Source organism: Prionailurus viverrinus, chromosome C1, assembly GCF_022837055.1.
Source record: "Prionailurus viverrinus isolate Anna chromosome C1, UM_Priviv_1.0, whole genome shotgun sequence".
Lineage (NCBI taxonomy): Eukaryota > Metazoa > Chordata > Mammalia > Carnivora > Felidae > Prionailurus > Prionailurus viverrinus.
The window spans coordinates 42,028,427-42,158,549 of NC_062568.1; the positions used below are offsets into that span (position 1 = coordinate 42,028,427).

Below are 130,123 nucleotides of genomic sequence, written 5' to 3' on the forward strand. Positions count from 1 at the left end.
CCTGAATGTAATGTTAGATTACTGTCACTGAATAATCAAAATAATTGCTAGAGTCATCGGGCACCTGGGTGGCTCAGTCGGTTAAGCATCCGACTTCGGCTCATGTCATGATCTCACAGTTCATGGGTTCAAGCCCCGCATCGGGCTTTGTGCTGACAGCTTAGAGCCTGGAACTTGCTTCGAATTCTATGTCTTCCTCTCTCTCTGCTCCTCCCCCATTCATGCTCTCTCTCTCTCCTTCAAAAATAAATAAAAACATTTAAAAATTTTTAGATAATTGCTATAGTCACAATAGGAAAAGGTAATGTCTGTTTAGTGCTTCTGCTGTGTCAGCCCCTATTCTGAGTGCTTTATGTACTAAATTTCCTTTTTTCCCACATGGTAGTCAGCCTTCAATATGGTTGTCATTTGATGCCCACATACCTGGTATTCACAGCTTTGTTCAGTGCCCTCCCTCTTTTGTATGGGTTTGTTCTGTTTGACCAATAGCATGAAGAAGAAATGATGGTATGCCATTTGCATGATTAGATTATTAAAGGCAAAGCTTCCATTCTGGGTGCTCTCTCTTTCTGTCTTATCACTGAAGCAAGCTTCAGTGTTGTGAACATCCCTATGGAAAGGCTATATGGAAAAGAACTAAGACCTCCCGTCAACAGCCAGAGAGGCAGGGACCTGCCAACAATCATGTGAGTTATATTAGAAGTGGTCCTCCAGCCCTGCTTAAGCCATGAGGTGATTATAACCCTGACTGTAACTTTTGGAGTGACCCTGAGCTAGAGGACCCAGCCAAGCCACACCTGAATCCCTAATCCTTAAAACAGTTGTGTGAGATAAGATGTTTTTTAATTTTTTTTTTTTATGTATTTATTTTTGAGAGGGAGACAGACAGAGCGCAAGCAAGGGAGGGGCAGACAGATAGAGGGAGACACAGAATCTGAAGCAGGCTCCAGGCTCCAAGCTGTCAGCACAGAGCCCGAGGCGGGGCTCGAACCCATGAACAGTGAGATCATGACCTGAGCCACAGTCAGACACTCAACCTACTGAGCTACGCAGGCACCCCAATATGTTTTTGTATATAAGCAGCTAAACTTTAATTTGTTATGCAACAGTAGATAATACATCCATAACAACTCTGAAAGGTAGGTGCTAATATATCTTCACATCACTGTTAAAAGGAGGTTTCTTTTTCAATTAAACTTTCTTAGCACCTTTATTGTATATCCACTGGTAATATATGTGTGTGTCTATCTCTAGAGTCTCTATTCTTTTCCATTCATTTATCTTTGCCAGTACCCAGCAGCCTGGATTACTGTAACTTTTAGTAAATCTTAAATATAGTAGAGCAAGTTTTCCAGTTTTGTTATTTTTCACAGCTGTTTGGCTATTATAGGTCCTTAGCTTTTCCATAAAATCTTGTAATTAGCTTATAAATTTGTACACACAAGTCTGATGGGATTTTTGGTGGAATTGCCTTGAATCTATACATCAATTTGGGGAGAATTAAGACCTTACAATATTGAGACTTCTAATCCATGAACTTGATGTATCTTTCCACTTGTTTACCTCTTTTAAATTTCTTTCAGAATTGCTTTATTTCCAGTTTCACATCTTTTGTTAGGTTTATTCTTTGTAACTTTTTTTTAGAACATATTCCTCACTAAGGTACTCAATCTTTATTACTGCTATCACATGCTGTGCCTTCCACTACTTCCTTATATTTCACCATTATTTAAAAGTAACATTTTCAAGAGAAATTTATAATGTTCATAGTCACCAAGTATTGCTAATGAAATATAAAACTCCTCATATTTTATTTTATTTTATTTATTTTTTTTTGTAAATTTTTTTTTAACGTTTATTTATTTTTGGGACAGAGAGAGACAGAGCATGAACGGGGTTGGGGCAGAGAGAGAGGGAGACACAGAATCAGAAACAGGCTCCGAGCCATCAGCCCAGAGCCTGACGCGGGGCTCGAACTCACGGACCGTGAGATCGTGACCTGGCTGAAGTCGGACGCTTAACCGACTGCGCCACCCAGGCGCCCCTTAAACTCCTCATATTTTAATAAGTAAAACTGAAGATCCATAAAATTAAACCATGCCAGAAAATCTCTTAAAAATTGACCCCTTAATTTTCTTTAACATTTCTTTAGACTGGTTTTAACAATACTTTTATTGATTATAATACATTTAAAAAATATATTCCATAATTCTATTTCTTTAAAAATACTGTGATCTGTTATTTAAGAATTATTTACTTACCATCCATAAATTTAAAAATTGGAATGCCTTGCAGGTCCAGATATTACCATTGGTTATTAATCAGGAGTTGTATAACTCATTAATTTGTAGAAAGATATTGTAAAATACATTCTTCTACTAGGTGAACACTAAAGTACATAAAAAAAATTGCAGTCAAGACTAAAATTAGGGAGTGGCAAAATGGCCAATAGTTACAAACCAATAACCATCACATTGATAGATGGTGGCTAATTCAGTGTATTGCACAGCAATGCCACAAAGTCAGGACTGCTGTGCCATCAACAGTATGTAAGGAAATGGAACAGCTTCAAATATAAAGGTTCAATAATCAAAATCAATGCTTCCCTTTGATATGTGAAAGTCCTAATAACTACCTTCTAAAGGACATGTGAAGGGAGCCTGAGTGGCTCTGTCAGTTAAACAGCTGACTTAATTTCGGCTCAGGTGATGATCTCACAGTTCGTGAGATCACATCCTGCATCAGGCTCTGTGCTGACAACGTGGAGCCTGCTTGGAATTCTCTCTCTCCCTCTCACGCACACATGCACTCTCTCTCTCTCTCTCTCTCTCTCCCTCTCTCTCTCAATAAATAAACATTTTTAAGAAGATAAAGGACGTGTGAAAACAGTTTACCCTTGTAACCCTCTCTCCTAAGTGCTTTTCTTCATTATGCTTATACTCAAAATGTCCCAGGAACTTCTTTCAAAGTACTTAGGTATAGGGTCAACCCACAATACAAAAAGATCTTGTGAATTTCAGGCAATTGTGTATTTTAACAAAGATCCCCAAATTCCAGACACTAGCTAAAGAATATTACATTTGTTATTTCATTTTGTTTAACCCACACAGAGCCCTGAGAGATTGCTATTAGGAACCTTACTTTCCAAAAGAAGGAAAATAAGACTCAGAAAAGTAATTAATAAGGAAACCCATCTAGTTACTGTGCTTATACTCACCATGCTCTACTGTGTTGTTTATTCATGAATGGTTTCTGTAAAATCGACTAATGATTTCCAGCACTGTCAGTTTACAATCAGAAAAACAGACTGCCATTGGAAGTAAACATGAATGACAGAATTACCACAGGAAACAGACTATCACACCTGAATAGAAGAAGTCTCACAGGAAGCGGGCCATTATCCCTATTCCAGCATGGTCATGTTATGTTCATATCACTTCTTCTTCCAAGCCTGCCCTCCTGGCACCATGGGTGTGTAACCCCAACATACCAAAGCACAGAGGGGGTGTCCACTCTTACCCCTGCCAGCTTTCAAGATTCTATGGCAACTTTGTGAGAGTCTACTTTCCTTTAAAATGGGGGAACTTATGGGGCGCCTGGGTGGCGCAGTCGGTTAAGCGTCCGACTTCAGCCAGGTCACAATCTCGCGGTCCGGGAGTTCGAGCCCCGCGTCGGGCTCTGGGCTGATGGCTCAGAGCCTGGAGCCTGTTTCCGATTCTGTGTCTCCCTCTCTCTCTGCCCCTCCCCCGTTCATGCTCTGTCTCTCTCTGTCCCAAAAATTAAAAAAAAAAAAATGGGGGAACTTATAATTTACTTTATATCGTAAAACCCTCTGCTTTGGCTATTTGCTCCAGGAACAGATGTAAAAATACCACAGTTGCACCATCAGGTTTTAGGGAGAGAGTCTCAAATACTCCACAAGCAGTATGCAAAAGTATTGTTAGCAAAGAGATGGCCTTAATTGGTTTTACTCTGATTTAAAAAGAAGTCAATTTCTGCCCATCTTGGCTACTCAGTTTAACTTTTAATTTCACACTTTATTGCCTTTATTTTTGCTGTTCTTATCACTTAGACTGTTCTGTTATCTTTGTTTTGCTTGGTTAACAGCTATTTACTTTGGCAAGGCAGTCTTTACTTCAAGCAGCTATTCCTTCCTGATTCTTTACTGATTTAGTCAACATAATCTACTTCATTTAATATTACAATGAAGAGTAATATGGGGAACTGTAAAGAAAAAAATCCATACATCAAAAATTAGCCTTTGTAATTAACAACTATGACCTTGAACACACGAGAACAATTTAGGCCTCCTCAGACACTTTAAATAGCAAAGTGCATTCTTCATTAGATCACAGAATATATCAATCTATGGCAGAATATTAGTCATTGATTAAGCAATAATCAATAGGGGTGTCTGGGTAGCTTAGTCAGTTGAGCATCCTACTCTTAATTTAGACTCAGGTCATGATCCTGGGTCACGGGATTGAGTCCTGTGTCAGGCTCCGCCCTGACCTGCTTAAGAGTCAGAGTCTCTCTCTCTCTCTCTCCCTCTCTCTCTCTCTCTCTCTCTCTCTCTGTTTCCTCCTGCCCCTCCCCCCCACTCACACACTCTCTCTCTCTAAAAATAAAAATAATTTAAAGAGCGCAACAATCAAATACTTAAACTGAAAAAGGAAAAACCGTGTAGCTGATTACTTCTTCAACTTGTTAAAATTTCTTTTATAAATTTCCATGTATTGTATTCCCGTGACCACAACATAAATTTTTAGAAGAGATTCCCAAATCACAAATACTATAATATAGGAATTTTAATTTTGTCTGCTATTGTTGTAAAATGTGGTATTCCCAGAGATTGTCACCACAGAAATACATTCCTCAATATTATGTTTTCAACTGAACTTCAAAGACGATAATTTCACTGTTCAGACAAAGAGGGACTTACTGCCTCTAACAATACATTTCTCATTTTCTTCTGGTGCATACGCTCAGAGTTGTGAGGCCATATTCCCAAGTAGCCTGAGAACCTCCCCCTATGTTACAAATTAAGTCTGGCTTTGGTCATTTTACAGATTCTCTGCAGAGAATAACAACTCCCATTCTCTCAAGTTTGCCCAGCAGTTCAAGGAAATGTCAATAAAATGGGAAACATAAAAATAACTTATCTTCTGGGATGCCTGAGTGGCTCAGTCAGTTAAGCCACTAACTCCTGATTTCAGCTCAGATCATGATCTCATCGTTCGTGATTTTGAGCCCTATATTGGGCTCTGCACTGACAGTGAGGAGCCTGCTTCAGATTCTCTTTCTCTCTCCCTCTCTTTCGTCTCCTGCCCTGCTTGTTCTCTCTCTCTCTCTCTCTCTCTCTCTCTCTCTCTCTCTCTCTCCTCTCAAAATAAATAAGTAAACTTTAGGAAAAAAACTAATTTCTTCTCTGGTGTTTTTAAAAGCATTCAAAAGTTCCAGAGGTTGAAGAGGGATAAAGAAAATATTACTATATAAAAGTAACTTGAAAGTTATGTGGGTTGTCTATAATTTTTATATTTGTGGAGCGTAATGATGGACAACAAAAACAATAGCTCACTGTGTGCCATAGTATGTGCTAGGTACTGTGTAAAATGCTGAAGAATCAATTATGAGAGAAAACAGTTTCTACACTAAATGACATCACATCCTTATAAATCCCTAAACTAGTCTCATTAGATGATCTTAGATACAAAAATTCACAGACCAACCAAATACTTTTTCAACCTACCTATATAGCTTTAAAGGTCACTTTTTCCCAAAGTAAAATGTGTTGTTGGCTGTTCCCAAAAAACCTGCTAAACTTTTGAAAATCAAGATCTCTTTTGCCATTTTAATGTAAGCATAATTGCCAAATACACATACAAGTAATTTTCTAAATTATACTTTTGTGTGTCTGGAAAGGAAGAAAAAATACCCTAAATTAGGAATACCTGACAAAGAAGAAGGAAAATGGAAGTAAATTCATTTGGTACTAACATAAGAGGTACTCTTAACTCTTTCATTCTTACAAGTACTTCACTGACATTACTGTCCCGACGATCATTAATCTTCCTGATGTGACACTGCACTTCTGTTTGCCACAATTCAAAACCAAGAGATAATTTACCTAATCTGATAATTTGCATCAAGAAGCTACATAGTTCTTACTGATAAAAGAGTTCTTACTTTTAGATTAAGTATTACAGATATTGTTTATAAATAAATATTGCAGTATTGAAAGTGAATAAGTACTGCTGAAACCTTTCAGCTTCTGACTACTGTCCCTAAAAATACTCGGAAATTTCACCTCTTACTTTGGTGTAACAATTGCTCATAAAATACACCTCGTCTTTTTTTTTTTTTTTTAATTTTTTTTTTTCAACGTTTATTTATTTTTGGGACAGAGAGAGACAGAGCATGAACGGGGGAGGGGCAGAGAGAGAGGGAGACACAGAATCGGAAACAGGCTCCAGGCTCTGAGCCATCAGCCCAGAGCCCGACGCGGGGCTCGAACTCCCGGACCGCGAGATTGTGACCTGGCTGAAGTCGGACGCTTAACCGACTGCGCCACCCAGGCGCCCTCGTCTTTTTTATTAAATCCTATTTTTTGATATATCGATAGCTTGCTAGCTACCAAGATATAAATATACCAGGTTTCTTTTAGACAATTAAGCACAAGAGAATTAAATTAGTTGTCTATCTGCGTAAATAACCTTTACTTTATTTAACCTCTTTGGTAACCATGGAGGTGATTACTATTAAATACTATTAAAGAATTAAACTCTGAATTATATAACTTGCAGGGACCATTTTGCCAGAATTTATTGACCAAATAAAAAATAAATCTCTAACACAATTTTATAACTTAATGCTCTCAGCTTATACCTGCGATTTCCAGAAAACAACTTAATCTCCTTTTTTATAATGTTCCATTCTGGCTATATTTATCCTCTCAGAGGAGTTACAAGAGTTTCTTTATTTTTCTTTATAGACCATTTATGGACTGAGAATGCTGAACTCTGACACAATATCCATAGATGGGAGAATTCTTCAAGGACCTGTGACCAACAGAGATACAGAGTTCATTTACAAATCTAAGTGCAGTCTTATATATATTACCCCAGAACAACCGGAGATTGTATGCAAAGTGATGTATCTTCATGTCGTACTTATTATGCCTCACAAAATAAATCCTTATTCAAGAAATTACTAAAAACAAAATATTATTTTCAAATTGTAAGTACTTATTCTTTTTTTGTTGTACATTTAGGGAAATGTTAATACAAGGTTGATATAGGTATTGATATTAATACATCTATTGATAGAGATAATAGTGTTTCCCTAGGGAATTCATATTTTCATATCACTTATTTTCATGTTCAAAAATATACCACCATGGATAATCTGCAAATTTGATCCATTAATTACACAAACCAAAGTTAATTATATGCCCATGAGGTATATGACTTAAATACTCACATATTATAGCGAAAAGGCACAAATAAGGTGAACAAATATCAGATAAAGCTTATTTTACACAAATTCTAAAACATTGTTAACTCTGTGATTTTGCACTTGATTTCCATTCTGTCTATTGTGTCTCATACCCCAATACTGTTCCTAAAATGCCGTTTGCCAAGAGCAGAGAGTAATCTCCAGAGTCCCAGGAAATGTTTAAGGCTACACAAGAGATAGATTTTATTCTTCCCCTTAAGAGCCATCGTTAAGAGCTTACCACTTGCCTATTAGATCTGTTCCATCAGGCATATTGGCCATTGGCATGACTACCAAAAGCAGTTTGCTTATCAGTCACTTCTGAGCATCCTTCAGGTCATTAAAAGCAAGTAGAACATGGTGTAGTGGAGCAATCTGACTGTTGAACATGAAAAAAAAATAGGCTTTTTCTGCTTCACAGGCTTTGCAGATATTATTGCATAAATTCATATTGTGGAAGGTTAAAACAAAAGGGTGCAAAGTCTATCTCTCACGAAGTCAACACTGTATGCTGCCAAAATAAAATACCCTTTATTAACACAAATTCTATCTGCGTTTTTTAAACAATGTGCTGTAAGCTAACTCATGAGTGGTAATAGAATGCCACACAGCTGAATGCTCCTTGCAGATCTGCTGAAGCATGCCTCCTTTAATCAAGAGCATTTGGATCTTCCTTTAGAAGCCTTACAGTGATTTAAAGAATTTGACCACAGCAATTACCAAGCTCACACATCACACAGTTTCATTAAAGATCTTTTCACTGCTCATTAACATCAGCCAGACATGACACAAGAATTCTCTGTGATTACTCAGAGGAATTTTAATTTTTATTCTAAACGTTTCCAATGGATTATGCTATTTGTCAAAGAGTATTATATACTTTGGGGTCTAACAATGTGGGGACTTAAAGGAACTGGGGCATTCCTAAACATGGCGATGTTTAGGAATGATGTAATGAATGATGTGACATCACAGAAGACAGCCTTCACTTCAGTATGAGATGGCTTTTCCTTTGTGGTTGGAAATTATTCTAGAAACTTAGTTTTATAATTAAAAAAAATTTAATGTTTATTTTGAGAAACAGAGAGAGAGCGTGAGCAGGGGAGAGGTAAAGAGAGAGGGAGACACAGAATCCGAAGCAGGCTGCAGGCTCTGAGTTGTCAGCACAGAGTCTGATGTGGGGGTTGAACTCATAAACTGTGAGATCATGACCTGAGCCAAATTCAGACACTTGACCAACTGAGCCACCCAGGTGCCCCAGTTTTATAATTTTTTTACTGTAAGGGAAAGCCATGGCATTTTTCATTCACCGAAGATTATTAACTTTTTTTTATTAGTTTTTTTAAATAATAATATTTTAACAGAAATAGTTGTGATATGAGTCTCACTTTGCACTACCTTTACTACCATGGGTAATTTACATTTACTGAGTGTTTTTTTAATAATTATTATTATTCACCCACATTGAAAGCTGTTTTAAAGACTTGCTTTGTGATTGCCAAATATCTAATCAAGTACGGGTTTGAAAGCATGGCAAAACTTTCACTAGAAGCTTAAGGCAGGGTTTAGACTCAACTGGATAGAAAACCCTTCTCATGAAAAGTTCCCACTGCCTTACTATGTTGTTGTTGTTTAAGTTTATTTATTTTGAGAGAGAGAGAGAGAGAGAGAGAGTATATGAGCAAGTGTGAATGGGGAGGGGCAGAGAGCGGGAGAAAGAGAATTCCAAGCAGACTCCATGCTGTCAGCACAGAACCCTTAGTTGGGGGGCTCAGTTCCAAGAACCGTGAGATCATGACCTGATAAAACCAAGAGCCGGACTCTTAACTGACTGAGCTAACCAGGCACCCACGCTAATTCTAAAACGGACCCTAGAGGAGGGCAAAACACCTTAATCAACATTCTACTAAGACCATACAAAGTGAGAATGAAATGACACCTGAAAAAGAAATTAGGGTTGTCAAAGAAGGGGGAAATGAATACTGAACAGCCAAAATAGCCAAATATAATGGACATTTCATAATTAAAGTAAATCAATGCTTCTGTCTTACATGGTTATACTTTTACATTCTCTATAAATATGAAGAGCCATTATACATTAATATTTTAGTAATATTAAGGCCCTAGAGTCAGACAGATATGCCTCACATTCTAGCTCTACCATTTCAAGTTGTAAAACTTTGAGCATATTTTGTAATCTATTTATGCCTTATTTCACATACACTAGTCATCTATTATGGCATAGAGTATTTGAAATTTCTAAACAAAAATGCACCATAATACAATATAATTATTGCACTCTGTCACTAATTTCATGGAAGTCATCATGAAGAGTAAAAAACTATACAATTCCAAATGTAGTTAGCTAATTAGTTGGGGCTAATTACTATTACTGGTATTACCTACCATGTTAAAGTTTGCACTTATAGAGTCCTTGGCACTAAACAAGCTCTCATTAAGTGCTAGCTTTAATGACAGTAAAAATAACCATTATTATTTTAAGAAACCAAGATATATATACAAGTGGATATTTTTTGTGAATGAGAAATAACTGGACTAAGAATTTCCTTAAGTTAGATAACAATTTAAGTATTATAAATTACACATGCAAAAATTGTACAATCAGGGTAAACAAAATCACTTTGCCTTCATAGAATAACAATAATAATACTGCTAATATACTTATTAAAATTACATTTACATGTGCACCTATTTTGATCCATACACAATCCATAAAGCCTTCTAACCAGGAAAGATAATAGTAATTATGAAAAATAATAATATCAGAACTTCTCAAGGAAGTGGGCAGAAGAGGATCCAGATTTTCTAGGACCTGAAGATTTTAATATGAGAGGCTAAAAAGTAATATAAAATTATGAATATACACTTAAGTACAGGATCTTGGAAGGATTTGTTATTTGCCACTTGGTTAGTCGGCCTCTGGAAGGAGGTACTGTCGTTATCACGATTTTATAGATAAGAAACATGAGCCACATAGTGTTGATATAGCATGACCAAAATCACACAGATGGTGAATGTTAGAGATAGATATCAAAGCTGATATTGTGCTTTCATTTTACACATGAGAAATTGCAGTTTCAGTGAGTTTATGTAACTTGCCAGAGGTCCAGAATTACTGAGTGGCAGAGGCAAGATTAAAACCCAGATCTGTCAAACTCTAAAGTTCGTACTCTCTATGCTAAGCTTTTGATGCCAACTCACGAAGAATTCTGGCACAGGATATTGTATTTTTTTTTTCAGATTTTCATTGCTTTTGATCAAAGAATCAAAAGAATGAGAGTTAGCCTAGATCCTAAAGGAATTAAGGCTAATTTCAAAGATGAGATGGCTATTTTCTCTAGGTACATAAGCAGAGGTAGTTTTTATATGCTTTATATCAGGTATCACTGTATCTCTTATCTACAACGCAGTCCTCTATTATGTCATAGAGTATTTTAAATTTCTAAACAAATATCCACCATAATATAAATACTCTATTCTTTACAAATATAGAAAAGCTTTGTTATAACTTTAGAATTCAAGAAATTACTCCTTTTGATTTCATTACTATAACTCTCCATAGAACCACCTTTCCCCTTTCATAGTATCTCATATGTAAATTAAGTAAATTGATGGTTCTCTCCTTAAGAATATAAATGAAAAAGTGTATCTTGATATAATATGTTGAGACCAGAATAAAGTTAGTGGGAAATATAAATATTTCCACTAAACTTATTTCTCGTAGTGTGTCTAGGCATTGTAAATTTTATGCAACTTGACAGGCTAGAGGAAGGTGTTATGGTAGTCTAGCATTCCTTTATATTTTTGTACCATTAGGGTGTACATCAGATAAAAGGAGATTTTAGAATTTATCAATTATCCAACAGTTAGACTGATATGAAACAGTAGCCATAACATTTGAGATTCTTTAACAGGTCTTAGTAACTCTTTAATAATTCTTTCTCTTTTTCTCTTGTATCACTCAATACAAACATACACTACATTCATAGGTATAATGTTAATTAGTAATCTCCTTAAACTACTAGTTCCTAGGAAGGCACTTTTATGATAAGGAAGTGTTACACTGAGCTCATACTCATGAAGTTCACTGGTTTTACCTTATGCCGTGTTGTAGTTGTGATGGGATATTAGGATAATATAATGATCTTAAATGTTACAGATCAGTGGTTCTAATCTTTCAGTTAGTTGTTGGTCCATGATTTTTAAAAATATTCACAGAAAAATGGGGCACCTGGGTGACTCAGTCAGTTAAGCATCTGACTCTTGATTTCAGCTCAGGTCATGATCTCACAGTTCATGGGATCAAGCCCTGCTTTGGACTCTGTACTGACAGTGCAGAGCCTACTTGGGATGCTCTCCCTCCCTCTCTCTCTTCCCCTCCTCCACTCATGCTTGTTCATGCTCTCTCTCTCAAAATAAATTTTAAAAAATATTCACAGAAAAATAAGGAAACTAATGACACCATAGAAAGTTTTCATTATGCTAAAATTATTTCTTTTAAGTAATCACCTTTTATCTGAGATTATGTTTTTCCTTCTTTTTAGATGTTAAAATATTTTTTCTTTCATGTGGCTAAAGTAAGCGGAAGGGTTTTTTCTTTTTGGCTGCCTTAGAAAAATTAAAAATTAGTATTCTCTGTAAAGCACGTAATTTTTTAAGTAAAATGTTACTTGACTATAAAAATCTAAAAATATAAGGGGTTCCTGGGTGGCTCAGTTGGGTAAGCATCCATCTTTGGCTTAGGTTGTGATCTCTCCATTCCCGAGTTCAAGCCCCACGTTGGGGACTGTGCTGACAGCTCAGATCCTGGAGCCCATTTCAGATTCTGTGTCTCCCTCTCTCTCTCTGCCCCTCCCCTGCTTGTGCTCTGTCTCTGTCACTCTCAAAAATAAATAAACATTAAAAATATTTTTTTTAAATCAAAATATATAAGAACCAGTATTACATAGAATTAGTATGACATATATTTTTAGCTAAAGGAATATGTATGTATCTTAAAATCCTTGTTGAAATAACGCTTCTCAAGAAAAGTATCTAGTACCAGAAACCTTGTTTTCTCTTTCTTGTATCTTTGAATGGATTGACATATATGTGGATGTGGATTTGCCTTCTTGAACTACATTGCTTCTGCAAGCACCACCCATTGGTAGCGTTACAGAATTCCTTGTTTACTATTATGTTATGCTGCACAAAATCGTCAGAGGCCAGGGGCATATTTTAGGACAAAGGAAGTATAGCAATGAGCCCATGCCCAAAAATTTATATATTTATATATATAAATTTATAAATGTATTTATAAATATATATATAAATTTATATATATATATATATATATATATACACACACACTACTAAAATTTATATATTTTCTATCAACAGGACCTTTGGTTCCATAGGTTTAGAGATACCATTTCCCAAATAGTAGACTATTTTCCTGGACTTAGTCCCAAGTCCCAGGCCATTTTGATCTCCTATGCCACTGAACCAACAAGAAGAGAAAAGGTCACTGTACCGAACAGGGTATTTGATGCTGATGACTAGGAGGAAATTGGACTGCTCCAACTCAGTAGTGCCAATGAAAACTATGTTTATGAGATGCCTTCGGGTGCCTTTTAGTGCTGCTATGCCCAGTAGTGTTTCTTCTTAGAAAACTCTAAGAACACAGTAGACCAGTAAAACCAGTTAGTACTCAGCTTAAGCAGAAAAGAAGGTCTGGCGTATCCACAGGTAGAGTCTCACTTGGTTGAGGCAGAGGGTAAGAGAAATGTTGAATAGTGGTGGAAAACAGTTATAATTGTCAACTTTGGCCTCAATGCTAATGACAGAAAAGGACTATAGTAGCTACAGTTTTATATCACTTAATAAGTTACTTTCTACAACATCCTTCCCCCCCACCCACCACCACTGCCCCACCACCACCACTATATGGAGAACACAAGAGTACTTAAAACCTTAGGTTTTAGGTAGGAGTAAGAACTAATTAATGGTACCCTTTTATGATAAAGTAGCTGATCAGACCTCATGCTTTCAAATGTAGAGACAAGCTTTAGAAAGAAGACAAGAGGCAAAAAAGTGGACTGTGCTAGGTATCTTTGATCCTTCGGATTCACTTTATCTCCTGTCTCCACCCTGCCCTATTTCTTCAGGAGGCTGATCCCTATGGATTACATCAATAAGATCACCATTTACACTGGTTTGGAGTTAAATGCAGTCTTTGGGGAGTCCTGGCAGGAAGTGAGAAAGAGAAACAAAGAGACAGAGACAGAAATACAGAGACAGACTAAGAGTGAGAGAGAGAGTGAGAGAGAAAACAGAAGAGGAATATCAAGGTATGTATTCCCATAGCTCTCCCTTTGTGAAGTTGCCTTGAGCTTTCAATTCCCTCACATAAAGGTCACATCATCAGTGTGGCTCCTGTCAAGGTGGTGTGCTCTATCTTGACTTTTGTTTGTTCCTTCTCAATTGTAGTTTCCTCCCTCCTTTTGACACTTCAGGCATAGGGGTACTGATAGCAAACTGCTGTTCTATTTGGATCCCTACATTATTCTTGTATTTCTCCCCAAATTTGTAATTTGTATTTTGGGAATAAACTCTTTTTGAATTATCTGAATGTATGTGAGCCATGGTTTCCTGTAAGAACTCTGACCATCTGTTTTCATTTCACTCTAAGAGTAGAACACTCTGGAGATGGAGGAGATTCAGGTCACAAAAAATCATCAGGGAGAATGTATATGCAGGAACAGAGAAATCAGGGCAGAGAAACAAACCCACAAAGTGTAGTACTTCACCAATATAAAATCCACTATTAATTGTAGAACATATAATTTATAGCAGACACTTTATACAATACATTGGAACAATGGATTAATAAACATTCTTTTAAAAATAAATAGATTTCACATAAACTATGGTATGAACTTTCTGATAAAAATAAGGATTCCTGCAAAAGAGACATTGCAACTCAAATCAGCATGTGTAAAGAACAACACAGGACAAAAAGCAATCAGTAACACGTGATCAGTATCATAAGCAAAGGACATTCCGTCAGGACAGTACAAGACTATTCATAGTCATACCTGCCTAAGAGGATTTCAGTCTCTCAATGTGGACAAAACTCTAAGTGAATATATATTATATTCTTTTATAGAAAATTATTTTCAATTAAACATTACTGACTGTATTGTGATTATTAACACCTGATATTGCTTTTAAGTTTGTTTTTATAAGGTTCTAATTTCTTTTAATGTAGAAAAAAAACTTAGGTATTGTGATAAGTAGAATAGTGTAAATAGTGTACAGGTTAACAGATGTATTATGGTCCTGACCATAATGTGTTTTAAGATACACTGTTCTAGGGGTGCCTGGGTGGCATTAAGCCTCCGACTTCAGTTCAGGACATGATCTCATAGTCTGTGGGTTTGAGGCCTACGTCAGGCTCTGTGCTGACAGCTCAGAGCCTGGAGCCTGCTTCAGATTCTATGTCTCCCTCTCTCTGCCCCTTCCCCGCTCTCATTCTGCCTCTCTCCCCCTCTCTCTCTCAAAAATAAATAGACATTTAAAAAAAAAAGATATGCTGTTCTAGAATGAAGTTGGAGGGGGAATACCATTATGACGAATGTAGTTTTTAAATATTTTTACAAATATCTAGATATGCTGTTATTCATAAATGGAAAATACTATTTATGGAAAAAAAAAACCAAACTACGTTTACTCTATTAAATGACAAGCATTTGCCTCTAATATTGAAACCTTACATTGCTCTAAGAGTTCCTGATTATATCCATTTCCTATTGCACTTCCTTTTTTCATGTTTTTGGATGAATGAAACAAGATTGAACAAGTTGTATGATACAATTTTACTTATTAGTGGGATGTTTTGTAGTTTTTCACAAAGCATATTTCCTTTCCCTTTAATTTGCCCCTTTGAAACTAACTGTGCTTGTGAACTTTTTATCTTGAACCTAAATATTTATATCTCTGAAATAGTTACAGACTTACTTGTCTTATAGCAAGAAGTTTCAGTCAGTTATATTATGCACTAGATTTATTTTTAAACGCCCTAAAAAATGGTTATATATGTACTAGCTCCATCTATTATGCTATCTTATGGGTAGACCTCTTATTCACAAGAAGAGAGGAAATAATAGTTATGTCATTAAAACAGCTAAATACGGTGTGAACTGAAGATGTTAGTGAAAATGGTGATAGAAAAATTACATATGAATATGGACATAGATATGGAGATAATAGAGATAGAGATACAGAAAGAGAATTTTAGTTTCAGTCACTACTTGATGTAAAATAAAAGTACAACTTTATGCTATGTTTAAAATCTAAACTTCTAAAAATAAATGACATTGACTTCAAAAGTCAAACTAAAATAGATATCAATTTTATCAACAAGTTAATGAAAGAAATATCTCACTTCTTAGCTCAGTGGTTTTATAGATGCATTGATAAATTATTATGTAAACTACACAATTCAAGTTTCCAAATAATAATTATATTATAATTTGATGTTAAAATTGAAATTACTTGGGGAGAATGGAGTAGAGAAAACAATGGAGTTAGAGGCACCAAACTACAGAGGGCTCTCTCAGGAAGAGTCCAAGAGGGAGGGAGGTATTTATCTTGGAGGTTTTGGACTAGGAAGGGTGAGGTAGTCAATACCTAAAATTATTTTCTAACATCTCATCTTATAAATGTCTTTAAATGTAAGTAACTTATACATAGCTGTTGTTATTTATTGCAGCATTTTAAGAACCTGGGATGTTAACAGATGCTCCCTAGTTTAGACAGTAAGAGGTTTTATTAATTATCAGCTTCACATTAATTATTTACATATGAAGAGCAGAGTTGTTTGTTAATTTTTATAATTTTTGTTATAACTTCTGCCCTCTTTTAGAAAACTTGCAATTTGCATTGAAGTTTTCTCCAATTGAAAATAATTCTTGAGGCACTTGGGTGGCTCAGCCAGTTAAGCATCCAACTCTTGATTTTGGCTCAGGTCATGATCTAATGGTTCATGGAATTCAGCCCTGAGTCAGGTTCTGTGCTGCGTGTGGAGCATACTTGGGATTCTCTCTCACTCTCCCTCTGCCCTTCTCCCCTGCTTAAGCTCCCTCTCGAAAGAAAGAAAGAAAGAAAGAAAGAAAGAAAGAAAGAAAGAAAAAGAAAGAAAGAAAGAAAGGGAGGAAGGAAGAAAGAGGAAGAGAGAGAGGGAGGGAGGAAGGAAGGAAGGAAGAATTCTTTGTGAAAATTAGTATAATTAGAACCTGTTGCAAAGCATTAATTAAATATGTAGCCTCAACAACTGATTTAGTTCCTCCATTTCTGATTCTTGCTTCGACTTACACAACATGCATTTCAACCTGTCTAATGTCCTGTCTATTTAGGCAGGAAACTAAAAATGTTACATTTCCCAGATTCCTGGCCAACTATGGCTCTGGATGTGATTTAGATTTTTCCGAAGAGATGCATCTGCTTGAGACTTAGATTCGGAAGTAAATCACTAGAGAAGAGCGGCTAAGCCTCAAGTTTCTCTTTTCCTTAAGTAGATCAAGTAGAAGATAATCATTGGACAGCAGTTTTCTGATTCCTAGTCTCCAGCCGAAGTGGCGGGATTCTAGAATCATCAATTCTGCTGGTTATTACCTCGCTCCAAGACTGACAAAAGTAGTGTAATTCTAGAATCAGTGACCAGAAATCTCAGATTGTGTTTGTCATAGATGGAATCTTCAGTGGGCTGGTCTTACAGTATTTTGCTGGAAGTGATTCTTAGGAGTACAGGTTAATGACTGATCCTCCAGTCTTTTCCAGAGTTTTGTAAGTACCATTCCCTGTATTAAAACCCTCTTCGCTTAAATTAGATAGGAGAATCACCATTAACTTCAGTTGAACCCATACTAAACATTAACTCATGGGGCTGTTATGAGGATAAAATGTAGGTGATGAAATATAAAAGCAATTCAGAAGCCAGTGTTTGGCCATCAGTAAATGCTAGAAAAATTAGTAAAGACATCTTTTAGTGAATGTATTTTATTTGTATAAATATATATCTTTTATTACATAAGCAAAATCTAAGATATTCTGTATGTTTTGCCAGAATTCTGAGTTAAATAAATTTTCCAGTGTCAGTGTTATTTTTATTTTTGACTTGTATAATGTTGCTTCTCTTTATTATGTTTTTTTTGTTTCCACAAAAGTCAAATACAAACATCACCAAGCCAATTGAAATTTGAAGAATCAGTCTATATGTGTGATTGCTGGTGGTGTCAGTCATTGATTTAGAGTGTCAAAAGATAAATTGAAAAGTGGTTTATCTTACAACTAATCATTCTGGCTCCACTGTAATTCACTGATTTCACTGTGTATACCCATACTAATATTTTTCCTTCAAATCTGGAATTGTTTCAAACAAATATTTAAAGTAATTTTATTTGGCTCTTCCTTGTGTCCAACAAAGAATTACAGACTACAGAAATACTTCCAATAATTGAAGGAAAATAAATAAATATATGGCTGTTTACTAAATAAATAAATAAATAAATAAATAAATAAAAATATATGGCTGTTTATGTAGTGTTACTTTTCAAAGATAAAGGCTCAAGAAAATGTAAACTAAATAAATATATGGCTGTTTATGTAGTGTTACTACATAAATAAATAAATAAATAAATAAATAAATAAATAAATAAAAATATATGGCTGTTTATGTAGTGTTACTTTTCAAAGATAAAGGCTCAAGAAAATGTAAACTAAAAGCCTATTGCTAAGTTATGCAAGAGAGAAATAAATATGCTACTATACATAGTATAATATTGTACAGTATAAACATGCACACACACCCCCATGCTTCCTCAATTTACATTGCATGTTTTCTCCTTCACCATAGGTTTTCGCCCCCATTGCCTCTTCCCATTGCTTCACTCTACTGTGTTTGGTATATGTCCTTAATATGTATGTGCTCTTATTTTTAAATAATTTTATTTTATGGCTGTGTTTTTAATATGTACAAATGATATTTACCTACGAGTATAATTTCTCCAATTTTTTTCATTTAACATTATAGTTGACGATTTTTGTTTTATATTTATCTAGTTCCAAGTGCTAAATTCTGCACAGTATCCCATTTCAAATCATTTTTAATTTTTCTGTTCATGGATACATAAGTGCCCCCAATTTCCTGCTACCACAGTCATGCAGTAACAAATAGTGACAGTCTCATTTGGGCAAACAGTCAGTGGTGGGACTGCAGTGTGAGAGGAAACACACAGTTACAGTCCCAATAAGGGTTGGTAGTTAGCCTTCCATAGTAGCACTGACAGCTTACGCTCCCATCAGCAAGATTAATCTGCTCTTAATTTTCTATAGTCTTTTCAACAACTTGGTACAGTCTGCTTACTTATTTCACGTCTGAAGCATAGAACACAATAGCTAATAAGAAAATATATAATCTTATCTATCCAAACCAGAGCATTTTTAATAGCTAAGAAGAGATAATGATAACTGCAAAGAGATATAAATCATAAACAGGTTATGCTAGGCAAACCAGGTCGTTCACCCTGTGACACTGATGTTTTAAATATTTGTATTTATTTATTTGATTATTTGTAAAGTTGAACATCTCCTCATGAACATTTTAGCCAGCACATTAATTCTAAAAAATACTTACCTCCTTTGAATGTTTTTCTCTTAGTTTCTGGTCTTTTTCTTATTAATGGGCAAAGTTTACTCTGTTATCTTAGGTTCTAATCCCTCGGTATTACTCATCTTCCCCCAGCCTGTAATTCACCTTCTTGAATTCTCTATTGTTTCCTTCACTGAAGAGAAGTGTGAATAAATACATGTCATTCACTGGGGACTGTGGCAATACTTCATGGCATCATAGTAACAAAAATAGTCTCTCTTACTTTTAGAATTAGTACTATACTTTGCCTTTCACACTGAAGTCTTTGATCCACCTAATAGTTACATATAGATTTGAGCTCCAGGTAAACTTTATTTTTCTATAGATTTAAGCCAGTTTCTCATTCCCACCACCTAAACAACCTGTCCTTCCCCCCACAAATTTGTTAAACCATGACAACCAAGTTCCCCTGTGTTAACGGAACTTTTTTTTTTATTGTTTTGTTACATTGTTCTAGTTGGGGCTTTTTTGGTCATATGCACATATCATGAGGTTTTGATTGTTGTATCTTTACAGTGTGTCTTAATATCTGATAAAGGAGACACTCTTTTGTGTTTAGAACTCATTTAGCTATCTTCGGGCAATAACTCTTACATTAAAAAAATTATTTTATTTTTTTTTAATTTTTAAATGTTTATTTATTTTGAAGGAGAGACACAGAGTGTCAGCTGGGGAGGGGAAGAGAGAGAGAGAGAGAGAGAGAGAGACAGAATCCGAAGCGGGGTCCAGGTTATGAGCTATCAGCACAGAGCCCGATGTGGGGCTTGAACTCACGACCTGTGAGATCATGACCTAAGCCGAAGTTGGACACTTAACCAATTGAGCCACCCAGGTGCCCCTTACATGAAAAATTTTAAATCAAGTAATCAAATTCTACAAAATTTCTGGAATGTTAGTTTTAATTGTATTGAATTTATAGATTAGTTTGAATGCTAGAAGCTTTACAGAGTATGTATATATACACCACCATCATGGTGTTCAGAAGCTAAGCTACTGTCCTCACACATGATTCATGCTTGTTTTTTCTTTTCCTTCTGGATCTGATAGAACAACTGCAAGGTAGAACCTATGTCATATCTAGCTTAGGAGAGTCTGTGAAACTCTATTTATGTTTTATGCCTCTGCAGTAAAGGAACACAGGCTAGGGAAGCTGGTATCTATGTTGAAAGTCCCAAGTCAGAGCATCTGTCCCAAGGATAGTAAGCATTAAAAAATTTACTCCTACCCATACCTCATGTTTCCCATGCCAAAAACACACCAGTTTCTTCCTTATGAAGCAAACTTTAGGAAAAAATGTGGACTTCCATGTTGTTTATAGAAAAAAATATATATATTTTTGACTGGCACAAGCATTGTGGGCTTCTTGGCAGTCAAATCCCTTTGCAAATTAATAAACTGGTATGCTAGGTTAGCTTGTCATATGACTTCTTTCCAGCAAATCTTATCATTAACATAAAATCATCAAGTTTTTAGATCTTAAAGTAATGTGATATATTTCTTATAAAAATAGCTGCTATAATTACATTTGTCCATGTATGCATGCACCTTTAATGTGGCTTTATACTCTCCCATCACTAGGTGATGTTTATTTCCCATTCCTTTGAATCAGGGCTGGAATTCTAACTTACGGTTTCCAATATGATCTTAGGATCCTCAGGTAATTGTTTGAAGTTGGGGTCAGCCTCCTGAAGGATGAGAGACACCACAACACAGCTTACAATCAGCACCAAACTCAGATGTGAATTGGGCTGTCTTAGACCATACAGTTCCAGTTGAGCTCTTAGTTAACCAGAGCCATGATCCCAGTGAGACCAGAAAAAGACCACTTAGCAAAACCCAGCCCAAATTTCTGATCCACAGAATTAGGGTAAATAAAATGGTTGTTGTTTAAGTGAGGCTGGGAAAACCACAACCACAGGCCAAATCCATCCTTCAACTTTTTTATATATGGGACTTCAACCTAAGAATCAATCATTTTTATATTTTTAAGAGATAAACAACAATAATAACAACACGCAAAAGCAACAGCATGTGGTCCACACTGTGTAAAATATTTACTGTCTGGCCTTTTACACCATTTTAAACCACTGTGTTTGGGTTGTTTATATGCAGGAATACATAAAGTGCATGTCAAAGCTTGAAACTTGCTTGTCAAACCAATTGAAGTGGTTCTTTGGTAGAACTAAATTTAAAAGAAAATCTGCATACATTGAAGGTAATTTTATTCCTTCTCACTCAAACTGAATGCATAAATATTCATATGTATCACTCATAATGAAACTATCAGGATCATGTATGGATATAAAAACATTTTATAAATTATCAGGTACTATAAAATATAAGGTGTGATGATTGATTTTGAGAATAAAGAGGTAAATGATGACTAGCTTCTGGAACATAGTAGAAGCTATAGCAAAGGTAGTTTCCAAAGTAAGTTAGCATTAGCCTTATCAAAACATGAGAAAATTAATTTACCAAGAAAAACATTTTAATGCTTTTACAATTTTTCACTGATTTCCCACTCTTTAATGCAGTCAAGAATTAATTAAGGCGGTACTTGCTTATATCAGCTACATAGACATATGTGTTGAATCATTAATTTTGCATAATTTAGTCAATGTTGGTTGATTTAGCAATTTTTCTATTAAGACCATTTTCACCTTACATGAATTTTTTAAGATAGATAGGTGATGTTAAATAGATCGATCGATAGATTATAGATAAATTTAGTTATTAGTAATTGCTTGGATTCCCAGGCATATGCTTTGCAATTATGTTGCCCTGAGTTGTTACCTAAAGAACTCATTTATCTGAAGAAATTCATATTGTAATATATATGTATAAATATTTCCAATATTATGAAATATGCATTTTTACTATACATTCTTGCAATACAAATTCTTTTATGCACATTAATACGTTCTAATATCTCTGTTATTATCCTAAGAGAAGTAGAGAATGGATCTTAGGTAGACTGAACACGTATCCAAGTTTGCTGTAAATTCAGGTAAAAAATTGCTGTAAATTCAGGTAAAAATGTAGTCCTTCTTCTGGAATCCCTTAATATTTAAGCTCCTTCACTGTTAGAGAACTTCCAATTTGCAAAATAAATTATATAGTTACCATGATATCGGGAGAAAGTAGCAATCTCCCCTACAAACTGTATTATATTTAAAAATGGTCTCCTTAGGGGTCGCCTGGGGTGGCTCAGTTGGTTAAGCTGCAGACTCTTGATTTTGGCTCAGGTCATGATCTCATGGTTCATGGGATCAAGCCCTGCATCAGGCTCTGCACTGACAGTGCAGAGCTTGCTTGGGATTCTCTCTCCCTCTCTCTGCCCCTCCCCTGCTTGCACATTTGCATGCTCTTCCTATCAAATAATTTTTAAAAATGCTCTCCTTGTACCAGTATCAATAAATCTTAGATTTATACCTACTTACCATGGTAAGTAGTTTCAGTTGCCAATTGCCTTTCTTCTAATACCTATATTTATATATTCTTTGTTTCTCAGATATAAAGTCAACTTCTTTATCTACTATGGTAATTAAGATTTGGTCCTATTGTTTTATTCTGCATGATTATCAGATAATCTATACTGATGGAAATCTTCTTTCCATCGATAATAAACTAATTATAGATAGTTGCAGGACAAAAACTCTCATTACCATTTCTCTTAGTAACATCATTGAAATGTTCACATTCACATTTTACCATGACAAATAACGTTCCCATATGCATTGCTTTAGAAATCAACAGAATACCATGGTGGATGGTTGCATGAGTCACTCTATATCCATATTAAACACAACCCATCCTTTAAAAAAAAAACCACTGATTTTATTGGTGTGTAGAAAAGAGGGATTTTTTATGTGTAGGTTTTATTACAAAAACAAGAGAAATTTCATAACTGTTTTTGAATATATATTACTTAACAACACTGTAATTCACTGTAATTATTTTCCTTTTTGTTCCTTCCAAAGTATTTATTCTTTTAAGTGAACCCAAATTTTTAATACACCTCTATCACATAAAGTTGATCATGTGCTGTGAGTTTCAAGTAATTTTTAGCAAACCACTCTTTCGCCATAATATCACGGATCATAAGATTTCTGATTCATTCTGCATAAGTATATTATTTTATATATGTTTTCCTAACTGTGACTTAAGAGTATTATTTTTGTCAGTCTATATTTTTGAAGACTTTTGTTAACAATCATCTTCCAAGGACCAACAATGAATGCTACCAATGGCTATTGCTTTGTACAGATAAGACAGAGTCTCTTGTATCTATATACCCTCTCTGATGTACTCAACAAATCAGGTTCATAGTGACATAATTGCTTGTTGTATAAAGTATTTTTTAAATTAGAAAGGATAATACATAGGAAAACGTGATCATACATAGGAAAGATTATACATAGGATTGGTATGTTAAGAGAATGTATTGAATCTTCATTGTTTTATTTTGGAGAGTGAGTTTGTCTGTTTCCTTTATTTTCATTATGTCAAGTTTAGGTGTCATTTTCATTATGTCAAGTTTAGGTGTTCAGAAACCCTATGCACTAATTCTGTGCTGTAAATCCCAGAGGATTTTTGTCTTGTTACATTCCCATTCAATATAGAGATCTAAAGTTGTGTTCCAATTCTGATATGAAATGCAAATACCTAAAACAATTTTTTGTATCCCTTGCAAAGTTCTGTGCAACCTCAGCAATGTATTCTGAGAGCCATGTAGTCTCCACTGCAAACTGTTTCCTCTTCTGTTCCTACAAAATATACGAAGCTGAGAAAAACTTGCATAGAGCAAATGGGGGATTCATTGTTACATAAATCCAATTAGATGCCTAGGAATATAACCTGCATAAACAATTAACAAGACTAGAAATATTATGTCCTGTGACTAATATAACACACTGGAAGTGCCATCCATTTCAGACTTAGGTATAGATATGTAACAGAGTAATTAGTTATATCCTTTGGTCTAAGGAATAATTAAGTAAATTATTTATCAATTATATTTATTTTAGATTTAGAACTTTATCCATATCTCTCCAAATGAGCTTTTAGTAATATTTCTTATGATTGTAAGTGACTTTTAGTATTACATATTTTACACTGTTAAAGTAGTCATTGCTAACCAAAGTTTCACAATTAAACACATTTTTACGAATGATGTTATATGTGCTACTGGAAATTAGGAATCAATAAAGCAGATACTCTACCACCTTCAGAAAGTTTATAGCCCCATAGGGCAGATCTAAGATAATGTAAAATAAGAGATTCTAACCCAATATAGGAGTCTTTGAGGAAAGGATGCTTACAGTGGAATAGTTTAGCCTGACAATGGGGTGGGACAAAGTCAAGGCATGGAAGGACATGTGCAAAAACTGTTTCAGTATAAGGCATTTTGCAAGAGAAACTGATCTGTAGAGGCAGGTTTAGCTGATGGTTATGATATCTAGGGGTTATACGGAGGTTATGATAAAAAGTGTCTATAGGATGAATTTATTCCATATTAAGCATTTAGGTTTTTAGTGCTTGAGCATATATGTATGTAAATATGTTTACATACACATATTTAAATATATGTATTATATATATTACATATATTGATTTAAAATGTTTTATAAGTAATAAAATACTTTGAAATTTCTTAAGGTGCTACATATTAGCCATGTACCATATGTGGACTAAATCTTAATCCTCTACCTTGAAAAAAATTATTGTTCAAAAAACTATCTTAGTTCTGTATAGTCTTCCTAGTGAATTCTTTGTGCTATGTGAAACATGTCTGTAAGTTTAGCAAGAAACTAATATCTTGTAAATTAAAAAATAAATGTTTACCTAATTATTGATATCCTATGTAGCTTGTACATAAACCTAATTGACAGGTACTTAACAATGTGGATTTTCTTCTTTTCATAAAATGTTTATTTAGGAAATGTTCGAAACAGTCTTTATGAACAAAACAGTCATATTTTGTAAAGCAACAGTGACATCCAGTGACAACTGAGATTTAATCAAAGAATATGTTTTAGATTTGCTATACAAGGAAAAGAAAAAGTGTTATTAAGTATTAAACTACACACATTTTTCTATTTGTTTTAAATGTTCTAAGAATGTATCCATATAACAAATCATTGGATGAAAATATAAACCAGTCAATCACTTAGAGAATGAAAAAATAAGCCATGGATTGGGAGAAAATATTTGCAAAGCATGGCTGGTAAAGGATTATACCCAAAATGTACGAAAAACTCTTCAAATGCAGTGTCCTATGTCACAAGGGAATTGCAAGTTAAAACAACAATATATCACTACACACTTAATAGATGGCTAAAATAAAAATATACTGATTATAACAAATGCTGGTAAGTATGTAGAGCAACAGGAATTCTCATTCATTGCTGGTGGGAATACAAAACGTTATGGCCACCTGCTGGGGAAGTCTGCAGTTTCTTAAAAAGCTAAAAATGGTCTTATCATCTGGTCCAGCAATTGTGCTCTTTAGCATTTACTGATATAAACTAAAACCTTATGTCCATACAAAAACCTACACACAAATATTTATAGCAGCTCTATACAGCAGTTTGCACCCCAAACTGGAAGCAACCAAAATATCATTCAGTAGGTGAGTGAAAAAACAATTGCGATACACCCACACAACAGAGGAGTATTTAGCCATAAAAAGAAATGAGCTATCAAGCCACAAAAAGGCATGGAGCAAAGCTAAATGCATATTTTCAAGAAAGCAAAGCTAGTCTAAAAAGACTATGTAGTGTATAATTCTAATTATATGACATTCTGGAAAAGACAAAGCTATACAGAAATCAAAATGTTTAGTGGTTATCAGAAGAGAGGGATGAATAGATGAAGCACAGAGGATTTTTAGGGCAGTGAAACTATTCTAAAGATTCCATATGATGCTATAAAGGTGAATACATGACACTATGCATTTATTAAAACCCATAGAACTGTACAATTGTGAGCCTCAATATTAACTACAGGCTTTAGTTAATAATAGCATATCAATGTTAATTCATCAATTGTAACAAATGTGCTACATAATGCAGTAAGTTAATAATGGGGTAATATGAAACTGCTTGTATGGAATAATATGGAACTCTGTACTATCTTCTCATTTTTAATGTAAATCTAAACTGTCCTCAAAAGCAGAGTCTGTTAATTAAAAAAGAGTCAAACAACAATCATTTACAATATTAATCTCTCGCAGTGAATGCATGTCTTCCCCTGAATGGTAGATCATTACCAAGATGTTTCATGGGATTATTCATCATTCTTATTGAATATTTGGAAAGTGAATATTGAGTGAAATGGTGAATGTGTAGGTATATTACAAACTTGCATAAATTAAATTGGGTGTTGTGTGTGTTTGGGATGTGGAGGACTTCACAGTCATGCTACTCTGTGGCATTGAGTAATTCAATATTTTCATTGTAGTTTATAATTTCTATCTTTATTTTATTATTTTTTAATGTTTATTTTTTGAGGGGAGGGAGGGGCAGAGAGAGAGGGAGACACAGAATCTGAAGCAGACTCCAGGCTCCCAGCTGTCAGCACAGAGCCTGACGTGAGGCTGAAACTCACCAGCCACAAGATCATGACCTGAACCAAAGTCAGACGCTTAACCAACTGAGCAACCCAGGCGCCCCTAATTTACCATTTCTAAAACCATAGTGGTAAAAGTTAATACATGGATTTTTTTTTTAAAAATCACAATTTAATGCAATCATGATAGGATGAAAAAAATGGAATGCCCCCACTATGAAATTAACAGAGGTACATACAAAATGTCACATGAGTTACAAAAATATATTATAAGAGAGATACAATGTGATAATAGTTCACACTAAAAAGTAAATGTTAAGAGATCTTAGCTGACCACAGGTTTGATATAGCCTATTCACAATAAAGATTTTTATTTAAATTGCCTTATTTTTTTTAATTTCTATTTTTATTCTGGTTTCATTTTTTTATTTTAATTTTTTTTTCGAAAACAAAGGGAGAAATAAGTCAATGGTGAACTCCAGGTGGCTAGACCGCATCTGGAATACTATGTTCAGTTCTTGTTGCCTATTTTAAGAGAGTCATTGACAAGTTAAAGCATCTTAAGAAGAGTTTAGGTGTTGAAATTTGTAATATGAGAGCTGAAGAAACTTGAAAATGTTTAAGCCAAGAAAGAAAAGCATAAATAATCAGTAATAGTTACCCTTAAATACTTGAAGTCTCCCTGTGGAGATAACATTTTTTAGGCTTACAGGAAAATTATTAGCAATAGGTGAAACTTACAGGGAAACACATTTTATTTCAATGATTTTCACTTAAGCTAACATAACTTGTTCACACAGAACTGACTATATTAACATAACATTAAGACACTTATTGATATATCCTTTCAACATAATTAGAACCCATTTCTATTTTTATGCAACATAAGTAAAGTCGAACGATAGAAATCTTGAGAAAAACATAGTTTTTGCTAATTACCCATTATGAAATTGTTAACAAAAATGTTAATATCTCTCCACATGAAAGGCTCAGAAGCATATAAAATTCTCCTTGTAATATTTAGAAATGACTTCTTTCTTCTTTCATCCCTAAGTTAGTATGTACATATTGTCTCAAGTAAAGATGATACAAAAATGTATAAAGAAAGCTTTAATCATCTCCACTCTTGTATTTCTTTTCCCACAATATTGACTTAATTTCAACAGTCTTTAGTATATTCTTTCATACTTTCCCTATATTCATATGAATATCTTAGATACATACACATGTAGAGATTATTCGTTTCTTTTACAAAAATATGGGTCACAAATAGTACACTTGAACTTTGAAAAAATTCTCTTGACAAACAGATTGAGCATTCCTTAGGTCAAAAGCCTATTCAACCTTTTTTCTGTTGCTAGATGTTCAGTATTCCAGCTATTTAGTTTTATATTGAAATCATGCTGCCTGCAACAAACATCTTTGTATGTGTATGCATGTAACTACTATTGCTTTTATTTTTACATGATATTCCATGGACACATCTTTTAAAGTGGAAATGCTGGGTTAAAGACTATGTATTTTCTTGTTTGTTTAATATTATTACAAATTGGTTTTCCAAAACTTGTAACAAATCATGAAAAAAGTGAAAAAGAGTTTCATTTTCTCCTATTGTGTCATAGCACTGGATATTATCAAATTTTGAAAGTTTGGTAAATCTGAAGACAAAAATATTATTTATTGCTTTAACTTGCATTCCTGTGATGCTGAAATATTCCTAATGATCATGTTACTGTTTTATTTCTTCTTCTATAACTTGCCTGCTGTATTAGGATAATCTAGGATATGCTCTGATAATATACTAACCCAGAAACTTTGATGGCTTAACACAGGAGAATTTTATTTCTCAATCATGTTACATGCCCAGAATGAATTAGCAGCAAACCCAGATCCACAGTCACTCAGGGACTTAGACTGGAAAAGACCCTTCAGTGTTATATCTGAACTACCTATAGTATTTGTTCCAAGAGAGCTTCCAAAAACTCAAAGAATCGCAGAGGAGACATAAAAGCTCTTTGCAGCCTTAGCTTTCAGATACTATCTGTGACTTCTCACGCTACCTAGTCTTATGGTATCAGACTGTTAGTAAGTCTGGGAAATACAAATGAGGTATATTTGGGGAATATTTGATGGCTATTAACCATGTCTGCCACAACTGCCATTTTTCTAGCTTGGGTATTTGTCTTTTCTTAAATCAACTTATCAGAAATATTTGTAGGATATATTAATTTTTTATATTAAGATATATTTGTTTAGCCTTTACTACTATCATTTGTCATTAGCTACTTTGTGGTATCTTTTGCCACACAATAAAAATGTGTAGTTACATATATCCCTTTTATACTTTTATCCCTTTTCTATTTTCTGAATATGTTCTGCATTTAGTAACACCTATAGCACTTCATTTCTCTACTATTTTTGTAAAGTATTTGTTCATTTTCTTTACATTTCAGCATTTACTTCATTGACAGTGGTTTTTAAATAATGAAATAAGAATCTGGCTTTTCTTTTGTCAGATGATTAATCAACCCACAGCAACATTTATTAAATAAACAATTTCCCATTGAATTATTTCCTATATAACACCATGTTAGACTCTTTTAGGCTTTTTATATATTCCATGAGTTACTATGCACCTTAATGAGATAATATACTTTCTTTTGCATATGATGTTTTCATATTCAATTTTAATATCTAGTAAAGCAAGAACAGAACCTCTTCTTCCAGTTTGTCTTTGTAATTTTACTAGGTATAATTCTTCTGAAATATAAAATCTTATTTAAAATCTAAAGTAAAAATCAAATTATTATGGAATTGCTTGAAATTATCCATTAATTTTGCAATCATTTCTATTTAGGTACATAGTTTCTCCATTTTGCACAGGTCCTCTTTAATGCCCATCAAAAATACACCAAAAACAAATTATACATATTTTTCATTTTTGCCATTAAATTTATATATGGGTACTCTGTCATTTACTGTTTACTATTTATGTGTTCATTATTTGCTACAATAACAGAGTATTTTTTATTTCCATTTTGAAATGGTAATTGCTAATAGAGAAAAAAGGCTACATTGATTTTTTTGTGTGTATTAACCTAAACAGTCAACAAATTTCCTCACTGATGTACTTGTAGTTTATTCAGTTTTCTAGGTATACAATCTGGTTGCCTACATCTAAGAGTAAGTTTCTCTCCCTATTTTAATGTGTATACAATATTTTTTTTATTGTCTTGTTGCATTATCTAGAAGAACAGCACTATCCAACAGAATTTTCTGTGATGATGGAAATGCTTTAAATCTTCACTACCAACAGGGGAGTTACTAGGTGCACATGGCTAGTATAACTGTGGAGTTGACTTTTAAGTTTGATTTAATTGTAAATCATTTAAACACTCACATGTGAACAATAGCTAATGTATTGGGCAGTACAGATCTAAAGTGCCAAAAATAATATTGAAAAATTTCATGATAATGGACATTCCTGTCTTTTTGTTACTTTTAATTATCTCAGTGTTTCACTGTTTTACATATTGTTTGCTGGTTTATCTGTGTATGTGTGTGTGTATGAATATTCTTCATTGTTTTTAAGCAATTTCTGTCGATTCCTCTTTCCTTAATAATGCTTAGAAATTTAATTCTGATTGCATATAGAATTTTAACAAATATTTCTTGACATATGGTTTTTCTTTTTTTAAATATTTGTATTTTTCCTTTTTTTGTTGTTGTTGTTTATTTATTTTTGAGAGAGAGCACCGTGTGAGTGGGGGAGGGACAAAGAAAGAGGAGGACAGAGGATCTGAGGCGGGCTCCGTGCTGACAACAGAGAGCCCGATGTGAGGCTTGAACCCATGAACCGTGAGATCATGACCTGAGCCAAAGTGGACACTTAACCAACTGAGCCATCCAGGCACCCCTGGGGTTTCTTTTTAATGTGTATGTGTAATTGCTTATTTGGTGCCCTAATTCTGAACAAAACTTATATTCCTAACTCCTTTCTGCTTCTGGTGTTATTATTTTCATGCTATGGGAAATTATATTTCTAATCAATGTATTTAGAAAATTAATAGTGCTAAGTGAATTATTCTAGAGTTTCCTAATGTGTTATGATATTAAGGTTATGATAAATATGTAAAATGATATAAGAAACATTCCCTTTTTCTATGATCTAGAATATTTCATGTTACATAAAGCTTTGTTTTATTCATAAAAATTTATGTTTATATAGAGCTGTTATTAAATAATAAGAGCTCTGTTTGTGTGATTAAAATTTAAAACACTGAAATAGAGTATGAACTGGGAAGAATAATGTTTTAGTTGGCAAAAATTGTATCCCATACATGCAAGTTTTTACTGAATTTAAATAATGTTTTAAAACTAAACCGTATTCCTCTTTTTGACTTTTAATTGATTATTGGGAAACTAAAGAACAAATAAAGAAAATAAAACAGTACATCATAATTAAAGTGTAGTTGTTACTCAAATTGTTTTGCAGACCTTCCAGTTGTATTAAAACGCACTTATTGGGGACACCTGGGTGGCTCAGTCCGTTAAGTGTCTGACTGGGGGGCAGGTCATGATCTCACGATTTTGTGGGTTGGAGCCCTGCACTGGGCTCTGTTTGGATCCTCTCCCTCTTTCTCTACCCCTCCCCCATTCACTCACACATGTTTGTTTTCCAAAAACAGCAGTAAATTATGTTGTTCTAATAAAGTCAATGCATTATGACAATTTTATGAAATAAAATGCCTGTATACAGGGTGAAACAAAGTTTCCAAATGGGATAATAGTTGTCATCTGGAATACCTGGCAAATGCAAATGTACAAACTCTCTGAAAAGATACATAACCCAAGACAGGATTATCAAAAATAATCTCACTGTGAAGCTGAAAACATTTTGAAAGTTATTTGTGTCATAAATAACCACTAGCAACCACATAGTCAACAGGATGATTAGAGTACCTAAAACTTCAAAAAAAAAAATACTAAAGAAAAATAAGGCCAGAAAGTACATATAAAATCATTAAATAAAAAACAAGAAACAAAAAGCATAAAACAAAAAACACCAAATTATGAAAAAAGGCAGAGTTCAAAGAAAATCAAATAGAATTAAAATTAAAATACAAGCACAAAAATTAAAAATTTATTGAATTGGGGCACCTGGGTGGCTCAGTCAGTTAAGTGTCAGACTTCACCTCAGGTCATGATCCCACTATCAGTGAGTTCGAGCCCCGCGTCGGGCTCTGTGCTGACAGCTCAGAGCCTGGAACCTGCTTCAGATTCTGTCTCCCTCTCTCTCTGCCCCTCCTCCTCTCATGCTCTCTCTCTCTCTCTCTCTCTCAAAAGTAAATAAACATTAAAAAATAAATTAATTAAAAATAATAAATATTGAATCAATCAAACAGCAGATTAGACACAGAAAGAATTAATGAACTGAATATGAGACCTTGAGATATAACCCAGAATGCAGCACAGGGAGAAAAATAACCTTTTCTTCCTATTTCATTGAGAAAATAAAAGCCAATGGAAGAGAACTTCCAAATACACCCACCACCCTATCTGTCCATGTTATGCCACTCTACCCATGTACTCTCTAACACCAGCTACATTATTTGGGGGGCCTAGTAGCAAAAGGAAACCGTGGATCAGTTGATCAGAAGTTAAGATGGTGATAGCACAGTATTAAACTAGGCATAGAACCCTTCTTAGTGCGGTCCCCTGCATGATTGCATCAGTCTCACTGGCATGAACCCAGTGAGTTCAACCTTTACTTCTGTTTTTATTAATGAGCTGCTTGTCTCTGAGCGAAGCTCAGTACATCTCCCAAGTCACTAAATCTTAGCTCTTCTTAGTTATTCAAGCTCGCTCTTCCCAAATTAATTTATTAATTCAATGCATTACCAGTCAACAGTAACTGGTTTTGAAGAAACTGGCACACCAATATTAAACTTCATATGGAAGATGTAAAGAGTGAAAAAAAAATAGCCGAAAGAACTTTGAAATGTTTGAAACAGAAGATGAAAATGAAGATTTCAAAGCTAAAGATTTAAAAGTAAAATTTTAGAAGAAAATGTAGAATAATATATTCATCCATGTTACGATAGGTAGAATTTTTTATATAAGATTTTTAAAGCACAAGCCATTAAGGAAAAGACTGACATATTTACCTGCCTCAGTATTAATCCTTATTTGACAAAAAAACAAAAACAAAACCACCCACTCTAAGCAAACCAGAAAGACAACATACATATTTGGAGAAGGCATCTCTAATTCATATAACCAATAGAAAATATTTCCCAAAATATATAAGAAACATTTATTATTTAAATAAAAACAAGACTGAGCTCGGGTGGCTCAGTCGGTTGGGTGTCCGACTTCGGCTCAGGTCATGATCCCATGGTTTGTGAGTTCGAGCCCCGTGACTGGCTCTGTGCTGACAGCTCAGAGCCTGGAGTCTGCTTTGGATTCTGTGTGTGTCCCCCTCTCTCTGCCCCTTCCCTGCTCATGCTCTGTCTCTCTCGATAATGAATAAACATTAAAATTTTTTTTAAATAAAAACAAGACAGAACAACAAACCTAGTATTTTAAAGAGTCAAAGGATATGAACAGGCATTTCTCATATCAGTAAATCAATAAATATGAATATTTCCTTACAAGAAATCTAAGAAATAAAAGCAAAATCAACAATAAGATGGCATTTCTTAATATCAGTATATCAGAAATTTAAAATTCTGACAACACTTTTGGCAAGCATGTGGAGAAATAAGTAGTCTTATATAGTTCTGCGATGATCAATATAGAATACCTTGCATTAACTAAAAAACCTCTTATTCTACAATGCAGCAATTCCAATCTTACATATCTATTTAGAACATACGCTTAGATTTGTGCAGGGTGTCGTGTAAGAATGTTCACTGAAGCAAAAACAAGTGAAAGCAAGCTAATCAAACTAACTTCCCCTAAGCATAGAGATGAAAACAATTAATTGCCTTTTTTTAAATAAATGGAGGGGCGCCTGGGTGGCTCAGTCGGTTAGGCGTCCGACTTCAGCTCAGGTCATGATCTCACAGTCCGTGAGTTCGAGCCCCGCGTCGGGCTCTGGGCTGATGGCCCAGAGCCTGGAGCCTGCTTCCGATTCTGTGTCTCCCTCTCTCTCTGCCCCTCCCCCGTTCATGCTGTGTCTCTCTCTGTCTCAAAAATAAATAAAAGTTAAAAAAAAAATTAAAAAGAAATAAATGGAATACTATACCAAAGCAAAAGTGAAAGGAGATCCACAAAGGTAAATACGTATACATTTCAGAAATGTAATCATGTGTGAAAAAATGTAGTTGCAAACGAAAAGGAGTAATATACTATTTACGTGTTTTTTAAAAAACAATTGGTGGGGGGAGGGGGGTTGCGGCACCTGACTGGCCCAGTCAGAAAAGCAAGAGACTCTTGGTCTTGGGGTTGTGAGTTTAAGTCCTGTGTTGGGTGGGAAGGTTACTTAAAAATAAAATCTTAAGTAAAATAAAAAACAATTGGATGAATTATTTGTGTAAAAAATCATATATAGCAATGTACAACATTTGTTTGGGGTAAACAAAAAATATTCACCCCAACTTCATGATACTGACTACTAAAGAGGAAGAGAGACTGTGGAGTGGACTGGAGTTAAGGTTATTTCAGACAGTAAATAAATCTGGGTCCTTATTGATTATGAGTGGTACATGCTATCCACAAAGAATGAATAGAACAAGTATCAGGAGAAATGTTTCAAGATGGAAAACAGCCCCCTAACCCATGTGCCATAAAAGAATGTTAATACTCACCGAAGATTATTTCCATGCTTAGTGACATGTAGATAATGAAGCCTGAAATATTACACTAAAGCAAATGCATATCAGTTGTCATCTATTTTTGTAAAAGGAAGGATACACTCCCTAAGTAAGATAAACATGAAAAATCTAGATTGATCTTGTCACTTATGCATTTCATTACTTCAATTTTTGTGAGAGAATGAAAACCAAGTTTTGTCATACTTTCATGGTTTAGTCTTACTTTAGTCTTACTTTAATGAATGTCACCTGGATTCTGAATGACTTCAACATCAAAAGAAAGAAAAATGACTATTGTCAAAAAAGTGGAAATAGATACTCTTCTCCATCCAGATGGGTTTTTGGCAGGCACCTCACTTTCTAAACTCTCAAATGAATAACTCATATATGGATTTGACACAATCCTAGTAGAACTCAGAAAAAAAAATCATGCCATGAAAATACCATTTCCTGAATTGGTTTTGCTTTTAATGGAACTGAATTTACAAGTACAGCACTTCTAATTAGCCTTGCTTTTCTGAGTGTGCAAAATGGACACCACCTGTTTATCACTATCTTTCCATTGGAATATAAGGGTTGTGGTTTTGTGATTGCTCATTACATGTTAAGGTACCAATTATTCAACCTTATTCTGCTTACTTTCTAGAATACCTTTCTAGCCTGAAACAACACTCAATTTAAATTTATATTTTCCTTGTTTCTTCTTTTAATTATACTCATTAAATTCTGAGAATGCTATTACCTACATTGACAGTTTCCTATTATTCTTCTGCTTCCTTTTGCCCCTTAAAATTTTCCCCAAAGCCAGATCTTTTCATCAAGTCTTCTGATAAATCCCTCTGCAATCATGACTTTGTCCTACCCAAACCACATGTTTATTCAGACAAAATTTGTCAACAAAGAAAACTGAGATAGTTTGTGCCATTACGTGGCCAAAAGCTATGTCATATGCCTGAATATTTCCCCTGACCCCTTTGATGAAAAATGCACTTAAATGTAAGTTCCAAGAAAACAGCAATGCTTATCTGGTTTGTTCACTGCTATAGTCCCAGTAGTGTCATGTAATAGGTGGTCAAAAAATAGCTGATAAATGGATTATTCAGAAAACACCTGTTTGTATTATGGTGAAGTAGAAAGCAGCAAAGCATTAATGATGACCATATGTTAAATATTAAAAGTTATTAATCACATTAGTACATTATTGCATAAGATATTTTCTATCCTACTTAGACAATATACTTCATAAAGATGAAGTTGTAAAATATGTTATAAAGCTATAATTTTTATAGGGCTGAAAGTTGGCAAAATACCAAGGCATATCAATGTCTAAGGACATATCAATTGAATTTATATTGTGCATATTTGGGTATCGCTTAAATTGTCCAGTGATGCTTTGGATGAATAACAAACTAGATGCATGCACAATTCATAAGTATTTATGTATTTATTTCATAGCATTGATCTTTCTTGACTTCATTTTAGCAAAATTAATAATTATAATCAACATATTGACAATTTTGTTCTACTTTAAGTATATGCAATTTCAAATATTTTGTCAAATGTAAATTAAATCTAAACATTTAAAAATTTCATATTTTCAAAAAGTTTTTTCTTTAGAGTATTGAAAGTTATTTATTAAAATATATGTGCAAAGTGAACATTTTTAATGAATATCAAAATTTAAAAGAATGACTGAAATTTTAATAGGATTTTTTGAAAATATGACAACCTTACTAAGTGTTTAAAAGTAAATTTTCAGCAGTTCTGGTTTTTGGAGTTCATCTAGTTGCCAATGAAAATATTATTATACTTCACATTACATACAGACCTACGTATTAACAAACTTCACACTTATATGAATTATTTAATATACCAGACCCTTCCTCACACTCCATGTACAACTGGTCAAATACTCCTGAATCTGTGTGTTCCTCCAGAAATGGGCATTGGAATCAAATGAGAGGCCAGAGAAGCCAGTACTACTGTGAAAATAATACATTCTGAGATCTATTCCATTCCTGCTACCTGAGACAAAGGATTTGACAAAGTAATTATTTTTGATTTTGTAATTAGCTGAGCACATCTGCCATTCAAATCCTCTCTGTGCGCAGGAACAGAAAAACGGGATCACTTGCAATTGGAGAAGTCTGCACATAACACCTGGATTAAATGATCAAAATGAACATCCATCATCAGTAATGAGACAAACCAAATCGCGTGCCCTCTGATGGAAAGAAATGAGAACAAAACAGCCTCACTTATGTAATAGTCCAAGAAGAAATGCATAACCTAAATTAATTATGAGGAAATACGAGGCAAACCTAATTAAGGACATTCTAAACTTCCCTGTAAATTTCAAAGTGCCAATAAAAAGCCGTGGTATGAAAAAATGCCTTATATCTTGATTTATGTGCTAATATGAAATTAACTCTAAGATATATGTTTTAAATTGTTTTAAAAAGTTGGAGAACTGTGCGTCAATTTTGAAAAAAGTTAGATACATATATAAATAATTTCTAGAGTGACAAAGAAACAGTTAATAATGGCCATCTCTGGAAGTGGAATCAGGTGGAGAGAGAAAGATGTTTATTTTCTACTTCTACTTCCTACTCTTTTCTTTACTGTATGATTTATTTTTAAACTAAACAGACTTTTTTTTAATTTTTAATAATTTTTAAAATTTCTATGACTTGTAAATTTTGTTTTTGAGTCTTAGAAAATGGAAACTATTCTCAGGAAAAAAATATATTGTTTTAAATTATGTAACACAAGACTGATCATAGGTCATGGTACCTGAGGTGTCATTCCATCCTTAATCATTAACTAGCTATGGCTATTAAGCAAAGGCACTTCAATTCTTTTAGATTTATTCATCTTTATAGATGAGATTTATAGGTGAAATTTCTTGTAATTATAACCTTAAATACTCTTAAGAATATATTAAGACATTTAACATGTTGTCAACAGAGGGCAGTAATTAACCACAAATAGTCCCATGTTTTCCATGAGCAAGAAATAAATCCTATTCATAGAATTTGAAGGAAGATAGTATTCAGAGTACCACAGTTTTTCTTGCTATTTTTTAAAATTGTGATTATATTCCAGTTTTCTCCCATTCAAATAAATACTCCAAACAAACACTGCTTTTTCCCACTCAGGTCATGATCTCACAGTTGGTGGCTGTGAGCCCTGCATTGGACTCTATGCCTGCTTCAGATTTTGTGTCTCCCTCTCTGTCTGCCCCTCCCCTGCTTGTGCTCTGTCTCTCTCTCTCAAAAATAAATAAACATTAAAAAAATTAAAAGAAAAAAGGAAATGAGACACAAAAGATAAAAAGGGAAGAATATAAAGTGAGTGATAAGGCAAGGCCTTGTTGACGGGAATTAGAATGTCATTTACTCTGCCTTCTGATCATTTGTGTGGTGCATGTCGATACAGTAGTGCCCACTGGAAAGATCAGAGACAAAGGATTACTACAGATTTGGATTTTAAACTATTCTAGGCTACTTACTGTCTGTACAGGCTAAACTCTGGCGAACTGAATGAAACTTTCCAAAGCTTATATTCCTTCAAATCCAAAATAATAACAATAGCTACTTTAGAGGATTGTTTAAGGATTAAAATAATTATTTATAAAATATATAGGAAAATACTATATATATATAGTTGCTCGATAATGTTTATTAATATCATGATTATTGTTGCTACTATATTATCATACAGATCTCCTTGTTTTAGAACAACTTAGTCTGATAGAGGAAATACTGCATTTTATCCTTAAACATATATATGTATGTACAAATAAATATATATAACTATGTATTGTACAACCTTGAATTGCAAATAACTTGTTCTATGAGTGTTCCACAAGACGAGCAAACATTTCTAATAAATTTTAACTTGATAAACGAGCAATGTCTTGCAATACAAGTAGTACATAACACTGAATGTCACATGATCACAACTGAGCCAATGGTTCTTGAAATTCTCTTTGATATACAAGTGCTTTGGATTACAAGCATGTTTCTGGAATGAATTATGCTCGCAAACCAAAGCTTTACTGTGTGTGTGTGTGTGTGTGTGTGTGTGTGTGTGTGTGTATACGTATAATGTACATGCATGTGTATATATGTATGTATATATTCCTTTAACAAATAATAACCAACATTTTGTTTTTATGAACCAAATTTTGGAAATTTGGTACATGTTTTAATAGTTAAAAATGAATATCAGTTTACCTTTTACCTCAATTTTAAACCTTTTGAGAGAGAAAAACCTGGGATACTGGATGAGAACTTTTTGTTGTTTATAAATCAAAAAAATATGCATGTTAAAAATGTGAAAAATGATTAAAGAATATAGATAGCACTTCACAAAAGAAAAAATAAAAGTGATGGGGTGCCTAGGTGGCTCAGTTGGTTAAGCATCCAACTCTTGGTTTCTGTTCAGGTCATGATCTCACATTTCGTGGATTCTAGTGCCGTGTCTGGTTCTGCACTGACAATGCAGAGCCTGCTTGGGATTCTCCCTCTCTCTCTGCTTCTCTCTCTCTCTCTCTCTCTCTCTCTCTCTCAAAAATGAATAAATAAACATTTAAGAAAAAAAATATTTTTAAGAAAATGAACATTCAACTTCGCTGTTACTCAATGGACTGCAAATTAAAATTTTTGCACATTTTGCCTATAAAACAGAAAACAAACTTTTTAAAGGTACCTTTGAGGGAGTTGGTATATGAGTACTCTCATAAGGTGTGAAGCTCAATTGGTTACACATTTATTTGAAAATATAACTGTAACCATGACATTCTATCCTAAAAGGTTTAAAAAATTAATCGAGATGTGAATTGAACAAGAATTTGTTTTTACTTTTTAGATATTGAAATCAGTGAAAACCTCTAGAAGATAAACTTACACAATTTTGTGTAAATTAAAGAAATAGAATTTTACATGAAGCTCTTGGAATAACTTCTTTCTAATCCCAGCTTTAAAAGAAGATATTTTATAAGGTGAGATTTTTCTTTTGTTCTCTGTAATCCTTGCTTACTGAATAGGAATTGTCATCATTAGTGACATCAGTTTATTGTTCTAAAATGAAGGTTTCAAGAAGACAAGGCCTTTACCTGTCTAGCTCTTTATTCTAGAATAGTTTGTCATATAGTTAGTACTCAATAAATATGTCCATGTTGTGTATGTACATGCTGTTTTATTTGACACTTTGAAATTTTTCCTAAGAAGTTTATAAGTAAAAATATTTTAATAAAAATATATAAACTTATGAGAAGTAACTTCTTAAATTTCTAAAAAAAGTTTATCTGTTAGCAATATTTTTATGATTCTTACAAAAAAATCTAGTCAAACTCTGACTACCAACCATTCTTGCTTTTGTAGCTGTGTCTTGTATCATTAGACAAAGGGAGATAGATAATCACAAAACCTCACTGGTGAGCCATTTTTCTTCAGAATTACAAATGACACTGAGCAGTATGTTTTTTTCTGGTTCTTTTTAGAAAAGATTAGTGAAAACACAAATATATACTTAATAAAGAGATAAAAATGGTTTTAGTTTAAATAAAATAAATATTTTGAATGAAACATTATTATTCAAATAGTTATTTCATAGAAATTTAGGAGAAAAAATGAAATATGGCCTTTTGTAGCAACGTGGATGGAACTGGAGAGTGTGATGCTAAGTGAAATAAGCCATACAGAGAAAGACAGATACCATATGGTTTCACTCTTATGTGGATCCTGAGAAACTTAACAGGAACCCATGGGGGAGGGGAAGGAAAAAAAAAAAAGAGGTTAGAATGGGAGAGAGCCAAAGCATAAGAGACTGTTAAAAACTGAGAACAAACTGAGGGTTGATGGGGGGTGGGAGGGAGGAGAGGGTGGGTGATGGGTATTGAGGAGGGCACCTTTTGGGATGAGCACTGGGTGTTGTATGGAAACCAATTTGTCAATAAATTTCATAAAAAAAAAAAAAAGAAGATATGGTATAAAAAAAAAGAAAAAACAAAAAACAAAACAAAAAAAAAAAACAAAAAAAAAAAAGAAATTTAAGTGATCAGGATAAAATTAAAAAAAGACAGTTTATATGCAATTTCTTTGTAACCCATTACCTGGTATCATTTCAAACATTTTTTGAGATATATTATCACAAACATAATTTTTAGACCCTAATATAATACAGATACATTCTAATACACGTATGTACACATTACATATAGCAGTTAGACTAATTTTACTCAGATGAACTTGAACTCTCGTCTAAGTCTTGTTTTTAAATAGACTTACCAAAGTTTTATACATTTTCTCCTCTACCTAAAGCTCAACAACCTTATTCCACCTTTATAACTTTTTCTAATACTGTAATAACCTAGAAGAAATATTATCAGATAAGCATCTCTACAGTTTTTAATTCCATCCTGTCACATTCCAAGAAAAGAATCTTAGTTCCTGGGAGACAAATGTTCTTCCAGTGTCATAGTATTATTGGAAGATGCTGCCATTTGCCTAATAAAATACAGAGGTCCATGGATCTGTTGGAACAACCTGGCTGACTTCATGAAGTAAACAGGCCTCACACCTTTGACATAAAATAATAAAATACATAAATGATGCCAATATGGTGGCAGGGACTACAGGCTTTCTAGAATATATTTCTGTGGAATTTAGGTCTTTTACATTCATTTAAAAGCCTGCAGCTTTGTAACAGCAGGATATTGACTTACTAAATAATGAAACATTTGTAATTAAATAGCATGGAACTATTAAAGTAATGTATTAGAAGGGCGCCTGAGTGGCTCAGTCGGTTGAGTCTCCAACTCTTGGTTTCAGCTCAGGTCTTGATCTCACAGTTTGTGAGTTGGAGCCCCACCTCAGGCTCTGTGATGACAGTGCAGAGCCTGCTTGGAATTTCTCTCTCCCTCTCTCTCTGTCTCCGTGGCTTGCTCTCATGTGCTCTCTCTCTTAAAGATTATATACTGTAAAAAAACATGTTAAATGATTAAAAACAGACTACATACAGATAGACACAATGTAATCTCATTTCGAAAACAGAAATGTATAATGTACATGCATGTGTAGAGAGCTATCCATGACAGAGAATATATAAAATAAGTTTTGTAATGCCTAGAGTTGGGCAATACATATGAGTAATGTGTGTGTTGTTTTTTTTTTTAAGTTTATTTTGAGAGAGAGAGACATACAGAGAGGGAGAGAGAGCATGAGTGGGGGAGGAGCATAGAGAGAGAAAGGGAGAGAGAGAATCCCAAACAGGCTCTGCCTTGTCAGCACAGAGCCCGATGAGGGCTCTAACTCACGAACTGTGAGATCATGACTTGAGCCGAAATCAGGAGTCAGAAGCTCAATCAACTTAACGACCCAGGCGTCCCTATATGAATAAAGTTTTATTTGAGCTTGGTCTTTTCTGTACTTTTCTTATTTTCTATAATTAACATATTATAATATGTTAATAACTGTATTTTATTAGGCAAATATACTGTAATAAAATAACTATTTTATTAGGCAAATATACTTTTATTTCATTAGGTATTTCACTGATATTTTATTTTATTTTATTTGAAATGAAAACCATTTGAAAGAATGTCCACTTTCTATATTTAGATGAACTTTGTGGAGAAGCCACCTAGCAGGTCCAAAGCTTGCAGAGTGGAATTTCAGAGAAAGAATATGGGACATACTATCAGTTGGTGCAGGATCAGGCAGCTGAGTAGAATCCCCAAAAGTGATTAGTTTTGCCAGGATTTGGCTCAAAGTAGAATGATGGCTCTAATGCAAAGATTTTGCCCTCCAGGAGATACTGCAAATGTCTGGAGACATTTTTAGTTGTCACCATTAAGAGGAAATTGCTACTGGCATCTGATATATAAAGACCAGTGATGTTGCTGCAATGCACAGGAAAGCCCACTGCAACAAAGAATTCTCTGTCCCAAAATGTCAATAGTAGAAAGGTTGAAAACTTGGGATAAATGTAAAATGTAACTGCTGAGAAGGCCAATAAATTGGGAGAAAGCTGTAATGAGTTAAGTTGGCTATGCTATTACCTTTGTGCAGAAACTGAAACCTTCTCGAAATGACCTTCTGTACTTATCTGAAAGAATGAGCTAAGAGTCTAAGAACCTGGGTCTCCCTTAGTTTAGTTGATCTTTGCGTGGAGAGCTGAGATTACAATCAAAGAAAGCATGAGGATGGTTGGCTGTTGTCTTGTGTTCTGAAATTCAGGGCAAGATCACATTATCTAATCATCCAGGCTCTCTGAGGGCAGGATCTATCAAGGGATTGTGTGCTTTTCCTGGTGCTGCATTGTATTTGTTCCAAGATTTATACTTCGATATTGCAAGACTTAAACTGGTGTCGAGATTACATGTCAAGAATGCTATTACAGCTTTTAGTTTATTAGTCACCCAGTTCATAGTAAAATAAGTTGATGCTTCCATCTATAAAGAGCAAAGTAGTACCAAAGAAAGTTTATTTATTTATTTTCGTCACAAGAAAAAAGAAAATGGAGGCAAAAGGAAACCCATTGCTAGAGTAAAATTCTAAAGATGTTTGCTGCCCTGCGAGCATGGGACAGGCAGCCAAAGAGAGTGCTATGTTAAAATTCACGCATCTTTCCAAGGTTAGTCACCTCCTTTGTGAGAAAGGCTATTAAAAGAAAAATCAGTACATTTAGAAGAGGAGTGATTTTCCTAGTTCCAAAGAGTTGTTATATTAGCACCTATCGGCTATCAATTCTATGAAACTGGTAGTGAAGTTAGCCAGGAAACTTTTTTTTGCCTTTCATGTACATTGACTTTGAAAATTATATTATAAAAGAGAACAGCCTCATTTTATAAAAGACTCTCTACTCTTTCAGTCACACTGTGATAAAAATGGTCAAATAGAATAATGTTTCAGAACTTTTTCTTTTTTTTAATGTTTCATTGATGCCAAACTTTTTGCTTTCATTTAGGCAGATTTTAGAATTTTAAAAATTAAAAATTTTGAGAAAATAAACAGTGAAAATGTTCTCTTTCTAGTCTTTTGTTGTTATATGTCCTTATTGATTTTTAACTTAAATATACATATCAAGGAAAAGGAAAAGAAAATACCAAGCATCCAAGTAATTATCATCTAGAATTAATATATGCTAACATTTTCATCACATTTTCTATGTATTTACATTATGGTGCATATTATTTTAGATAAAATATAGTATTATGTAGTATTTTTATATAAAAGATATAAAATATTACAAATACCATTGAAGGTGAACAATTTTTATAGCCTTTTCCAGTTGTATTCCTCTCCTTTCCTTTTTAGAACAACCAAAATAAATGTGTGTCCTTTTACTACATATATATCTTTATTAAATACACAGTATTACTTGTGTGTATTTCCAAAGTTAAGTAAATGATATTCTTGATTTTGAATTTTTCTTAAGATTTTATTTTTAAGTAATCTCTACACCCAACATAGGGCTCAAATTTACAACCCCGAGATCAAGAGTCACATGCTCTACCAGCTGAGCTAGCCAGGTGCCCCACATTTTTTACTTACTGATATATTCTTAAGTTCTCACATGTTTATACATATTCATGAATACCTACTTTTCCAAATAGTATTCCATCAAATGGATATTACAATGTATTTATATATGCCATATTTATTGATTTTTAAATTGTTTTTTACATTTTTACAAAAATCTTGCACTTGATATTGTAAATATCTATTGGTGCACAAAAACAGTATGTAAATTTTGTTTTAGAATAGAGGTAGAATTTATAGGTTAGAGATTATACATAATTTTAAAAAGTACTAATGCGGCTTTGTGAAAATTTTTTTCTATTTTACTAAGAAGGACAATAAGTATTCATAATTTAAAAAAAATTTTAATGCTTATTTATATTTGAGAGAGAAAGAGACAGACACAGAGCATGAGAAGTGGAGGGGCAGAGAGAGAGAGAGAGAGAGAGAGAGAGAGACAGAGAATCCAAAGCAGGCTCCAGTCTCCGAGCTGTCAGCATAGAGCCTGACCCGGGGCTAGAACCCATGAACCGTGAGATCATGACCTGAGCTGAAGTTGGATGCTTAACCAACTGAGCTACCCAGGTGCCCCAACAAGTATTTATTATTATGGTTATGGAAACATATAAGAAAGGTAACATAATCTAAAACAGAGAGGTAGTCTTACCTAATAGTTAGGACTATATGCTCAGAATTCAAACCATCTGGATTCAAATCCCACTTTCATTAATTAGCTGCTTGAATTTGCACAAATTAATGAATCATTTATCTTTATCTTCAAATAGGAAAATAAGACCCATCTCATGATGGTGATGGACACCATCATGAGATGGGTCTTAAATATGGCACATGCAGAATAATACCTGGCACTAAGTAAGCCTTAAATAAATATTAACTATTGTTGTTATGTTTGTTATTTATACTATTGTTTTTACATGTGTAGCTATATTATCCTTACTATTAATCAAGGCATAAGAAGGACTCAAGAGAGCTATATTATCCTTACTATTAATCAAGGCATAAGAAGGACTCAAGAGTTTTGAATACTGGAGGTAATTCTCTGGGTCTTTTAGTCCAGTTGTTTCATCTAATGTCAGGATGTCTTTTGAACAGCTTCCACATGTCACTTTCCCTCCCTTATTTCTTCTAGGAGTGAACATACTCTTTACCATAGAACAGCTCATCCTATCTTTTTAAACTATAATTGGTAGGAAAGTTATCCTAATTTTGAGCTAAAAATATATGTCCCCATTATCTTCATTCACCTAATTATTCTGGAGCAAACTAGATTAAATTTACTGTCATTTCTACACAACCATCTCCTGAATACTTTAAGATAACAAATACAATGACTCTCCCCACCCTTTCAGTTTCTATTTTGAAAATTAAATATTCTGGGTTTAATCAAAATGTTTTAGACATAAGTACTTTTAAAATGTCTAAAGTGTATGCCTTAAAAAAAACTAGGTTTTATCTCACTACTCTGAACACATTCTGCTTTGACAATTGTTCTCCTAAACTATGGTCCAAATATAAGAGCAAAATACTGCAATACTGCAAAGGGAAGTGGGAGTATTACTTTCCTTATGCTAGATGATATAGATCAATTATTGTGACCTAAGATTGTATGATACCTTTTTAGCAGTCATGTCACTTCCATAGGAGTTACTTCACAGAGGTAGATGTATGATGAATCTTATACGCATCAATGAAAGGCAACAGAATTTGCTCTTTATTCACATTTTAGAGATACAGATATACATTCCAGATTCTCCCAGAAGGAGTTAGACAAACTAAATATGATTAGGAAAAAAAATCACATTAATGAAAGTGAAAGTTCTAACTAATCTTACCATGCTGTCGAATAGAATATATGATTCTAAAAACCTAGAAAGAAGAAGCTAGGAATTCAACTTGTTTTGTTTTTCCTCTGAGACATTACATTTTAAAAATATCAATAAGTAGGGGCGCCTGGGTGGCTCAGTCGGTTGAGTGTCCAACTTCAGCTCAGGTCATGATCTCATGATTCGTGGGTTCAGGCCCCACGTCGGGCTCTGTGCTGACAGCTCAGAGCCTGGAGCCTGCTTCGGATTCTGTGTCTCCCTCTCTCTGTGTTCCTCCCCTGCTCTCACTCTATCTCTCTCTCACTCTCTCAAAAATAAATAAAGATATAAAAAATAATAATAAATAAAAAATAAATAAATAAAGATATCAATAAGTAGCAATAACTGTGAAATGCAATGTTTAAGCACAGATGATAGAAAGATTTAGCTTTCCCTATTTTTTTAGTTAATATTTTTTTGTCTCATGAGAAAAATCATTTGCTCAAGATGTCTGCCTATTAATAATGTAAGTTATAACTGAGAGTCCTGTGGAGACTCTCTTGAGAATGCTCAACCATGGTTGAGGTCAACCATGAGTAGACCTTCAAGTTCCCACTGTTACCACTACTTCTCAATAACCATTCTCATAAAAAAAATAAGAAAATATATACTATTAATTAAAACATGAACCAGACAAAACAAAAGTAACATAATGATTCCAGTTCTCAAGTTTGCATTTATGCACCCATTCTGATTTCCATGTGAAAATTCAGTCTAGTTTGAGAAGAATTTATTTTTCTGTAGATGGAGTCAGCTTGTGACCATAAAATTCCTAAAAACCTTTTTGTTATGATTATACTGCTAACAAGAATTTGTTTTAATCCACAACATATTTCAAATTGATTGGTGCTTAATTTTGTTTATACTGTTGTTTACTATCAGTAAATTTTTAGAAAGCATTCTCCCACTAATACTTCATATCCTACAATCAAGTGCATAGGAAGAAAAAGGGAAAAAAAAAAGGGAATAGGGCTCCAGAAATACAGAAGGAATGAGGTCCAGGGGTCTAATTTTAGTAACCAGGTATCCATAGTTCTTTATTCAAGATTATGTAATATAATAATATGGATGCAGTCAAGATAATATATGTATGAGGGAAGAAGATATATAAGTAGAGTATATAGTATGCATTTCTACTTAAATTAACACTTGATAGCAAAGTACCCCCAAATTTACAGGGTTTTTAGCAAGAAAGCGTTTATTTTCACTCACCTTTGTGCGTTGAATGATCTGGATCATGTGGGTCAGGAGAGTCATTTGTCAGAGAAAATGAAAAAAACAAAACTACAGAATCATAAAATTCATAAACTTCTCGTAAAACTCATAAAAATCTACTTACCTATTACTTCTTTGTTTTTTATCTGCTCGTTCTATGAACCAAACCTAGCAATATAGCAAAACTTGATGTCAATGTGGAGGGAAACTATCCTCTTGTCTCTTGGTTATCAAGGAAGGACTCTGTGGGAGGTGCAGCAAATATGTTTGAACAAATAATATAATTTACCACAGAGAAAAGTAGACAAAGAAGCTAAGTATTCCCTTACTCCCTGACATATATCTAAGCCCCTACTTCCCTATGAGAAGAATTGCTTTTAGAAAACTCCTTTCAAGAGAGCCAAAGCATAAGAGACTGTTAAAAACTGAGAACAAACTGAGGGTTGATGGGGGGTGGGAGGGAGGAGAGGGTGGGTGATGGGTATTGAGGAGGGCACCTTTTGGGATGAGCACTGGGTGTTGTATGGAAACCAATTTGTCAATAAATTTCAGAAAAAAAAAATAAATAAAAAAAAAAAAAAAGAAAACTCCTTTCAGAAATTAAGAAAATTGAGATACTTCATGCTTAAAACAACCAAAACGAATTTTCGTATCAGTAAAAATAGGGGCTTGAGAGTTAATTAGTTTTGTTCATAATAAAATAAATAGAAGCAATTTTGTACCCGTGTTTGTATGTGTCATACCTATTACACAGAGTTTTTCTGGATACAATTAGATAAAATTTAGATGCCATTCTTTTTTACATTTGAAATCTGAAAATGTGTATGGTTTCCATTTGCTGATCAGATTTCAGAAACTCATTCTCAGGAAAGTGAACTACAAGCTGTCCATGGTTTATATTCTAGATAAAGGATGAAGGCTGAGACAAAGAATTGAAGCTCAAACACTCATCCCTTGCCGAATCCAATTCAAGACCTTTGTAGTCACACTTTGTGACTTTGTGATAAGTAATTGGTTGAAACATAAAGCAATAGAATGTCTAATCTTTCACATACTTTAGAGTAAACAGACATGAATAAAATAGTTGTTCGATGTGATACAACTTAATTTCATTTTAGATGTTTACCAAAACTTCTGTATATTTTGGTTTTTGACATCCTAAGTTTGTTCTCTGTCCTACAGAAGAGAACTCTTCTCATAGTTCCTCATAGTGTACTCTTCTTATAGTTCCTTCAAGGAATTAATTTCCTTCCATATTTGTCTCACTCATCTAGTTAGTTACCTGAACTTGTTGAAACATTCAGTATATTTTAATGGAAAAGATTCTTAATGGGTAAATTAGGAAATGTTTTCTGATATATAGAACAAGTAAAGAAAAAAAAAAGACTAATTCCTAGCTTGGATATGAATTAAACAAACTCCTAGTAAGAGCCTGGAATGTTATTTGTGTTGTGTGGTGGTTGGAAAGAAAAAGTGAACAGAATGGTAAGGAATGAAAAGGAAAGTACCTTAGTATTAGGTGGGCAGTTGAAAATCCAGATGCTGATTAGATACAAAGAACTTTAAGATACAATGGCAAAGAGTCAAATTGTTGGTGAGAACATTTTTTTTATCCGACTAATTTAGACTTACACTGACTTGTACACAGTGGAATGACAAGCTGGTGGCAGAACTACAAGAGGGAGTGCACGTAATCCTCAGAGAAGAGAAAATGTGAGTCCACAAAGCAGGGTAGTGACAGACTATCTTATCTTAATAATAATTGACCTTCATGTCCCCAGGCTCTCTTCCGCACAAGAATATTCCAGTTTGTGTAAGTTATATGGAAGAAAATGGTGAAAAGTTTTCATTGACGCAACATAAATATGAAATTGATGATTTCTGGGAAATTAATTTTGGCTCAGCTGCCACTCTTTCAAATAAAGTTCTTTACATAATAAAAAAGATTTCTCAAGATTTTAGTGTGCTAAAGAGCAGAAATTCAACCAAGTAGATATGAATCTAACCAATTGCCAGTTGGTTTTGTTAAGCGATTCATAAACTGGGCAGCATCCCATCTAGAAAATAGAGGAGAGCTCCAAGGAGTTGTACAAAATGGAAGGTTTTTTATAGGAAGTAGGTGGAACAAGAAAGTAAAACAAAAGAAAGGATTGTTCCAGGCAAGGTCACTTTTCCTTAGAGTGAAGGGCAGGAGGTCAATATTGGGTGAATTATCTTATCTGCCTTTGGGGATGTGTGAGGGCCCATGTGACAGATTACTTCACTGGTGCTTATCAGGAAATTCCAGACTAACAGGTTAAGATTTACCTTTCTGTTGGGGGAGGTTGAAATTGCAATTAGGTATTAAGCCCCAGTTTAGTGACTTGGCCTAAGTGATGCCATTTTGGGCCTCTGGTTATCTTTTTAACAAGGGAAACAGGGATTGAGTACTACAAGGATGTATGTTTTTGAGTACTTAGGAGAATTGGAAGTAGACCTGGAGAAGGACTTTGCTGTAGAATTCAGACACCCTCTCTCACCTCTCCTGTTCCCAGTCTTGTCTTGCTTTCATTCTTTCTCATCTCCTCTCAGAGGCTGTACATTCTCTGTCATTCTTTTCATCATTCTCTCTCCACATAATCAGCTTGCATATATCATTACAGCTGCCAGCTCTTTCTCTATGTCAGCTTTTTAGTTAAGAGCTTGGCACCTACTCTATACTTTTTCTACAGCTCTTAGTTCAAGTTCAAAAAAAGAAATCTGATTGGCTGAGCTTAATTCTACCCCAACAAAGCCTGTAGATTAGCCCCCAAATTAATCAGTGTTCATTCCAATCCAAAACCAGGCAAATTTCCTCACAAATGTGAGTAGGAAGGGAACACTGAATATGCTTGAGAGGCAGAGTCTGAGGTAATAAGGGGTAATTATGCAGCAAAGTTTCATTGTTAAAACCAAAGTTTTAATGCACACAGCAAAGTTTTTTGTTTGTTTGTTTTTTGGGGTTTTTTGGTATGAAGTACAGAATAGGTGTGAGAAAACCAAAAGAGTATTTAAGCATCTGCACTTTGAAGTCAGACCACACAATGTCAATCAGAGCTCCACAAACTATACTTAACCTTCCAAAACCTGTAGAACAGCCATTAGAAGGGAGCAGGATTTGTCATCCCAAAAACATGCCTCTCTGGCATAAGGACGATTTTAGGCTGTTTTTTGTTGTGGGGTTTTTTGTTTTGTTTTGGTTTTGTTTCTTTTGTTTTTTTGGCCAAGTTAGAAAGGCTTTATTTTTATTTAATATTTCATTGGCTTGCTTTATAACTTTTATTTACTTAAATTTCCTTAATTGAAGTATAGCTGATAATATCACATTAGTTTCAACACAGTGATTGAACTAACATTATACTATGCTCATCACAAGTGTAGCTACCTACCATCTATTACAACACTATTACAATAGTATTGACCGTATTCCCCATGTTGTACCTTTTATCCTCATGACATTCATTCCATAACTGAAAGTCTGTATCTCTTACTTAGGGTGATTATTTTTAAAAAAACAACAGACACAGGAAAAGCTTTGAAAATGGAGAAGTTATCGGGGCCCCTGGGTGGCTTAGTTGGTTAAGCGTCTGACTTCGGCTCAGGTCATAATCTTGGGGTTTGTGGGTTCGAGCCCTGTTGGGCTCTGTGCAGACAGCTCAGAGCCTGGAGCCTGCTTCAAGTTCTGTTTCCTCTTCTTTCTGCCCTTCCCTCGCTCATGCTCTGTCTCTCTCTCTCTCAAAAATAAATAAACATTTTAAAAAGTTAAAAAAAAAAGAAAAAGGAGAAGTTGTCTTTTATTAAGGGACATTTACGTTTATACAAGAAATCCCCATCAATACAGGCATCTCCCTCTGTGTGTCAGGAAGAAGAGAATAACTAAATCTTTAGAAATTTATCAGTGGAGAAGGCAAAGACTTAAATTTGCATAGCAACCTAATCCTTGTTTGCTGTGCTTTTCCTGATAGTCTCCCATAACTGGCTCACTCACCCCCAACATCATCTTTTGTCTTTAGAGATGTTTAAGATGGTAGCTTGGGCCACTTCAAGGAGTCATTCTGTTTTCCTGGGTATATCCTATGTATACAGAAGGTATACATGTTACTAAACTTCTGTTTGTTTTTCCCTGTAAATCTTTTATTATAGGGTGGTCTCACCCAAGAACCTAGAAGGGTAGAGGGAAAATTATTATTTCTCTCCTACACCATTGTCTAGAGGAAATAATTTTATTTGTCCTTCAAGGTCCTTCTAGCTGGAATAAGAATTAAATTGACATGAGATAAACAGGAGAAAATAAAATTTAATTTTGTACATATGGGAAATCCACACAGACATGGAAATTCCAAAGACAGGCAAAATGAGGTATATGTGTCACTCTGAACTAAGGAGCGGTTAGGGGTCTGATACTTCAAACGGAAAGCATGCAATTCACTGGAAGATAAAAAAGAGTAAATATTCGGTAAACAAACATTTGCAGGGCTATCAAAAACAATAGGACCTAGAGACTTTGATCAAACAGGTCTTGCTAGGTTCTTTTCTACCATGCCTAGTTCATATCATAATGTAGTTATCTCTAGTGATAGTTCTATTTCCGAAGCAGATCCTCTGTCTAAATCCTTTTAGGCTGTCGTGGGGAAGGTAAACAGTCTTTTCTGAATCTGCTGAGTTTTGAGTGCTTTTAAATAAAAAATAATCTTCATGCCAAATTGAGCCATCTTGGGGTGGTCTGTCCTGGGCACCTTCTTCATAAGCTAGTTGTGAGAATTAAATGAGCTTATTTATGTGCTAGATCCCTAATAATTATTCAATAAATATTAAAAATACAGAAGAAGAAAAGTTACCCCTCACACAAAGATTAAAGGAATGAAACAAACAAAAAAAGAAAAGCCAAAGGCACAAAGACAATCTAAAAAGGGAAAAACAGGAAACTGATGGATTTTTTGATCAAATGACTGAAACCTTAATGGAATAGTAGATTCTGAAATCGTAGGAAATCTTTAGTGATCTTAGTCTGATATGATCATAATTCCATTATGAAAACACTAAAGGTTAGTGGAAGAGAGCCAAAGCATAAGAGACTCTTAAAAACTGAGAACAAACTGACGGTTGATGGGGGGTGGGAGGGAAGGGAGGGTGGGTGATGGGTATTGAGGAGGACACCTTTTGGGATGAGCACTGGGTGTTGTATGGAAACCAATTTGACAATAAACTTCATATATTGAAAAAAAAAAAGAAAACACTAAAGGTTAACCTCATGACAGCAACTTACAGCAGAACAATTGGACATATTTAAGAATTTACAAATTATGTGAAATAATATCATTATCATCATAATATAAACAATAGTAATAAACACAAAAATTTACATTTATTGAAGGTGCGTGTCTTAAGTGCTTTATATATGTTTATACGTATACATATATGTATTAATCCATTTACTACATATATCAAACTTAAAAACCTTTATTATTATGTTAGGGAAAAAGAAATGGATGCTCAGAGAGTTTAAATAATTGACCAAAGCTGCAAAACTAGCAAAGAGCTGAGGTTCAGGGTTCACAGCCCATCATTCTGCAATAGATAATTCTCTAATCCTAGGAAACTTCAGAAGCCCTCGGATTGTTTTCTTAAGTATACCGATAATGTGTATAAAATAATTTGAAGAAAAAACAAACTGGAAAAAGAGGTCATTTTATTAAGTAACAATGTAATAGTAAATATATATTGTAAAAATATATAGCTCTGAGGGGAGAAGTGTTTTTTTTCTTTTTTTAACTGATTATAAAAAGAATCCTGGAAAGTGAAAGATATAGTTCTTCAAGAACAGTAATTCTGAATTCTGTTCCCTTCATTTTGTCCATAATAGAAAAGCCTTTCAAAGTGTTTGGCGAAATTAGCCTAAATACTATTGGAGTGACCTAAACAGGAAGCCTGGCTATTCCCAACTGCCTGTGATCTCTGAAACCAGCTCTGGGGCTCCCTCTTTGCTCCAATAGACAGGAGCGACTTTGGGCTACATAATCATCAAATTCTTACCTCGCCCTTCACTGCTAGTAGGATCAGATTACATTTCTTTCACTATTCTCCACTCCCCAGTTTCTTGATCTGTTTAAAAGAAGTAGAAAAGATAAATCTTCTCTTCAGTGCCTGGAAGGGAAAACAAAATAACCTCAACTCCGCTTTGAAAAAAATCTTTCCAAGAACTTTCTTCAGAGATTTGACTCGTGAGTACTTGGCAATATACTTTCTAGCCCATGAGAAATAACCTTTATTTATTTTTTCTTGGGAGAAAAACAGGGTACTGAGAGGTAAAGGCTGGTAGGGGAGGACCATTGTCTGTAACCCTATAAAGAAAATTGACTCTTCTCTGTAAACAAAGTAAACTCATATTTCAGTGCAAAATTAAGTTCTCAGCACTTTGCATTTAGTTCTAATGCAAATATATATGCAGTATATATTTATGTTTGAAGACCTTGAACATTTTTGTAAGAAGTTGGTGATATGTAGTCTTTTTTGTAATTCTTAGCTTGTGATAGCAATTTGTTACTCATTGTGTGTTTAATTGGAATTTTCTGAAGATTTGGTTTACTTTTAAATAGTATATATTAACATATAAAGAAATATGATTGAGAGACTCCCTGGCAGCCTTATGTTTAAAGAACCTTCTTCCATTACCTTTAATTGTTGGTAGTTAAAATGAAGCATAAACATTAGAATTCTTGTAAACTAAATTAAATATTTTATGCCTGTATTAACTAATCTCTCTAAGGAAATACTTTACAAGCCTTCGAAGAATAAAACTCACATTCTAAGATACTTAAATAAGAATATATATCATTTCACTATTTGTAGAACAATGATGTTAATTAAAGCAATAGATCACAACCCTACATGATGTACTATCATGTTCATGTTGGTTATGAAACATTAAAATTTGCTTCTGGTAGCCAATAAAAGCACATAATATAAAAGTACACAACCACCGAACTATAATGAGACAAAGTTATTTAACTATGGAAAAAGCTCATTTGTGTAAGTAATACCAAAACATGAAGGCCAAACAGTGCCATGTAGGAAAAAAAGAAAAGATAAGCAACAGCCACAGTGTGACTCAGTGCTCTGGAAATTAGTCACAAAATGACTTTGTAAATTGTGTGATAAACACAGAGGGCAGAACCCAAGCAGGAAATCTACAGCCCAGAGAGTCATATTTTATGTATAAAGGCATAGTATTTACATCAGAAGGGAAACATGTCAATTTTGAGATACTGCAAAGTTTTTAAACCTAAGAAAATCCTTTCCTAAAACAGTTTTAGATTGTTTTTAATTCATCATTCTAGTGCATGATTATTTCAAGACATTTTATCAGTATCTCCTCTAATCTTTAAACTAAAGAATGAATACTGTCTTTGAAAATGTATTGGAGTATGCAATTTAATTCAGAGCCTATGGGTTAATAAAATTATATAAGATATTCATAGGGATCAAAGGGGTTAAATATTAATGTAAATACAGGTAATTTAACATTATAGATGTAAAAGCAAAACTTTAAAATACTTGGAGAAGGGCACCTGGGTGGCTTAATCGGTTAAGCATCCAGACTTTGGCTCAAGTCATGATCTTGCAGTTCACAGGTTCTAGCTCTGCGTTGGGCTCTGTGCTGACAGCTCAGAGCCTGGAGCCTGCTTCGGATTCTGTGTCTCCCTCTCTCTCTGCCCCTCCCCCGCTCGTGCTCGCTCGCTCTCTCTCTCTCTCTCTCTCTCTCTCTCTCTCCAAAATTAAATAAAAACATTAAAAAATTTTTTTTAATTAAAAAATTAAAGAATGTTGTTGGAGAACTTTAATGACATACATATTACTGTTTGGTTCCTCTTTCCATTAGGTTTGCTGAATGGCACAAGTTTTGTTTTGTTTTTGTTTTTTTAAAGGTATGGTCTGATACCTTTAAGTATTTGTTTTACATTCAATAGACTAGATCAAAATGTGGCTCCTGTTCAAATGGATTATGCCATCAGTTGGTGCTTGCTGGTCTGATTGTAACTCTAGGCTTCACTTGCTTGTTGGTCATATAACTATTCTGACTAGAATCTTCTATTATAAACATTTTTGCTAAATTTAAAAATAAAATAATCTATGAAGTGGGAAATTGTGTTATTAAACTATACTTTTTATAATATTAATTTACTCTTCTCTTGAGAATTAATTTCCTGACCATTATTTTATCTATATTATTCAAATTCAAAAGATAATTGGACAAGATGAGTAACTACTGGAAGAAAAGGCCAAGTTCAAAAGGCTTTACTTATTCTCAGAATACCTAGCAACTGACCAAATAGTAAATGCTATATATTCTTTAGAAATGGTTGGTTTAAATTCAGTGTCACAAACTTTTAAGACACATTTCAACTCAGATCACTACCTAATTAGCAGGAAAAAAAGTGCAAAGTAAAAATCTTTGCAAAATAAAAGAATAAAGGGCAGGAGAAACAATATGAAAAGGGAAGGGAAGTACTTAGAATAGGATTTTTAAAAAATACCTTATTTATTAGTATACATAAATAAGTTGAATGATAATATTGGTTAAAATAAGTTAATTATATCAGCAATTTATTTTTGCTATGTAGACATGATTTAAGAACTGTACTATAATTCACCTATTTCAGTAAAGCCTGACTCTAGCACCCCCCTATTTTTGTTTTCCATCTAAAACATTTAACTTGGGAAATTAATTTACAGATTTGTCTTTTTAAAAACAAAAATGTTCTGTTGTTATTGTTGTTAAAGTCTATTTACTTACTTTGAGAGAAAGGGAGAGAGTGGGAGAGCGTCAGAGAGAGAGGGGGAGAGAGAGAGAGAGAGAGAGAGAGAGAGAGAGAGAGAGAGAAAGAGAGAGAGAGAGAACTCCAAGCAGTCTCCTCACTGTCAGCACAGAGCCCGATACGGGGCTCAAAGTCACAAACCATGGGATTGGGACCTGAGCGCAAATCAAGAGTCGGACAGTTAACCCACTGAGCCATCCAAGAGCCCCTAAAAACAAAAAATATTCTTAAATGTATTATACCTTTTATAGAAATACACTAAAGCTATTATTTTTTGTTTGTGCCTTGGATATATCTGAATTCAAGAAATTGAGTGACTATTAAAGTCCTTGTTTCTGAATATTAAATTTCATCAAAATGAAGAAATGTTGCAAGTTATTCCAGAAAGTTCTTTCTCTAGTAGGTCTCTGAAATCCTCCATGACTGGTTTCTTGGTGTGATGTATCATCGCCAGGAGCCCAGTCTTCCCACTACTCTTTTTTCCTTGTCTTCACTTTTTCTCCAAGTGGCGGGTGTCATGTAGAACCAAAGCTTAGGATTCAACTACCAAAAGGCTAAGGATGACCTAGTCATTGCCACATTTCTTCTTTCCAGAACCAATAACAAAAAGCACTGGATCCATGTCAAATTTGCTATGTTCATCTCTCTTCAGGACTTCCTTTGGGATCCTATGTTCTCTCTTAGTTGGAACAAACACATTTTAAATTTATTTTAAAAACAAAAGAGTAAAAGGACACCGTGATCCGTAGTAGAAGTGCCAGTGATGCAGTCTTTCTATTCCAATTGTTCTGTCTGGTGGACCACAGTTCCCTGACGTGACATGGACTTACTGCAAGGAATTCCCTAATCAAAATGTAATGATAGCATAGTAGCATTCTCTGGAGACTGAATAAATATTATATGTTGTTGATTAGACTATTTCAACATCAGAAATGTGAAAGTATCAATCAATATGGCACTAATAAAATGTAGTGTTTTTATTACCAAGCATAATTTACCACTGGCATCCTTCAACTGTACCACACCCTCAGTGCTGCCACCACTCTGCTGCCAACCTCAGTTTATCTCTCCTCTTCATGATTCATATCAATGTCTATCCTCGCCTCAAATCCCATAATATCCATCTCTAAGCATCACCTCGTTCTTTACAAGACTTAAAAATGGAGTAAACTTTAGTAATGGGATGAGCCTTCAGAATAATAGTGTTTGTTGCAAACTTTTGATATTTTTAAAATCCATTTAGGAAACTTCAAATTATCTTACAAAATGAATCAAAATGATTATATTAAAATATCATATGCCTACTCTTGCTCTTTTTTGTGCCAACTATTTTCAAATATGCATGAATGTAAAATGAATGAATTTCTGATTCATACTACAAGAATGGACCTTGAAAGCATGCTAAAGTGAAATAAACCAGACACAGAAGAACATATAGTATATAGTTCCATGTGTATATCCAGAATAGAGAAATTCATAGAGCCAGGGAGTAGATTAGAGTTTACCAGCATCTAGAAGAAGGGATAAATGGTGAGTTACTGATTAATGCATACAGAGTTTTTGTTTGGAGTGATGAGAAATTTCAGCAGTTGGTAGCAGTGATGATTGTACAACACTGTGAATGTAGTTAATGCTACTGAGTTGTACACTTAAAAATGGTTAAAATAGCAGGGGCACCTGCGTGGCTCAGTCAGTTAAGCCGCCAACTCTTAATTTCACCTCAGGTCATGATCTCATGGTTCATGAGCTTGAGCATGTTGGGCTCTGTGTTGACAGCATAGAACCTGCTTGAGATTCTCTCCCTCCCTCTCTCTCTCTGTCCCTCCCCAGTTGTTCATTCTCTCTCTCTCTCTCAAAATTAGATGTTAAAAAATGGTTAAAATAGCAAATTTCATGGTATATCTACTTTACCACAATAAAAAATAAAAACAGAAAACTATTAAAAAGAATTCAGTGTATGGAAACCAATTTGACAATAAATTTCATATTAAAAAAACAGAATTCAGTGTGAAGAATTCTAGATTCAAGATAATATTCCTTTTATATTTTCTCAATAGAATAAAAGTACAAATATTATAATATTGGATACCTAAATTTTAAAAACTGAAAACAGGATCTTCCTGTTTTGTTTCCTGATGCAAACTGGAACCTATTTTTACCTGATATTGCTGTCCTGGAGGCTAATGTTTTTTATTCATATTGTCGTTTTTGGTTTTGGTATCAGGGTAATTCAGGCCTTACAGATTGAATTGGCAAGTACTCCTTACCTTCTGTTAAATTTTCTGGAGTAGTTAATGTAAAATTTGTATTATGTTTTCTTTAAATGTTTGGTGGCATTCATCAGTGAAACCATCTGGGACTGAAATTTTCTTTGTGGAAAGGTTTGTAATTACAAAATTCTATAAAAAATAATTATAAGCTATTCAGATTATTCATTTCTTCTTGAGTGAACTTTGGCAGTTTGTCTTTCAAGAAATTGGTCCAATTATCTAAGTTGTCAAATTTATACGCATACGACTATTTCCTTATACTAGATTCTGTAATAATGTGAAACCTTCATTTCTTGATATTAGTGGTTTGTACATTCTCTATTCTTTTATCAGTCTATATTAAGATCTTTTCATTTTTCACTTGTTTGTTCATAAATAAAATGGACTTTTAGGCAATATATAATTTGGTCTTGATGCTTTACTCAATCGGGAGATATTTGCCTTTAAAGTAGAGTGCTTAGAGCATTTATATTTGATGTGATCATTGATAGGTTTGAATTCATGTCTCTCATTTAGCTGTTGTTCTATTGGTCCTACCTATTTTTCTTTTCTTTTTTACTTACTTGGGGTCTTTTGAATTCAGTATTATGTATGATAATATTTTATTGCCTTTGTTGGTTTGTTTGCTATCATTCGTTGTTATTTTAGTGGTTGTTTGGGGGCTGAGAGTGTACATCTTTGACTCATCCCATTCTACTTTCAAGAGATGTTAAGCCATTTCTCTAATAGTACAAGAAACTTCAAACAGTGTACTTCTACTTTTCCTTCCCTGGCCTTTGTGCTATTGTTGCCATATACTTTGTTTCCTTACATGTTATAAATTTATTCTGGTTTCAATTAGTCATCTTTTTAAAATAAACTTTTTACTTAAATACATTTAGATTTACAGAAAATTTATGAAGCTAAAAAGACTAGCCATATGCTCCAAACTTACTAACATCTTATATTAGTAGGATACATTTGTCAAATTGATGAGCTAATGATCTTTTAAAGAGATTTAAATGTTAAAAAAAATCTTTTATATTTGCCCATGTAGTTACATGCTCTGGCATCTTCATTCCTTTGTATAGATCCACATTTCCATCTGATGCCATTTGCCTTCTTAGGCACATTCCTTTCTTTCCAGGACTCCAATTACATGTATATTAATTAAGATGCTTGAAATACCTCAAAGCTCAATTATTTATACCAGTTGAGGCAAACATAATCCCAAATGATAAATGCTGTAGACGAAATTTATATTTAGCATTAGAATTTGGTCTTATAATCAGGTGAAAGTGGGTACATTATTCAGATTTCTATATATCTTATTGGAGTTCTGTGGTTTTAATCTCTTTTAGCATAGTTGTTCAGTCCATGAGGATAGGAAACAGGTACACAACAAAGAAATTATTGTGCATCCACATCCTGATGTTAATGTGCTTTCTCAAAAAATTGTGAGATAAGCAATTTATCTTAGAAACACCTAAACCTTTTTTTTAGTGCCCATAATTTTATTCCTATTTTAGTCTTCCCAGGATTAACCTTTTTGTGTATGCTTTGTATGTTTTCTCTTAAGGAATTGCTGATGAATGTATCAACTAAAGAAAGATGTTTAATCCAGGAGAACTTAAATTAGCCACAATTCACATGGCAAGAGATTTCTTTTTTTTAATTTTTTCTATATATGGTCAGTTCATTTAAAGCCATTTTAAGTTTGCATGCATTAATTAAAGCCCTTTAAAAAGTAAAAAGTCCTTGAAATACCATTGTTTGCCATTTCATTGTTATATCAACATTACTCTCCCCACTACCACTTATCTGCATTCCATATCATCATCTCCATATTCAGAAACCAGAGACATACAAGAGACGGTCTCTCCTTGTAGTAGGTACTGGACGCCTCAATTAAACAGAGTGAGTGGGCATCCACAGATGCCCAGAAATGTGCATAAAAAATATCTGTGCCTGTGTGTATTTGTATTTTAGAAAGGAGTCTAATTTCCCTCAGATCTCAGTAGCTTATATCTCACCATGAAGGACATACCTGAGATGTGATTAAATATCTAAAGAAAACAGAATATAGAGTTAGGATCAAAAAGAGTATCAAGTAATAATATGTCCTAGAGAAGGCTAGATAAAGAAGTTATCTTTGTAAAGTTTTTTTTTGAAGATTTTTATTTTTAAATAATCTCTACACCCAATGTGGAGTTTGAACTCACAACCCTGATATCAAGAGTCTCGTGCTCTATCAACTGAGACAGCCAGGAGCTCCTCTTTATAAAGTTTTTCGTGTGAGATAAGCCATAAAGTTATCCAACGAAAAAGAAATCTTTGAGAAAAGATCTTTTTGAAAATCCAAGGGAGAGATTAAATCATTTTTAGATATCTTTCAGTTCTATCATTATACTTGAATAAGCAGATTCAATTTTTAATATCTTCAAAGCTGAGTATTAACTCAATATGCTTTTTATATATTAGGTCCTTTGCATGATACAAAAAGTATGCAATGCCATACAGTTCAATAATGTATAAATTAATTTAATTATTAATATTTAAAGTAGCTTACAAAAAAATCAAAACTCTGTTCTCTATTCTCGGAAAATTACAATCAAAGGAATTAAGTAGGGCATTTAACAAGAAGAGGTTATCGGATTCCTGATTATATGAGTATGTATTAGACTGAATTTGGATGGGAGAAAAAGAAATGACAATTTGGACAAACTAACTGGTTTTTATAAAAATGTAAAATAATGAGCCTTCATTGAGGAGGAACCAAGAAAAACAGAGAACTATTTATTGGATCCTATGAGAAAAAAAAAAAAAGAAGTGGCACCAATTGCCTTTCATTCTCTGGGCCTACAGTTCTCATTCTCTTATGGGTTTGACATTTTATAGTCTAAATTGAAGTAGCTGAAGATCAACATGCTAATGGTTCCTGGAAGTCCATGACTCAGTTCCCTGGGGTTTCCCTGTTCCTTTACAGTGGTGATTCAGAGAAGTTGAACTCAGGATGTCATCAAAACATATGGGTACAGTCACGAACAGCTGCAGTTTCAATCTGGAACTAAGCTCAGACACCTCCAGATAGTTTTCATTAGAGCACAAGCATAAATTCCAGGATTTTTCCATATGAGGACTTATTTCACCAGCAATTACTCTCACTGAGTGAGAAAACTGATCATTATTGGTTCACCATGTTTACTGTACTTCAGGATAAAATCTTTAGCTCATAGGGGCTCCTGGGTGGCTCAGTCTGTTAAGCATCCTACTCTTGATTTTGGTTCAGGTCATGATCTCACGGTTTGGTCCATGAGATGGAGCCCTGCATTGGGCTGGGTGTTGACAGTACAGATCCTGCTTCATCAGGTTCTCTGTCTTCCTCTCTCTCTGCCCTTCCCCTGATTGTGAGCACTCTTTCTCTCAACATAAATAAATAGAGATTAAACAAAACTTTTAGCTAATATTTGGAACCATAATACTTTTCCAGTCAGAAAGAAAGTTACCTGCTTCCTCCTCTTCAAAGATCCTTCTAGCTGGACTAAGAATCAAATTGATGTGAGACAGATTAATGGAGAAAATAAAATTTAATATCGTATGTATGGGGAATCCATATAGACATGGAAATTCCAAAGACAGTCAGGCAAATGAGGTATATATGTCATCCTGAACTAGGGAGTCTGAGACTTCAGAGGAAAGGAATGCACTTCACAGAGCAATAAGAAGAACAGATGTTTGGTAATTAGATGCTTGCCTTGCCATACAAATCTTGAGGTCACTTAACATAAAATTCATCTCTGCTAGTAACCCTTATTCTGGGAAAGAAAATAAAAATTTCTCTCTTTTTTAAATTTTTTTTTTACATTTATTTATTTATTTTTGAGAGACAGAGCACAAGTGGGGGATGGGCAGAGAGAGAAGGAGACACAGAATCTGAAGCAGGCTCCAGGCTCTAAGCTGTCAGCACAGAGCCCACTGTGGGACTTGAACTCACAAACTGCAAGATCATGACCTGAGCTGAAGTTGGACGCTCAACTGACTGAACCACCAGGTTATCCCAAAATTTCTCTTGAGCTCATAAGGTGTTGATTGCCTTCAGCTCAGAATAATCATTATGCCAAAGTGGCCCATCCTGAGGCAGTCTGCTTGGGGCCCCCCACACCATACATGGGCTAACATTTTGCTGTCCTTTTCTCATATAAACTAAGATAAGCAGAAGCAGAAAATTGAGAAGTTTCTAATATATTTGTCTAAGCAGAGACAAAATCTGTGATGATGGGAGACTCTGAGGGGAAATTAGAAAACTTGACCAGACTTTAGTTATTGATTCTTGAAATAAAAAAAAGGTAATATCAACCTGAATTGCATTAGCTATGAATCAAAGTTTTAATTTGAACCCTATTAGGAGGGTCTCAACCATTTTTCTGTGTCTTTCCAAAGTACATATACCCTCTGATCATAGATGTTACATTCAATGTGAGTTAATAGATTCATTAGAATTAATACAGTATTTGTATAACCAAAAGATAACAGATGATAGATATGTTGATAGATAAATAGATAGATAGTTATATAGAGAAGCAATGGTCCTGCAATACCATTTTCCTATCTTGCTCTATAATGGGTACCTAGAAAAGCAAATATAAAAAGTAGGAAAAATAGAAGCAACTGTAGATCTTCCAATATTGTTCTCTTTTTTTTTTTTTAATTTTTTTTTCAACGTTTATTTATTTTTGGGACAGAGAGAGACAGAGCATGAACGGGTGAGGGGCAGAGAGAGAGGGAGACACAGAATCAGAAACAGGGTCCAGGCTCCGAGCCATCAGCCCAGAGCCTGATGCGGGGCTCGAACCCACGGACCGCGAGATCGTGACCTGGCTGAAGTCGGACGCTTAACCGACTGCGCCACCCAGGCGCCCCAATTGTTCTCTTTTTAAATATGGATGTTGATAATAATAGAAAAAAAAACACAGTTAATATATTCAGTTCTTTCTCCTCACAGCTGTATTTATTGTATTCATTTGTATCTTTTCTATTTCCTTCTATTTGAAGCTATTGGCTTCAGTAGTTAAGCAGAACTGAATTCTCAGAAACCTCCATTTTGGTTTGATATAGAATACCAACTTTTGTCTCCCTCCTCCTGCTAAAGAAAAGACATGAATACAGTATGTTGTGAAACGCTTTGCTTTTAAATAAACTTAGTATGGGAAGCAGAGTTACTCTGATAAGGAAAGATAAACTCAAAGAAATGAATGACATCTACTTCTGAACAGCAAAAAAAAAAAAGTCTTACAAATTTAACTGTAAAATCTAGACAATATAATTCCACGCATATTGTTCTAAAAGACTTGGTAATCATGGGTAAATATATAACAAACAATCTTTGGCATTATTTCCTCTATTATGAGTTTCTACGTGATTTCTCTTTGCTCATTATATTTTTAGTATTTGAAGATTTATATCATATTTTCTTCAGACTTGACTTACAGATTTTTAGAAATATTTATACATATTTACATTTTCCCGACTCAAAACTTCTAATTATCTCTTTATTCTCCTCTCTCCCTGCCCATCACTTCTCAATTTTCCTTCTCAATTTCCCAGGTCTCTGTTCTCTCTTAACTAGCAATAAAAATTAGTATTTTTTAGTATTATTTAAAGGGAGATTATGGGGCGCCTGGGTGGCGCAGTCGGTTAAGCATCCGACTTCAGCCAGGTCACCATCTCGCGGTCCGTGAGTTCGAGCCCCGCGTCAGGCTCTGGGCTGAAGACTCAGAGCCTGGAGACTGTTTCCGATTCTGTGTCTCCCTCTCTCTCTGCCCCTCCCCCGTTCATGCTCTGTCTCTCTCTGTTCCAAAAATAAATAAACGTTGAAAAAAAAATAAAAAAAAAATAAAGGGAGATTATTTTTCCTCTCTAAATATATAAACATAGAAAAATTTTTAAAGATTTTAAATTGTTTTAATTGATGAGTTTCTTCTTGACTTATTTTACTTATAGGACATAGGTCCAAAACAGAGAACAAAAATCCCCTAGTTAGAACTTGATGAAATGTTAGCTTCTAGAGATTATAAATAACCTGAAATCCACTTTAGGGGAAAAAAGAGGAAGATATTTGCAAGAACAGTGGGTCTTTCTTGCACCAGTTGCCTTTTCCTTGAATGTTCGCAATTCCCATGTTTGAATTGAAGTTCTGCCAATTTGCAAATGTAAGACTTTGGGGGGGGTCTGTTTGTGGGATTCAGTTTTCTCCTTAAAAAATACCTATCCCTATGGTTTCTTTTATCTCTAATAGTATATAATTGTATCATCATGCTCTCCACTTCAGTTTTTATTTTTGGGTTATAACATGAAGATATTCTCTCTTTCTCCCTACTGTCACCATTTCCTTTCTATGGGATTATCTTTACTTTTTTCTTACATTATACATGACAAGCAGTTAGGCTCACACAGTGAACAGCTTTTAATGTATTATTCTTAGAAGAAACTCTCCAGATTTATAAACTCATATGTGACAACTGCTTCTGAATGTAAAAGAGAGTAACAACGTTTTTTATCAATGAGATTGTCACGATCTAAAACACAGATAAGTGTTATGATGTGACCTATTAACTAACATTAGGGAATTTCACATTACACAAGTCTCCGGAAATATGACTTCCTGTAACAGGAGCCAGATCTAGTAGATGTTTCCCTAGTGGACTGCCAGTCTTTAAGTAAACACGAATAAAGTCAATAGTCTGCAGTTATTTCAGGATGTGTTTTGTTGTTGTTTTATTTTTGAATCACCCTGTGTTTCTAATATTAATTTACTTATCAGGTCAGAATGTTTTGCTTCATTGTTTTCCATATTTTATCTTTACCCTGGGTATATTTCTAAAACATAATCTAAAAATGTGACTCTTGTAGGGGCACTGACTGCTTCAGTCAGTAAAGCATGTGACTCTTGATCTCTGTGTGAGTTTTAGTCCCAACTTGGGCGGTGAGATTACTTAAAAAATGAAAACTAAAAAAACAAAAGACAAACTATTTTTAAGAACTTTAAAAATCGGACTCTAATAGCAAAACAACAGGCATTATTTTAGTGTTAAGACAGTTTTAACGATGAGAAAAGGGGATTCTTACATAGGCTTTGTAGTACTGATACTATATTCTCATCCCCCAAGCATCCTTTATCAAAACAGTTGAAAAAAATTGGTTAATAAGCAGTTTGTGAAAGTAATAAAAGCAAAATAACTCTCAGTTAGGTTACATTTGGCTGGTTGTAGGACAAAACCACAGCCAACTAGCTTAGATAATGAGGCTACTTATTTCATTATATTATCTTACTGTACAAAGCATAGAGGTAATATGCTTCAAGACCAGTTAATTCAACACAAATCCAGGTTCCCCTGTCATTTTATTTCTATCATTTATAGCAGGTAGTCTTTATCTCAGGTAGGTCTCAATATTATAAGATGATTGCTTAGTCACAAGCATCACATAAAGACAAATGGACAGACACACCATGTGGCCTTTTCCATGTGGCTCCATTTAAAGCAAGAATCTTTTTCAAAAGTACATAATCTCGAACGCTGGGAAAATAGCATACTTTCTTTCTCATATCATTGGTCAGAAACTTATCATATAGAAATAATTAAACCAATCACCATAGGGGAAGTGGAATCACTACAATTAAAGTGGAGTAATGAAGCTTATTATTTATAAATTTATTCCTGGAGTAGACATAGGCTATCTTTCCCTGAGATCTAGATTTTGAACATTTTCGGCTTACTAACATCGATAAAAAGTGGTTACAAATGGTTGTTCAATATGAAAACAAACAAGAAAACTGAAACAATTTAAAAAGTTAAAAAAATGACAAAAAGATATCCATATTCTCACTAGCCTAATATATTTTCCCTTTTTAAAACATATTTTTCTGCATGAACATCAATTTTAGCTGATCTTAAAATAGACATATATTTTTTGTATTCAGCTTTTAAAATTCATATTATCATGATTATTCCCCCACTTTAGCTTCTAGTCATTAACATTACCAATTTAACTTTGTGTAATATTACATCTGATAGATGGATGTGTCACCATATCTGATAATTATCATAACGTTGCATATCTACATTAAAAATGTAACATTTTTATACTAAAATAAACATGAGTGTGCATTTAGCCATTTTCATATATTTAAACTTCCAAGTATGTGATATTGCTAGCATAATGTATCATCTACATTTTTTGAAGAAAGAATGTACACATAGGAAAAATTATTTGTGGATGATCAAATAGCAAACCACTTACATGTTTCCTCTTGCCAACACTCCTCAAAGTCTTGCCCTTGTGGTCTTTTATCTCTGTCCAATTGATAAAATCCAACTCTGGATCCTTCAAAAGTTTATTTTTGATATCTAGAGAGAAGGAGCACTGATTTTCAGAGGCCAATTATTATGAATTTATAATTTTGGATCCCAGAGGTCCAGAAATCCTTTAACAAGAAATTTTCAATACCTCCTTTTATTTTGTCTAGAGAAGATATCAAACCCTCACATTTTTAAAAATCCACTACTACTTGACATTTTGAATAATCTCAACCTCTCATTCACCTAGAAAACTGAATCACAGCAACAACATCTACTTTCTATTTGCTCTTCAACAACTCCTTCACAAAATACATACATGTACATACACTCACACATCTGAAAATGTATCATACCTCCCCAACCCCCCAAAAGAATACTTCTCATTTTGAAACAAATACTTATTTATTATTTTTGAGATAGAGAAAGAGCACAAACAGGGTAGGGGCAGAGAGAGAAGGAGATAGGACCTGAAGCCACTCAGTGCTGTCATTAGACACCCTGATGCGGGGCTTGAACTCATGAACTGCTGGGAGATCATGACCTGAGACAAAGTCAGATGCTTAACTGACTGAGACACCCAGGTGCCCCCACCTCTCATTTTAATGGAATATACTCTTTTCTTCAGGTCTAAATTTAGACCCTCTTCATCTGTTGCCCAGGATCTTCTATTCATGTTATAGGATCCTCTATTCATTTTTTTTTTCTGCTTTAGTTTTTTTCTCCCTCTCTCTAATGGCAGAAACGTATAAAACTATACCCTCAAGAGAAGTTTCCCTTTACTTTTCTTATTTTTCCGGATACATTCATGAAATGATACCCTAACTTGCTGTGTTCACAGCCTCTATTCCAGTTCCTTCGACAGCTCACCTGCCCACACAACTATATCAAATCTTTTGTCATTCTGCAAGGGTACTGACAATGTCATTGACACTAACCACCATGCCTTCCTTTGAACCCTCTGTGCTTCAGACATTGTCAACCTGCAACACTTTCTTGAAGTGCCTCCCTTAGCATTCATATCACTATAGCTTCCCAGGTTTCCTCCTGCTTCCCTGGCCATTTCTTAGTCGTCTTCTCAGACCTTTTTCCTCATTCTCATTCTTTGGAGTTTAGTTCTAGGGTATTCCTTTCTAATCCTCATACTCCCCTCATAGAGTCACAGATTACATGAAATTAAAGTTTGTAAAAGGAAGAATGTCTGCTCCTTAGCAAGTGCTATACAAGTATGTATTAAAACTGTTTCATCCACTGCACAGAAGAAATTATCATTTATACTTTGATTTTCACATTTCTTTTTTTTTTTAAGTTTATTTATTTATTTTGAGAGAGACAGAGACAGCGTCAGTGGGGCAGGGACAGAGAGCAAGGGAGAGAGAGAATCCCAAGGAGGCTCCATGCTATCAGCACAGAGCCCAATGCGGGGCTTGAACTCACGAATCTGTGAGATCATGACCTGAGCCGAAACCAAGAGTTGGACACTTAACCGACTGAACCACCCGGGTGCCCCTGATTCTCACCTCTGGCAGAGATGTCTGTCCTGAGCTCCACATGTACGTATTAGGCTTCTTATTTCATGGCTCCAATGAATGTCTTACAAAAACTTCAAACCCAAAGTGCCTCAGACTGAATTCATCACCTTCCTAGGGCAACAGGCTCTTTTTCTTTTTAACTCATTACCTGGAACCATCCACTGACTTTTTGTTAACTCAGAAACTATCATTGTCCTTGATTCTTCCCTCTCCTCACTTTCCATGTAATTTTAATCAACAAATTATCTTCAATTTACTTTTTTTTTTTTTAATTTTTTTTTCAACGTTTATTTATTTTTGGGACAGAGAGAGACAGAGCATGAACGGGGGAGGGGCAGAGAGACAGGGAGACACAGAATCAGAAACAGGCTCCAGGCTCTGAGCCATCAGGCCAGAGCCCGACGCGGGGCTCGAACTCACGGACCGCGAGATCGTGACCTGGCTGAAGTCGGACGCTTAACCGACTGCGCCACCCAGGCGCCCCTCTTCAATTTACTTTTTAATTTCCTCACAAATCGGGCCACTTCTCCCAAACTCCACTTCCAATGATACTACATATCATAGACAGCTTTCATTTTAAAATATTATCTGGAAGCTTCTGTGTTTTCTGATATTCCAGAATATACTTAAACTGACTCCATAAAAACTTCCAAGTGTACATGTTAGGAGGACTTCTTAGTTTCATGTTTTATATTTTGTGTGTGTGTGGTAAACATTTGTGATGTTATGACATGAAGTATGAGGATACATATAATAATGCTTGATAATTTTTATATATGATAATATATTGCTTCGTTGGGTCACACTGTGCTTCAAAATCTAAGGCAATCTGAACCTGCCATTATTTGATCCTGTCCCTTACATTTATTTCATGTTTTCATTAAGGGTATATTCTTTCCTTTAAATAAAATTTATTAATGAGTTTTCCTTTCATTAAACTTTAATGTATAACATTTCTTGTACATTTTGCTTGCTCTTTATCCTAATTTCTCAAGTTTTCTTCCCAAGACTTCAAAGGTTTTTGATATTTCACTTTATCTAGGATGTGTGTCCCAGATATTACCCTTTCCAGTTCACAACTCTTACATTATTAAGAGTACTAATCATCTAATACTGAGTATATAGCTCAACTCTGATGTTCATCATAGTGTGATATGATTTGACATACTGTGTTTTTTTCACCTTATTTTGCAATTTTCTTTTCGAGAAGAGTCTTTTTCTTTTTCTTTTTCTTTTCTCTTCTTTTCTTTCTTTTTTTTTTTTTTTTTTTTTTTTTAGGATTTTTAAAATTTTAATACAGTTCAAATCAGTGTGCCGGGTTCATTTCAGCTCCTTTACTAACAAACCTGGGGGGCAGGGACTGCTTCAGTTTCTCTGCCTTCTCTTTGTGATGACCAAAGTGTAAAGGTATCTGCTGCATCGGACTTTAAACTTCACATTACCCTTATTATTATTATTTTTTTTAATCTTGATGGAGGAGAGATCTAGAACAGTCCATGAAGAAAGCAGAATGGTGGCTGCCAGCGAACTTGGCACCCTTCCGCCTGGTCATGAGCAGAAAGTCCTTGATTTCTTCGATTTTGTGAGGCATGGCTAGGAGGGGCACAGGCGAGTGCGCAGCAGGCAGAGTGGAGAGAAAAGTCTTAATCTAACTTACTTTGTTTAGTATCAAGCTAAACTCAAATAGTTTAAGGATTATAAATGAGAATGCTGATGAGGTATGATGTTTGGTGATATTGAAGATGTCAGGAATTCTCTTGAAAACAGTGATTCAGGGGCGCCTGGGTGGCGCAGTCGGTTAAGCGTCCGACTTCAGCCAGGTCAGGATCTCAAGGTCTGTGAGTTCGAGCCCCGCGTCGGGCTCTGGGCTGATGGCTCGGAGCCTGGAGCCTGTTTCCGATTCTGTGTCTCCCTCTCTCTCTGCCCCTGCCCCGTTCATGCTCTGTCTCTCTCTGTTCCAAAAATAAATAAACGTTGAAAAAAAAAAATCTTAAAAAAAAAAAAAAAGAAAACAGTGATTCAAACAATGATCACTTGAATTGAGGATAAACAAGATCTTCTTTTTTTTTTCCCCCCACACTTAACCCTCTTCCATTTTTTTTTTTCCTCGTTGCCTGAACTGGGATAAGTCACATTTACCATTCTGAAAACAAATGTGGCCATTTCTTTGGTTCTTTACTCTCATCAAACTTTAGGCTGTACTCTGGAGATATTTGCTACTTCTGTACACATTGGAGTTTGCAGGGGTGAAATTTTGCTAAGGAAAGCCCACTAAGGCCACGCGTTCTGTTACGTGTGTTTTCCACATATTATCTTTATTCAAAATCAACACAAACAGATTATAACCTGTTCTAACCCTTTATTTAGCATCTAAAAACCTAGAGTTGCATGGATGTTTAAAGCTTTTTCCTACTTAACAACTAGAAAGAACCAGATTGATGTTCAAAAGGCATCTTGTTCCTCTCTTACGTCCATTCTTTTCACTTTATTTTTTGCAGTCTTACCCTACATATGAAATAACATTAATATATTTGTTTGCTCTCTCTTTTTTCCCTTAATTTATTTTGAAAGAAAATAGTATACCAGAGCAGATGCATATATTTATTATTACCAATCTTTACTTTGCATCTTCATACTTGGTAAAATATTTCTCTAATTTGGTCACAGACATCATACTGTCCACAAAGACAGTCACTTTTTATTGCAGTTCAAATGAGTGATTGGTAAAGTTTAAAGGAACACATATACACTCTCACACATAACACACATACACACCATTTAGGCAAAGACAAAGAAATAAACATTTTTATAAGCCCCTGAAAAAGGTGTATATTGGAATTATATACCTGAATGGCAATTTACACACGTGCAAATTCTTAAAAATGTACAAGATTTTGCCCTAATAATTCCTTGGCCTGTGAATGTACCAAAAAGGAATAGTGAAGGAAATTTTAAAATGTTAAACTTCAAATATATTTATTACATTGATGTTTGTAATGTTTGTGATAACTTAATTTTCTAATTGGCAAAATAAATTCTAAAACAATAAAAAATAAAATATTATACAGTTATTAAATGAGGTTATATAGGTCATTTTAGAGAGATACCTATATCCTCATGTTCAATGACAAAGGAGGTTACCAAAATACATATGTGCTGTGATTATTCATGTTTATGTAAATATTAGCACACATATACCTACACTAATACACACATGTTCACATATATCTGAAATCATATGCACCAGTGTTTTATGTTTTGTTTTGTTTTCTCTGAGTGTGTAGGTTGATGGCTATTCTAGGATTTTCTTCTCCTGTTCTTTATGTTTTATGATTTCTTTTTTTTTTAATTTTTTTTTGACGTTTATTTATTTTTAGGACAGAGAGAGACAGAGCATGAACGGGGGAGGGTCAGAGAGAGAGAGGGAAACACAGAATCGGAAGCAGGCTCCAGACTCTGAGCCATCAGCCCAGAGCCAGACGCAGGGCTCGAACTCATGAACCACAAGATCGTGACCCGAGCTAAAGTTGGACGCTTAACCGACTGAGCCACCCAGGCACCCCTATGTTTTATGATTTCTTAGAAATGAACATGTATTACCTTCCCCAGTTAAGAAGACCGTTTTAATTTTGTAAATATTAATAAGATCAGTTGGTCAGAATCAGTCTCTCAATAATACTCTCCCTCTTTAAATGAAGGTGCTTATTAAATCTATTATAATTAGTAATACATAGTCATAGTATATTTTGCCTATGGCTCATACTATCTTAACAATACCAAACAGAATGGTTACTTTATTTTAAAAAAATATTTATTGAGATATAATTGACATATAACTTTGTGTAGGTTCAAGGTGTATAACATGTTGATTTGATACATTTGGAAACTGCAATGTGATTATTACCATGTTAGCTAACATCTCCATTGCATCACATAATTATCACTTGTTTTTTGTGGTGGGAACAATTAAGTTGCCTGTTAACATCTTTGAAATTTATAAAATAGTATTGTTGTCTATAATTATTACATTGTGCAATAGATATCCAGGATTTTTTTTATCTACCAGTTGCAAATTTGTACACTTAAACAACATTTCCCCAATTTTCCCACTCCCATCCCCTATTAACTACCATAGAATGCTTGCTTTTCATTTGTGCAGATATATCACTTGGATGAAAACTAAGTGATAATACCATGTTTTTTCTAGATAGAATCAAACATAAATGAAATAGACAATTTCTAAACGGTGTTATTAATAAAAAATGTTGCATTTTTCCCATTGCAGAGATGGGGAAAAAATAAAATTTCCAGTTACTTAAAACTTATAAGCTTATTATAATCATAGAAGTTATGTTGAAAGAGGACTGAACTATAGGTATTTCTGAATGAAAAAATTAAATTGGTATCATGAAAAATATTTATAATCAAATAATTGCAAAATACATATAGAAACAATTTCTGTAGATACATCTTTCATTACTTTTCTGTTGACATTTTTTATAATAAATATAAAAAGAAACTAACATCTAACCGACCGAGCCACCCAGGTACCCCATTAGTGATTATTTTGTTATTGTGCAAATATTTCTGCATCAGTCTATCCGTAAATATGGGAAGTTGGCTTTTGACCCAAACCTTAGCTAACCGCATTCAAGAAGGGCACAGGTCAAAGCCTTAGGAAAAAAAAACTGGCAGGAGGGGGGGTCCCTTATACTTGGGAAGAGGACACAAAAATTCACCCAGTAGCCAAAGATTGAATGAATAGATTAGAACAAGTCACACAAAGGAACCGCAAAAAAGGTACCTGAAAATCTTTAAAGCATCATATTTTCTTTTTTTCCCAAATTTTAGAGGAAATAGAAGACACATATACAAATCTAAAAAAAAAAAAATCTTGGCTAAAGACCAAAGTTGAAAACAGCAAACTCCTATTTTATTTGAGCCTTATTTCAAGCATATAATTATAATTAGCTGTAGAATTATTTGGGATTCATATTCATATTGTAGACTGAGTCTTCATTTAGATTTTCTCCCTAGATGCCTGCTTTTAAGCTATTTTCTTACACTGATTAATCAATTATACTTGTAGGATTAGCAACCAGAGAAACTGGTTTTTATACTGTAGTTCCTTTGGTGATATTGCCTACTCATAGTCTTCAATTCACAATAAAGGTAATATTTCAAAGGCAAATAAATACAGACAGATATAAGTAATTGACATACTGGATAATATTTTCCTGAATTGTATTTAGTCTCTATCCCATAAGTCTTGTTTATCTTAAGGAACCTTTGGGAAAGTTGAGGATCTAGTCTTGCTTCTGTTACTTACTAGCCATGTGATGTTGGAAAATAACTCATGTATCTCTAACATAAATTCAGCATACCTGTGCCAATGGCTGTATAGCATTATTGTCCAGATACAGTGACCTAATAGATAAGAAACCACTTCAAAAAAATGTTAAGACTTTATTTTAAAAGGATGTTTTGTAAATGCCGTATCTTTGCACTTGTAATATTTCTTTTTTTTTTTAACTTTTTAAACATTTATTTATTTTTGACAGACAGACCGCAATTGGGGGAGGGGCAGAGACACAGGGAGACACAGAATCTGAAGCAGGCTCCAGGCTCTGAGCTGTCAGCACAAATAGCCCTGACATGAGGCTCGAACCCATGAACCATGAGATCATGACCCAAGCCGAAGTCAGACACTTAACCGACTGAGCCACCCAGGCACCGTGCACTTCTAATATTTCTTAAAACAAATGTGGTGTATATTCCCTATAGCCAGAATCTCATCACATTTTATCTAATTTTAACCTTATTTCATAGATAAATAATCTTGATGCCAAAATAATGCTTATAATGATGACTCAGTGTTCCAAGAATGTGGACCTGGGGTTGGGGGGGTAGTTAATAAAGAGATAAAGAAGGCTCTGTACAGACTTGTTAGAATTTATTATGTGGCAAATATGCAGTCACACAGCCTTAGACCTCTCTTGAGAAGCCACCCAAACATTTGCATTCCCACAATGTATTTATTAAAAAAATATTTTTTGCCTGAGAAAAGTCTGGCTCTGAAATCTCTTACTGAGATTATGCAAGTTCAGAAACTCTCCATCCAGGAACAAGAGTTGGAAGCCTATTAAAAATAGTTAAAAAAAAAAAAACATTTCTGGACCCTGGTCATTAGGAATATTTGGAAATTTTCCATTGAAAATACTACTCATAAAAAATGACCTTCAAAACATACAGAGAAAATAGAAAACTATAAAAATCACTGGAGGGTTTTTATCTTCCCCTTCTCTCACCATAACTTTTATTCTAATTCTCTATTTCTTCATTCATTATCCTTGGTGTTAGTGTGCAGCAAACTCACCCAAAATGTGAAAGAGCCAAGGAGGCACATAGATTAAAGATAAAAGAAGGCTCCAAACTTTAGTGGGCAGAAAGGTAGCCCCCAAGGGATCAGCCAAATTGAGTGGATGGCAGTAATAAACACCAAGAGGATAACAACGTTAGCGACTGCTGAGCAGAAAATTGGAGTTATTCTTCAATCTATTTTTTCCTCTTTTCTGGTTGTCAGGTTTGTCTGTCCTGTCTTTCACTGATACGCCACAAAGAAGCAGCCAAAATGAAATTCCTCCCTTTTAGACATAGCAAAGTATGCATTGATCTTGCAAATTAACAGTAAAACTTTAAAAAAGAAGTTCAATAATATGTGAGCTCGGAACTTTAAATTATATAAGCACCGTGCTGATAATACACAACACAATTACACAATATGAAATTTTTCCAGATTGATTTCAAGATGACAGATCACAGAAGATAACAAGAAAGAGTACATTCCCGGAACTAAAGGTAGAATAGATCAGTAACTGTCTACATATTGTTTCATGTCTTTCCCAAAATTATGTACTAGAAATCTAATGCTGTAATTCCAGCCTACTCTTAGTGTCTTCCATTCTCTGTGAGCTTTTTGCTCTTTGAATCCTGCCGTAAGTTCTCATTCACATCAATGTCCATTGCCATTCCTTTTGAGTTCTCTTCCAGTCACCAAAGCCAAATTGCCAACATATTTCTAGCTCTACTTGACTGCGATCCTTAGAATATTGACTTTACCTTAAGATCTGTACTGCTCATCTTCTAATTTGTAGCCCAGGAATTCTTGGTTTGCATACTAACCAAATCAGTACAAAAATGTTTCTCAGCTTCTCCCTAATCTCTTTCCAAATTAGTGCTATGCTTTCAATTATTTTCTAAACCTTCATAGAATCTGAGATAACATTCTCAAGGAAGAATAAGCTCCATGAATATTGAGCTTCGGTTTTTTTACAGTGCACCCAACATGATGTCAAACATTACTTATACAAATTATAATAACTAAAATGTACTGAAGCAGTCACCATTCTAATTCCTTTACATTTAATCCTCACATCCAGTGAAGTAGGTTCTAGTAAAATACCCAATTTATAGATGAGTACACAGAAGCAAAGAGGGGATAAATAAATTATCAAATTCACATAATTGGTAAGTGACTAAACTGGTATGTGAAGTTTTACAGTCTGTACTAGTTTACCAGGGCTGCCAAAACAATATCCCATAGACTGGGTAGCTTAAACAATAGAAACTTATTTCCTCACAGCTCTGAAAGCTAGAAGTTCAAGATGAAGGTGTCAACAAAGAATGGTTTCTTTTGAGGTCTCTCTTCTGGGCTTATAGGTAGTAAGTCTTTCCTCTGTGTGTATCCATATCCTAATGTTTCCTCTTTATATAAGGACACCAGTCATATTGGATTAGGGCCCATCTCAATCTCATTGGTCCTTAATTATGTCTCTAAAGGCCTTATCTCAAAATACAGCACAGTCTGAGTTACTGGGGGGTTAAGATACCATATGAATTTGTAGGGGGACACACTGAGCCCATAGCACAGTCTCACTCCAGACTCCTTCTGTTAACCACTAAACAAACCTAAAAAAGAGAAAAGGCAGAAGGGAGATGGGGAGAGAGGAAGGAAGGAAGGAAGGAAGGAAGGAAGGAAGGAAGGAAGGATAGCAGGAAAAACAGAAGAGAAAGAGAAAAAAAGAAGGAAGGGGGGAAGGAAAGATATTACTTGGGATCAGAGCATGGGACATTACTTGGATTGATTTGATGGCTCTTGGTTTCCATAAGGGATATAGTCATCTCTACCCCAGTGATATAATTGCCAAGCAGAATAACCTTGTAGGCAGCCAGAAGCTGGGAACTTTATAGACATTGCTGAAGACAGAATTCCCCAATTCTTGGGAAGACAGCTTGGTATGGTGATATGACTATGAACTCTGGAGTTACAGAAACAGGGATGCAAATATTAGCTGTCTCATTCTATTTGGAAAAATCATACTTCTTTTCTGAGCCTCAGTTTTCTTAAGATGGGTATAATATTTCATGTAGAATAAGATTATTTGGGGGGGGGTGAGTACAGAAGAAGAGAGAATCTTAAGCAGGCTCCATGCTTAGTGTGGAGCCCAAAATAAGGCTCAATCCCATGACCCTGGGAACATGCCCTGAGCCTAAATCAAGAGCCTAATGCTCAACTGAACCACCCAAGTGCCCCATATTTTTTAAAAGGATTGTAGTTGATAGAAAGTTCATAGATAAGCCTATATCCTCAACAAGTAAAAATCTCAAGGTTCTTCCCTTTTCCTTTCCATTTTTGGCTCCTCACTTCCTAGATTTATACTGACTTCCCTTTCTTTCACATAATCTCTCAAGAATATTAATATCATAATAGTGAAATAACAAGTAATACATTTCTTTCACCTAATTATCTCTTTTCTAAGTACACTTTTTAAAAATGTTTATTTGTTTATTTTGACAGACAGAGAAAGAGTGGGGGGAGGGGCAGAGAGAGAGGGAGAGAAAGAGTCCTAAGCAAGTTCCACATTGACAGTGCAACATGAGGCTTGACCTCAGGAATCATGAGATCATAACATGAGCCGAAATCAAGAGTCAGGCGCTTAACTGACTAAGCCACCTAGATGCCCCTCTAAGTTCACTTTTAGGCATCCCTCCTACACACTACCATCTCTTTGGACTGGGTGTTAGCAATTGCTCTTTTTCCTCCTTTGATTTAGAAAATACCTGCCACTTAAGTAAAATTTTATAAACATGAAATCTAGTCTATTCATGTTATATTTTCCTTTAAAAATTTCCTTTTATACAAATTTTTCAACTGAAATATTTCATACTTCCAGAAAAGTAGAGTATGCAATTTAAAAAAGACAATTACATTTAGAAAAAGAAATATGGATGAATGACCACTCTATCACATTTGCTGCTAACCCCTCTTTATTATTTTTTGTGTGTGGGAGTGGTAGAAATAAATAAAACTGCATGGATATATCCAAAGATCCATACTATACCCTAATTTTAGCTCACAAAGTATACTCAAATTAATTCACTTATTTATCAAGTATTACTTTGTCATTTTTTGGGCATCAAACATAGAATGTGAAAGTTGCATAAAGTGTCTATGCTCACAATGGAAAATGCTTTACTGTTCAAGGCAGTGAACATGTATACAAATAAATATGTAAGTGGTGATAAGTGTTATTCAAAAAAACAAAGCAAGACATAACTAGTAGGAATGTGAAATGGTGCAGCTGATTTGGCAGTTCCTTAAAATATTAAACAAAATTACTGTATGATCCAGCAATTCCACCCCTAGTTATATACCCAAGAGAAATGAAAACGTATGTCTGCACAGAAACTTGTACACAAGTGTTCATAATGTTATTCATAATATCCCAAAAGTGAAAACAACACAAACGCTCATTGACTGATAAATCGATAAATTATGGTATGTCTAAGGTGGTTGCGTGACTCTTGATTTCAGCTCAGGTCATGATCCCAGGGTCATGGGATGGAGCCCTGCTTTGGGCTCCCCACTGAGCATGGAGTCTGCTTGGGATTCTCTCTCTCTGCTTTCCCCTCTCCCATCCTTCTCTCAAATAAATTAATTAATTAAAAAAAATTGTAGTTTCAAAGTCTTAAACCTAGAAGTTGTATGGTTTGTTCAAGAATTAGCAGTTTCAGTGAGGCCAACGGATTAGTAGGTAGTGTCCATAAAGCCAAGCAATTACAGGAAAGACAGGAAATAAAATTGAAGGGGAGCTGGAAATGACTTATTGGGCACCCTTTCCCTTGGTGAAATGACCCTACCTCACGATGATGATGATGGTATAGCGAAACATTTCCCAGCTCCTGTCTTATATTTTTAATTGCCTTTATACAGGCCCACTTAGAAGACATAACCTTCACATACAATCTGTCCAGACTGAATTCATCCCTGATATGCACACCAATACTTACATTAGTTTCCCTATTTCTATGATTACACAACAGTTTACTCAGGATGTGCTTGAATTCTCTGCCCTTCATATCCTGCATTTACTCACTCAGTTTTATCAATACTTAAAAAGTCTCTCCTACCTGCCCTTTTCTCTGTGGTTCCACGGACAACTCCCTGTTCATAATTTCAATCTGATCTTCTGCAACATTCTAGCTGTTAATTCCTTAAACTTTGCCCTTTTGACATGTTTCCATATATGCTGTATTTTATTAAAGCACAGATCACATCGTGCTTTTTAATATTTTTCTGGTTCAGGAAATCTACTGACTTTTCCTTAAATGTAACATTATTTGTCAAAGTATTTCCCCAAAATATTTTATGGGACAATAGTCCCATATAAATTTGGAAATGCATTTACTATATTCTCCAATAGAAAATACAATTGTACATTACCATAATAAGGATCCTATGAAAGTCTTACAGTTGAGAAACCCTTTATAAGTTTTTTAATTCTGACATAAATATATATATATAACAACTAATAACACGTTGCCTAACTCATATTCTGAGAACACATCTTGACCTAAAAGGATAAAATTGATGCTGCAAATTAGCACTAAAGTAAAAAATAGAAAATGTAAACTATACTAACTATAGATTATTCTGTGAAGTGTATAAAATGTGTTCATTAAAATGCATACATTTTTAGAACTTAAATGGAATTTAAGGACAATGTAGCAAAAGTTATGTGGTTTATAAATCAGGTTTAAAAATATAAATTTATTTCCAAAGGTTACTTAACAGGCTGTTGGCAGAGCTAAGTATAGGAGTTTTAAATTTTGGCCCCCAAAAGATAAATACTATTTTTATTCAAGTTAAATAATTTAACATGAATTTATTGTCCACTACTATGTACCTGGCATATACAAAGATATCCGGACAATTTATCTAAGCATTGTTATTAACATTGTATATTTATTTAACTCTGTTGGTTACATGTAAATTCAAGGCTTCCTCTAGATTTTTAAGTCTCTCTTAGTGTCTAACATATTATCATGCACAACTAGTCACTAACACAACACCTTTATGTAATATATTCTTGCTATATAATTAAAAATTAAAGGGGACTTGGTAAGACTGAGGGTCCTCCTTCTGGTTCATAGCTGGCCACCTTCTTGCTGTGTCCTCAGATAGTGAAAAGGATGAGGGGTATTTGTGGGGTCTCTTTTATAAGAGCATGAACCTTATCCCTTAAGACCTAATCACCTCTGAAAGGCCCTACCTCCTAATACCATCACGTTTGGGAGTTAAGATTCTATATAAGAATTTGGGGAACACTAATAATTCAGATGATAGCATAATCCCACCAACAATAGTAAAGGTCCAAATGCTCATTAACACTTTATATTGTCAGCTTTTATTAATTTTAGTTGTACTCTCTCACAATAGTGCTAATTTTAATTTTTCTGATGACTATGTTGAGTATCTTTTAATATGCTTATTTTCCATTTGCATATAATTTTTTGCGAAGTGCCTATTCAATCTTTAACCCATTTTTAATTGGATTATTTATTTTTAATTCCTTATACATTTTCAATGTATAATCTTCAGATACATGAGTTTCAAACACTTTCTCACAACTTCCTTTTCAGTGTCTTAATGGTGCTTATCTTGATGAGCAGAAAATCTTGATTTTAATGAAAAGTAATTAACAGTATTTTATTTTATAATTGGTGCTATGTCCTGATTCAGAAATCTTTGCCAACCTTGTCATGAACATATTATCCTATGTTTCTTTTATAAGATTTAATGTTTTATATTTCACAGTTAGATCTTTGAACTCCTTTGAGTCAATCTTTCTGTACGATACCAGGTTGGGTAGTAGATATTTTTAATGGGGCCAGATATTCAAGAAAGTAGAATGCAGAAAGGCATAGTGAGTTAACTGATGTACAGCTTCAGTTTGGGTTTGCTGTCTTGTTTGCCGTTTTGCAATGTAAGTTAGTGATGCTTTTGGAAGTTTTAAAAAGAAATCAATTACAATGATATGTAATTAAGTCAGTTCACTCTAAGTGATCTCCACAAACTACAGCTTTACCAGTGTCATAACAAATTATAGTATTTTTTCAGTGGTATACCCAAATCAGTCTTTTGCTCTGGAAGGCTGAGTGCTTTTGGCCACTCTTCAGGGGCAACATTGTGGAGAAGAAAGAGCACTGGACTGGTAATCTGCTAACTTGATTTCAAACTCTGTGTGTCATTAATTAGCTGTAGTTCGCTGCAGGGCATTCTTATAGTTTTATCTGTCCGACACCCTTCCTTTCTTCTGGAAGCAACAATCCGCTCCTTCTTGGAGCTACACTTGTCCACCCTAAGACCCATACACTTATGTTAAGATTTGCAAGGTTACTACATTTTCCTATTTTCCAAACCTGAAACAAGTCCATTTCAGCTCACCCAAATTGATTCCAGTCTCCCAACAGCTTGTCATCTCAAATGTATTGGTCCAAAAGTTTCAACTCTTCCAAATTGAAACCATCAGTGCTGTTCTTTTTTTTTAATTTTTTTTTTCAACGTTTATTTATTTTTGCGACAGAGAGAGACAGAGCATGAACGGGGGAGGGGCAGAGAGAGAGGGAGACACAGAATCGGAAACAGGCTCCAGGCTCTGAGCCATCAGCCCAGAGCCCGATGCGGGGGTCGAACTCCCGGACCGCGAGATCGTGACCTGGCTGAAGTCGGACGCTTAACCGACTGCGCCACCCAGGCGCCCCAATCAGTGCTATTCTTAAGCTATTTGAAACTAGTCCATAAAGAGAAGCAGTCACATTGTTTTCATGGAAGAATGTTTTAAGGTTTAAAATATGAGTGCTGTGCAACCTACCATGTAGAGAAGGCTGGGCTGCACTAAGGGGGAATAAAGCTTGTCTAAGGAGTGCAGTAGCAATGAGCGACTCCTGGCGGTATTCAGCTCCCCGACTCTCAGATCCAACCACAAACCTTCCTTTGTGATCCTAGATTATTCTACCTTCTCTAGAATGAATAAGCTGATGGCCTTTTGACATAAACTGTCTGAGCTGCCTTGTGTTTCTTACAACTAAGGAAAGTCTAAAATCACTAAAATTAGGCAACACTCTAGGCCAATATTTTAAAGAGAATAATTTGATGAGTTTGAAGCCCAAATTCTCATCAAGTTCTTCAAGCACCCAACCTCAGCCTGCTCCCTAAACCATGGGACAGGAAAACATGTTATATTTTACAATCAAGATATAACAAGGTTGTATATCTAAAAGAAACTAATAGAAATAGAAGAGTCCTTGAAAGACTAGAAATTTAGCTGATAGACTCTTCAAAATTATGTATCTATATGCATATATATATACATACCTATTTGTGGATTCAAATAGTTTATGATATGATATAGAAGGTACGTAACACTGCTATTGACTAAAAATCAAGTGTATGTTAACATTTACAAAGTGTTGTGAGAAAACAGGTTGTACATTTCACTAGTAATTTTTATGATGCTTAAAGCAAAGGGGGATTATTATTTATTACAAAGCTACAAACACCTTAATGGCATGTATTGCAGCTATGATTTGTTACAGGCGTAAACACAGAATTCTCTAAATTGTTTTAGATGGAATATCCATTCCTGCATTTGTGACTATTTACTGATAAGATTTTGTTTTCTTTCCTGACGCTGATAACATCCTCGGTGGCTGAACATGTGCCTATGTTCTTTCTTTTTCTCTTCCTGTGCTGCATGAACACATTTCCTTCCATCTTTGAATCCAAAGGAGACAGAACCTTTAAAAAAATTTCAGTGTGGTTTTCCATTAGTTTTTACTGTGGATCTCTAAATCATTTTGAAAGAGGAAGTCTCACTTTCCTGCTGAAATCTATTTCCCTCAGAGTGTAAATGTGTTGGTTTATCACTTAAAGTCACTTTTCTGTTAAACTCTTTTGAATCAGATAATAACTGCCTAAAACGAGGGTGGACGAACTGGGGTAAAGGACTCAATAGAATGCCAGACATGTATTTTGTCCGCAGTTCTGTTTGCTCTCTCATAGAAAACCTGGTTCGGAAATTGGTTATAAAAACAAATCTATTTTAAAGGAAACAAGACAAAAATTTGTGAAATGCCTTTCTTTTTTTTAAAAGAAGTACTGGGGGCGCTGGGTGGCTCAGTTGGTTAAGCGTCTGACTTCGGCTCAGGTCATGATCTCGCGGTTTGTGAGTTCAAGCCCCATGTCGGGCTCTGTGCTGACAGCTCAGAGTCTGGAGCCTGCTTCAGATTCTCTGTCTCCCCCTCTCTCTGACCCTCCCCCGTTCATGCTCTGCTTCTCTCTGTCTCAAAAATAAATAAATATTTTTAAAAAAATTTTTTAAATAAATAAAGAAAAGAAGTACTGAAACAAAGGGAAAGTGAAATCAGGAATTTAACGTTGCCTGCATTAGTGAAATAACAGAAGAATGTACAAAATATTAAAATGTAATTCTGGCTGAGAAAGAAGGGTAGCAAATATTCTTGCATTAGAACTGATGCAGATAAAATCGCATATGAAAATGGATCTTAATACATAGCCATGTTGATGAGGATTTACCCATGTCTCTCAAATACTGCCATTTTAAATTTGCGTTTTCGAGGCTGAAATATGAGCTATGTACTTGAATATTAGACATATGTCCTGAATGTCTGTCTACAGTAGTAAATGCCACATACACGTTTTAAACATGACTCATGGAATTTGTGGACAGAAGTGTGTGAGAATACACATTAAATGTCATAGAAATTTACATGTGGAGGCATGCATAAGATTCCTACCAGTCTGTAGATAATTTGACATTACTCTTAAATATATCTGGGTTCTGTATTTCAGAGATAATTTCTACAATGAAGAAAGAACAGATTTTTTGGACTTCTGTGTATCTGCTGCTTAACTGTGCTTCTGCCCCTCTTAGTGCTGTCGCCGAGGATGCTGAGGAATATACAGATGTCACAGGTAAAATGTTAGAAGCATTCATCTTTTTCAGCTAGTTAAAGCTCTCAATTTTAATTCAATAATTTAATATATTTTTCTCCATTGTGTAGAAAAATTAGCTTTTGCAGAAGTGACATTTTTCTTGGGAAATGTCTTATATGTAAAATGTAAAAAAAATCCAAACAACAAAAAAATGAAACTTACACCAAAAAAAGTCACTTTAGCAAGGAAGGCTCTTTTTTTCAGGCTATAACGTCTTAACATTGAAGGATCTCTGAAGAAGTGCAGGTAGCAAAGTGCCGTAGAAACAGCTCTCTGTGAACCGCGATGCCACCCTTTGGCTGGGATAAGTGTGAAAAGAAAAAGGAAACTACAGACATTCTCTCCTTTTCTTGCCTTATTCTCAAAATAAGAACTTCCCAGATGAGTCCAGTGTGAGAACCTAGCCACACAGGACACTGGGAGATCTGGCTTAGTGCAAGTTAATTCTCATCTCAGAAAGCTCTGTATCTAAAAAAAAATATTAACAATCAGCAATAGAACAAAAAGAAGACTGTACCATGACTGTTATTATAGATTTCTTTCTTAAAAGTAATATTTTTGTGGCAAATTAGTAAAACATTGATAGAAATCTCAAGTCATTGGTAATAGTGAGAGAATATGAACTAAGTGATAGCTTCTATTCGTATGTAATGTTTATGATGTACAAAAGACTTCCATAAATACATTTTTATTTCATATATCTAACCACTCTTTAAAGGGACTTAATTCAATATATTTCCCTTTGATAAAGACTAAATAAATATATATTATGTGCCTGAGATTGGTAGGTCCTAGGGAAGCAGTGATGAGTCAGACCAAGTTCTCAAGAATCTGTTTCACGGAGAGACTGTTCTATTGTCAGTGAAAAATAAAATTGTTATAAAAATTTCCTAAAAATGAAACTATTTAATAAACACTATAATCTGCTTTTATAAAATGAGAATTTAGGCATTATGAAATAAGCTCTAATTCTTCATTTGCCCCATTTATCAAAGGAGATAGCTTCCGATATTCTGGAAGCTGAGCAGAAAAGGAATGTAGAGAATAAAATCCCAACAGAGAAACAGCGGGCAACCCATCTTGGGAGGTGGGAGGAGAGAGGATCCCCAATATTGACCTAATCTAATCTCCTCAGTTAGCCTGAGAAAATGCACGCCAGGTCACCAGAAGCTTCCTGAAAATGTTGCTGTTGCCACAGTCGGCCAACAAGCCAGAATTAACCCATCAATAATTAAGCCAGAGATTAACATCTCTGGATAAATTCAGAAAAAACCAAGCTGGCTAAGAAAACACCTTTATCTCAAAGTTAGACTTGAAGGTCACTAAACTGACTAGCTGCACAGTCTTAACCAGTTTTGGGGTTTGGGGTTTTGTTTTTAATTAATCTTTCAATAACATGATTCCATATCAGAATCCATTCACAATTTTGAAGATACCATTTATCACACTGTGCCAAAGTCATGACATCTTTTTATAGAAGTATACCATTTCATTGAATAGAGTATTATCATCTTATAAGAAAACATAAGGTTTTATTGCTTCTCTCACAAGGGAATAGTAGACCTTTTCTTAATCAGTCTAACCAGCGGGGAGGATGAAAAACAATAAACCTTTTGATAATAAAAAACGGTAGTGACAAGATTTTTTTTTTAATTCCTTTAGAGTGGGAGAGAGAAGATTCCTTTAGAGTGGGAGCATTTAAAGAAAAGCAGGTGTCCTTCATAAGATTTAGAATCAGACAGACCTAAGTTTGCATGTGTGGTTTGTCACTCAGTGGCTTTGCAAAAGTAGGTGAGTTATGTAAACTCTCTGACTCCCAGTGTCTTTATATATAAAGATGTAAATAATTATGTTCATATGGTTGTTATATGAACTGCGTAGAAGCACCTGGCACATTTTGTAGCAGGGAGAAGTCAGAGCATATGGCTGCGTTCTTAAATAGTAAATTCCATTAAAACTCTAGACTCCCAAACAAGTTCCAGGAGAATGAGGACTCTAAAAGGCATGTGACATATCCCCAAATGTTATCATGAGCCTTCTATCCAACATCCCAGGGCAGGGGGAAGGGAGACTGAGATTGTAATCCTCAGACTATGAGACATAAAATACAAGAAATCAATGACAAAAATGACATAATATAAACCATAATTCTGTCTGGCTGCATCAGATTAAATTCCTGTTATACTGCTCTGTATGTGTTTTCTAGTTACATGGTGTTAGGCAGATCCTTGTCACTAACACTTTCCTCAAGTCTCAGTTTCAAGTCTCAGGAAAGCTCTCCCTGATCCTTCAGACAAGCTTAGGCATCTTAGTACACACAAACACAGCACCTTGAACGTCCTGAATATTTATGTAAGTAAGTCTTCAGTGTCTGCATGCTACATGAGAGTGTGTGTTGTGGGGGGGGGAGGGTGTCTGCTGCCACCTGATATTTGTACTATCACATCCGCCCTGACCGCGCAGTGCCTGACACATGATCAACACACGATTGTTAACTTTCAAAAGGATTTATCCAAAGTAAGAAATAAAAACCAAGACAGACTTGCATCCCGTTTGGATGCAGTACATGGCACCACATTCAAGGGAGCGCACCTCATCACTCCCCCACGTCAGCGATGTGCAAAGTGTGGGTCGTAAGCTGATGGGACAACACAATATTCTAATACATGATTCATCTAAAAAATACATTAAAATGTGAACAGTAACGCTAAAGAACCAGGTAATAACTTAATAAAATATAGTTTACAATTAATTCTTAGTGTTTCATTTGGGAAGTTGTTGTAAAATCACCTGCTTTCATTATTGAAACATTTTTAGTTTTTATAAAGTAAATTTGAGAAAAAAAATGTATTGAGTGGAAATCCTAGGATTAAATCTATGTCCTTGACCTAAATGCCAATCTAGGAATCTCAGTCATGCAGATCTGTGACAGTATCATTCAATGTTAAGAATGTGTGAGATATTTGGTGTAAAACTATGTGGGGTCAATTCTAAAGCCAGCACTTATGGTGTGAACTGAGCAATTAATTTTGATAGTGCTATTTTATAATTTTTAAAATGGTATTTAAAAATACCTAATTCAGAAGGTTGTTGTGATTATTAAATAATACAATTACAAAATGTCTGGAGCACAATTATTCATAAACAACAGCTGTTACTACTACTACAGGCACAAATATGGTACTAGCTTTCGTTTTTGTGGTGATGGCCTGCCACCTGGTGGCATAATTACTAAATAGCAAGTTGAGGGAGCGATATTTGTTTAATAGACAAAATGTAAAGTAAAAGTTTTGGCATGATGAATAGGACTATCAAATACATCAAAAGTCAAAATCAGAGGAGTCATCAATGAAGATGTGAAGATTTCTGAAGATCTGAGGTAGCATCAACGTGGGAATAAGGAACCATAATATTATGTGAGGAGCGCTTTAGGAATTTCTGAAAAAATGGGATATAAGCCATAAGCTTAAAAATATCCGAATATTATTTATTATTCCTAGCTAATTCTCAAAATTATTTATGTGACTCCTGAGATCCTGAGACCTATTCTAAGATCAGACATTTATAGAACTGACAGGTCAACTTTTTATCGGTCACATAAAAATGCATCCACAAATACATTGTGCTAATGCAATGATACTTATCGTGGGTCTGCTCTCAATCACGTGCACTGCTTAGAGTCTATGAGGCAAACTTTCTAGCTTCTCACAACTTTTAACAGGTCAGAATGTCAGTCACAGTATTCTAAATCTCTAAGTAAAGAAAGGGAATATAAGCAGCATTTATAATTATTCACAAATATACTACCGCTCAGAAAAGGCTTTCATTTATTATTGAACTCAAACTGACAACTGTAATTTCAGTGATGGATGGGAAAGATATTTTTTCACAAATCATTTTTTCTTTATATTTACATATTTATCTATGGAAAATATTTTTACCAACTCTAAAATGCTGTTATATATAATGTATATATATTATATATAAGTGCTCTTATATAAATAATATTTATAATGAACTATAGAAAAAAGCACCTGTGTGTATAATTTAAGAAAATAAAATTTCAGGGAAGTCTAAGAACATTTAAGCAAAATTATAATTCTGAAGTACACATTATTAGATGCCAGAAACTTTTAATATGCCTTGAGAGACATTTTATTTATTTCTTAATTTTTTTATTTTTTTAGACACATTTTAAAGCCAATCATATTCAAAAAGTTCATCGGCATAAAATATTAGGTACATCATTAAAAAGAAAAGGAAACGAGATTTAAATTTATATATGTCAATCAGTTATTTACTCATTTGGTAAACTATTTACATATATATTATAGAGATTGATTGGCTTTGGGGACATTATATAATTGGTATAAAAATTACTTAAAAATATCGTATAAACACCCAAATTATATTTTTCAACTGCACATACCCCACAGGAAGCTGAAAACAGACAAGTGCACAGGTGCATAAAATTCAAATTAGTTAAAGGTTTGACCAGTATTATAACTTGTAATTAGCCAGTTCATGAAAATTGTGTTTGGTGTGAAAGTATATGTCTTTCGTAGATGAAGATCTATATGTCATAATAAATCTCTGTTCTATGTTTTTCTACCTTATCACATTTGGAATCTGAAAACTTAACTGTTCTATAATTTGTCAGCTCCATTTATTTCAATTGAAAAAAATGTCAATTATATTATCAAAGAAATAAAAATGGTGATGTGGTATTTTATAAATTAAACTTAGATTTTTTTTATGGTTAAAAGTTGCATTAAACTGATGAATGGATAAAGAAATTGTGGTTTATATACACAATGGAGTACTACGTGGCAATGAGAAAGAATGAAATATGGCCCTTTGTAGCAATGTGGATGGAACTGGAGAATGTGATGCTAAGTGAAATAAGCCATACAGAGAAAGACAGATACCATATGTTTTCACTCTTAGGTGGATCCTGAGAAACTTAACAGAAACCCATGGGGGAGGGGAAGGAAAAAAAAAAGAGGTTAGAGTGGGAGAGAGCCAAAGCATAAGAGACTGTTAAAAACTGAGAACAAACTGAGGGTTGATGGAGGTGGGAGGGAGGGGAGGGTGGGTGATGGGTATTGAGGAGGGCACCTTTTGGGATGAGCACTGGGTGTTGTATGGAAACCAATTTGACAATACATTTCATATATTGAAAAAAATATGTAAGCCAAAAATAAATAAATAAATAAAAATAAAAGTTGCATTAAGGGGTTGAGATAAAATTTACATGTTCATAAATAATTACCATGGAGTGAATGAAACAGCATATTAATAACTTATGCATAGAAAGCTATATTTTTTTAAAATTTTTTTTTCAACGTTTATTTATTTTTGGGACAGAGAGAGACAGAGCATGAACGTGGGAGGGGCAGAGAGAGAGGGAGACACAGAATCGGAAACAGGCTCCAGGCTCTGAGCCATCAGCCCAGAGCCTGACGCGGGGCTCAAACTCCCAGACCGAGAGATCGTGACCTGGCTGAAGTCGGACGCTTAACCGACTGCGCCACCCAGGCGCCCCGCAAGCTATATTTTTAATCCTTCTAAGATTTCAGGGCATACTTATCATTTTATGACCCATATAGAAAATGAAAAATAATCTTCCAATTATTTTATCACAAAGAATTTTAACATTACTGAAATATAGCTAAAGCTAGACATTAATTCGATATAGATCATTAAAATAACAAAACCTTAAGGGCAGAAGACATTAGATAAACTTACCTATTCTAACTTTGATGATATGCCTATTTTCTCTTTCAAAAAATTCACAGAAATTTTGAAATTACAGGAATTCAACACTGATTTCCTTCTCGATGATTTATATCCCCAAACTTTTTTTTATTTAATGCTTTTAAAATGTTGCATATATTTTTACAATGATGACATTCATTCATATTTTTCAATGTAAATTATTTTATAGTGTATTAAAACCCTTTGGGGGAAGATACCTAGACTTCATCAGTTTTCACTTAGCAGAATACTGCTGCCCTCTGAAGGGTAAATTGGTTTAGGTCATTTTGAGGTTTCAATATCCCTCAGAAGTGACCAGAGTGAATACTTAAAGTCTTAGAAAATATATTATAGACAACCCTCCAGAAGTATGAAATGGCATTATTTGGTCTTTATTATTTTGGTGGTACCAGCCACAATTGTCCATGTCTATCATACCGATAAATCTATAAGCAAATGCAACTTCTTTAAAATTAGGCCTCTATTGTTGGACTTAATAAAATTAAAAAATTCTACTCCTGAAATCATTGTTTCACCATATGCTAACTAATTTGGATGTAAATATTAAAAAATAAAAAAATTAAATTAAAAAAAATTAAAATGAAAAAAATTGAGTTTTCTGTATGTACAACTCCCTTCACAAGATATGAAATTCTTCTGTGACTAAAATAAGTGACGGAATACTGAGGGAAAAAAATTCTAACTCAAGATCAAAATAATTGCCTCATTCTATTTTAAAACATAGACAGTGCTGTATAACTTTTTCAACATTGCTAAAATACCGTTACCAACCATGGTAAGTAAAAGAATGGACCATGATATATATGTACTTGTAATATCAAACACCTATACTTTCATAATTAGGGAAATGGTTTAACATGGTATGATATAGTACACATATATATGAATCTAGATATACTATTGTTTGTAACAAGTTATGTGTAAAAAATGGCACAACTGTGGATTAGAGAGAGCAAATCAAAGAGTTGACATTAATGTCTGCCCGTAAAAACTGCTGAATTTAAAAAGATGTCTCTATTTAATTTCTAATGTCAACACACTTGTTACCTTACAATTGCTACTCAGTTCCACATTGATCAACTGGTATATTTTTAAACAAATCCATAACAAGAGTCTAGAAAACTATTCTACATTTTCCTTTAATAATCAGTAATCAACTATTAAACTTTAATAGTTGATAAACCTGTTTCATTGGTGTGTTTATAAACTTTATGTACCTGTTTGATAATCTTGAATAACTTGTCATGGTTTCTTCAGCCTGTGTTATTTCTGTTGTTCTTCTTCAGAAAAATTAGGACATTCTGAAAAGGAAATGAAAATAAAGAACATTATTGCAGTGTTGATGAAAGCTTATATATCTTTTATTTTTACCTTGTAGATGATGGGTTACCACCACTGAAACTTGCACATTCATTTTGTGCTTTGAAAGCAGATAATGGCCCATGCAGAGCAATCCTTACGAAATTTTTTTTCAATATTCACACTCAACAGTGTGAAGAATTTATATATGGGGGATGTGAAGGAAATCAGAATCGCTTTGAAAGCCTGGAAGAGTGCGAAGAAAAATGTATAGGAGGTAGGTTTCTCGGGACAATTATTACCCAAGAGCCATTAGGTTCCTTTAACTTTTTCAAAATGTTCAGGGTTATTAGATCTAATCATAGATTTGATAATTTTAGAAAAAAAAGTTAAACTATTTTAACATTCCAAGGAACATTTTGTTCACATTTTTGGCATTCATGTGCAAATATCGTTTTTCATTGTTTATATCAGTTATCATAAGTTATATTAAGCCCCACTTATTGTCCTATATTTATTTCTCCAAAATAAAGAAGAAAAACCTTTAAGTTCACTGATTTTATATCTGCAATGAAGTGAGTATAATTCAGTCTTCTTGGGCAGCTGTGAGTTGGCAGGAAAGAAACTGTTAGTCACACTGACTTAGTCTTTCCTTATCAGTACAGTGATCTTATAGCTATTCCTTTCAAAATAATGAATCTGAGAATCCACTTTGAGGCTCTCAGTGGCTACTAATGAGAAAATTCTAAACTGCATCAGAAAGCAGAAATAGGGGCATCTGGGTGGCTCAGTCAGTTAAGCATCTGACTCTTGATTTTGGCTCAGGTTGTGATCTCATAGTTTGTTAAGTTCAAGCACCGAACTGGGCTCTGCACTGGCAGTGAGGAGCCTGCTTGGGATTCTCTCTCTCTCTCTCTCTCTCTCTCTCTCTCTACCCCTCTCCTACTCTCTCTCTCTCTCAAAAATAATAATAATAGTAATAAACATTAAAAAAAGAAGAAATATATAGATATGAAAATTAAGCCATTTTCTCTGGGACCTTGGAATATTGTAGAAAATACTATACTTACTGACCCCTGTAGATTTTACTGAGCTCAACTTTTCATATTTTTACTAAGTAATAATGTTTAAAAGTATATCATATTATATTGTTAAGGTTTATTGAACACTTTTATTTTGCTTTAATCCTATTAAAACAACATTGTTTCCTGAATTTTACAAACTATAATGTGGTTTCATCTCGTCTCGTGATAAATCCCAAATCACTTCTGGTCACATTTTGAATGCTTTTGTCTCTGTTTTATTCTTCTGAATTGTGAGCTATTTAAAGGATAGAAGAAGCTGAATTATGTTTATTTCCCCAGTTTGTAGCCCCAAATTTCCCCATAGTGTGTTCTTAGCTCGTTGAATGAAACTGTAGTACTATAGAGACGATATCTTTAGTTAGTAACACTAGGTGCCTTGCTTTTTCGCTTCTTCGCAAAACAGGCATCTGTGCATTTTCACTTTGATAATGTTTTCCAGAATAGCTTTTACAAAACAGCCTTGGCATCATGATGCTCTTGCCTGTGGGAAAATGTCAGTGTGGTGAAAAGAGAGAACTTCTCTCCTCTGTGACTCTGTGGGGTGCTTTGTTGTATGTTCCAGAGCTGACAGAAAAGGATTGATGCGAATGTATTTCCTTGACCTCAGAGCACTTATTTCCTTCTTTCTTCTCCATAGATGTGCTGGAAATGTTACTAACACAGATTAAGCAGTTCAGTGATCCTCTGTAGTGCCTTTGGTTTTTGTGATTGCCGGGTCATTTTCCATTCATTATACCTCTTTCTCTTCCATACTGGGCCAAGTATCCTTCTGTGTTGAGTTGAATATCACTCAGGTTCAGCACCTTGGCTCAGAGGCCTGGTTGCTTCATTCTTTGTAATTCTCACTTTTTCGTTTAGCAGCCAACACATTTTCATCACCTGGGCTCTTTCCTGAAATACATTTTTTTTTTTTTTTTTTTTACAATTCACAAATCGTTTATTTCACCATTGTGCAAAAGTTACCCTTTTCTTTAGGAATTAATCAAACATAATCATTTGGTTCTTCACTGACTGTCTTGCTTATAATATCTTCTAAAACATTATTATCTGTTCATATACCTAATGTATAAATACGAGTCTCTTGCTTCCATATCCTTATTATATCTTCAAAAGCCACTTATGTTTTACTGTTTGAATATCTGAGCGTTTTATATAGAAAGCTACTGTTAAGGATATAGCTGGCATATAGAAGAAGCATTGCTAGACTTTTAAAAAATCATCAAAGGAGCAATTCCATCTTCAGCTATGATGGAGTAGCTGGAACTGAATTTTCTCTCATAATACAAATGACTAGAAAAGTGGACAAAATATATGAAGCAACTGTTTGCAGACATTGATCAAAAGGCAGTGCAGGGGTGTCTGGTTGGCTCAGTCAGTTGAGTGTCTGACTTCAGCTCAGGTCATGATCTCATGGTTCATGGGTTCGAGCCCCATGTCAGGCTCTGTGATGACAGCTCAGAGCCTGAAGCCTGCTTCAGATTCTGTGTCTCCTCTCTTTCTGCCCCTTCCCAGCTCATGCTCTGTCTTTCCCTCAAAAATAAATAAACATTAAAAAAAATTAAAACAAAAAAGGCAGTGCAGGCTTGCGATCTTTGAGAGAAGGGACACGTGAGGTGAGGCTTGCCATCTCTCAGCTTTCTGCATGAATGCGCTTCCAAACCACAGTCACTGGAGGGGAGCCCAAACACAGCATGGTGGTCTCCCTGGTAGAGAATATGGAATTGGAGATTGGGGATTGAGGTGACTGAGCTCTGAGGCATAATATGTTGGAGACAATGGACATATGTGGAGAAAAAAGGTAAAAAGTCTGGATAAGGGTCCCTTTGAATTTGTCACTAAATAACAAAACTGCATGCATTTGATGAAATTCCTTAAGTTTGAGAAAATAATTATAGTGATTTGTAAGTGGGACAACTCCCAGAGTTCTCATATAACTGAGAGAAAACCCAAATATATTGATGAAAAATTATAAGAACTTGCAGATTTTAGGTATCTCACTGGATGAAAGGACAGTGTAAATATTTATATACAAATATACTGGCAATGAACAAATAGAAAATTAGACAAAAATTTTAAAAGGACAATTCCATTTAAAATAATGGAACATGAAATTCTTAGGGGTGGATATAAATTCAAAAGTGCACAACATGTACAATGAGATCTATAAAACATTGTTAAAAAGTCATTGGCAAATAAAGAAGACTTTAATAAACAGAGATAGAAAACCTATTAAGAGATTGAAAGACTCATTGTTGTTAGGATATAAATTCTCCCCAAATGGATCTGGAAATTCTATCCTATTCCAATCAAATTCCAGCACATTTTTCTTTGTACATTAATTAGTCAACTCTAAAATTGATATGCAATACAAAAGACCTAAAATGGCAAAACAATTCCGAATAAAAGAGCAAGTTTGGAGAATTTTATCTGATTTCAAGGGTTATAGTACAGCTGCAAAAATTGAGGAGGAGGATGTGAGTAAAAGGACAGAAATCAGTGGAACAGAATAAATAGTCTAGAAACAGATAGTACACAACCATGGTTATTTGATTTTCTATGAAGATGGACATTTTATTTTTATAAATAGAATAACAGTTTAATAAAGAAAAAGTAATAAACATGATAAAAGCTCTGCTTCGTTTCAACCTGAATGTTACTTGTTACTCTCCGAAACTCTGTTTCTTCCTGTGCACATTGAGGATGTGATAATCACATAGACAAATCATTAATGTTACTTACACAAATATTTATATTACTTGTCCAAGGGAAAGATCTTTTCAAGTAAATAATGTGACTGTAGGCTTGAAAGCACTTGGAAACATTAGAAAATAACGACATCAACATGTTGTCATTTTATCCTGCCGTGTCTGCTCATGTCTCTGTCTACTAAATTATATATTTTTTTCATTATGCTCATAAGTAGTTTCAATTTTTACTCATGTGTAAAACATGCTGTTTAGTTGACATGATAAGGTATGAATATTGTAGAAGCAGCCAGTGAAATCTCTCAAAAGCGGTCCTCTTTATGCAGAGAACCTAATTATTTTACAATTAAGACAATGTGACTATTTTAAGAAATTGTTGGTTTTTGTTTAATATGTAATTACTTAAGCATAAATTATTGACAGAATGCTATTAGACGTTTCATTATAGAAATTCTTACCAAGTTTTAAGTGTTTTTCCTAGGGAAAGGGAAGATGGTATAAGTATGCAGCACGTAAAACATATGACATACATTGTATAGCACGGCTTGAAAGGTGAAATTCTGTATTATGAGGGAAGACCAATGAGAACTATAGCTTGTGAACTACCATGCCTGAGAACAGGGCAAGCCAAACATTTCAGGAACTATGAATGTGTTTAGTTGGATATGTATGCACAGCTCTCCTTGTGCATGTAAAGTTGCTTTGTTAGCTGTTTTCAAATAGGTATACTTTTGTTTGGTGTGTTTACCTATGTAATAATAGAGGCATGGAAACGAAGTTAATAGGTTTTAAAAAATAAAAAGTTTGCAAAATGGCTTTAGATGCATGGCTTTCAAGATGTTTTGTCTTTTGGGTTAGTTGCTTTTTTTCCCACAACATTATCTTTGATTGCTATTTTTGGGAAAATAGGCACATTGTAGTGTTGGAATTAAAGAAGTAGATGAAAGACATCAAATTCTCATTAACTTTATAACCAGTCAGCCTCTACAGCAAAGTTAAAATAGGTATATTTAATTTCATAGAATTTCATCAATTCCTCAAACAGGTTTAAAGGCTCTAGAAAGTATGCTGTCTATATTAATTACTATTTTATTGGTTGGGCTAGTAGTGACTTTTCATGGGGCTTTTCATGGGGATTTTCTCCATAAGGAATTAAAGAGCATGTAAATACTTTTTTCCATTCTCCTTATTTTTAACTTTGTCATTTCATGTTTTATTTGTTCAGAATTGTGAAGACCTATTTACTAATGAGAGTCTTCTGTCCATATAGTCATTTTCCTACCTGCTTAGAATATTTTCCAGGCTGATTTCAACAAATAAGAAACATTAAAAATTAGTCTTAAGCTCTTACTCTCTGCTCTCCTACTCAAGAGAAAAAAGATGAAAAAAGAATAGATTAAGTTACAATTCCTAAAATGTGTCCTATAATTATGAACTAAATTATTGGATATTAATTACATTTTAATATTTGTAATAAAATATTTAAAATGTGAATTCATATATATTGGGGTTAAAGGAATTACTAAAATGGGAATTAGTAAAATATACTCTCATTACTCCTTAATATATCATTAGTAAATGTTATGGGTTTTTTTTTAATGTTTTTATTTATTTTGAGACAGAGAGAGACCATGAGCAGGGGAGGGGCAGAGAGAGAGGGAGACACAGAATCCGAAGCAGGCTCCAGGCTCCAAGCTGTCAGCACAGAGCCCGATGTGGGGCCCAAACTCACGGACCATGAGATCATGACCTGAGCTGAAGTCGGACGCTTAACCGACTGAGCCACCCAGGTGCCCCTATGTTATGGTTTTTTTTTAAGTTTATTTATTTATTTTGAGAGAGAGAGCATGCATATGTGCACCAGTGGGGTAAGGGGAGAGACAGAATCCCAAGCAGCCTCTGAGCTGTCAGCACAGAGTTCAATGCAGGGCTCAATCTCATGAACTGTTAGATCATGACCTGAGCCAAAGTCAAGAGATGCTTAACTGACTAAGCCCCCCACGTGTCCCAGTAAATGTTATGTTCTAAATAAATCTAGGAAAATATGACAATTTGGATAATTTACTGTAAAACTTACCTATTTTTCAGACTGTAATTGGCATAATTATCAATTAAATAGGGTGTTCATGGTTCTTATTTTCAGAATCCTAAAAGATAATCATTGGTAATATAAAAACATTTAAATTCTAGTGTGTTGAATCACATAGTTGAGTTAATTCACATGTATATCAGCTAAATTAATCAAACTTGGAATGGAATCAGAAAACAAACAAGTTATCTCTTTTAAAACTGCTTGAACATTGAAATTAGGCATTTCTATGTTCCCATCCAATGGCTGTTGTAGGCAAAACAGTATAAACTATTTAGCAGTCTAGTCTGATATAATGTTTATCTGTATCTATTCTTTTGCTCTCATAAATTAAAACTGTAACAAATTAGTTGTATATAAAAATATTTTAGTATAAGCCTATTATAACAATTCACTATCTAATTAAAGCACATTAAATGAGAGGTTTTTATTTACAACGAAAAAGACTCCTGAGGTTTCCTTAATATTAAAAATACAATTAGAAATATATCTTTAAAAAAAATTTTTTTTCAACGTTTATTTATTTTTGGGACAGAGAGAGACAGAGCATGAACGGGGGAGGGGCAGAGAGAGAGGGAGACACAGAATCAGAAACAGGCTCCAGGCTCTGAGCCATCAGCCCAGAGCCCGACGCGGGGCTCGAACTCACGGACCGCGAGATTGTCACCTGAGTTGAAGTCGGACGCTTAACCGACTGAGCCACCCAGGCGCCCCCTATCATTAATTTTTAAAGTTTATTTATTTGAGAGAGAGAGAGAGAGAGAGAGAGAATCTCAGGAGCCTGAAGTAGGGCTCCACGCCCTGCAACTAGAGTTGGGGCTTGAACTCAGGAACCACTGTGAGATCATAACCTGAGCTGAAACCAAGAGTGGGAAGCTAAACTGACTAAGCCACCCAGGCACCCCTCATTACCTATCATTTAAATTAGAACTTAGAATCCATACTTTTATATAGTGGGTCAAAGACAAGTGGCATCCTAGTTCTTGAGTGGAGTCATTCCATTGATTCTTTGATGTTAAACCAAAAAATATGTCACAGATACTTTTTGTTTCATTTCTCTTCTGTACTTGGAAATAATAATACAACTTGTAATTGGGTTGAAATAATTATTCAGGGAAAGGAATCAGGAAAAAAGATAATTCTGGGTTTTTCCACCCCTACTATCAATTCTCTATAGAAATTGCCTGTTTTTATACGCAAAGTAGGCTACTTGAATTACTTCCATATTTCACATTATCTTACTGACTTTTTTAAATATATAACTTATTGCCAAGTTAGCTAATACATACAGTGTATAGAGTGTGTTCTTGGTTTCAGGGGAAGATTCTATCTCAATTACTTTTTTTTTTTAAGTTTATTTATTTCTTTTGAGAGACAGAGACAGCGCATTGCGGGAGGGGCAGAGAGAGGGAGAGAGAGAATTCCAAGCAGGCTTCTCACTGTTAGTGCAGAGGTTGATGTGGGTCTTGAACTCACGAACCGTGAGATCATGACCTGAGCCGAAATCAAGAGTCAGACGCTGAACTGACTGAGCCACACAGGCACCCCTATCTTAATCACTTTTAATCACAGATCTTTTGAATAGCAAATGAAGTTCACCATGAATTCTTGCTTTTGTCAATGTGTTAGAAACTTTCAACATCATTTTTGAGACAGTGCTATGTTACAATGTAGATGGCTTCATATTTATAATAATTAAAATTAATCTTTAGATAAAACAAGAAATTTATTTATTGACATAGGAAAGAATAATTTTAATGGTAATAAACACATCATTCTAATTTTTTTAAATTGTATATGTAATTTATTTATAATTTGTGGTAATTGATACATGTTTTTCTCACAGATTATGTAAAGACCAGGACAGAGACCACATTAGAAAAAGGTAAACATTCATTTGTATGCTAACTAGAATGTGTGTAAGGCACTTAGAAATTCAATTTTTAGTCTTCTTTGATACGGAGTTCATCATAACCCCATGCCATCTTTGAAATGGTGTTTTCAGTAGATATAATGAAAAATTAGAAACAAATACATGCTATTTGGTAGGGAGCCTTCAGATGCTATATTTACACCCATTTTAATAAAGCATGATATTTAGTATTAGATCAGTCACATTCCAGAGTCATGCACATGCTATTTCAACATCTCCGGAACAGTACTTTAGATGCCTCTAATCTTTAGTTCTCAGAGCTCTAATCCCTTGATATCTCAGCATTGTGTAGCTTTGGCAAGCTTCATCCAGTATTCCCCTGAATGAATATATGCCTTTGAGTTGTCAACAGTCTGTATGCAGAAGTAAATGGAAATATTTAACAATAAGTGCTCTTGTCAATGTTATTTAGTGTGTGTGCATACTTTTTATTTTGTGATTTAAATTATTTTATTTATTGATTTTACCTAAAAATAATTATTTTCTGATGAATATATTATATTAGCACATGAAAAAATGTACCAATATATTAAGAAAGATATTCTCCTTTTAGGAAAGTCTAGGAACTTACTTGGTCCAATTACCATTTATATCATTTGCATTTGAATGACATAACACTAAACAATGAGATCAAATTATTTAACTCAGACATGAAAAAGCTACAAAATTCAGTGTATTTTAATTTTACTGACTTTGATTTAACTGTGTGAGGGAGTTGAAAGCTTTTGTGAGTGATAACCTTAAGACATTAGACTTTGAATCAAAATTTGTAAAATAAATTCAGTGGCAAAGTTTGTACAAATACCATTGGTGGATATATTTATTTACAAATTTTAAATTAGCTTTCTTAAAATGCCGAGTTAATCTTTACAAAAATGTTCAATGCTTCAATTAAAAGAAAGGAAATACCAACATTTAAATGTTAGAATGTTTTTATAAAAATGTGAAATTAGGAAAAAATTACATGCAGATAAAATTTAACATATAATTATGGTATTTATTGTATATTTAATAATTTGGAATCCATTTTTTTTACTAATTCATGTTAATATTTTTCCGAAAATGCAGTATCTTATTGTTAGCAAAGTTAATTGGCTCCAAACAGTAAAAATATTGACACTGTATGAAATACAATCTTATAAACTGTAAAGCACAGTATACATTATTAGATGTGAGGGAAAAGAACATGGGATACACAGGCGCTTACCTAAGAACCACAGGAATCACTTCCCCTAATTGAATCCCTATTTCCCTTTCCTTTCCTCTATAAAATGAGCATATTCAGAGAAACAATTCTTTTACCTTTAACAAGTTATGAATCTATATTTTTTTCTGAGTTTTGTCAGATTGGAATTAACTCAAGAAAAAAATATATATATCATTTCCTTAGATACAAGGCCAAAATGTTCATCCTGTGTAGGTTTATGGAGTTCTTAATCATCCTAGAATAGTGGTCATACTCAAGAGCAAAATAAGGGCTCCTCAATTTTGATTATAACCTACTCCAGTTCAACTGCATTGCTTTGCTCAGTGATATCACCAAGCCTCCAGAATCCCCAATCTGTAGAGTTCAACTTCAGCGTTTGTAGGAGATATGACAATAAGTAGGAGACCCAGGGATGAGAGATATGCTGTGTCAAAGGAAGAGCAAAGATCAAGGAGCAACTTGAATGAATACATTTGTCAAGAGTCAGGGAGGTAGGTGGCAAAGTTGCTTGGCTTAAAAGGTTGTTAGAGAGCAGTGAGGTAGGTACGTAGGTAATTAGTTTCCTACTTAGGAGTTCCTCTTCTCTTCATTCTTAATTGATATAGTACATGGAAATTAGAGACTAAAGCTATCAATACTATTCACATGTGTTAAAAAATGTTCAGATGCCATAACCAATGTATAATAAAGACCTCTAAGCATATCAATTTGAAGTTAACTCTGTGATATGTTTTCTAGCATCAATATTGGAACAGTTATAAAGGCAACCATTTTGAAATGGTCTGGTTTAAAACAATTGTCAAGTATGCAGCCTCAAACAAAAGTTAACAGTGAAAATTAATGTGGTTTGTGGAGGTTGGTCTATAGCTTGAAGTCTGTATTTTGTGTTTTAACCAAGCATCAGTTTAGGCCAAGGATTGTGTATATAGATTTAAACGAATATTACTTTATCTGAGGAATATAGTGCATGAGTTTCTTGATTTGTAGCCTTATTTTAAACTGTAGACCCAAGGAGAATTATTTTGCAAATGTGCAATTTCAACTCTGTCCTAAAATAAATTCATATCCTACAATGGGTCCCCATAAATAACAACTTGTAGTTGCAGAATTTCTTAATTATAGTTCTCAGCATAGTTTCTTATTGTTTTCTATTTTTATATGCAATATATTTTACCTCCTCCTTTTTGTTAAACATAGAATTGTTATATTCTCCGTCAAGATGATTTCAAATTTCATAAGAAGTACACGCTAAGGTCAAAATGTATCAAAATAATATTTGAATGTATTTTTTGCTCTTTCTCTTATAGAAAAGAATTACAAAATTTAGAATTGTTTTTTTTTCCCTTGTGCCATAAACTTAACCACAAATTGTTACTATGGGAATAATAGTAACATTCACCTTGAGAAACAAGAGGCAATAAAGAATAAACAAAATAACTTTCAAATTGGTACTTTGAGAAGTAATACAAAGTAGATATTTTATACTATATTAAATAGAATGTTTTATTTAATAAAACAGTGCTCTCATGGGAAATTGTTTTTTTTTCTGAAGATCTGCAACTGTTGCAGAAATCTTTAACATTATTAAATATATGCTCTTTTCATAGTAAAACACTCCTGAGTATTGCTTCCCTGAGACAGAAGAACAAGTTGCTTTAAGATGTAAAAGGATATACTACAGTTCATTTTGCCACTCTGGTAATATAGGTGCAGGGGAAAAATGAAGAAATTGGAGCTTTGCCCTAAAAAATTCAAGCCCCATATATCTTGCGGTCATAATTTTGAAAATAAATTTAATTCTCTTCTTTACAGAGTACGCATGTAGACAAGGTTTGTAATGTAGATCACAGTGGCGCAACTTTGTGGCAGCTGTGTTTAGTCTGGTTTGGAGTACTATCAAAGAATGGGTATTAGTTTTTTTCCAAATGCCTCTCCAATCCCTGAACATGTATTTCCTTTCTGATTCTATACTGTTGGAGTCACTCCAATGCCTGGAAGAAGAAAAATAAGAGACACAGTGGTAGATGTCACACCTAACACAGATTCCAGCATAAGTATTCAGGAACTTCTAAGAATAGCTCTGAAAGCTTCCATACGCCTCAAAGCTTCTGCTCCAATATTTTAAAAATTGAAACCATTGTAATAACGCGAGACATTACACTTCTTTCCCTAATGAGAGCCTACCCCTGAAAAATATGAAATATTCCTAGGTCTTTCCTAAATGTCAATGCACATAAGCCTAATAAACATAATTAGACCAAAATTTTGTCATAATATTTTGTACTTCCAAACCAAGGGTAAAATAAAATACCTTTATTCTCTCCATTCATGAAATAGTTGATAGTTATTGCCCTACTAATTTACTATGAGAAATTTAGAGCTTGAAATTTCAATAGCAACTATATGTGACAATAGATGTATCTTCCTTATTCTAAATGTCACAGTAGATGCAGATTATTTAATATTGTACAGTTGTGGATAAAGTTCTATGTTTATCTTTTATCTTTCACTTTTCATGTTTACTCACTAAGTAACTTCCACTTTGTCAGTTACACATTTAATCAACACAAATTATTCACAAAAAAGAGTATTCTTTCTGACATTTTTATAATTTCTAGAAAAGCCAGAATTCTGCTTTTTGGATGAAGACAGTGGAATCTGTCGAGGTTATATGACTAGGTATTTTTACAGCAATGACACAAAGCAGTGTGAACGTTTCAAGTACGGTGGGTGCCTTGGCAATCAAAACAACTTTGAATCACTTGAGGAATGCAAGAACACCTGTGAAGATGCAGGTAAGTTTATTTCCCATCTCGTTTTACTTCATTTAGAGTCATTCCTTTAAAAATAAGGCATCTTAGAAGATGCTCAGCTTTACTCAGTTTTTGTTCCAGCCATGCAAATGAAGATACATTTGCATCCACTAAATCTGCTAAAAATTAGTCACTATGTTAACTTAAAAAAAAGAGGGCACTTGGGTGGCTCAGTCAGTTGAGCATCCAACTCTTGACTTCAGCTCAGGTCGTGATCCTAGGGTCATGATCTCATGGTCATAATCTCAAGACCCACGTCAGGCTCTGCTCTGACAATGCGGAGACTGCTCAAGATTCTCTCTCTCCTCTCTCTCCCTCTCCCCTTCTCTAAAATAAAATAAATAATTTTGTAAAGCAATAGAAAGTTAAGAAATGTATAGTGGAAATTATTTCCATAGATTTTTTTTAAGTTACATTACTTAATTTTCTTTCCTGAGAATATTGTAGTACAATGTAGGCATAAGAATCAGGCTGCTGAAATCCCTTAGATTTATAACAATTTGAGAGCAAGTAGTACTTTGGAACCTACCACAGAAAATCAATCATCTTTTGTCTAACCATAAAATTTATTAAAGGATTGCCTTAAACTTTAACTGTTAACTTTTTTGGCCAAGAACTACAAAGTTGCTCACAGAAATATTATCTTTTTAACTGTATATATAACTGTATATTAACTGTATATGTGAGTATAGTAAATATTTACTGTTAACTAATTTAACATAGCAATGTGAAAAAATTTCCAGAAGTCTACTCTTAACACAACCACTATGCTTTGCTTTACACGTACAATTATGAACTTATGACACTGCTGTGTTTTAATTGGCTGTATTTTTTTCCCAGTGAATGATAACCAGCTGGATATGATTGTGAATAATACATTACTGTCTGAGACTACGGACAGTATGTTACCACTTTATTCTACGACTAATATGTTACTGCCTGAATCTGTGAATAGTACATTACCGCTTGATTCCATGAATAATGACTCCTTCACTCCCCAGCCTACCAACGTCCCTAGCTTTTTTGGTAAGAATCCTTTTAAAATTGCTACCAGAAAAATATTATGGTAGAAATAGAAATGGAAGGTATATTAGAACTTTGCTTTTTTAAACAATGTAGCTCTTGTAATCTAATGATAGGTGTGTTGAAATACTGAGATTCAAAATGTTTAAGTCTTTCAGTCTCATAAGGGTGATAATTTTCCTAATCTATTTTAAAGTATGCTTTGAAATAGGCTTTTGATTACACATCACTTGAAAACTTCCCTATGATATTCAACTCTATGCCAAATTATCATATAAAATAATTCTCACAATTATCAGCATCAACATCTGATGGTAAAGTGCTATAATGGCAGCGATGTGTCAAAGGCAGTAAGGTGCTCTTAAATTGAGCATGGTATTGGGCAAGGCCTCAGGTGTTTGCTCACAGGACAGATTAGGAATTTGTTGAGTAACCATCCCCAAAGGTTAGGTCACGCTGAAAGGAATTTTCTTTTGGATTTCTGCAAAATTCTTTTCTGGGCTATGCCTGGGCTATTTAGGGCTATTCTGAAGATACTTTTCAGCATATTTATCAAATTTAAACAAACATTAAGGAAATATACCAACAAAACTGCAGAGCTGGAAAAAATAGTAAAATATTGGAAAACGTAACCAGAAACCACAAATATCTGGGCAGTTAAAAATCATCTAGAAAGCTGAAAGTTAACAGGATAAAGGTAAGGTCCTACCTAAATTTTAAAAGTCACATGTGCTCATTCAAGAATTGGAGATTTTGCTTAGAAGCAGTCCATGTGAAAGTTTTAAACGTAAAGTTGACAAGAGTTGGAAGAGTTCTGTGGCTGTTAAATTTGTAGCCTTTGGGTAAAAAGAGACAGGGGCAGGGGTTCTCCACCCCAGCCATGTATCAGAATCAGATGGTATTCAGAATCGGACAGTCTCTGAGCAGGTCTTTGCAACAAACAAACAAACGAGCAAGCACAGGGCAAACAAAATGTCTGCCCAGATGGATTTAAAGCACTGCAAATGTTAACTATCCCTCATCTAGAAGGTGGGATATACATACCGAATTTAGTCCCACACTGACCTGATCACGTCTGTGGGATTTGCTTCAGCCCTGAATGCCATACCTTAGAAGTCACAAAGACAACCGGAAACATGTTTACAGAACGACTGGGAAGTATAAGGAGATGTGAGAGCTAAAGAGGGAACATCATATAGGCTCTATCATGTGAAAGAAAAATTAGGTTCTCTACATCCCTAAACCTCTGTCCTCTCCATTTTAATCCACTCCTCCCCACATCCTTACCCTTCCTTATTTCCCTCAAGCCAGCCTAAGGATCAGGATTAATTTGTGAAATCTAAAGTAGATGTCTCTTTCTGTAAAGTGTTTATTTTTTAATGTGAGGTCTTGAAAAATGAATGGGTAGTTTAGGGATTAAATTCCCTAAATTGTAGGCATTCAAATTCTAATAGCACTTGAGATGTCATTAAAGGGCATATAACATTTCAGAGGGAGTTTGAAAACATAGTATATTCAAATGCCTTCAGGTCCTTAGATTAGATTCTATAATTAGAGCAATGAACTCAGTGCCAGATGAATTTGAGTCTCATTTTTAAACAATACTTTGTAATCATGGTAAGAATAAATGTCTTTCTAGTTCTGATTTTTTATCTGTAAAATTAAGTAATTTCATTGCATTGTTTGTGTTCTTGCAGCCCTGTGTCTTTCAGTGACATTTTGTTTAATCCAGTTAAGAGTCACATATTGAAAAAGCATGCTAAATCCTATGGTGTGAAAGATGTGGAAGTTTAGAATAACAAACTTAATGGGCTTAATGATACATGTGATACAATATATCTGCTAATAAAATAAATGCCTGAAATCAATTTTCAATATGTTTCAATATTTTTTGTTTGGATTACTTCACTAATTGAAATAAAGGTCTTCATTCATTTGTCATTATAATCAATGGAGTAAGTCAGGAGATGTTTGTGCCTTAAAGTTTTATGAAATATAAAAATGATTTTTGGCAGGTACTTTAGCAATATAGAAAGGAAGAGACGGACACCTGAGTGACTCAGTCAGTTAAGCGTCCAGACTCTTGATCTCAGCTCAGGTCATGATCTTGAGGTTCGTGAATTTGAGCCCTCCATCGGGCCCTGTGCTAATGGTGCAGAGTCTGCTTGGGATTCTGTCTCTCCCTCTCCCTCTCTCTCTGCCCCTCCCCTGCTTGTGCTCTCTCCCTCAAAATAAATAAACTCAGAAGAAATGTCTTAATAAAAATTTTAAAAAAAGAAAGGAAGAGATAAAATACATGTGAGAAAGTAAATGAGTTTTCAATACTGTCTGATAAATGTCCTGAGTTTTTTATGTAGCTGCACAATAAAAAGTATACCAAATTAATGGTTATAATGATAAATTATTAACTAAGGAAACAGTAAAAATTCACAACATGAACTTAAAAGAAAACATCAAGAGGATTTTTATTTAACACAAGAGACGTTTAATTCTTTTATAGTAACTGCATTTAAAATAGGGAAAATCTGCCTCCTTTCTTTTTGTCCAGATAATTTTATTTTTTATTGTATTTGTTTGCTTCAAAATCTAAATTCCTCTAGCCAGTTTGACTGTTTTTCCTTTTTTTTTTTTTCTAGGAGTATTTATTTCTCATTCTTTTGTTTTTCTAACATTCCTAAGTCAAAACATGAAATAATGTTGCAAGAACTACTATGGGAAGTTTGATACCAAGAGTGGCTTAATGTGTAAAGGGTGACAGTGAAGCTCCACCTTAACTATTTTTAAGATCTTCATGATCCCTCGTCCACCCCATCCAAGTACAGGTCGGAATGCAGCCATCTCTCCTCAATGCGACCTGGATGATCCTTTCTCCATCTCATCCAAGTAGCAGAATGCAGGAAGGCAACTGTGCCCCCACGTTTCCTATACCTAGATTATCTCTCTCCTATTCCACCAAAGGTTTTTGCTGAGGTCTATGAAGACACTCTTCATATTCCAGCTCTAAAATAGCTACATCCACCAAAGTTTGCAATTATATTATTTTATTACAATTTAAGAAAATATGGCTCCATGGTTTTTTTTTTTCATTTTCTTTTTAACATTTTTTCATTTTTGAGAGACAGAGACAGAGCATGAGTGGGGGAGGGGCAGAGAGAGAGGGAGACACAGAATCCGAAACAGGCCCCAGGCTGTGAGCTGTCAGCACAGAGCCCGATGCCGGGTGCGAACTCACGGATGTGAGATCATGACACGTGAGCCGAAGTTGGCAGCTTAACTAAGCCACCCAAGCCCCACTATGGTTCCATGTTTATGTAAGACCTTGTTATTCTAGGTTTTAGCAAATGTGTAAGCTTCTCTGTATTAGTTTCTTTTGAAAAGATGTAAATCTTTTTTTATTTTGATTCAGTGAATAGGAACAATATCATACCCCACAACACAAATAGGATAGTATTCATTTAAAATTCTTTCCGTTAAATAACAGTCCTTAGGTAGGATATTTGAATATTCCCAAAACATGCTAGATTATGTTGTTGTTATTAAGTAGAATATTTTTAAATATAATTTTAAAGTTTCTCTTCATGATGATAATAGGAAACATTTTAAAAGTTTTGCATGCTTTTACTAGAAAACGGTTTGGTGATTTTTTAAATTGCTATTTATTCTTAACTACATATTGCACATAATCTTGAGAATTTTTTTTCTAGTGAACCATCTTGACTGAAGATATCTGAATGCTTACCAAGCATTCTCTCACTACATGTGTGAGAGAAATAATTCTAAAACAATCTCTGTAAACATGTGCAGTTCTGTGCATAATGTTCAGAATGAAAAACTACCACAATTAGTTTTCTTTGACTTTTCCCTTGTGACTGGCACTATATTACAGTAGATAAAAGACTCCGAGCCTGAAGAGTTGGGCTCAAATCCCAGGTCTTTCACTTACTAGCTGTGCAACCTTGAGATACTTCATAACCTCTCTGAACCTTTTTTCCCAGTGTAAACTGAGGATGATAATATAGTACCCACCTTACAGGTTTTGTTGTCAAGTGAAATCAATCGATATACATAGCTCACTTAGCATAGTGCCTGATACCTATTCCATGCTATATAAATGTTACTCATTATTATTATTTATGGGATTCATAGAAATACACTGACAGTGCAGAGCCTGCTTGGGATTCTCTCTCTCTCTCTCTCTCTCTCTCTCTCTCTCTCTCTCTCTCTCTCTTTCTCTCTCAATAAACTTTTAAAAAAGTGATTTATTTTCTTAGTTCTCTTTACTTCTGTATGTCAGCTCTTAATAGCTGCCTTGGGACTACATCAGTTATATGATATTTGCGAAAAAAATCTTCAGATAGACTTCAAAAGCCCACTGGCAACTCAATCTGATATTTGGAAAATCATTTGGGTACCTGAGACTCACTTTCTCTTGCCTGACTGTATTCAGCATATGCCCTATTGGCCAGATTCTACATACATGTGAAAAAAAAAACAGGGAGAAAAAAAACATAAACATAAAACAAACATATACAGACACACGAAGACATACACATACATCTGACAGAGAAAAGAAACACCTATATATTTGACCTAGTCCCTCATTGCTTCATTGGCCTTTTGGAAGCGATGTTATATAAACTGCCTGAATGAAAGTCAGACACCATTACTGTTAATTTATAGATTTGCAAGACAATGTTGTCTTCTATTTGGCCTCTTGTTGAAGATGTGCTTATACATGGCAACCATGGAAACTTTTTGGAAAGAAACCATCCCTCATAATCTAAAGAGTTAAACATGCAGCTACATACCACAGTTAATCACCAGCACTGTCAACAACTGTGAAAAACCCCACTTCATCAAAAACCCACTGACATAGCCCCCAAAAAGTGTCTTGTTTTTCACAATGTGCTCTCAGACCAAGAAGCATAGAAACTTCCCTCATAATCTAAATATGCCTGCATGGTGAATCTGATGCCTCATACCCTGATTTTCTGATAAGGTGACTTTCTAAAAATAGATAGCTTGTGGAAGGGATCCATAAGACCTTCTATTTCCTGCCGGTAGAGCTGGTGAAAAATAAAAATGTGGCACTTCATCTCTGCCAAGACTGCTTCATCCAAATACAGTCACCCTAGGTGACCACTGACTACTTTCGCTAATCCTTTTCTTCCTGGACCATCTCTGGTTTTAACAAGGATACATTTTCTGCCCCAGTCATGAGATTCCTCCAGAGAAGTGTTTCTAAAACTTGAATACACAGATACTTTTAAAGAAAAAAACCATAGACTTCTAATTATTTTTAAACCAAATTATATTGTATGACATTAATTTTGTATGGACAAGTAAAATAGTAGGAATAAACTAGTTATGCATGTGACGATTATACAACCAGAAATCAAAACTTATTCACAAATTAATACAAGCTACAAACAAATTAATGATGGCACTTTAAAAATATTTTTAATATTTATTTATTTATTTGAGAGAGAGAGAGAAAGAGACAGTGTTAGAGAAAGAACAGGAGCAGGGGAGAGGCAGAGAGAGCAAGAGACACAGAATCAGAAGCAGGCTCCAGTCTCTGATCTGTTAGCACAGAGCCTGATGTGGGGCTCAAACCCATGAACTGGGAGATGATGACCTGAGCCAAAGTCAAATGCTCAACCAACTGAGCCATCCAAGCACCCCATGGCACTTTTTAATTGAAATTGGGGGCACCTGGGTGGCTCAGTCGGTTAAGCGACCAACTTCTGGTCAGGTTGTGATCTCCTGGTTCATGAGTTTGAGCCCTTTATCAGGCTCTGTGCTGACAACTCAGAGTCTGGAGCCTGCTTCAGATTCTGTGTCTCCCTCTTTCTCTGCCCCTCCTCCTCTCGCTCTCTCTCTCTCTCTCTCTCTCTCTCTCTCTCTCTCTCTCTCAAAAATAAACAAACATTAAAAAAATATATAGTTGACATACAATATTATGTTAGTTTCAGGAGTACATTTATGGTAATTTGACATGTATGTTCACTATAAAATGATCACATAAATGTGGTTACCATCTGTCATCATACAAAGTAATTACAATATTATTGATTATACTCTCTCTGTTGTACTTTATACCCCCATGACTTATTTTATAACTGGCACTTTGTGCCTCTTAATCACCTTTACATATTTTGTCTATTCCTCTACCCCCTTGCCTTCTTACAACCACGAGTTTATTCTGTTTATAAGTTTTGTTTTTTATATTCCAGTATAAGGAATGGTAATGGAACTTGTCTTTCTCTGACTTATCTTATTTGCCATAATACCCTCTATGGCTGACCATGATCTCACAAATTGCAAGTTCTCTTTCTTTCTTTCTCTTTCTTTCTTTCTTTCTTTCTTTCTTTCTTTCTTTCTTTTTTTCTTTATTTCTTTCTTTCTATGGCTGAGTGATATTCCATTGGGGGTATGTATATGTATGCATATACCACATCTTTATCCATTCATTTATTGATGGATAATTGGGGTGCTTCCCTATCTTGGCTATTGTAAATAACACTGCAGTGAACATAGGGGTGAATATATCTTTTTAAATTGGTGTTTGCCTTCTTTGGATACTCAGTAGTGAAATTATTAGATCATAAGGTATTTCTAATTTTTTAAGAAGCCTCCATATAGTTTTCCATAGCTGCATCGAAATATACTTCCATCAATAGCACATGAGGATTCCTTTTCCTCCACATTCTTGCCAATGCTTGTTATTTCTTGTCTTTTTGATACTAGCTATTCTGACAGGTCTAAGGTGACAACTCGTTGTTTTGATTTGCACTTCCTTGATGATTAGTAATGTTGAGCTTCTTTTCATGCACAGTAAAACCTTGGTTTGAGCATAATTTGTTCTGGAAACATGCTGTGTTTAAAATTGTTCATAATGAAACTTAGGAGAAAAGGTAATTTCACTAAACTTACCATTTGGTTTTGTCTTGGATCACCTAATACAGATAGAACCTTGGTTTGCAAGCATAATTTGTTCCAAAAACATGCTTGTAATCAAGGCACTTGTATATCAAAGTGAATTTCCCCATAAGAAATAATGGATTCATTGCACAACCCAAAGATATTCACATAGAAATGATTACAATGCTGTAATATAATACAAAATAATAAAGAAAATATAAAATATAAAGAAACATAAACAAATTAACCTGCACCTCCATTTGAAAGCCTTCGTGGCTGGTATTAGGGAGACAAGAGAGAGGAGGGTTATTGTGTAGGATGACTTTCATGATCACTAACGGGATCCCTGCTATCTCTTGGCTCAATGGAATCTTTCTGCATGGGGCCTTTGTATATGCTCTCACAAATGTTGACTACAGGCCAGTATTAATAAACTCTTGTCATGTACTGCTTTTAATGTAACTGGCAATAAAGCAGCAGAGGAAAAGGGTCTATATCTGTAGGCAGCCTGACCTAGAATGAGGCAAACCATTCCTAAGTTTACCTTTGTATGGAAAAGTGAAGGACTGTCCACAGGTGCTTTGAAGTGACAAAAAATACACTAGTGCCAGTTGTGGGCACCTTCCAACATTCTGAAAAATCCCTGATTTCTGCCAAACACTGTGGCCTGAGACCCAGCATCCGAGCATGGGAGACAATCACCCACAATCCCGCAGCAAGAGGAAGAGAGGGAGAGAGAGAGAGAAGAACCATTGGCTCAGTTGTGATCATGTGATGTTCAGCATCACATACTACTCATATTGCAAGACACCACTCATTTATCAAGTTAAAATTTATTAGAAATGTTTGTTCATCTTGTGGAACACTCACAGAACAAGTTATCCACAATCCAAGGTTTTACTGTATTTCTTCGCCATTTGTATGTCTTCTTTAGAAAAATGTCTATTCAGGTCATCTGCTTACTTTTAAATTAAATTGTTGTTTTAGTGTTGAATTGTACAAGTTTTTTGTATATTTTGTGTATGAACACTTTTCAGATACATCATTTGCAAATAGCTTCTCAGTCTTAGAAGGTTGCCTTTTAGTTTTGTTGATCGTTTCCTTTGCTGTGCAAAAAAGCTTTTTATCTTGATGTAGTCCAACCTGTTTATTTTTGCTTTTGTTGCCTTTTCCTGAGGAGACAAACTCCTAAAATATTGGTAAGACCGATGTTCAAGAGTTTATTGCTCATGTCTTCTTTCAGGAGTTTATTTATAGTTTCAGGTCTTAACATTCAGGTCTTTAATCCATTTTATTTTTGAACATGGTAAAGAAAGTGGTCCAGCTTTATTCTTTTGCATGTAGCTGACCAGTTTTCCCAAAACCACTTATTGGAAAGACTTGTTTTTTGTCCACTATGTATTCTTCCCTCCTTTGTCATAGATTAATTGACCATAAGAGTTTGGGTTTATTTCTGGGCATTTTTGTTCCATTGATCTGTGTGTCTGATTTTTTGGTGGCACATGTTTTTTGTTAAAAGGGGAAAAAATCCCCATTATCATATGAATTTGGTATATATTGCTATAGAGCAGGTTAGGAATGAGGAATAGGTTAGAAAATCTTGTGCTATGTTGTAATTCTCTGACGGCCCTTCTTCTCTTTGAATAATGACCAATCTTTGCAAGAATAAGTTTGAGAAGCATTATTATAAAATCTATTAATTAGGAAAATCCCAACTCCATCTTTTCTAGGGACACAGTGGAATATGGTTTCTAGTCTTCCATCAGATCTTAATGCTATTAAGTGGATAGCTGACTGGTTAATGCAAATATGATCACAGAATACATAAAAGCCTGGAACTCTGGTCTGTTATTTCTAGAATCAGTCCAGGGTGAATATGCAAATTCAATAATTCTTGTCTTTAAATATTTGATGTCTTTGATTACTGCTTGGCTCAGCACTGTTACTCTCAATATTTGTTTCCACTGTCTTCATTTGATGACCTCTCTTTTCCCTATTCAAACTTGATACACTCCAACTCTACGCATGTAACTTGGGGTAAGAAATATAGAAGACATTATGAACCTGAGCTTCACAGGAGAGAATTTGGAAATTGGATATAAAAAGGAAGTTGTGACAGCTTTCTTTTTCTAATAACTATTAAAATATCTTTACTTATTGTTATCTTCTAGTTAGTTTTCAGAGAACATATCATAGTGGTTAAGAGCACTGGGTTTGGGGCAAAAACATGTGGATTTAAATTCTAATTCTATTTGCCAACTCTTTTTTGTGGCCTTGGAAAAAAAATTATACAACTCTTGGCCTCAGCTTCCTTATTTGTTATATGTAGAGAGCATATCTCACAAAATTTTGTGATCATTATGATGACATATATAAAATTCTTAGCCCCAGGTTTAACATGCAATAAGGGGTCAAAAGTATTAGTATTTGAAGTTTTTGATGATGATTATCTGGTGTTGGTGGACGTTTATAGCAGGAAAAAATAATCAGGGGTATTACTTGTATATATTTTATTAGTAATAGTTTTTTAATATAACTAAAGCCTGTAACCTTGATATGAAGTATCTTCATTCAGTATACTTAATACTATTACCTGAAATAAAATAAAGCACTTCTAAAATTCAAACATAATTATAAAACACCAATACATAGTTAGTGTCTTTGGATCATATTTCTAATCAGAGGACTTGCAAATCTGTGTTTCCAACTTTCTCTTATGACCTGAGGTTCAGAGCCATTATACTTAATGTCGGTTCAGTTCAACAAATACCTCCTATATGATGGGAATTGTCACGGGAACTGGAAGTCTTTTGATAATAAAAAGGAAAGGTGGTTTTAGTGCTTCATAGGCTTGCCTTTGAAATGGGGGAAAGGCATAGATACAAAGATGACTTCACTGCCTGCACTATATGCTAAGACACAGAGCTGCACAAGTGTTATGGGAGGACAGGGTCACAATATTGTACTTCCACTGCAGGGTATCACAATTAAAATTTTGTCTTTTTAAAGCCTGGGTTCTATCTTCTATCTAATATCTTGGATTTATTTGTGTAGATGCTGGCTAATGCATGGGCATAGTTCACAATTCTCTCTTTATTCAGGGGTTTTTCTAAGTAAAGCTACAATGAAAGAAAGCCATGATAAAATTATAAATTATAGGGGTACCTGGGTGGCTCAGTTGGTTAAGTGTCCTGCTCTAGGTTTCAGCTCAGGTCATGATCTCATGGTTCGTGGGAAGGAGCCCAGTGTCAGGCTCTGAACTGACAGTGCGGAGCCTGCTTGGGATCTCTGTCATCCTCTCTCTGTCCCTCCCCTGCTTGTGTGTTCTCTCTCTTTCTCAATATAAATAAATATTAAAAACTAAAACACAAATTCTAAAGCTTATAACTATATTTCATACTATATTTTAAAATATTCCATCTTCTAGGTCAATCAGTCTAGAAATACTAGAATTATCTTCTCTCTAGCTCTCTTCCTGCCCACAGTCAATGTGGTAATTAATTTTATCTATCTCCAATGTACCTACTTCAGTTAGGGTCATCTCATATTCTCCTTTATTGCAAGTCTCCTGTAGAATTTAGCCTACATATGCCTGGTTGAGCTTGCTTCATGTATCAAGAAAGAGCAGAACTGTCTTTTTGATCCTTCGATACTTTTGGCTGTTCATTAATGTCTATATCATAAAATCCAAGTCTATAAGTAGTCAAAAACCTTCTTAATTTGGTCTAAATCTACTCTTCCAGCCCTGCATCCCACTATGCTCTCCATGTACTCTGTTCTTCAGATAGCCTGGAGATTTCAAAGTACCCCAAACAAACCAGGAATATCCTGACTTTTGTGCTTTCCTTCACCTATTTCCCCTGTATCTCTTCCCCTTGTTGAAATTAAACTCTTCCTTAAATGCCAATCAAGAAACTAAATAAGCATTAATTTTCACCTTTCACTAAAATCTTGTAGGGTGTTCAATTTTGCAGATTTCATGAGGAAAAACTTTTCTAAATATAAGACATAATTATCTCAGGATAAATTATACTCGGAACAGTTTCGTAATTTGTAATTTTACCATGGCTTGCTTTCTTTGTGGTTTTATTTAGAAAAATCCCTGGATGATGATAACTTTGTAAACTCTTTCTATTGGGTTAGGCCATACCTAGGCCAAGAAATCCAACCAATAAATAGCTATACAACTTCTCTTCTTCTTTTTTAATCTGTGGAGGCTTCCGTATCAGGGCAAGGTATCTTACTGTCTGTTCCTCCATGACCTTTCAATTTGAAATGCTTTTTACATTTCACTTTCAGCTACATTACTGTACACATAGGCCAAAAACAAAACAAACAAAAAACCCAAAACCCCAAAACCCAAAAACAAAAATCCAAATCAAAACAAAACTCCACAGTACTCATTTTCCCATTCCCTGCTGTCTTTTCTTTTCTATATAGAATGTCAGTTTCTGCCCATTTAACACCAATTCTCCCTTGTCAGTGAATGGACTTTTCCTGTAGTACAGATTTACTCTCTATAAGTAGCAAATTGACAGATGGCAGGTTTACTCTCCATTTCTAACCACAGATTCCAATATCCAGCCTTTTCCTTATGGCCCCAGGACTCTCGGATCTAAAAATATTTTTATTATCTAATAATATTTCTAACATTATATATTTTATTTTGTAATGTGAACATTATAATGGCAGACAACTTGAAAAAATAGAAAAGAAAAAGGAAAATCAACCATATTTGCATTTCACAGAGGCAATCATGGCCAAACATTCTAGCATATTTCCTTCTAATATTTCTTTGCTATTTTTGATTCCTACCACACCATGAAGTAAATAAAATACAAGACTGAAAGTAGCTTCTGGAGAATCCCTAACAGCATAGAGGAAGCTCGGCATTGTGGAGCTATAACCTGGAGAACAGCTAAGCTTCCTACCTATGAAAACCATCTCTACAGTAATCAGCTACTTTTGTGGGTATGAGGAGAGAATAAAAGTGAATATAAATAAATGCACTGGAGGGGCTCAGTCAGTTGGGCATCTGACTGTGGCTCAGGTCATGATCTCACGTCTCGTGAGTTCGAACCCTGCACTGGGCTCTGTGCTGACAGCTCAGAGCCTGGAGCCTGCTTCAGATTCTGTGTCTGTCGCTCTCTCCCCTTCCCCTGCTTGCATCCTGTCTCTTTCTCTCTACCCAAAATAAATAAACATTAAAATACATACATACATACATACATACATACACTTCAGTAAGGTCCACATTAAGTAATTGTTTAGGCAATTTAAAACATCATTGTGTCAGTATATATTTATATAAACTTTCAGCAGAAAATTCAGCAGCATCTACCCAATTATAAGTTGAATATAGCTTTTACACAATTCTAATTTTAGAAATGTCCCTAGAAATATCTGAACCAGTGTATAGATGCTCATGAGCCATTATCTGGAATTGAAAAAAAAATCATCTATATACACATGAGTAATGGATTGACTAAGTATACTATTGTCGATTAAAGAAATGAAATACTGTACATATTAAAAATGATATATATGAATATGGAAACATTCACAAAATATTATCAAGCATAAAAAGATACACAGTACTATATGCTCATACAGTATATGTTTACCTATGCAAACAATTTGCAGGAAGATATCCACCAAAACACTGAGGGTGGTTATGGGACAAGGGTCAAATTATAGAGAACTTTTGTTTTCTATTTGTTATACTTCTGTATTAATTCAGTGTTTTACAATGATAAACTATAATTAGAAAGTTAAAATAGTTTTCTCTACTAGAAAATCATGGGAAAAAAAGAATATGTCATTCAAAGGAAAAAGGTTTATTATTCAATTCCCTAAAATAATCTCAGAAGACAAAAAATTTCCCAGCAAGTCATGGGGTGGTTCATAAATCCTAAATTGGTTGGTAAAATAAAAGCCTAAATATTAGGTATGTAAAGTGGGAGCAGAAAGACACCATAGTAAATATCCAAAGTGACTATAAAATTTAAGGTTTACAGTCTAAGTTTCAGAGAAAATTTACATAAGCCATTTTAAATATAAAACTGATTTTTGGAGTACCACCTTACAGTTTAGCAGCCATACTAGATCATGGCAGTTCCTGGCAGAATAGAAGTGGATCCTGAATTCTGAAATCTATCATAGACCCTCTAAATGGAAGCTATTCAACTTGTTGCTAATGGCAAGATCAAGACAGAATGCATTTGGTTATTAAATTCCCTTTGGAAAATGAACAGAAGTCAGGTTAGTGTCCTTTTATTCTTGCTTAAATATCTGAATAATTATAACCTGGATCAAAACAATTACATTATGCAACTACTTCAAAACCTTTATATTTTCTTTCATTGTAGATATCAAAGTCTGGATTTTGAGTAGGTGAGTGCTTATGTTTATCTAGAATAAATATGTCAATTGAAAACAGTCAAGTTTATCTCCTCATGAGGTACAAGAAATTTCAATTTCCTCACTTTTGGAGATTGAGCCAGATGGTAATCAAGGACTCAAAAAATCTTGGAGCTAAAATGTCCTTGAGAAACCATCTATTTCATATTTTAATTATATTGTTGTCTGTGCTAAAGTAATCCAATGATACTCTCAACTTCTTAGAGTTAAAATGATTTTAGGAGAAATGAATTCATTTACATAGAAGGTAGAATTCATGTTCTGAAGGTAATAGCCTTACAAAGACTCCCCATCTGATAATTATTGTATTAAAAACTTTTAAAAGTTAACTATTTATAATACAACATTCTTAGTAACTAATTTCAAATTTTAACCTATCAAAATACTTGCATTTTTAGAATTAGGAACTGCGATATTTATCTGGGTCGAAGGTGAGTTGTATTTGATAATCTGTGTAGGTAGTAATTAAAGTCAGGACAAACAAATTGAGATAGATGGACAACAGTAACTGGGTCAGTCACGGATAGATGCTTTTTAAGCAGGAGCCAGTGTCTGATAAAAGGGACAATTCAAGTCCATATGCCAATTCCCAGGAGGTCAGAGAGCAGCAAGCCAGACACACTCTGGTTCCGATGTCAGAGTTTCAGATAGAGGCAATCTGATGCTTGAGACAAATTAACTTGTAGTGAAACTCTCTGATGGCATCTGTGCTGGTCAACTATAAAACCCCTGCCTTCTTCTTGCCCTGTCCCATATTATAGGAAACCCTTTCCCTTGGCTTTGGAGTAGATTTGGTGAATGGCAGACATTGTTGGAAGACTTGGTGCCCAAAGAAAGACAAAAGCTAGGGTACCTCTCCCCACCAAACTTGTATCCTCCATGGCTTCAGATCCCCCTGCAGAGGCTTGTTATTGTTCTAGCTTTCACCTGGTGTTCTAGGCTCTTGGCCTAGGACAACAGAGGTTCCTCCTTTGTTACCTTTAGTCTAGGGATTGTAGCCTGAGATGTACTAGTCTATTTTGCTCTTATTTTGAAGTAGCCTTAATTTTGTGGGGCCAGGTTTACTACAGGTTAAGGAAAAAGAGGGATGGAATTGCTTCATGTTTTCAGAACATTTTGTCTTGGGGGTGCCTGGCTGGCTCAGTTGGTAGAGCATACAACTCTCGATCTTCAGGTTCTAAGTTCGAGCCCCACGTTGGGTATAGAGAATAAAAAATAAAATGTTAAAAAAAAAGAAAAAAATTATCTCTCTTGGAATAAGGAACTTTAGGTAGAATCTTGCTATTAAGACATAATAATTAACATTTGTAAAGAAGAAGTGTACAACTTACAGGTACATCTATGTATATTATCTTCAACTTACTGTGGGCTAATAAATCTTGTGTACAAAGTGCTAAAGTGAAACTGATGTATAAATCTTATCATCACACTCACACACCAGCTATGAAGCATCTATGGGTGCTTGTTGAGAAAAAAAAAATAGCCATTTTCTCTATTTCTCAAATCAGGCTGATTGCTTGTGGAGTATTTCTTTTGTATCTGAATACAGGTGATAGCTTGAAAGTTTGTGGAGACAGAAGTGGTAGCAACTGGTAACCTCCTCATATTCCAGACTCTGGGTTAATGAGAATCCAGAGCATATACATTGGGCAAGTTTGCACAATAGTAGGGCTCAATTACAGTGTATCTCTACTATACTGTTAGAAAATTTCTCTCACGGAAACCAATATTGGAGGCAGGAGACTTCAACATTGGAAGTTAAGCATATATTTTCACCAAATAACATCTTAATTTATATCTATGATGGCAATAATCATGCGCTATACTATAGCCCCCAAATAGGAATACATAAAAAAGAATTTAGACTACATGACTTTGTTTTAGTTTTATAGATCTAAGATGTTCTTTTAAAATCAGTATTTGTAGACCTAGGCAAAGACTTAAAGTCAAAGACAGTATTCTTTATGTGATTACAGTTCTTGAATTTTGACAGAATCATCATCTTTCTAAAATGTCTTATATATTCTTTCTATGGCCATCCCATTCCATTTATTTTCCAGAATTTCTCTATTAAATAAGCCATTATATCAAGACACTAATCTTTATTTAAATTATCAAGAAGGCAGGAGGTAAATCCAGATCCTTATTTTTTTCATGTCTAATTAGGATTATACTACTGTTCATTACTTTAGATTAGATCTCATGTCTCCTTCAAATTGTTTCATTTTATTTCTTTTATAGTTTTTTCATTTAGGGTTTGCTTGCCATCAAACCACTTACAGCTTTCTGCACAACCTCTTTGCCTTCATTGGCTGGATTCCTCAAAGTCTATTTTCTGCCAATTTTGCACATTTAGCATATCCTCTCTATTTTCTGTGCCACATCTCACTATTTGGCAAAGCTAGTACAGTTTTCTTTTATTGATTCCTCACCATCTACCAACTTGCCTGCAGTATTGGCTCACTAAGATCGAGCAGTTGAAATCTGCTGTTAAGAGTATCAGCTTCCCCTCACTGACAAGAATTCTCCAAAGAGCTAAAAGCTACCATTGAACTAAAACTATTTCTCTGCTTTGCCTTAAGAAAATGAGTGATCCATGGGGCTCCTAGGTGGTTCAGGTGGTTGAGTGTCTGACTTGGGCTAAGGTCATGATCTTGCCAACTGTGTTTGGGGCGGGGGGGGGGGGGGGTGGTGGTGGTGGGAGCCACATAAGGTTTTCTATCAGCCCAGAACCTGCTTTGGATCCTATGTCCCCATCTCTGTCTCTCTGCCCCTCCTCCACTCACACTTTCTCTCTCAAAAATAAACAGAAGAAGAAGAAGAAGAAGAAGAAGAAGAAGAAGAAGAAGAAAATGAGTGACCCTTTTACTACCCTAGTTGCATTTTCTTTCTTCTGTTTTTAAAGTGGTTAGTCCCATTGACACATCAGCATGTCTGTCTGGCTTCAACCAAGTGTTTTATCTTACCTGGTTTAGCAATATCCCTTCCTTTGCAAAAACATCTAACTCATCTAGAACTGATTTTTCCATTCCCAAGGAAACTTTCTTACTAAATCAAATCATCTCTTCAGGGCTCCTTCTCTGAAGCTTGAAATTAGAATTTGCTATACCTGAATTCCTGTGCTTTAAACTGTGATTACGTTACATCATTTAGAACCTTAGTCAAGAAAACACTCTTCCTCAGCTTCAATTCTTGCATCATGCAGCAAATAAAGATTTGCTACATCAAAAAAGGATTTTGCACCCCCCCAAAGTTGACCATTCATGAACAAAAATGATATATAAACATTGATTGTTTTTTCAAATGAATTTGGTTAATAAATTTTTATAAGTTAATTTTTTGAATAGTAGTTTCTCTTATTAGGACAACTAGTTTTTTTTCATTTTAAAGAGTCACCATAGCACTTCCCTTTAACAAATATATCTACTTTTTTATTTATTTGCGATAGATCTTACTGTAGTGTACACATGGCGATTAGTAAAGCATTTTCCTCAAATTGAAATACATGGATTTCAGAGAGTACTACCTTTATTCATTCAGATTACTGTTTTATATAAACATGCCACAAGACTGATCTATAAACAATAAATATTAAAGTCTCAGATTAACTATCATATGTGATTTACCGTGTTTTCTTGATGTTCTTAGAATTTTACGGTCCTTCCTGGTGTCTGACCCCAGCAGACAGAGGATTGTGTCAAGCCAATGTGAGCCGATTCTACTATAATTCAGTTATTGGGAAATGCCGCCCATTTAAATACAGTGGATGTGGAGGGAATGAAAATAACTTTACTTCTAAAAATGCATGTCTTAGGACTTGTAAAAAAGGTATAGAAAACATTCTTCCCCTTCAGTAGTACTTAGGATAACAATTTTAATGAAATTGTGAACAAATTTTAATCTAAGAAAATATTATGAAATTAGTTCTATTTATAATAAAAAATTATTATAATTAAGCTAATATATGCCCCCCTTTTAATTATTACATCTAGATGATAGTTCTGGAGATTTCAACTACAATTTCTCTTAATGTGTCTTCACAAAAAATAATCAGTTTTAAACAAAACATTTTATTCTTTTAATATTTATATACTAAGCTTTCATTTTAAATGATTATACCAAAATATTTGTAAGCTATCTTATAATGCACACTTTAATGTGGTTACTAATTTTCTTCTGAATATAAAAATGATGCATGTTTACTGAATATCAATATATAAATAAAAATCACATATAATTCCACCAACCATATACAGCCACATGTTCACTTTAATAAAACAAGCATGAATTTCTAACTGAAGATGAATAAAAATCAATAACATTCTTATCCATTTTTGCTGATTCTTATATATGCAAAATGACTTCCTTAGAATTAGGTTGTTCTACACAAAGACAGACAAATTAGAGGCTTTTAAGCCAGTTTTTTGTTTTAAATATTAAAGGATAATTTGAGAAAATTTTAGATAAAATGTTTTATTGTATTACTTTAATATGCATAATAAATTTGTTTCTCTTCCTTTTGTAGGCTTCATCCAAAGAACATCAAAAGGAGGATTAATTAAAACTAAAAGAAAAAGAAAGAAGCAGACAGTGAAAATAGGATACGAAAAAATTTTTGTTAAAAAAATATAAATTTGGGGGCACCTGAGTGGCTCAGTCTGTTAAGCGTCTGATTCTTGCTCTTGGCTAGGTCATGATTTCATGGTTGGGGAGATTGAGCCCCACCTTGCGCTCTGTGAGTCAGGTTCTGTGCTGACAGCATGGAGCCTGCTTGGGATTTCCTCTGCCCTCTCCCACTCACATACTCTCTTTTTCTCTAAATAAATAAATACACAAAATAAATAAATAAATAAATCTTACATTGTTACATTACTTCTAAATATTTTGGATGAAACTTTTCACTATAATTTTTTTTTCCTGAAATCCTTTTAATGAATATTTCCATCAATTTTCTATGTACAAGTTAACTGCTATTAATACATTTTTATCAGAATTCATTTCTTAATCTAGTCAAATTGCTTACTCAAGGACAATGATTTATTAACTGACTACTGTGAATTTACCTATTCTCTCAATTCCTTTATTTTTTTCATTAACTACAAGCTATCATTTACTGGCCACATCAAGACAGTCCATTTTTCCATTTGGTGATTATCTGTTTGAGAATATGTTGTCATTTATTTGTTTTGATCATGTGTATGATGATCTTTATAGTCTATGCCCAAATTGATAAATGCAGATATTAAGGATCAAGCACTTTTTGGATTTCACATCAAACATGGTGACAAGCATTTGCTTCTATAAGGATCACTCAACTGTGCGAAAGCTGGTAATAATACAATTCTATTATGTGCTTCCCTCCATAGACATACTTTTTCTCCTTTCTTATAAACAAGTACCTCAATCTTGAGCCATACCATTAACTGAACAAAGAGAGTCAACTCTATCATGTGCCTGCCTGCTTTTGATTGATTTAACTATTTTGTGTATGTATGTGTGCTTATGACTCACTATATTAGTAAAAATGGTTGAATAGTGGTATGTTAAGTACAGATCATGGTAAGAAGAAACTTGGTGGAAAGGGAAGTTTTTAATGGCAATCAAAAGTGAATTGTGTTTATATACTTCCTAATTTTATTGTTTAACAAAATTTTCTCTTACCCAAAATAGCAAGAATATTGAATCCTACTGAAACTTATTCATTTATCATTAAGCTTTGCATGCAATGAAACCAATAAGTAAGTCATGGGGGAAGTAAGCTTCAGGGGGAAGAAAAAGTCATATTATTTATGTAGAAAAGGAAGGTCTACTACTGAAAAGTCTATCAGCAAGGAAGATTCCACTAGAAAATCTATGTACTATTCACTCTCAGGGTTTTAAATAATCTCTCCGTGGAGTTAATTCACTTTATCCAGATCCTTTTCTGCTGATCTATGTGCAGTCTGGCATCTCAACAGCCTCCTAGACATTTCAGTTCCTATAATATTCACCTCAAACTTTGCATTTAAATTTGAACTTGTCATCTAGAAACAACTAATCACTTCATCCACTTAGTTTAGCTTTATGATTTCTCTCTAGCAATAGTATTATAATTCTCTGTTCCTCTGACTTGAAAGTTTGACCCCAGTTTTGACTTCTTTTTTCTCATGTACGTATCTGATCAGTCTCTAAACACTAGTGCTTCCTTTTTCATAAAGTTCATCCAACTCCAGGGTTTTTGCCCCTACTGCATTCTTCACATCAGTATTGATTTAATTCCTAAGAATTAATTCCTTAGAGCATATTTCTCCACCACTCAAAATCCATCAAGGACTCACTAGTTGGTACTTAACCCCACCCCATCCCCCACAATTTTATTTTGTTCTATATATATTACACTACTGCCCTCTTTCATGACTATTTCAATTTAATTAAAAGGGTATATACTGTTCACTAAATACTCTTTATTTAGTCAGCTTATTCATGCTGATTTCCTACTTAAAAATATTATCTTTTCCAGACTATCCATGTGAAGTCAGGGTTCAGCTGATGTGAGCTATAAAATTACTCTGTTTTGTGGCTGAATATGAAGTCCTAAGATACAATTACAAATTACTTTCATCCTAAAGCATAAAAATTATATCATTATAAAATAGTCAATTTTTTTCACTTAAAAATTTTATATCTTGATTTCAAATATAATATATATACATAATATATACATAAGTAACTGCCTTAGACTGGATCTTTGCTGTGAATTTGAGACTTGGAAATCAAAATCCCTGTGAAATATGCTTTGTATCATTATACATGGAGAGTAATACCTTTAAATAAACAATATGGTCTCCTAAGTTAACCTATCTGCCACCAAGGACATAGAAGTAGCACATTAGTGAGTTGACGGTTTTCTCCAACAATCATTCACGGGTTCATTACTTAACCAAGAAATACTCACACTCAGATGATTTCTAATTTTTAATGCATGAGAATATTATTTTTACTGTGTTTTAAATAAGAAGCTCTCTGGTTGTATTGTCTTACTTTGTGTTACATAATTAAATACATCTAACTGTGAATTTTATATAGAATTACTTTATACAGCATTTATATGTATTTACCTACTTAGTTTTCTCTCTGTTCAAAATTAATGAATCATGCTGAAAACTGCCCAAATGATTTTAGTGTTTACATTATAATAAATAAAATATTCTGAATAATGAAGCATAGCTGTTATGTTCATGAAGGTTTTTTTTCTTTCTTGTTTTAAAATTTTTTTAATGTGTATTTATTTTGGGGGAGAGACAGAGACAGAACACAAGTGGGAGAGGGGCAGAGAGAGGGAAACAATTTTGAAGCAGGCTCCAGGCTCTGAGCTGTCAGCACAGGGCCCAACAGGGGATCATGACCTGAGATGAAGTCGGACCGTTAACCAACTGAGCCACCCAGACACCCCTCCTGAAGGTTTTTATTTTTTTATTATTTTTTATTTATATTTGACAGAGAGAGCATGAATGGGGTGGGGGGGGGGGAGGGGAGGCAGAGAGAAAGGGGGTCAGAGGATCTGAACTGAGCTCTGCACTACCAGCAGCAAGCCCAGTGCAGGGCTCGAACCTACCAGCTGTGAAATCATCTTGAGCTGAAGTTGGACACTCAACCGGCTGAGCCACCCAGGTACCCCATGAAGTTTTTTTTTTTTAATGTTTATTTTGAGAGAGAGAGAGAGAGAGAGAGCGAGCATGCAAGCATGAGATGCATGTGAGCAGAGAAGGGGCAGAGAGGGTGAGAAAGAATCTCAAATAGGCTCTTTGCTATCAGTGTAGAGCCCAACCCCGGCTTGAACCCATGACTGTGACATCATGGCCTGAGCCGAAATCAAGAATTGGATGCTCAGCCAACTGACCCACCCAGGTGTCCCATCATGAAGTTTCTTATACCTCAGAAAAAATTTAGTGTTCTTCAGTTATTACACAGATTAAGTCCTACGACAAAGAAAAAAATTGTTCCATAAACTCCAGTTGACTTTCACCTTCTTTAATTAGAATTTGCTAATAATCTCCTTTCAATTACAAATGTGTATTCATGTACTAGGACTTCTTATTTTGTCGAACACACTAGTACACGTGCCTTAAAATCCATACTCCAACCCATATTTCTACCAATCACCTCATATAATTCTATAAATTATATATATATGTGTATGTGTGTGTGTGTGTGTGTATGTGTATGTGTGTATACATATATATATATATATATATTTAAATATATTTCATGTAACTATTATATATGACTTCCAATCTTGACTATTGAAAATGTCCTGGCCCATTTCCATACCAGAAGAAAATGACATTAAAGTAACTATTTAGGAGAAATCTAGGGTTCTTTCATAAGCTGCTCCTGCTCTTGTCTCATTTTTTTGAAGTTAGCATTTGAATTTAGTCTCCAACCTTTGACTTTCAGTTCTTTCTTAAGAAATTTAGCATGAACACACCTGAATTGCTTTTCCTGTATTCTGCTCTATAGAACATGAGACCTTCATCTTAGTCTCTCAGGACCAATCTCTGAACTATAGCTGGTGTCTTGGCTAGAATTATTCAGACCACTTTTTTAAGGGAGTAGTGATACATGGTAATTCATTTTACCAGAGAGACAGAGAGAGAGAGAGAGAGAGAGAGAGAGAGAGAGAGAGAGAGAGATGTGTGTAAGCATTTAGTCATATAATACAATAAAATAGAGCATTATGACAATGAGCAGGACTTCCTCATCCAAAACTTCTGACTAAAATTCTTCATCTAAAAAAATTCTGGCCCCAGCAGTCTTAAATGAAACAAGGATATATTTGATCACAAAATTGGAAAGGCTAGGGGTGTCTGGGTGGCTCAGTCTGTTAAGCATCCAATTTCGGCTCAGGTCATGATATCTTAGCTTGTGAGTTCGAGTCCCACATCGGGCTCTGTGCTGACAGCTTAGAGCCTGGAGCCTGTTTCAGATTCTGGGTCTCCCTCTCTCTCTGCCCCTCCCCCACTCTCTCATGCACATTCTCTCTCTCTCTCTCTAAAAATAAAACAAACATTAAAAAAAAATGGAAAGGCCAAAGGTATTTTACCTAAGTATAGATGGACTCAGGGCTTTATACTGTCAATAAAACTCAGTCCATCTTTATTCCTGATTCTGCTGCCCAACATTTATTACCTTTTTTAATCTCACAGGGTTTCAAGATGACTTCCAGAATTTAAGGCCCACATCCTCTCCAATAAAGTTTTCTAGAAACATTTAGACTTGTTCCCTGGCCTCAGGCACAATCCATGAAAGAAATAATTGATAGGCTGGATTTCATTAAAATTAAAAATGTATGCTGTACAAAATCTAGTATCAAGAGATTAGAAGACATTGAACGGGGAGACAATATTTCAAAAGACACATCTGATAAGGGACTGTTATATAAAACATTCAAAGAACTTTTAAAACTAAAAAAATAATCTTATTAAAAAATGGTTCAAAGATCTTAACAGATACCTCACCAAAAAAGATCTACAGATGACACAAGCATATTAAAAGATGCTCTATATCGGGGCGCCTGGGTGGCGCAGTCAGTTAAGCGTCTGACTTCAGCCAGGTCACGATCTCGAGATCCGGGAGTTCGAGCCCCGCGTCAGGCTCTGGGCTGATGGCTCAGAGCCTGGAGCCTGTTTCCGATTCTGTGTCTCCCTCTCTCTCTGCCCCTCCCCCGTTCATGCTGTGTCTCTCTCTGTCCCAAAAATAAATAAATGTTGAAAAAAAAATTTAAAAAAAAAGATGCTCTATACCATCAGTAAACTACAAATTACAACAGTGAGCTACTACTATACATCTATTAGAATGGCCAAAATCAGTACACAGACGCCACCAAATGCTAGGAAAGATGTGGGTAGAGCAAGAACAACTCTTATTTATTACTGGTAGGAATGCAAAATGGTACAGCCACTTTGGAAAACAATTTGGCAGTTTCTTACAAAAATAAACATACTCTTAACTATACCATTTGGCAATCATTTTCCTTGCTATTTACCCAAAGAAGTTGAAAATGTTTATCCACACAAAAGTGTGCACACAGCTATTTGTAACAACTTGATTCATAATGGCCATAACTTGGAAGAAACCAAGATGTCCTTGAGCAGATGAATGGATAAACTGTTACATCTAGACAATGGAATATTATTCAATGTCAGAAAGAAATGAATTACCAAACCATGAAAAGATATGGAAGAACTTTAATGAATATTACTAAGTGAAAGAAGCCAATCTGAAAAAGTCTATATGCTTATGATCCCAAATATATGGTGTTCTGGAAAAGGTAAAACTATGGAAATGGTAAAAAGATCAGGGATAGGTAGGAAAGGAAAGATGAATAGGCAGAGCACAGAGGATTTTCAGAACAGTAAAAATACTCTGTATGATATCTCACAATGATAGAAATACATCATTATATATTTATCCAAACCCACAGGTTGTACAGCAACAGGAGTGAGCCAATGTAAACTATGGATTTCGGATGATGATTTATGTGTCAACAGAGGTTCAACTATAACAAAAATACCACTCTGCTGGGGGATGTTTATAATGGGGGAGATCATGCATGTGTCATGGTAGAGGATACATGGAAAAACTCTGGACCTTTCCTTCAATTTTGCTATAAACATAAAATTGCTCTAAATTTTTTTTATTAAAAAAAAATCGTGGCTACACTCTTTGACCCAAATATCTTATGGCCAGCCCTGACCCAACATCATGTTTAGAGAACTGTGACTTTCTGATTAACCAGGTTTGATTCACAAGTCCATTCCAAGATATCCAACTGATATAAGCACTATCTGAAATCTGTGATCAGACTGCTAGGGTTGGGACTAGAGTGAGGCCACAGGCACAAAATTTGAGAGGATGTTAAAAAGAAGTCGGTATCTAAGAAATAATATTTTAATATAGCATTCTTAAAAAATAAAGCAATTCATGATGAAAATATCCAAGTTATTAAAAAGACAGGATCAGGGGCGCCTGGGTGGCGCAGTCAGTTAAGCGTCCGACTTCAGCCAGGTCACGATCTCGCGGTCCGGGAGTTCGAGCCCCATGTCAGGCTCTGGGCTGATGGCTCAGAGCCTGGAGCCTGTTTCCGATTCTGTGTCTCCCTCTCTCTCTGCCCCTCCCCTGTTCATGCTCTGTCTCTCTCTGTCCCAAAAATAAATAAACATTGAAAAAAAAATTTAAAAAAAAAAAAAAAGACAGGATCAGTAACAACCATATTGGAATCTGAGGCAAAAGGAAAAAACACTAATATTGATGATTTGTTAAGAATATAAAGACGGTTCACATTTGGTCATTATTAGTGTAATAAAAAGTATTTTCAGACAAAAATAACCAAGTTATTATTTAATAAATAAAGTTCATTTGACTAAAATTCAACACTCGTTCCATGATTTAAAACTTTGAGCAAAACAGAGATCTTCCTAATGAAGCAGATCTACCAAAAACCTACAACATTATATGTATGTGGTAAAATTTCAGAAACATTCCCATTAAATTCAGGAATAGGACCAAAATGCTCTCCATTACCATTACTATTCAACACATCCAGGTAGTCTTAATTTTATACTGAAACAAAAAGGTAAGAAACAGAAACTAAATATAAATATTACATCATAGTTTCATATAATATGCTTGTTATAAGTGAAAATACAGAACCAAAAATGGAAATATGAGTACAGCAAGATTGCTACATGCCATTTCAACACATGAAATCAACAGCATTTAAAATTTTTAAAAAATTTTTAATGTTTTTATTTTCTAAATTTTTTATTTATTTTTGAAAGAGAGTGCAAGTAGGGGAGGGGCAGAGACAGAGGGGGACAGAGGATCTGAAGCAGGCTCTGCCCCAACAGCGGTGAGCCTGATTCGGGCTCAAACCCACAAACCGGGAAATGACCTGAGCAGAAGTTGGACACTCGAACAACCGAGCCACCCAGGTGCCCCTAATTTATTTTTTGACAGAGAGAGAGAGAACGAGAGAGCACAAGTGGGGGAAGGGCAGAGAGAAAGGGGGACATAAGATCCAAAACGGGCTCTGCACTGACTTACAAACCATGAAATCGTGACCTGAGCTGAAGTTGGATGCTCAACCGACTGAGCCACCCAGGTGCCTCAAGAGCATTTTTGTACACTAAATAGAAAAATAGAAAAAAATGTACTAGCCACAATAGAAGAACAACCTTAATGCACTTAACATTAAATCCCATGGGATGTATTAAAAAAAAATTTAGAAAAAAAACCCCTGAGGGAAAATTCAAATATGTTACTGAGGGACATAAAAAGAACTAAATAGTCTTCTATTTATTGTAGCTCTTAGTATTTGCAGAGAAAGAACACAAGAACATTAGATGATGAAGGGAAAAAATGTTAAAATACATAAGCATTTTATAAATTAAAAAACAGAAGAGTGAAAAATCTCTAACCTATAAAAAGAAAAAGACAAGGGCACCGGGGTGATTCTGTTGGTTGAGCATCTGACTCCAGCTCAGGTCATGATCTCGCAGTTCATGAGTCCCAGGCCCGCACCAGGCTCGCTGCTGTCAGCTCAGAGTCCACTCGGATCCTCTGTCCCCCCTCTCTCTCTGCCCCTCAGCCACTTGTACTGTCTTTCTCAAATAAATACATAAATAAAAAACATTAAAAATTTAAAAAAAAGATATACAAAATGAAAATTGGATAATAAAAAAAATAAGAAAATTATGAAATCAATTGAGGAGCAACCCTGAAGTAACAGAAGGTCCAGAAAAACAGAACAGCTGGAAGAGAGGGGAGAGAGATTTTATAGAACAGCATAGGTTTCCTTTATTGAAATGGTGTGCTGTAACCCACAAAGGAAAACCTGCCCAGCACACTCCCTATACTTACATGAAATTTCAAATACTAGTGATAAAGAGAAAATTCCTAAAGGACAGAAAAGCTTGTGGGGGAATAATCACAGAGAAGTTGAAATAAAGTGGAATTGTACATCTCCATGGCAAGAATGGAAAGAAGCCAAAATAAAGTTGGATGCGAAAGTCTGAGAGAGGATAATAGCTGTTTACTTGTTAAAAGGCTTTAATAATGCTAATTGATCTTTCAATTATAGTGCTTCCTGAAAAACAAACATTAAATTAAAATAAAGGTGTTTAATGCTTTTACCTTCCATCAGAGGCTTTGGGGAAAAGTTCTGGAATGTGAACTAAGATTCTGTTTTTTGTACCAATACAGACACTACTTGGTGGATGATTTGGTCATCTAATTTTTTCAGGCCCACATTTACTCATATTTGAA

The 130,123-nt window shown here is 34.6% G+C and overlaps 1 protein-coding gene across 4 annotated transcripts; it reads left to right on the top strand.

The window, feature by feature from the left end:
• The first annotated feature begins 17,259 nt into the window (after positions 1–17,259).
• TFPI (tissue factor pathway inhibitor) lies at positions 17,260–121,469 on the top strand. 4 transcript variants are annotated; one of them, XM_047873312.1, is made up of 11 exons: positions 17,260–17,340; positions 39,463–39,595; positions 48,842–48,928; positions 53,327–53,454; positions 83,399–83,521; positions 90,699–90,896; positions 98,345–98,383; positions 102,257–102,433; positions 103,292–103,477; positions 120,467–120,646; positions 121,344–121,469. In XM_047873312.1, exons 5-11 carry the CDS (start codon positions 83,413–83,415, stop codon positions 121,448–121,450), a joined length of 996 nt encoding a protein of 331 aa, XP_047729268.1. In that variant the 5' UTR covers positions 17,260–17,340; positions 39,463–39,595; positions 48,842–48,928; positions 53,327–53,454; positions 83,399–83,412; the 3' UTR covers positions 121,451–121,469. The 4 variants fall into 4 exon arrangements, with proteins under 4 accessions (XP_047729268.1, XP_047729269.1, XP_047729267.1 ...); XM_047873313.1 differs by lacking the exons at positions 48,842–48,928; positions 53,327–53,454; XM_047873311.1 differs by lacking the exons at positions 17,260–17,340; positions 39,463–39,595; positions 48,842–48,928 and having other exon boundaries at positions 53,164–53,454.
• Positions 121,470–130,123: the final 8,654 nt, after the last annotated feature.

What these genes read in the sequence shown, in the direction of transcription:
- TFPI (XM_047873312.1), top strand. Translation starts at nt 83,413, where the DNA reads ATGAAGAAAGAACAGATTTTTTGGACTTCTGTGTATCTGCTGCTTAAC. An exon ending in GAACACCTGTGAAGATGCAG is followed by an intron (nt 102,434 to 103,291) that starts GTAAGTTTATTT and finishes TTTTTTTCCCAG; the next exon opens with TGAATGATAACCAGCTGGAT. An exon ending in TCTTAGGACTTGTAAAAAAG is followed by an intron (nt 120,647 to 121,343) that starts GTATAGAAAACA and finishes TTCCTTTTGTAG; the next exon opens with GCTTCATCCAAAGAACATCA.